At 34.8% G+C, this 144,179-nt stretch overlaps 1 protein-coding gene across 2 annotated transcripts; it reads right to left on the reverse strand.

Annotated features, from left to right (window-relative positions):
* Nucleotides 1-15,462: 15,462 nt before the first annotated feature.
* Nucleotides 15,463-118,716, reverse strand: FOXP1 (Forkhead box protein P1). 2 transcript variants are annotated; one of them, XM_051208408.1, is made up of 10 exons: nucleotides 117,608-118,716; nucleotides 78,090-78,468; nucleotides 61,959-62,046; nucleotides 59,894-60,209; nucleotides 55,818-57,140; nucleotides 44,890-45,359; nucleotides 36,687-36,805; nucleotides 26,220-26,256; nucleotides 23,750-24,624; nucleotides 15,463-19,909 (listed from the first exon to the last, which is right to left on the reverse strand). In XM_051208408.1, exons 1-10 carry the CDS (start codon nucleotides 118,182-118,184, stop codon nucleotides 19,348-19,350), a joined length of 4,746 nt encoding a protein of 1,581 aa, XP_051064303.1. In that variant the 5' UTR covers nucleotides 118,185-118,716; the 3' UTR covers nucleotides 15,463-19,347. The 2 variants fall into 2 exon arrangements, with proteins under 2 accessions (XP_051064303.1, XP_051064304.1); XM_051208409.1 differs by lacking the exons at nucleotides 15,463-19,909; nucleotides 23,750-24,624; nucleotides 26,220-26,256; ... (3 more) ...; nucleotides 78,090-78,468; nucleotides 117,608-118,716 and adding an exon at nucleotides 30,721-33,859 and having other exon boundaries at nucleotides 33,922-36,805; nucleotides 44,890-48,313.
* Nucleotides 118,717-144,179: the final 25,463 nt, after the last annotated feature.

The raw sequence follows: 144,179 nt of genomic DNA on the forward strand, positions 1-144,179 counted from the left end.
ATCCGTTCAGAAATATTTCCATGTGGTTTGAAAGACACCTTTCATTTTCCTGAAATCCTAGAAAACGTTAAGGTCTTTGATAAATTCCTCATTTCGTTTAATGTCCCATTTGCTGCAGTCTCATAGATTAAACTCTGCAAATTTTGTGTGAACACAGCGGACTCCTTCTCCTACCAAGAGTAGGATCAAACAGCTCTCACCACTGTGCACAAAATTAGTACAGTTTCAAAATAACAACACATCGAAGAGTTGATGGGGTCACTTTGTACATGCCATCGGGATCAGTCTTCAGTGATAAGGATAGGAGGTCTGTCGACCTATATTAATCCTTGCAGTTTGTAATACTGTGGAGGTCCAATCTCGTTTTGAATATATTAACAGACGGTGCTGATATTACGTGTTCCGGTAGAGAATTCCAGTAATTCACTACTCGGTGCGAGAAACGGAACTCCAAACGTAAACGGTTTGATCTCGGTTTTTGAACTTTCTTCGAATGTCCTCTCAAATGATCGGTTCTAGACGGAAGCAAAAGATAAGACATGTTAATACCAAGGTCATCGTTCAGTATACGATAAGCCAATATTAGATCACCCCGTACTCTACGGTAAGATAACGGAAATAAGTTAAGTAGTCTCAGTCTGTCTTCATAAGATAGGCCAGCTAGACCTTGTACCATTTTAGTAGCTCGTCGTTGGACTCTTTCCAGCATATCTGCTTCATAATTGAAACAAGGACTCGCTGCTTGAATCCCGTATTCTAAATGTGGTCGCACATAAATCGGGTATAGTAATCCAAACATTTCATCATCTAAATACTGAAAAGACCTACGAATTGACCATAATACCCTATAGCCTTTTGCAGCAGCAGCCTTACAGTGACTAGTCGTTTTGAGATCATTGCTTAATATAACTCCTAAGTCTTTATAGTTTCTTGCTTTGGATAGCACGAATCCACGTAGTGTATAGTCATACGACTCATCAGAGTTATTTAACTGCATCACTACACTCTTATTAGGATTTACTTCTGGTGACCACCTGTCTAACCATGCCACCAATGAGCTAAGATCGTCCTGTAATACTATTCTATCCGACGTACTATGTATGGGTCTCCAAATCTTTATGTCATCAGCGAAGAGTAGAACGGATGATTTTGCTACAGTTGGCAATTCATTTACATAAAGTAAAAAGAGAAGAGGACCTAGGATTGTGCCTTGGGGAACCCCACTTTTTACAGGTACCCACGAGGAGAGAGCCCCAATAACCCTTACCCTTTGTCTCCTGTCATGGAGAAAGTTACTTATCCAATCGACGACTGTGTTATGGATTCCAAAACGTTTCAGTTTGAATTTAAGACCAGAGTGTGAAACCTTATCAAAGGCTTTACTTAGATCTATGAAAATTACATCCACAGGAGCATTCCGATCCTTTGCCGCAGCCCACTCTTCTCGTGCAATGAGAAGATTTGTCAAGCAAGATAGGCCTTTCCGAAAACCATGTTGTGCCCTGGAGAAAAGATTTTGCCCTTCAACATAGTTTATAACAGCTATCCGAGTGATTTTCTCCATCAGTTTTACAACTGCACTAGTTAAGCTAACGGGTCTATAGTTACTAACTAAATCCCTACTCCCAGCCTTATACATCGGACTTATTATGGCGTCTTTCCAGTCTCTAGGAAGTCTGGACTCTCTCAGAGACATGTCGAATAGTAGCGCTAATGGTTCAGCAATTTCATCTGATATGGCTTTCATAATCCTAGGATGAATATCATCGGGACCACTGGACTTATCAGGTTTGAGATGCTGAAGTAGCCTTAAAACAGTATCTTTCTCAATGACTACAGGATCCATCAGCGAGCCGTCACGGTCACGATGAATCATTGGTCGTTCCTCATCACCGATAGAAAACACTTTACTAAAATATTCCGATAAAGCTTCAGCTTTTTCGGCATCATTCTCTGCTAAGATTAACGGATTGTCTCGTATCAAAAGTGATGGAATTCCATCGCTTCTCTTAGTTCGCCTTTTTATATACGAGAATAACCGTTTCGGACTATATCTAGAATCCCTAACCAATTTTTTTTCGTATGAATGTCTAGTCTTGCTTATTAACGCTTTACAGGCATTCCTAATCTTACAATAACTGGATCTGTATTGTTCTAAGCCAGTAGAAATGAACATATTCCAGTGATTCTTCCTTTTTCTAAGGAGTTTCCTGACCGTTTTAGTTATCCATGGTGGACTATTATTCGGTCTTCGCGGTACCAGGTATGGTATGAACGGGGACGTAACTAGTCTAAATTTACCTTTAAATACAGACCATGCTTCTTCAACTGATATGCTAGTATCTACTAACCAATCTGTCTTAGCAGCGCATTCCTGAATGGCTGATATGTTAGCTTTCCATACATTTGGGCGCGGTGTAACCTGATCGTATAACATGTCCCTAGTTCTAAACGCGAATGACAAAACAGCATGATCGCTGTTTACTAACGGTGGAAGAATATTTAAGTCGACAATATCCTCAGTCTCATGAGTGATTACCAAATCCAGCAGAGAAGAACCCTGGTTAACACCAAAACGTGCGGGTTGGGATACATGCTGCACTAGTGCATGCTCCATTATTGTTATCAGTAACCTACTATCAAAGGAGTTTATAGATCCTTCTGTGGTCATATCAGTCCAACTAATATCAGGTGCGTTAAAGTCTCCTATTATCAAGCACCTGGTATTATCACTCCAAAGATGAATGTGCTCTAAAACAAAGTCATCAGCTAAGCAGATTAGGCTCCGATAGATGACACCTAGCATAAATGTACTACATCCTATAGCCAACTTACAGCTAATGACTTCACAAGTGCCGCTATCATGGGATTCGCTAGTAGAGGAGCGGATATTTATGCCATTGGCTATATATAACAGGACGCCGCCTCCTTTTCTACATCCATGTCTATCACTCCTGATGCAATGGTATCCGGATAATTCTGGAGTAATGTCTAAGCCATGGACTAACCAAGTTTCTGTCACTGCTACTATGAGTGGCTTTAACCTGTCTACTAGTGCTTCTAGTTCATAGAACTTATTTCGTAAACTACGAGCGTTGGCATATAAAACTCCTAAGTAGAATAGCCTATCCACACAGGCCTCGGTAGCATTCGCTTCCAAGACCTGACTATCCGAAAACCCACTAGTCGGAGATTTTCCTCGCCGTTTTGCCGACGGGTTCCAAGTTCAGCTAGTGCTTTCTTCCTTTTTATTCTATCTTCGAGAGAAATGTCAGGTCTAACTCGGATGTCAGAATTGTCGTGACAACGAGCGCTACTTAACAAGAGATCCCGTTGCTTCTCCGATCCTAGGATTACCTTAAGGAGTCTGCATGGACGGGGTTCAACACTGTCCTCGCTCCTCTTGCCTATTCTTACCAATTTTTTGACCTGAACTCCTTTGGAGTTATCTGGTAAATACTACGAATGTATTCTCCTAGCTTTTCTAAGTCATGCGCGTGTCTAATTTTCGGATCAGGGTCGTTTGACTCCCGCAATTTGCTCACAATAATATTCGATGTTATTAGATTTTTCTTCTCAGTCACGCCAGGATGGGTTTCACTCTTACGATCAGATCTTGGTAGTGCAATTTGTGGCTCACAATTTGAGTCCACCAGTGAGTTACTAACTACCTGTGTACTGCTTACAGCTTTTTTCTTTTCGTTTCATTTCCTACGTACCGTAGTCCATTTTTCACCCCTCATAACACTGGGACTATTTGGAACGGCGACTGTTTTATCCAGATCTTCGGTTCCCATTAAAGGTGCATTATTAACAATGTCAGTACCAGGTGGTACTACTCCCCCTGTTAATGTCAACGAAGATTCCACTTTTACGTGGGTCAGAGTCGGTTGTTTGAGGCGTCGCGTAACAGCAGGTACTACACTGACACATTCGTCACTGTCAGTGCCCGTGTTGTCAGCGCATATGCTATCCTTCTTTTTACAGGCCAAAGCCAACAGGCTCATAGCCTCCTGTATTAGTAATGCCTTGTTGGCACAGCAAAACATGCAAAGCCAATGTGAGTTATGCTTCGAGCATCTTTTGTATGCGGTGGGACTTAAGCGGGTGCACATTTTGTGGAACCACTTATGGCATTCGTCACACTGCATTCCCTCCTCCACAGGGAACAAACAGTTTGGTTGTCCACATTTGTGAGTACTACCAACCATTTTAGTCTGATCAAAGTGTAATACACAATATGATCACAGTATGAACACAAATGCCAGTCAACGAATAAAAGGTTACCACAAGAAAAACTTTAGCAAGATTTCAAACCTTAACGAAAGTACTTTGACACAGACCAAGAATGCTTCGAACGTAATAAATACACAAAAGCCAAAAAAACTCAACAGAATATCACTTTAACTGTATTAGATTCAATTAAAGTGTAAATCGTAGTTTTGACACGTAATTTACGATCAAAACAATTTACTAATTCAACGAGAAACAATACCACTGTCCTTTTTAGATAGCGCGCGATCGATCCTGAAAGTACAATAGTCTAAGAGGCCTATGCTTCATTTAAGTTGATCGAACAATCTTGTTGGTCATCAACGTTGATGATTTCTGTAGAATAACTGGAGGCCTACTCGAGTAAGACAGGAATGATGTGATGAACTAGCTAACTTCGAAGGCACACCTAGAGGTCAGCATGGAATATGGATAACCTTTAGACCTATCAAAGTGCTATGATTGCTTTGAAGACAGTGTAACACAAAAGACGTTATCATAGAAATATATAAGTAAGAGTGAGTACAGAGAAGATAGAGAGACCACCACTGTATGGGCCAGCCCATGGCATACAATCAACTGATGCGCGTTGGTTGCCCTTGACCTTGACAGGGATTGATGCTCTGTTCGGTATTCAGTGACCCAACTACCAGATGATTTAGCCAGAGCTCAGTGACATTTCACTGGCCCTACAATACTCCCCCACCAGATCAAACAGCCTTTTGAATCGGTAACAAACATGTTGGGAGTATTTGCACTCCGTAGATTGCCAAACAATTAATATGAATCCTCCGGATATTGCTGAGCGGTAAGACAAGTGGAAAGGAGGCGGTCGGAAGTGATCGGGAAACAGCGAGTTGTAATATGTTACTAGGACGTTGGTTGAATATAAAGCGATTAGCAATAGAAATGATAGAAGGAACATAACGTTTTAAAATTCTATCAAGTCGAGATGAAGTAGATATCTTCGACGCGTAATTGAGTTCCACATATGACCATAAAAATAAAAAAGAACAGATATAGAATGCAATAATAAGGTTGATAATGATTGGTTGCGTTTTTCGAAGTCTTGCTCACCAGTGTAGATCACCAACGTTGATGATCTCTGTAGCCTAGTTGTTGCGGTTAAATAATGTCCAACGTCAACCTTCAAGCCATAGAGTAAAAACTTGTATTAGCATGTATATCTCGGCAGTATAGAGAGGCTAACATAAAACTGAAAACACAGGAAGCATAGAAGAGTAACCTTAACATCATTGGATAGTTGCTTTGTCTCCAATTATAAAAAGCCTCAGGTGGACTGGATGTTCCGCTTCATAAAACCGGGTGGATCAAAATCATCCCCCTCACATGTTTGTTGGTGAGTGACACATTCCTCCCTCCTTTTGTTGCGCCAAGTCCATTGAAGGCTATTGGTGGAATAAACCTTGACATTAGTTTTCATTCTACGTAAATGCATCTCCATATGTTTTGAAAAATTTTCTTCCTGAATCTTCATCTTCAGTAATATATAAATGTTCATCCAATTTGCAATTCCTCCATAACTGTTGTTACTGTTTTGTTAATCCTCATTAATCTGACAAAAAGCATGTATATTTGTTCTAAATAATTATTACTATGGTTTTGAGGGTATTTTAAGCAGCTAACGATGGTCACAATTGATTGATCACTGGGTGGTGATCAATGTCATGCTTGTCTAGTCCTTATTAGTGCAGATCGAATGCTATCGATCATGTTGCAATGTGGCCACCAGTCTAGGTGACTCGATACTGCGGGCACTATGTATTGAGATTTAGATGGTGGTTGGAGGTAGTCAACAGGAAACCCTGGACCCGGGTTTCGTGCTACTTGGCACTCATCAGCAAGGTGTGCCACCATCTAAATCTCAATACATAGTGCCCGCAGTATCGAGTCACCTAGACTGGTGGCCACATTGCAACATGATCGATAGCATTCGATCTGCACTAATAAGGACTAGACAAGCATGACATTGATCACCACCCAGTGATCAATCAATTGTGATTACATCTCAGTCCTACAGGACGTTAGTCACGGCTCGGATAGCTCAGTGGTAACGTCTCTGACTGTGAAGCTGTGTGACACGAGATCGAATCCGCCAGGGAGCACCAGTTCCCTCAAGATTACAGGTACACCTTGCTGACGAGTGCCAAGTAGCACGAAATCCGGGTCCAGGGTTTCCTGTTGACTACCTCCAACCACCATCTAAAGCTAACGATAGTCCATGAACTAAATGAATTATGGTGTTTAATACACACACGCTAAGTTCACATAATTGCGTTCTCATTTTGGAACACAACATCTGATTGGGCAAGTGACTGTCAAACTCACGAGATCGATTCTATCGGTTTAATTGTTCTCGGTTATCCGACTAATTCATATACCTAGTGTGTGAATCCTTCTAACATCCATTTGTTTGATTATCTGTCTATCTAACTATATGATTGTCACATTCCATCACTACACTAATCGTTAACTACCTGATATACATTAACTAACTGACTTTCTGATCACTATACTCATTTCAATACAATGCATATTATACCAGTCTAATGCAGTCTTGAATTTGCTTCACTACAATACAATTACTGGACATTCCACGACCAGTGTTATCCCTATTCAAATACAATTGCTGGTGATTGTAAGTGTTAGTGTTATTCCAATGCCGTTTTTTATTTTAATGGGTTTCAATGAACTCCCCCTGTAGCTCTTCTAGAGTTACTGCCGGGCATGGGGTTAGTGTCCCCATCCCGTAGAAAACTAACTCGCTAAAAAAACGCTTACCAGAAAAAATAATTCAAACCATTTTAACTCTGCCCTGTGAGTTAGAAGGTCTCCATTTAGAAGAATTATGACGCTTCATGGTGAAAGCCAAGTTCCTTCGGAAGCCACGAGGCCAATGCCCTTCTAACAACCAGAGCAAAAATTTTTATAGGTACATGGAACGTCCGAACAATGTGGGAGACCGGGAAGACCAGTTAAATAGCAACGGAAATGACGAGATACAATTTGGCAGTACTGAGAATCAGCGAAACCAATTGGACCCAAGCTGGACAACAAAGGCTAAATACGGGAGAGATGCTACTATACTCCGGTCATGAAGAGGAAAATGATCCACACACTCAGGGAGTTGCTCTGATGCTGTCCAAAGTAGCACGAAATGCACTTGTAGGATGGGAGTCTCACGGATCCAGAATCACCAAAGCATCATTCAAAACAAAGAAGGAGGGGATCTTAATGAATATTACCCAATGTTATGCACCCACCAATGATAACAACGACGACATTAAAGATCAATTCTACGAGCGGCTGCAGTCAGTCATAGAGAAATGCCCAAGAAACGACCTCACCATTCTGATGGGAGATCTAAATACCAAAGTCGGAATAGACAACACTGGATATGAAGATATTATGGGACGACATGGACTGGTAGAAAGAAACGAAAATGGAGAAAGATTTGCAAATCTATGTGCATTCAACAAATTGGTCATAGGAGGCACAATATTTCCACGTAAACATATACACAAAGCTACATGGATCTCACTGGACTACACTACAGAGAACCAGGTAGATCATATTTGCTTCAGTAAAAAATTCCGAAGGACAATGGAAGATGTGAGAACCAGGAGAGGAGCTGACGTAGCTTCAGATCACCACCTAGTTGTGGCCAATTTAAAACTGAAGCTAAAGAAAAACTGGAAAACTGAACAAACAGCACTACAAAGGTTCAATACAGCCTTCCTTCGAGATACTGACAGACTCAATGAATTCAAGATAGCTCTCAACAACAGGTTCCAAGCCTTACACAATCTACTGAAAGAAGAAGAAACTACTATGGAGGACAACTGGAAAGGTATCAAAGAAGCATTAACTTCAACGTGTCAAGAGGTTCTGGGCCTAAAGAAGCACCATCATAAGGAATGGATCTCTATAGAAACACTGGACAAGATCAAAGAAAGGAAGAACAAGAAGAGCGCAATTAACAACAACCGAACACGAACAGAGAAAGTCCAAGCAAAAGCTGAATACATAGAAGCAAACAAGCAAGTGAAGAAGAGCATCAAAGCCGACAAGGAGAAGGAAATACGTGGAAGAACTAGCAACGACGGCAGAAAAAGCTGCTAGAGAAGGAAATATGAAACAGCTCTACGATACAACGAAGAAACTATCAGGGAAATACAGTAAACCAGAGAGGCCGGTCAAAGACGAGGAAGGCAGACCGATCACTGAAATTCACCAACAGCGGAACAGATGGGTAGAATACTTCGAGGAACTCCTGAATAGGCCGGCTCCAATGACACCACTGGACATCGAAGCAGCACACACAGATCTTCCTATGGATGTCAATCCACCAACGACGGAAGAAATCAGAATGGCCATCGGACAAATCAAGAACGGGAAAGCAGCAGGACCCGACAACATACCAGCTGAAGCACTGAAGTCAGACATCAGAGTAACTACAAACATGCTTCACCTTCTATTCAAAAAGATTTGGGAGGAGGAACAAGTGCCAATGGACTGGAAAGAAGGACACCTCGTCAAGATTCCAAAGAAAGGAGATCTGAGCAAATGTGAAAACTACAGAGGCATTACACTACTGTCAGTACCAGGAAAAGTCTTCAACAGAGTTTTTCTGGACCGGATGAAGTAGACGCCCAACTTCGAGATCAACAAGCTGGATTCCGTAAGGATCGGTCGTGCACAGACCAAATTGCAACACTACAGATCATCGTCGAACAATCAGATGAGTGGAACTCGTCACTATACATCAACTCAATTGATTATGAAAAGGCATCTGACAATGTAAATAGAAGGACGTCATGGAAACTTCTTCGACACTACGGATTCCTGAGAAGATTGTCAATACTATCCGGAACTCATACGACGGACTACAGTGCAAGGTCGTGCATGGAGGACAGCTGACAGATGCATTCCAAGTAAGGACCGGAGTCAGACAAGGCTGTCCATTCTCTCCCTTCCTCTTTCTTCTGGTGGTTGACTGGATTATGAAGACCTTGACATCTGAGGGAAAACACGGAATACAATGGACAGCTCAGAACCAGTTAGGCGATTCGGACTTTGCAGATGACCTAGCTCTCCTATCCCATACACACGAGCAAATGAAGACGAAGACAACTCGTGTGGCAGCAGCCTGGGCATCAGTAAGCCTCAGCATACACAAGGGGAAAACCAAGGTCCTCAAATTCAAAACGAAAAACAGCAATCCAATCACTCTTGATGGCAAAACTCTGGAAGATGTAGAGTCCTTCACATACCTGGGAAGTATCATCGATGAACAAGGAGGATCTGGTGCAGATGTAAAGGCGAGGATTGGCAAAGCAAGGGCCGCATTCCTACAATTGAAGAACATATGGAACTCAAAACAACTTCCAACCAATATCAAAGTGAGAATCTTCAATACGAACGTCAAGGCAATTCTACTGTATGGAGCTGAAACTTGGAGAACTACAACAACCACAATCAAGAAAGTACAAGTATTTATAAATAGCTGTCTACGCAAGATACTCAATATCCATTGGCCGGATGCCATCGGCAACAGCGTTTTGCTGGAGAGAACACATCAGCTTCCAGATGAGGAAGAAATTAGGAAAAGACGATGGAAATGGATAGGACATACATTGCGCAAATCGTCAAACTGCATCACGAGGCAAGCCCTAACTTGGAATCCTGAAAGGAAGCGAAAAAGAGGAAGGTCAAAGAACACATTGCGTCGGATAATAGAAACAGATATGAAAAGGATGAATAGGAACTGGACGGAGCTAGAAAGGATTGCCCAGGACAGGGTTGGATGGAGAATGCTGGTGAGCGGCCTATGCTCCTTCACGAGGAGTAACAGGCGTAAGTATCTAAGTAAGTAATTAATAGGTTTCAATTACTTACATGAGAGGGTTTAGTTAGAATTATATTGAAGACATATTCGTATAGTATAGCAAGGGTGTAAATAAAATTAACAGACTGAATATTGTAAATATATAACTTATGTAAAAGAACATTCTGCAATATTGATTGTGACAACAGTTCAAACGGCTAGAAACAAGTAAACATTGAGAGGAATGAAATGTTAGAGTTCAGTTGATAGAATAAGATTATTACTTTGGAAGATAGCTGAAATAAAACTCAATGACGTGATAAATGCGAGAAAGAGTTTAAAGAAAAAAGACAGAAACTTTTTAAGATGCAGCGAAAGAGTATTTGTCGCCAAGGCAAGGAAAGATTTGTAGCGTGGCGTCGAGTTGAGATTAACTATGAACACCGCTACCAAGAAACACGTGCCAAGTAAATCAGAAGGCGTAGGTTGAACGTAACCAAATAAATCCATAAAATCCCCTAGAAGCCAAATATCAGAAGACAGTTAATGGACCAAATCGAGATATATTCGCTGGCGATCTCGTGGCATCGAAAGGATACCGAGATCGTGCCAGGATATAAGCTTGGTTACAGAACGTAACCGAATTCGCGCGAAGTCACAATCAAAAGTGTGTGTATAAGAATGGAAGCAAAATATAGCTGTCATTAGCACAGTCAAACAAAAGCACATTAAAACAAGCACCGGTACAGTTGGTTATAATAATAATTGTTTTTATTAAACCAGTCGTGTTCTCGTGATAAATGTGAGTCACTACAGATTAATAACCGTCTCCTTTTGAATACATAGGTCAGGTTTTTGACGTCTGATGGCAACGGCTTCAGCAAACTTCAGAAGACTGGAGTTTGGCTGCTTACTAATCACCTTGAATGATTGCAGAGTATCGACCTGATGTCCTGTATCAAGGAGATGTTTGGTGATTGCACTGTTTGGAGTCTTCATTTCTCTTGTTCTGAGGCTTTTTGGAACATGTTCACATAATCTAAAATATCCCCTCCTTTCTGTTCGGCCAATGTAGCTACTTTGGCAGACACGTGTAAATTTATATATACAATTGGCGGTTACATGAAAGGGATGCTTATCAACCTTTGATTGAGTTATTTAACATGCTGTTTTATACATAATTAGAAGTTCGGCTGCCGGATAAGTTCTGGCTAGCGCAGTATTCAGTCTCCTGTTGATTGTGTTTGCAACATCATCACCTCTGAAGTTAAGATTTATAGTTATTGGCTTTTTATTGACCGTAATTACTTCAGTATTACTTTCTTTAGGCTTCTTATATTTGTCAATAAACTTTTGTGCACAAGAGTTGTCTCGTAGGCATTTTCCACGTACATCAATCCTTCTTCCAGTTTGTCAGTGGCACATATCCTTCCTGACCTATAAAATAGTGTTTTAACTAATGCCTTCTTGTAACTGAGTGGACAAAAACTATTGAAATTCAGGTAAAGGCCATTCCGAGTACTTTTTCGATAAACCGAACGTTGGACTGTCCCGTCTCTCCTACGTATCATAGAAACATCAAGAAAGTGGAACATGTCATTCTGTTTGTGTTCCATAGTAGATTGTATGTTAGGATGAGTATTATTGAAAAGTTTTAGCAGGCAGATTGCATGCTGTTTATTGTTACAGGCAATAAACTTGTGGAGATATCAAAAGTGAAAAATACCTCCACATGGTACAGTCTGTATTATACAGTCAAAGGTCTTTCTGGAACAAAATTACATGCTAAACAGCAAAAGGAATGGGTTATAAGTAAGTGTTTGGTACTTCAGAATCAATATGAATGTTCCTAACAAAATGGGATCAAATACCTATCTGGAAGGATTTGAGTAACCATTTTCGGTAGACAGTCAAAGGTCGACAATCATCAAATGAATCACACTATAACTTTAAGTTTGGTTGAAAACGACCTTATTGTCAATGGCTCGACAACATACAACAGTAAAATCAAATAATAAGGGTAAATTTTTGACCAAAGTCAAACGATAAAAGCCAAGACAATGAAAACTGAAGAACATAAAATTTGGTTATAAGGGACCTGAGAAAAAGTTAAAATGAAAGATATGGAAAAAGAACAAGTAAATAACGATACTACTGCTCGATGAAACATTATGAAAGGATTTTCCACGTATTCCTTCCGTTACAATTATTGCTATTTAAACATAACCTTTTATCCTTCATTTTTCTATTATAATGCTTAGTTTGGATATAATTGTGTTTTTCTTATTGTTTGTATGTTCTGGTCATATTAGTCATCTATTTAATCATGTCTTTTACCATTGATCTGAAACAAGGTCTTACTTACTTACTTACGCCTGTTACTCCCAATGAAGCATAGGCCGCTGACCAGTATTCTGTAACCCACTCTATCCTGGGCCTCCCTTTCCAGTTCTATCCAATTGTTGCTCATTCTTCTCACATCTGTCTTCACTTCTCAGCGTAATGTGTTCTTCGATCTTTCTCTCCTCCTTTGGCCTTGAGGATTCTATGTGAGGGCTTGCCTTGTGTCGCAGTTGGGTGCTTTCCTCAATGTGTGTCCTATCCACTTTCAGCGCTTCTTCCTGATTTCTTCCTCCGCTGGAATCTGGTTTGTTCTCTCCCATAGAACGTTGTTGCTGATAGTGTCTGGTCAACGGATCCGAAGTATTTTACGTAGACAACTGTTAATAAATATTTGTATCTTCTGGATGATAGCTTTCGTAGTTCCCCAAGATTCCGTTCCATACAGTAGAACTACCTTGACATTTATATTGAAAATTCTGACCTTGTTGTTGGCCACTCAGTCATAAGTTGAAGCTCCATATTACTAATCTTAAGGCTAAATTAGTTAGCCGATCATGTAAATACCTTAAACTAGATCGAGACAAGTTCCCTTCTACACATTATTGGGTTTACAGTAACAGCGAGATGTGATATAGTGTGAGATAGGAAATACTGGTGTCTAGTAACAGCAATTGTCAATAATAATTATAAACATATATGTATAACATGTGTAAGGTAATTTGAATACGAAATCGGAGAACATAGAGGTTTTGAGGCAGTGGTTATTTGGAGACCGAAAACTTATAAAATGAATTTAAAGAGCTTACTTAAATTTAAAATCTCTCGAAAAACGATGTAGTAGACATCCATTCATATACAGAAGTTTAAAAGTACAAATATCCATCCTATAAAAACGAACTGAAGAAGGTTGTATTGAATAAACAGCAGGAGAAACTATTTGTGAATCTAGGAAATTACACTTCAAATTAAACATTATAAAGGCACTTCAACACAAATGCCGCTTCATCAAAGTTCTATATGTATATATACGATAAAATTACATGAAGATCACTCCATATGTCGTATTGTATAAAACAGTTAGCATAAAAGTTCACTTGGTATTGTTTACTTGAATTTTCGCATTGATGTTTAGGACTGCAGTTGGTGAGTCTCTTATTGACATATGTGCATCCTATGCGTATTGCCTTAATTCACAAGCATTATAAGTAAAGATGGATAGTGGCTTGCAGTGGAATCCAGTTTGACGCTCGTATCAGCCTATTTGGTACTCATCGCCTGGATGCACCTGGATCTCAGAGTTGATGTTCACTCTGGGACTCGAACCCAGTTTTTTATGTTAGAAAAATTTACTTCCAGAGTTGATGTGAAGTAAAATAATCAATAAATATTTGCATTTAGTAATTCTATCTAAAGATTTTAATGATAGATGACTTAACGGCATTCTTGGTTTAGTATAATTTGGTATTGCTTACTTTCGGAGTCAGATCTAATGGACAAACCCCAATACGCTATTTCTTTAAAAAATAATAAATCAACTTGCCAGGACAATACTCTCACTGAATGTATATAAAAGCGATCCATCAATCCACCTTATGACTTCTCCTTGAGTAAAAAGGATATTTGATTTAAAGGCCGTTTTGATCAGACTGACTGGTTTATGTTTTCAATATGCCCATCGTTTTTATGCTTAAAAAGGATTCCTTCTTTGTGTACAGAGCTCCGGAATCTATAGTTTTTTTTTCACAATTGTCCATGATGAACTCGTGTAATGGTTGAATTGATTCTTTTACCTTATTATTTTGGACAAATTATGTCGATAGGTGTGCAGAGTTTACTGTTATTGGACATTTGGGGGCTTGAATTAACGGCATATAAGATGGTTACACCAACTTAAAATTAGAACAGAACGATCGATCGAGTTATTTATACTGATTAGTCCAATGGAAGATCATGTTATACTATGAAACGAGATCCGCATTATGGAGAATCATGCTATGTAAATCAACAGCCAAAAATTTTAATTTCGAATTCAGTCACTTTCTATTACCGATCATACCACAATCTCTGCAATTCATATTATCCAAACCAAGGTTGGCTAAGACAAATGAAGTAAGTCAAATATAATATACGAAATGAGTTGTAGTAGCTACAAAAAAACACATTTCTTTGGATAAGGTAATTCCTGTCTTCGTTTATGAGATAGTTATCAATCACCACAACATACCTCTAAGTACGTCAGACTATTAGACACAATTATAGACACTGATCAGACTAGGTTAATGATGACATAGTGAACAATCATGACTAAAAGAAAAATAGACAATTTGTAGGGGCTTGGTACGCACACCACTCAGTAATCCAACAAGCCTATTGAAACCGAAATAAGCTAATCGACCAATAAGAATGACAAATAAATACAAGATGAAAGATCAGATCAGGGATAAACAATAGAAAGCATAAACACTAATTACAACCAATCAAATTCATTGTGGACAGGATAAGCTATTATTTCTATTTCGAGAAAGATCCCAACAGCTCACTACTCTATTATTTGTGTTGCGGATGATGTTGTCTAAGAAAACAATAAAGGTTTTACTACTAAAGCACTTAGCTCATAGAAAACAACACTTTCAAAACAGTATCAATGTATGATGTAGATCGTAGACTATTAAACCTCAAAAACACCAACAGCCCCTTTGAGATTGTTCGACATAACTCTTACCGATAAATGAAGACTAATAAGTACTATTATCCAATGACGACAGTTACGTTTCCGAAATGCTTGATGGTTTTTTACTTAACGATATATATTAATCAACCTTAATGTTCTTATTACTAGTGTTCTAGTAGTTGATTTTATGCTCTTATTAAACTAAATAAAAAGTTATGGTGAGGAACTGTGTAACCAGTTGAGTGCAGTCATATCGGACATTAGAATGACATTACTAATGAGAAAAATATAACAGTACAACAATATTAGGAACTGACTGAGGTAAGAAATGAAACCACTAGATCTCAACTTAGTGGTTTAGACGTTAGGGGATCACAAACAGGTCTGAGGATTATAGTTCCAACCCCTAGTAGATTCGCAGATGTTTACCGACGCGGAGGTCCATACTAGGAACTAAACGGCTGTTCAATGCTTCCTGGTTTTTAATGGTTATCTGGCTAAATTTAATTTCAATCATTTGAATTACAAATGATGATATTAATTTAATTCTTAAGGGTTTATGAACCATCCCGTTGTTAATATACTGAACTGTAATCAATCTTGGTTAGTAAATATGCATCCTGTACAGAGGAAATATATTTGCAGTTACATTCAGCAGCTAACAAGTCTCAAGAAGGCTGAAACCTACATTCTGGATTCCACCGCTCACTACAATCCATCTTTTCTATAAATGATGTCATCATCACCAAACTTCGGGTACATGTGACTAATCTGCAACTATTGATTCACTGAACATAAACAAACAAATCTATATAAAAAGACAACCATTTGGTCACTAAACAATAACTAACGGCAGGATAATTTTATTTAACATGATAACAACTAAACATTTGAATGATAATAATAACAATGCTTGAATAGAATAACACAAACACAGCGAAATCGTGAATCTTTATTGTTATTCTTCGTGATAGTGATGATAATGATGATGATGATGATGACAATGAAGTTCCAAGAGAAAAAGAAACCGACCAAAAGCAAATAAAAACGAATAGAACCCCCTTTTCTTTACTTTATTATAAAAAAACGAAAATAAACTGATAAACAAACAAATCGTATTAGAGAAAAAGAAACTCTGATTGACTGACTAACTGAGTAGGACAAGTAAGGAGTTAATTGAGAGAAAGAGAGTGAGTTATAATAACAGTATAATTACCACAAAAATTGTTTCAACCAATTTTTTTTTTTTAAAAAAAAGAGAAGAACGACAAATGCACTGGGATAAGCAAGAGAGTTTGATTGGGATCGTGAATGTGTGTATCAAAACCTCTTTTTTTTTCATACCGACAGATATATGTAACCAAATAACCTGGAACATGTAGAAGACACGTTATTATGATGTTAGAACTTTTATTTGTGTACATTTGTTAACTACTATCTATTTTCTGTTCATTTAAGATTGTTCCTATTGTCGTATTTCATTAAAAGTGGTTATATTGCAGTAAGTTGATGGATTGCCACTATCTCTATATGTATATGCATGTGAAAGCATAATATTGACTTGACGATTATCACACCATAAGAATTGTTATAAGTATCCTCATCATAGTCACTATGCTCTAGTTCATTTTCATCAATTTCTAGTGAACGATATAAATGATTCAAAGATGATCCATTGAAGTGGGGGTGGGAGGGCAAACAAAAGATTAAAACAACCTAAAAAGTGATATAAATGTACACCAATGGAAATGGGGAGTGTTTGTGGTGAGGATGATGACAGAAAAAAAAGAGGTAGGTAGAACGTTACCATCTAAAAATAATTATTTTACCCTCTTACCACATCGAACAGAGATCTAAAAAAAAAAACAGTAACAATATGAATAAAGAAGTTATCAAAACAAACTGTTATATTCCTACTGTGGACAGTTGATATCTTCTTGTCTTATAATACATTTACAGATAGACAAAGTTCCGATGACTAGGGTATATAGTTGGAATTATATAATAAGTGTAAAATGAAATATTATTGGATGCATAAAATAGCATCGAATTGATCCTTTGTTGTTGTTTTTTGTCAATAACCATTTGTACCTTTCGTGTAAACTGATTAGAAAATGAATTGTTCAAAATGATCAACTGAACCAGTTTCTCTTTTTCATAAAGGAAAACCGGGATAGTTAACACATACTACTCATTAACCGATTTAACTGTTTATTGATATTCATAAAAATGTCCTTGGTTATATCATGTCGATTCAAGATTACACTCATATTGGTTTGTTTATATTTCCTTTGTGAAACAAAATAACAACCAGATACAAACGTATATATGTATGTATAGTCGTCTATATGTGATTGATGTATCAACTAATATGTATGTTTGTAAGAAAATGTACTTTTGTGATTGTGTTAGATATCTTTCTTAATTCGCCTAAACAGTAGAAAAGAAGAGATAAGGGTTTTGAAACCACATACACATATATAATGCAAATATACATTGTTTAAATAGAAAATAAGGTAGCAGCAGGGTGTAATGAAGTTTGACATTATACAAAAAAAACACAACTTCAATGAACCATAAATCAAATCATTATGTTTATATACGTATAAGATCTTGATACAGAAGAGAGGAAAGTCAATTTTTTTAATAAAAAAAACTGAAAAGATAATAAACAACATACATGGATACTATTAAAAATCTAGTTAATAAGTAGTATATTGCAAGGAGAATGAGGGAGAGAGCGAGAGCGAGAAGAAAAAGCAAGTTTCGATACCGTGAATGAAATCTTGAAAGTAAGACGAGAATATATGTGTAGGCACATGAAGCTATGGTATTATTATTATTATTATTATTGTTATTTCATGACAAAAATACAAATGCTTTAGAGGATGATGTAGAAAAATTGGTGATATGCACCTTGTGGTTCTTTTGGGGTCGGAAGGGGGAGGGGTGAAAAGGCATTACACTTACTTACTTACTTACATTCACACATACATCCATACATTAGAAATTATAGGCGGAATTATTATGAAAAACAAGAATTACAGTTGACGTTTTTAGAAAGAGAAGATAAACTGATTGTTTACTCCGTTAGTTTGTTGTACACAATAGTGAGGCAGGATAATTTCCAAAAGAGAAGAAAAGCATAGATCAGATAGTATGATTGTAATTTATGAAGAGAAAGATATTTCTTGTCATTATAAAGTTGAAAATTTGTATACTTGTTACACAACTACAAGAGATATTAGAAATGTCAAGACTTTGGCAAGAAATAACCAATATTTACATGAAATTTAAAAAGAGAAATTCACATTGTGACATTGAAAATGAAAACCTGTTCATTAATTACCACGTACAATTCGAAGATATTTTAAAATGTGTCTGTGTATGTGTGTATTAGAGAGGGAGGGAGGGAGAAAGAGCATAGTACTAATCCATCATAATTACTGCAAAGAATTTCCTCATAAATGTGTACAAGTTATTATTATCCACATGGGGTGAAAATAAAAGTTGGTTATCTACTTGGAGTGATGTGTGTGTGTGTATTTGGAAGAAAGTGTACATTGTATTTAAGAGTTTCCTAATCATTAATATAAATACAATTCAAGCGCATAGACAGGGGGATCCAATACCACTGATATTATAACTCATACTAATTTTACTACTATCATTTTTATTAGTAGTAATAACAAATTTTATCAGCAACTTAGGAGGATCGTTCATTTGAAATGTACCTAGATAGTACCATTAGTAGTATATAGAAGTATAGATACATCCATACAACATAACTATTACTATCAACACTACAATAATAATAATATAACATTACAAATATTGTCGAATAAACACAATATAAGATGACGATGGCAAAGGAAGGCAGTTAATTTACTTTCAAAAGAGAAGAACGTAAACAGTAGCATACAGTCATCATAATCTATGTACAATATTACTATTTATTTCTGAAAGAAGACAAAAAAAGACAATTATCACTCGAAGTTGAAGATACCAATAGTAGTCTATCATTACGTACATGATTGAACAATAATTTACTCTTTTTTCTTCGATTGCACAATCCGGACGATTGATTCAATAATGAATATGGTGGAGAAATCGGGATCAATGTCAATATCAACTCCAAAGATGTAACATATCTGATGTAGTCTATTCCTCTCTCTATCTCTCTCTTCCTCTCTATTCATAGTGAAACTGAAAATTAGATTGTTGTATATTTTGTAGGATGACGTAATAAATTAGGTACAAGCCGAACAGATGGCCATTTTCGTGAACTTGAATTCGTCATTGTATTGTTTTTATTATTATTATTATTACTACTACTACGAGTAGCAGTAGTAGTAACAGTCTCGTCACCACAATCATTATTATTCTCCACCTCACCATCATCCTCATCTGGATCACAGCTTAGAGTAGTAGTAGTAGTAGTAATAGTAGCAGTGGTAGCCACCGTTGTCATTACTGTAATCACTTCATTAGTATTGTTTATTAGTGCAATTGCGGTTTTGTTTGTATTATTAATATCGATGGGAATTGTATCTACAGATGTTTTAATTATATTATCATTCACCGATCCATTATCATTATTATTACTGTTATTAATAGTAGTAGTATAACTTGAATCTTCTGCATTCAGTGTAGACATTGGCAATAATGATGTTGACGTCGAAGATTTCTCTGGTAATTCTGTTATTCGACTTTGTTCAGTGATTTGTTCCGAGTCAATTATACTACCACTAGAGATGATCTTTGATTCAGAAGCACTACAAATATAAATAAGAAACTGTTTACCCCTAATGCTAAACAAATAACTGAGCATTTAAATGAGTTCATAATTGAAATGAAAGAAGTGTTTATTATCTGTTTGGTACAAAGTTCAGTGTCTAAAGAAAAACTACTCTATAGGACAGTTATGTTGTCATTTTGATATCAGTTGAATTAGGGTCTTATATCAATGACTCGGTCTCATGAGTAAACTATCACTTGGGTACACAGTATCGTTTATTGACTTTAATAGTACAACTTTACAAGTGAAATGTTCCCATTAGATATGCTATTTATGGGGAAAACAATGAAAATTGTTTCTTTCGACAAGTTAAAAAAAAACCGATACTTAAATAAGCCATTTCATTGGGATACTGATTTATGGGAATTTCCTTCCTTCCTAAGAAGTTCTCCACACACACACACACACACATACATACATACATACATACACACATAATCTCTTTTTCTCGTCCTAACAAAGAAAAAGGTGATGAATATTAATCATTAGGATTGTTTTGAAGTCTCAATAAGAAAAAGTCAATAATGTGTATAGTTGAACTGTCATTCTTTTCTAATAATGAACTGACAAGATCAGTTACTTACTTACTTACTTACTTACGCCTGTTACTCCCAATGAAGCATAGGCCGCTGACCAGCATTCTCCAACCCACTCTGTCCTGGGCCTTCTTTTCTAGTTCCATCCAATTCTTGTTCATTTTTCTCATGTCTATCTCCATTTCTCGGCGTAATGTGTCCTTTGGTCTTCCTCTTTTCCTTTGGCCTTGAGGATTCCATGTGAGGGCTTGTCTTGTGACGCAGTTGGGTGCTTTCCTCAATGTGTGTCCTATCCACTTCCAGCGCTTCTTCCTGATTTCTTCCTCCACTGAGATCTGGTTTGTTCTCTCCCACAGTACGTTGTTGCTAATAGTGTCCGGCCAACGGATCCGAAGTATTTTGCGTAGACAACTGTTAATAAACACCTGTATTTTCTGGATGATGGCTTTTGTAGTTCTCCAGGTTTCTGCCCCATACAGTAGAACTGTCTTGACATTTGTATTGAAAATCCTGACCTTGGTGTTGGTTGACAGTTGCTTTGAGTTCCAGATGTTCCTCAGTTGTAAATATGATGCTCTTGCTTTGCCGATCCGCGCCTTCACATCTGCATAAGATCCACCCTGTTCATCAATGATGCTGCCCAAATACGTAAAGGTTTTTACATCTTCCAAATCTTCTCCGTCAATTTTGATTGGATTGGTGCATTCTGTGTTGTATCGGAGAATCCTGCTTTTCCCATTGTGTATATTGAGACCTACTGCTGCTGAGGCTGCTGCCACACTGTTCGTCTTCTCCTGCATCTGTTGTTGCGTTTGGGATAGAAGGGCCAGATCGTCTGCGAAGTCTAGATCATCCAACTGCATCTTAGATGTCAATTGTATCCCGCGCTTCCCTTCAGACGTTGACGTCTTCATGATCCAGTCGATCACCAGGAGAAAGAGAAAAGGTAAGAGTAAGCAACCTTGCCTAACACCGGTCTTCACTTCGAACGACTTTGTCAACTGTCCTCCATGCACGATTTTGCAGTGTAATCCATCATATGAGTTCTGTATGATATTGACTATCTTCTGAGGCACGCCGTAGTGTCGAAGAAGTTTCCATAGTGTTGTTCTGTCCACGCTATCAAATGCCTTTTCGTAGTCGATGAAGTTGATGTAGAGTGATGAATTCCATTCAATTGATTGTTCCACAATGATCCGTAGAGTTGTGATTTGGTCTGTACACGATCTATCCTTACGGAATCCTGTCTGTTGGTCACGAAGTTGGGCGTCTACGCAGTCCTCCATCCTGTTTAACAATACCCTGTTGAAGACTTTTCCCGGTATTGAGAGAAGAGTGATGTCCCTGTAGTTATCACACTTTCTGAGATCGCCTTTCTTCGGTATTTTGATCAGAAGTCCTTCTTTCCAGTCTGTTGGTACTTGTTCCTCATCCCAAATCTTATTGAAGAGAATGTGGAGTATCCTTGCAGTTGCCGCTACATCTGCTTTCAGTGCCTCTGCTGGGATGTTGTCCGGTCCTGCTGCTTTGCCACTCTTGATTTGTCTGATGGCCATGCTGATTTCTTCAATTGTTGGTGGGCCAACATTGATTGGGAGGTCCGCGGGTGCTGCTTCGATGTTGGGTGGGTTCAGTGGAGCTGGTCGATTCAAGAGTTCTTTGAAGTGTTCTACCCACCTGTTTTGTTGCTCTTCAATGTTGGTGATTACCTCGCCTTCCTTGCTTTTCACTGGTCGTTCTGGTTTGCGGCGATTTCCAGAGAGTTTCTTTGTCGTGTCATACAATTGTCTCATGTTTCCTTCTCTTGCATCCTTTTCCGCCGTCATTGATAGACCTTCCACATATTTACGTTTGTCGGTTCTAATGCTTCTCTTCACTTGTTTGTTTACTTCTGTGTATTCAGCTTGTGCCTTGGCTTTTTCTGCTCTTGTTCGACTGGTATTAATTGCTGCTTTCTTGTTCCTCCTTTCTTGAATCTTATCCAGTGTATCAACAGTGATCCATTCCTTGTGATGGTGCTTCTTGTGACCCAGGACCTCATGACATGTTGAAGTGATTGCCTCTTTGATCCCCTTCCAGCTGCTCTCCACAGTAGTTCCTTCTCCATTGAGTAGATCATGAAAGGCCTGGAACTTGTTGCTGAGGTCTATCTTGAATTTGTTGAGTTTGTTAGTATCCTGAAGAAAGGCCGTATTGAACTTTTGTGATATTGTCCGCCCAGTTGTCCAGTGCTTCTTGAGTTTCAATTTCATCTTTGCGACCAGCAAGTGATGATCTGATGCTATATCAGCTCCTCTCTTGGTTCTCACGTCCTCTATAGTCCTCCTGAACGTTTTGTTGATGCAAATATGGTCGATTTGGTTTTGTGTAGAGCGATCCGGTGAAGTCCATGTGGTTTTGTGTATGCGTTTATGTGGGAATATGGTGCCGCCTATGACCAGCTTATTGAAGGCACATAGATTTGCAAATCTCTCACCATTTTCGTTTCTTTCTCCCAGTCTGTGTCGTCCCATGATGTCTTCATATCCAGTGTTGTCCGTTCCAACCTTGGCGTTGAAATCTCCCATCAGAATGGTCAGGTCCTTTGTTGGCTAGTAGACAACATAAACTATCATTTGACGATTAGATTAGCTTACTGTAGATATGAGTCGTATGACAATCTCTATATGAAATTAATCCATTTCTGAATATATTATCTCTTATTATATTAAAACTGCAGAGAATTTGGCAGTAAAGTATGTTTCTTATTGATTGTATGATTGCGCATATCATCACTAACTTTTTTTCCACTCAGTATAAACTCCCATTAATGAGGTTATTACCACTATCAATAGTGATAATAATGATATTATAGCTTGCATTACGAGTTGATCATTAGTGGGGAAATGATTTAAAACTAAGGAAAAGTGAACGGCTGCTTCGTCCTAGTATTTGGCTCCTCAGTGACTCGCCTCAATGATCCTATCGGAATAGTTGACCACTGGATGATGAACCTAGAGATTATTCGAAATTCATGTGTTTGTCATAAGACCTAAAGGTTTAGAGGTTCAATCCCAAACGAGAGTAATGGATGATCACTACCAAGGCATCATCAAGTAGGATGGGACAATTGTCCATTGTTTCTTAGTTTTCAATAGCTCTCTAATTAAGATCGACTTGTGATGTAAACTGTGAAAGTTCAACAATCTTAGCAAACTCTCTAAAACAATAGTAATAATCATAATAACACTAATATTTGAATACTACTGATGTAAGTAGTCATAGGAAACGGAGAAACTCACCTCACCATTTCAATATCTGACTTTAACGAATCTACATTATTATTGCTGTGGATGTTGTTGTTAATAGCCGACATCTTGTCAAGCTGCCCACCTTCCGCACCACCACTACTACCATCAACTCGAACAACATCAACGCCAGTTGGATAAGAAGTGATAGCAACAGTTGGAAGAGAATCTTTGAGAAACGCATTCATCATATCATTATTATTATTATCATTATCATCAGTAGTAGAATCAGTGATGATAGAAGTGTTGTTGTAGTCGGTTGTGAAAACATCGCTTGAAAGTAGACTTGTTGTACAAGACATAATATTTGTATACAATGAGGATGATGACGTTATTGATGATGAATATGAAGTAATTGAATTATTATTATTATTATTATTATTAATATTATTATTATTTGTAGAACTATTGTCAGTTGATATCATTATTGTTGAATTGCCAGCAGGTGGAATGATCATTCCTCCTTCAGATTCATCTATTTTCATAAAATTAGCTTGATTCAAGGCTAAATTACGACTCTGAAAAGTTTCTTGATTTAACCCAGGTAATAATAAAGCTGATAATAGAGGAGATGACTGAGATGGAGTTGTACTAGAGGCACCAATTGTATGAAATGTTGATGATGATGTACTTAATTCAGGAGAGATATTTGATTTTGGTGAATTAGACGGATTATTCGATTCACCCCCTGTAGTGAATGATTGATGCGAGATAATTGGATGTGTTGGTGATGATAATGAAGTTGTTAATTGAGTATCCATAGGAATTGAGGCATCGACTATTCCTGGTATTAATGCTGTTGTGACTTTTGATGAAACAGTTTCATTAGCTATGGCTACACTATCAGTACGAGTAGATTTTGTGGAACCCTGAAAAGTATCGATGCATCAAATCATTTTTTTTAAAAAAGTAAATGAATATTTTTATTTCGCGGATTCAAACAATGTAGAATGAATAAATAATATATTTGTAATAACCCAATGAGTAGAAAAATTAGATTTTCTGACGTTTCGTGACTAATTGTAAGTCACTTCTTCAGAGAATAAATAACCAAATTAAAATTAATCCAATAAAGTTGATCGACAGTAATAAACTTAACAACAACACAACATCGTATTTACACATTTTTTTAGTGACGAAACAAATAGTATCCGAGTTGGAACTAGTTTTTCTAATTCTCATTATTGATCATTTTTTTGCATAATTACTAAGTAGGTATTGCTTTCATCATAAGCTTTTGTTTGACCGACTAACTATTGTTGTACCACTTACCATTCTTAATCTGTTCCCAGTCTATTACTCACAGTCTCCACAATTCACAACCATATTTGGCTTGTCTATGTACAACTTTGACATTTTTGATTTTATGGTGCGATGTAGAGGTATGATATGTCTTTATATAAATCACGTCTTTTAGAAATATAAATATAGCAGAGACTGGTTGCTTTCTTTTTTAACTCGAAGCAGGGTGTAGAGAGGAGGTAGCGAATAGTCAACTAACAAGAACTTGGTTCTCGAATCGAGGTCAATAGTGCTGGTTGGATGTGTAATTATCAAAGTCAGAAACACCAAGCCCGAGAATAAATAGCAGAAGTGAAATCGACCAAATTTGAATTAGGATCCTGATTAGTTATTTGACACGTAATTTTGGTCAGCAGGGCTTCAAGACATAACAGAGTATTGATCATATATTGAGTTTACAATATATCATGAATGCCCAATGGTATATATACGCTTAGGGCGGGGGGGGGTAGTATAACCATTGTCTTGTTTTATGGAAGGGGATTGTTGTTGTTACAGATTCGAATAACCAAATAGCCCATGCTCAACATTCGTCACTATTTTATTTAGAAACTAATTTATTCGAACAGAAAATTGAAACACATCACTTAATTTGTATGGTTATATTGCAACATCACCTGACAGTTCTCCTGAATAAATTATGTAAGCATCTGACAAAAATTGAAGCAATATTGAGGAACTATCTTGTAACGTGGTTATTATTAAATAATCATTATGTTAGTATATGTGACTAATTTATGTATTTCATTACCGAGGTTCTATTAAATATTTATGACCAGTAGAATTAGACTGTGTCGGATGTGAGGTAGTTACCTACTGAAGACAATGAAAGATGGTGGTACAATATCTGGAATCGATCGAAGTGCAACACTCAAATTCAATTGTCTAGTAGTCAAGTCCTCACTTCAAGACCTAGGATTCTGAATTCGATCCCCGATGAAGTCATGGATGTTCACTCTTCAGCAATGCCATAATATAACGAAACAACTATCCTAGTTTGCAACAAATATATAACTTCGGTTCGGTTCGTGACGTCAATAATACACATCATTATTCTAAACATTTCAATAGACTAGTATTTACCTACTCATAAGTAGTTAATGTAAAAGATCATCTAAAGAGGATGACAAAATACATAATAAATTGATAAATATTAGCTTACTTGATGTTTACCTCCAGTGCTATTGGGATACCAACGTCTGTCAGAGAAGAGGAAACCCGAAAAAAAACAGTAGAGAATTAATTTATGAAACTTACATAGAGATTATACAGGAGTACAAGCAAAGAGAGAGCAAACATAAAACTTTAACACCTTTAAACGCATATATATAAATAATCGAGTACTGTATGTTGATATACAAGTTAGATAAAGGGATAATTTAAAATATATCCCTATGGTTTATCTTAATTAACATGGTCGGGTAGTGAAATAGTCAATACTTTCTTTTTCAGAATTGAATACAGAAAACAGTGAATCCGGGCTTAAATACAATACAGCCTCGAGGTCACGGGACTTAGATCTAAATAGAACATTGTCTACAGATGTGAAAACAAATCTTCCTAATGTGTTATTTGTTAATTGTATCATGAATATTATCATTAAATACTTTAGGAATTCGGCTTCAGAGCTCATATTATAGTTTGGAATCAAGATGTAGAGTTTATAATTTAAAATCAAAGTTTGTATCGGGATCTAGAGTTAGTAGTTAGTCTTGTGATGTAAAGTTCAGAACTTAAAATCTATGGTTAGAATTTAGGGTTTGAGATAGCATTTTACCGTCAGTCTAGTCTATATTGTATCTTAATATTTCAAGTTCATTACAAGCCTTAAGAAGATTAGGTTTCTCTAATACTATGGGTTCCTATTGTGTAAATCAATAACACCAACTAGCACACAAAACTTGATCGCTAACACAAGACAAAAAAAAAGACAGAAAACTTCAAAAATCGAATCAGAGCAAACAGAAACAAAACGAAATGGTATAAGTAACGAAAACATGACCTCCAAATATACACACATTTTAGCGAAACTAAAAGCGATAGTAATTAATTAGCTGAAGACAAAGCTCATGAGGAAAAAAAATTGAATTTCTAGTAAGATCTCAGCATTGTTAACAAATTTGAAGTAATCATTTGACCACTTACTTTAGCAGTACTGAAAATTATAGTTCTAACGGCAAATTTCCAACCGAATATGTTTATTCTAATGCCAAATTTTGAATTCCATATCCAAATAATAAACCTGATCCTAAAGTATAAACTCTACAGTTTATCTATTTTCATATTGTATGTATGAATCTTCTGATTGATGTTTAGGAATTACAATGATCGGGCTCTTGTTGGCATATGTGCATACTGTGTTGATTGTCTCGATATTGCCTTAAGTCACAAGCATTATAAGCAAAGATGGATAGTGGCTATAAGTGAAATCCAGGAAGTAAGTTTCGTCCGATTTGGGACTCATCAGCTGGATATACCTGCTAGCCATCATCCATCTCTACATTTCAAACCTCAAATTCTACTCTCAAATCATTAGATTAAGTTCTATATTCCATAGCCTAAATTCTGTTACTAACTTTATTAATTATTCATTGATACTTACTATTTTCTGATTGACTGAATAAGATTTCAAGTCATTTGAAGAGTTATCCATGCTCATCTAATATAATTTAGTTTTATACTTTTAAAAAAACTTAATAGGAAAATTGACCAAGTTCCAATGATTGACAAATGCAAGAAAACTGATGTATTTACGAATTAACATGTATTTGTGAAAGTGAGTACATAGGAAAAACTGAAAAAAGAGAATCTATAAGGTTTTCGGAACGTATTCAGCATAAACAGTATCTGAAAAATAGTAAAGTATTCATGAGTGTAATCACTAGACATTTAATGGATAATGGACACAATGTAGATGTCTCAAGACCATTCAAAATAATTAACATACAATGTAAACCACTTTTACTTTGTTTTCTAAAGCCTATTACCATCACAAGTTTCCAATTTGACATTTATATACAAAAAGGAAGTATACTTCTTGTTGTCATGGTCACATGATCTTTACATTTTCGTTGATAATTTAAAGAAAAATAGTCCCAGTGACATTCTACTCTAGAAGTTAATTTAAATGTTATATTAAATAGATATCTTGATTATCACTCTAATTTGTTAATAATTTGTCTTTATTTATTGTCTCTTTATTATTATTTATAACAGAAGGGTTTTTGTGGATATTATAGTAATTTCAATGGTTGAGATCATGAGTCAACCGGGGCTGTTGTGAGATAGTGACTCACTGATGACAATGGTGGATGTGTCGCTCAATTCCGTGGATTAGTTGAAGTTAGACATTAACACTATTGGATACCAGCCACTTCAATGGTGTAGCAGTCAAGTGCTCGCAAGCGAGAATGATAGGTCCTGGGTCCGAATCTCGTGAGACGAGGTCGTGGATGCATACCGCCGAGGATTCCCAAAATAAGACGAAACGGACGTTCAGTGCTTCTAAGTTTTCCACGGTTGTCTAGCTTCAATCGACTCATGATCTCAACCATTGAAATTATTATTATTAACTTCAACCGCTCGTCTCCATTCTTCATGCATTTATTTTTAGTCTATGAAATATTAATCAACCTTAACTATTATGTTAAGTATATTGTTTCCCCTCCTTGTATTTTTTAGGTCATTTCGAACTAAATTTCATTGATTATGGTATAACATTTTTCTTTATAATAATATTTCTATCGTAAATTTAGACCGTTTGGAAATGATGAGAAGCCTTCAAATAAATAGATTTGTCGAATCTACTTGGACAAATTTTTTGGATAAATCTGTTACTGGATAGCTTGTTACTGCTCTTTATAACCGTTTCCTACAACTCTGAACTATATCAACACTTTAGCTTGAATAATTGAGAAAAATTGCAATGTATAATAGTAATTTTATCCTAAAGTTAGCTACGTAGAGGAAATCGAGAGTATTCATAGAGTTTTGTGTAATTCTAACTCCCCAGAAACTTCTAGAGACGTACTAAATGTAGTAACGATCGAAATCTTTCATTTTTCTAAAGAGCTTCTATTCAATTCTGATTGGATAAAACGTTTTCAAGCATTTTCTGGGTCTTTAAAGTCTTTCACGATGAGTAATTTTTGGACTCATCAGGGTTTTTTTAAATTAGATAATTAATAAGGTAACTCGAAAATTGAAAACACACACACAGAGTAAAACCAACAGCGCAGCTTATATCTACCTTATGTACCAACATCATTAGAACACTTTCTTGTAATGTTGAAGTGCCATGTGAAAATTGAATAGAAACCATATTTCCCAATTAGAGGTCTATACAATTATAATAAATTTCTTGAAAAGAATGGAAATTCGGGGAAGAAAATTCATTCATTTCAATATTTGTTGGATAGAGTCGCTGAAATGTTTCCCACTTGAGTTTGTTAGTCATTTTACATAACAATAGAGTGGAATCATTCTTTTTTTTCCTGATAAGCTCAAGAATAAATGAAACGATCGTAAAGTAAGAATTGGTTGTAATCAGAGAGGGGTTTCGTGGATATTGTAGTAATTTTAATAGTTGAATTCATGAGTCATGGGTTCGAATCTCGCGAAGCGAGATCGTGGGTCAGTCAGTCAGTCAGCTACAACGTAGAACCAGTCATATATATGCATCGGTCCAAATTGCCATACCTCATTAACACAAGATGGACACAGGATTCATAAAAGTAGTTAATTCAGAGGTGGTAATATATAAAAGAAAGATTGCAATAAGAATATAGTAAAGGAAGAAAGAATTAGTTCGTAGAAAGGAAGATATGAAGCAATTTTAATCTCTTAGTTTAAGGGAAGACAGAGAGTGTATACACCGACGCTATTGTGATCGATTCTGAGCCATGTCACCAATAGTCTCCAATCATTGGTTACGATAGTCACGCGGACCCCAACCACTGCTGAGGAGTCCCTTACTAGGACGAAACGGTCGTTCAGTGCTTCCAGGTTTTCTATGGTGGTCTACCTACAATTGACTCATTACTTCAATAATTTGTTGATTAAAACATTAAAAATTCAGTTAATTTTCTTTAAAACACTTGAATAGTTTAAGAAAATTTAGTAATTTTGACGATTTAAACAACAGACAACTAATTCGAGCTACATATTGGAATTTATGTGTGATATAATTAATAATCTGAAATAACTCTGGTACTTCTTCACACTAATGGGACAGTAGATTGGTTAAGACGCACAATGAACGACTTATCTTCGTATACTATTCACTTGCTCTATACTAGACACCCAACTAGCACTATTCTACGACACTTCAACACAATTCAAATCAAGAACATGTGACTCGTTTGACTGGTATGTGTTTTATTCAGTAGCCGACAATCAACTAAACACAAGGGTTAATGAAATATATGTATAGGACACATAAAATATCTGTCACAGTATCCACAAGTTTATCTAAGAAAACAATCAATCCCTATTTCCTCTCGTTCACACAATATAATCATTACTAAACTTGAAATCTAATACGAATATCCCATTGATTCAAGTGATCATCACACTTTAGTCAGCTAAAAAATATCAAGGACTCAGTCATATATATATATATATATATATATATATATATATATATATATATATATATATATATATCAGTTTAGGTGAAAATACCACATCAGCACACCGAGATGAAATCAACAACAGAAATGCCAGAATAGTAGCAATAGTAAAATTAACTGTGTCAGTAATAAAGGAGGCACAGACAATGATTAAAGAAGAAATAATCGCATTGAAATCCTCAAACGATCTAAGTTGAACAACTATTTTAAACCTAGAAGCACTGAACGGCCGTTTTATCCTGGTTTGAGACTCTTCGGCTATGCACATCCACGACCTTGTATGAGTAAATCGAACCAATAACCATCAGTCTTCCACGAGAACGGTTCGATTCACGCATGGGGAGTAGTGGATTCGCACGTCTACTGAGGAGTTCTATATAGAGCCAAACGGCTTCTGGTGCTTTCAGGTTTTTAATAATTGTCTAAGTTGAATAAATTCAGGATTTCAATCATATCCACCAATTTCCACAACCCTATATTTACAAGAACTAAGTAATTCGTGAAACTCAAAATCCAAGGGAGTGCAAAGAAATAATGCATCAACACCATTGAGACTGACACTGAATCGTTTCATCCAACTTCTCCAACGTAGTAATCTTCACTTAGCAACATGATCCAGTTCAATAATTAATAACATCATGTAGCGATATCAAATCTTGGTTTAGTTATCCAACTTTCTTCCAGCATATTCTTACACAAGTAAACATTACGCATCAAGATAGGTGATTGATAATCATAAGTAATAGATATCTTAATCATATCAATTGTTTAAGCAACTGATTTATCATATTTACCAAGTATCCTGAACATAACTTGAATAAAGGAATAAAATTATTCTAATTATGTAATAAATAATACAATATAGAAAGTATACTACAAAAAAGAAATTAGATCAAGAAGTCGGATCGTTTGAAATAACGCTTAAGATGTTAGAAAGAAAGAAATGGAATTAATGAAGTTACTATTGATTGAGATCATGAACAGATTGATGTTAGACCATCGTTGAAAACCTGAAAGCACTGGACGGCTATTTCGTTCTATTGTTGGACTCCTCAGCAGTGCGCATCCACGATCTGCTCACAGGACTTGAACACAGAACCTTCGGTCTCGCTCACGAACATTTAATCTACAGACCACTGAGTCGTCAACCAACGGTGTTAATATCTAACCTTAACCAATCCACGAAATTGTGCGAGTTATTATTAAATACTAAAAATATACTACAAAGTAAAATGTGTAATGAGTGCCAGGGAGCACTTAACTACTTCTCATAAGAAGAAGTGTTCAACGATGACCCTATCAGAGATTGAAACCAGAACTTTAAGATCACACCAATACTAAATTGAAGTAACTCATTAGTAAATAATACTAGGAATAATACACAATAAGACAGTTAAGGTCTATCAAACAAAGACTGACTAATTAATTAATAGACAATTGTTATGCAATTGTAACATAAATGTATATATGAACAATAAACACATAAGCCGGAACTAAACGATACAAAATAATAATTATATTATATATAAAGGAAGAAACAAAGCTTTCCAAAATAAATAAAACGTACACACACACACATTATGTTACTCTCTCTCTCTCTCTCTTTATAAATAAAAATCAGTCCTTAAATCGATAATCTTGTCTGAAAATCAGCCATCATAATAACAATTAATCAATATGATGTCACAGTTTAACCCATAAACAGTCTACTATACATGAATGAATGTATATGTGTACCTAAACAGATCCACCCTCTCTCTCTCTCTCTGTCATTCTCTTAAACAAACACACACGCATATACATACAGGGAGGGGGAGAGGGAGAAAGAAAGAAAACATAGACGGTGAGAGATAGAATGAAGAAATTAGCAAAGTAAATAGCGTGTTTGAGAGAGAGAGAGAGAGAGAGAGAGAGAGAGAGAGAGAGATAATAATGAAGACAAATTAAAACTGGCCAGAATAAAGGAAGAATGTGTGTGTATGGATTGTAAACATCTATATACACAATTTCAGACAACTTCAATTTGATCAATAAATAGGTAAATAAACAAACAAAAAACCAACAAACAAATAGATAAACAGACAAACAAAGGAAGGAAGTGAGAAGAGAAGAGAATATATAATAGAATAAGGAATAACAGCCCAGCTGTTGTATTACAATTACCGTTATGCCTAACATGAAAGAATAGCAGATGATAGAATACTACTATTAATTTTAATAATAATACTAAGAAGAAGAAGAAGAGGAAGAAGAAGAAGAAGGACGATTGAATCAATGGAAAACAGAAGACAAGAATAGTACAATGGTCTAGACGTCTGTGTATGTATGTGCACAGTTTACACGTCCATACATGTGTGTGTGTAGGTAGGCACGAATCTTTAAGGACTGTTTTCTCCTAGTTTATTATTATTATTATCATCATTTACTTTGCTCAAGGACATAGAAACATACATGCACCTACATATTCACAAACAAACAAATAAACAAACCTTAAATTCAAACAGGCCTATTGATAAATTTTGAAATTCATTCCATTTTAAAATACAATTACGTAACAGTAAACAAAATGAATTTTTCGGGGGGGGAGGTTGTGAAAAATTTGACATTTTTTCTTAACATTTTTAAATGAAAGAAAAATTTATGATATCCATAGTAACAACTAATCATCTATTGAAAGTTAGAAAGTACTGATATGGAGTATCTATGGTGAGACTATAAATTATGGATGACCTTTGAGCAAAACGCTAAAGTGATCCTGAGAATGTACATCTACTAACTAGGACTAAATGAGGGTTATAAACCAGTGTAATGAATTAGAAGTATGATTTACAGTGAATGATTAAGGTTAGGAATTCAATTTAAAGTTTACATCACGAATTGCCATATGTTAAAATGCCATAATGCTATTTAACCAAAAGGATGAATGAATTTTGCGCCAAAATTGGAAATCTGTTATCTTAAATCTGATTGCTTCGTCCATAAATTATAGTCTCGCCATGAAAAGTTTACAACCTTTCATTGTACAAGTTACAAAAAAGTACAATCAGAGACATCGTGGCGGCTGGTAATATTCATTGGAAAGAATGAACATTATTTAAATGTCCATTCCTTAACTGCTAACATTTAACTGGTGATCACTCAATATTTATAGTCAGGATCGACCAAGCAATAAGAATATATATATATATATATATATATATATATATATATATATATATATATATATATATATATATATATATATATATATATAATCTGACGTTATACCTTTGGGGTGCCGGCCCAGTTGTTTAACATTTATTCAGTCGTCGTTATATCAGAAGATCCTGAAATTGAGACCTGGTGTGGTTGAGTATGCACACTTCTGAAGAATCCCGTACTAAAACAAAATAGATACCCAAAGTTTCTTAATTTTCAAAGACTGTCTGACAAAAGTCAGCTTGTGATGTAAACTGTTAGAGGAATTCCAAAAATATCCCTCATTAAATCCCTAGAGGCCCAGAAACTCCAGGAAACGTTTTGTCCAATCCGCGTTGAATGGAAACTTTGCAGAAATATCTAGAAAATGCAAAATCATGTGCATCAGTTTTGATAGGATATTTACCTAACATGCTACTACATTTTGTATGGTTCCAGAAAATTCCGGAATCCCAAGACCATTTGAAATACTATAAGTAACCCTGATTTTCTGTACCTAACTATAGAGCAAAGCGTTGGTTTCGCACTTCGCGTCTTTTCTCTTATGTTCATGTTGCCATGTAGATGAAAACTTATGGCTATTAGAAGCGGCTAGAGAACAAAATCGAGCGTTCATTTAGCAGACTTATCACAATCTATATAATGAAGTTATTACCGAGCAATTACGAAACTACCCATATTGACCATCATTTCTAACGAGCTAGAGCATAATCCTTTTCATAAGAAATATCAATATGACCGTATAATTAAGTGTTTGGCAAAAACGGACTACGTTGAAATAAAGGTAGACTGGGCTAGCTGAACGAACTGTAAAATCACAGTGAATTTTGTTTTTTTTATGCAATTCATTATAAAGTATGCTTGGAATGAGAACAGATTTGGCATAGTCCATATAGAATGTTTAAATCACTCTTATTAATTACTGAATATTAACAAGAAATTAGAATATACAATTTCGAGAGGACCGCCATTCTCCATGATATTTGAATGTTCATCACCACCGCAATCAAATGGTTAAAGATGATGGCACAAAATTATTTGGGTACTACAATACTGGGTAACAGGGGTTCGAATATTCTGGAGGAGATCAATCCACTCAAGACTGTAGATTTGTCTTACTAATTACTCAAAATCATCATTAAACTTAAGTTGAACATATCCTGACAACTAGGTGACTAAAGCCAAGGTGACAGTCGTTCCTGAACAAGGCTACTACTACTAAACTACTTATTTTAAATAAGTAGCTACAACTACCATCATAATCTAAAAATGCACACTTATTGTGCTCAAATTAAAAAGTATCATTTATGAGCGTATTTGTTTACATCACATTTGTATTTTTATTTAGCATTTTATAATACAAAGCTTTCATTAACAAAACAAACAATGCTCTCTCTCTAAAAAAAAAATGAACTACTTTAATCTGATTCTAAAACTTAAACTATCGATCAGTTGCTTTCTTCTCATTCAATCCACTCACAGTCAGAACAGTAAGTGTAGGCAAGTAAGTAAATACAGTGAATGAATGAACAACAGAAACACGTGAATTGTAATAAATTTCTCGTTTACGCATAATTCTGAATGTTGTATTCGCCAACCGGCAGAAAAAAAATACAGAAAAAGAAATCAATAACACGGTTGGATTCCTCCCTAAGGTGAATGAGATTTACGAGTCATTCTTTAGATTATTTCTTTCGTGGTTTGCTGTGTTTTTGGTGTTTTTTTTCCGTGGGGAAAAAGTATATATTACACTGAAATGGTAGTAATTTATTTGATTCCTTAATTATTGTTAGCCAAATAATACATTTTTCACGGAAAGGCTTTTTTAGAAATCCGGAATTACACTACGCCTCTCCGTCAGTCTGTGACTAGTAGACTTCAACTGTGTTGAGGGTGAAATAAATATCGACCGCATTTAGTGGAAGGTGGTTGCGTAATATCGCAAGTTGATTGAAGCTAAATGTGTACATTATTCGATGCCGGGTCAATTGCCTTGAAGACTAAGGGTTCTTGATTGAGACTGAAGGTCTTGAGCTCGACCCCCCCCCCGGGCAAAAGGATCTTGAATGTACACTGCTGAAGAGTCCTAATGTCTCCTGGTCTTCAATAATTAATTAACTAAGAGTATTCTGTGATGTCAACCATGAAATTCATAAAAACACCTCTAAATCCACTCCCGTGCATAGTAATCAACCAATCTTTATGGTGATCTAAAATGTGCACCGTATTAAAAAATTTATTTAGTTGTAGTGTTTTTATGATCTGAAGTTTAATAGTAAGTTGGTTTCATCAAATAAATCTATTCGACTGATCATACTCATTGCGGAGAAAAAGTCTCTGTAATCATAAGTTACAATAATTGCGAGAACTGTAGTCAGGTAATCTTCACAGAGCAACGCAGTTCAATCCAGCAGTCATTAAATTTATAGAATTATCCCAAATTCTTGTTTGACGACCATTCCTAGCTTTATTTCAGCTCACTCTTAAATCAGCAAACATTCCTCATTGCAGTAGGTCGTGCATACTTAACACATATTCTATCCATTTAACTTGATAAAGACTTGCAACTTTATCAATCAATTTGTCATAATTATTTAGTACCCTATATCAAACCTTTACATTACTTACTCGGTGTTCCTAACAAAAACAGGAGCAATGCTTCAAATGTATAAAGTAAGTACAGTTTTCATTATGTTACTACAACTGTTCCTGTCTGTTTGTTTTGTATGCAAACTGCACTCAATCACCCATACACACATAAAGAAAACAAAAATGTTTATTATTACTGTTATTTCACTTACACTGCTCGTTTAGCCTTACGTCTTTGATATTCACTTTCATCAACAACCCAAACTGAACCAGATGTGGTTTCCAATCGTCGGAAACATTTATGTAATGATAAATTATGCCTTACAGCATTCTGTTAATATAAATAAGGGAAAAAGGAGAGATGATAACTTTTGATGATAAAAAAAGTTTTAAAAAAGGTCAAACAAATGGGAAAAATGTAAAGGAAGCAAGTTTTATCACATTAGGATTATGGCAATATTAGAGCAGTGAAATCCCATGATGTGTATTTGGATCTCTCTGCAGGCGAATATAGATGTAGCACCAGCTGTATTCCAATGTCAATATTCATAATATATTGAGATTCAACTAAGGTAGTATATTTCGTTAAAACTGTCAACATGTTATAGATTGAACTATTGGATCCAAATAGTCACAAACTCAGACATGCATAAATAAAATATCGGGTTTTATAATTTAAATCATGAAATGATTTTAGTTAGACAACCATCGGAAATCATAAAACACTGGGCAACTGTTTTGTCCTAATACAGGACTCTTCAACAATGTCCATTTATGATCTATCCACTAAAGATCGAACCCAGGACATCCAGTTTTGCAATACTACAGATTTCTAGAATTTAAACATGCAAACCATTAAATGGAGGATCAGTGGTATATAGGCAAAACATCCATGTGCGGAACTGAAGTTCCTGAACTTTATCTCTAGTGGTGAGGATGTGCATGTGTATTGCTAAAGAGTCACATATCAAAACGAAACGGTCATTCAGTGCTTTCAAGTTTTCAATGGTGATCTAGTTAAGATCAGTTAGTAATTTAAGTTATGAAAATCCTATGATTAATTCATACCAAACCATTTTTTACTGAACAACTCATCTTTAGCATAAATACTTACTTGCCTATATGAATATCAAAATAATTACTTATAGTTAATCATTATTTTTATCAAATAGTAATTGTGTATGTAATCTTTTGTGGTCAAATCAAATAATTATTCCAGGTTTTCCATGGTGGTCTAGCTTCAATTGACTCATGATGTCAACTATTGAAATTATTACAATCACCACAAAACCCCTTCTGATACTAATCAACATATGATCACTAGTGACTGGCTTCAAGAGGTATATCCTGAAGTTCTAGTGAGAAACGACCAATGGAGTTCAATCGGGTCAGTTGTGAGATAGTGACTCACTGATGACAATGGTGGATGTGTCGCTCAATTTCGTGGATTAGTTGAAGTTAGACATTAACACTATTGGATACCAGCCACTTCAATGGTGTAGAGGTTAAGTGCTCGCGAGCGAGAATGATAGGTCCTGGGTCCGAATCTCGCGAAACGAGGTCGTGGATGCACACCACCAGGGAGTCGCACAATAAAACGAAGCGGCCGTTCAGTGCTTCCAAGTTTTCCACGGTTGTCTAGCTTCAATTGACTCATGATCTCAACTATTGAAATTCTTCTTCCATAAATTTAATGTTATTCAAATCAAACTGACTCTAGTTACATAATAGCAAATACAAACAATTAACCCAATTCAACATCATGCAAATAAACACACAAATAGAGATAGGCAGATAGACAAATATACGTACATGTTGCTTTCATATATAAATGATAAATATTAGTTCTTTCAACAAACGAAAATATCATTAGTTGTCTATCTAGACAATCTACATACTTGTGTAGAAGTGTACAAGTGTTCACTAATACATTTTATCCACTGTACCTATTTTTCTACATAAGACAGTTTGTTTATAGAGGCTACAATTAAATAAAACTAAGTAAATTAATAAATAAACACCGTAATAGAATTCATTATATGTTTGTTCACCATCATCGTTATAATAATAACAACAGTGATAGATGTACCTTACACATATGAGAGAGACAGAGATATGTGTTCATCTACTTCTAATTTTGACGGAGACTAATTAGGCACAAGCTTTTAACTTGGCATGATCGAAAATTGAAAGCGAACACATCGTTAATAATAATAATAATAATAATAATAATAATAATAATAATAATAATAATAATAATAATAACGATGTTTGTAAGATTAGAGAGCAACATTTGAAAAAATCTTCCTAGTACCCTATTAACAACATAACTAGACACTAATCACTTTGAAAAGATACTACTACTGGTCATTTAAGTAGTAATATAGCGAGTGGGGGTGGAGGGAGGATGGAAAGGAAGAACAATTTAAAAAAAATAAACATTTAATATGTTGGTTGTTAGTGTTTATTTTTATTCTGTAGATGACAACTAATAAATATATCGTAACATCTCGCATTTAAAACACAAACTCACCATGTGTTGTGTGGTGGGAAATAGTAAAAAACAAGTTAGTTGTTTGGTTATCAATACTACTAATATTATCACCATTATTACTACTATTAATTATAAGGGGAATTCAGTAATTGCTTGTTAAGATTTAAATGATTTTTTCTGGTCGGCGTTTTTTAGCAGGGCTGTTTTCTAAGGGATGGGGGGGTGCTGACCCCATGTCCAAACCTCCTCCTCTATTCAGGCTTCGAACTGGCAGCACACCCAGAAGGGCTTTCACGAGGAGTCACAGGCGTAAGTAAGTAATCAGGTTGTTAAGATTTAGTCAAAACTTAAGAAGTTATTTTTTGAGGGTTCACATTTTCTCATTGTACTGATTGCACAAGCTAATGACTCGGTGAATAACATATTGGTCATTTTAATCAAACGGTGCTGAGCTCATGTCCTAATGTGATAAATATAAACAATTGGATAAAAATATAGTCAGCTTATGACGAGTCCGAAGCAGGACGAAAGGAGCATTCTGAATTCTACTGTTAGTCATTATAAAACTCTATCAAAAACTCCTCATACGTTTATGGCTGATTATGAAGATAGTACACCACAGAAGTTTTTTTTGAAAGTTAACTAAACGTTTCAGTGAGGACCATGAAGACTAAAAATTTTGTTCGAGAAGAGGAACAATGTCAACCTGACAAGGTGATAAAAACACTGAACACATATTTAGAAGATTCTTGACGAACTGAATTTGAAAAATGTTTACTGTATATACAATTCTAGCAAAATATGTAATTGTAAAGATTGGAAAAATTCTGTAGGAAACAATAAGGCAATTGAACTGTTTGACTTTTAGATTATCCTTTAAACGTAATGGAAATGCAGATGAGATTCATAATTTTTCTCACAAAAGAGAAATCTTTTTTAAAGGAACTAGTGCACTTAATTATTGAACACATAATATATACATTAGGCTAATTATCAATACTCTGGCAGACAACAAACCAGCTTCCAGTTGAAGTGAAAATTGGGAAAACACATTGAGAGTGGATAGGTCACAGATTGTGGAAATAACCAAACTGCATAAAAAAGCAAATTCTTAATTGAAATCCTCAAAATTAAAGGAAATGAGGCAGATATAAGAACATATGGCATAGGGAATTGGATGCAGACGTCAAAAGAATGAATACCACTTGGAAAAAACTAGAAAGGAGATCCCAGGACAGAGTAAGTTAGAAAATCCTGGTTTTCAGCCCATGCTCCATGAGGGGTTACAGGTGTAAGTAAGTCAGTAAGAGATTATCGATAAGTAAACAATATTAACAATACTCTAATTATATAAATCAACCTATGTGAGACATTTAAAGCTTAATAATCTATCAAAAGATTATACACTTTAAATAACGAGCTATGAATTTAACCATCCAGTCAGCGTAGAAAGACGTTGTATATTACTGACGAATTATTCATTCTTCATCTAACTCATACCGTAAGCACCTATCATTCACTGAGTCCAGTAAAGGAAAATAATGCGATGAGATAGATTTAAAGTTTCAACTGTTCACTGTGAGACAACTAATGAGAAATAATGTAAAGACATTGTATCATATTTAAACGTAAATTTCAAATATATGCGGGCTTAACTCTCTTAGAAGAGGGTCAGTTCTCTCAAAACTTCCCGTGTCTTGTTGACGAGTTCCAAATAGCACAAAACCTAGGTTCAACAGGATTTCACATATTGACTACCTCCAACCATCTAATATATCATCAATAAAATACAACAGAAGAAAAGATAGCTCATTTTTTATTCATAGCTTGATCAATACAAGTGGTAAAGATAACTGGAGTATGACAGAACCTAACTGTATTGATACAAAGTATCATTTAAAAATTGTACTCAGGTGATATGGAATAGTCTATCATAAGATAGGAACACTTCATAGGAATAATATATTGGATTATATTCAGCGGTGACATGAGTGCGCAATTAATCCACCAACTATTGAGTGGATGAAAGATGTATTACATGTAACTGGTTGTTGTACTTATTTACTTATTACGCCTGCTACCCCTCGTCGAGGAATATAGGCCGCTCACCAACATTCTTCATCCAACTCTATCCTGGGCAATCCTTTCCAGTTGCTATTCAATCTTTTCATGTCTGCTTCCAATTCTCAACTCTGAGCATTCTTTGATCTTCCTCTTTTCTGTTTCCCTTCAGGACTCCAAGTTAGGGCTTACATCAACATGCAGTTTGATGATTTCTTCAATATATGTCCTATCCGCATCAAATGTCTTTTTCTAATTTCCTCTTCAAGTAGAAGCTGGTTTGCTCTCTCTCACAGTAGGCTGTTTCTGATGGTATCCGGCCAACGGACATTGAATATCTTGCGTAGACAACTGTATATAAATCCTTGTACTTTATTGATGATTGTTGTAGTAGTTCTCCAATTTTCAACTCGGTACGGTAGGACTGTCTTTACGTTCGTATTGAAGATTATCACTTTGACATTGGTTGACAGTTGTTTTGAGTTCCTTATCTTCTTCAACTGTAGGAATGCGGCCCTTGTTTTGCCAATCCTCGCCTTTACATCCACATCGGATCCTCCACGTTCATCGATGATGCTGACCAGATACGTGAAATTTTCCACCTCTTCCAGAGTTTCTCCATCAAGTGTGGTTGTGTTGTTGTTCTCCGTGTTGTATCTGAGGATCTTACTTTGTTCCTTGTGTATGTTGAGGCTTACTGATGCAGAGGCTGCTGTGACAGTAGTTGTCTTCATCTGCACTTGTTCGTGTGTATGGGATAGAAGAGATAGGTCATCTGCAAAGTCCAAATCGTCTAACTGATTCCGAGCTGCCCACTGTATTTCGTGCTTCTCCTCAGATGTCGAGGTCTTCATAATCTAGTCGACCACTAGAATAAAGAGAAAGGGGGAGAGTAAGCAGTCTTGTTATACTTAGGTCCTCACTTGGAATGTGTCTATCAGCTGTCCCCCACGCACGACTTCGCACTATAGTCCGTCGTATGAATTCTCCATGATGTTGATGATTCATAGTGTTCTCCTATCCAAACTGTTAAACGCTTTTTCATAATCAAGGAAGTTGATGTATAGTGACGAGTTCCATTCACTCGATTGTTCCACGATGATCCGGAGTGTCGCAATTTGGTCTTTGCACGACCGATCCTTACGTAATCCGACCTGTTGATCTCGAAGTTGGGCATCTACTGAGTCTGTCATCTGGTTCAGTAGCACTCTATTAAAAGCCTTTCCTGGTACTGACAGTAGTGTGATGCCTCTGTAGTTCTCACATTTGCTCGAATCTCCTTTCTTTGGAATCTTGATGAGATATCCTTCTTTCCAGTCTGTTGGTACTTGTTCTTCCTCCCAAATCTTCTTGAATAAAGTGTGAAGCATACTTGCAGTTACTTCTATATCTGACTTCAGAGCTTCAGCTGGTATGTTGTCAGGTAATGTTGCTTTCCACCCTTAATTTGTCTGATGACAATACTGATTTCCTCCGTTGTTAGTGGAGTGACATCCATAGGAAGGTCAGTGTGTTCTGTTTTGATGTCCAGTGGATTCATTGGGGCTGGTTTACTGAAGAGTTCCTTGAAGTATTCAATCCATCTGTTCCTCTGCTCCTGGATCTCAGTGATTAGCTAGCCTTCTTTGTCCTTGACCGGTCTCTCTGGTTTACTATATTTCCCTCTCAGTTTCTTCGTCATGTCATATAGTTGTCTGATAATTCCTTTTCTTGCGACCTATCTGCTCTTCTACATAGTCAGCTCTGATGCTCCTCTTCACTTGCTTGCTTACTTCTGAGTATTCAGCTTGTGCCGTGAGTTCTTCTGCTCTTGTTCGGCCGGTGTTAATTGCTGTCTTCTTGTTCTTTCTTTTCTTGGATCTTGTCCGGGGTTTCTATAAAGATCCGTGCCTTATGATGATGCTTCTTGCAGTCCATAACCTCCTGACATGTTGAAGTTAGTGCTTCTGAGATACATTTCCAATTATCCTCCATCGTAGTTTCTTTTTCTTTGAGTATATCTTTTAGGGCTTGGAATCCGTTGTTGAAAGTTATCTTGAATTCGTTGAGTTTATTAATACGTCGAAGGAAGGCCGTATTGAACCTTTGTAATCCTGTTTGTCCAATGCTTCTTTAGCTTCAGTTTCATCTTGGCCACAATTAAGTTGTGATTTGAAGCTATATCAGCTTCGCCCCTGGTTCTAACGTCTTCCATTGTCCTTCGGAATTTTTTATTGATACAAATATGATCTATCTGGTTCTCCATGGTGTGATCCGGTGAGACCCATAAAGCATTGTTTATGCGTTTGCTTGGCAATACTGTGCCGCCTATAACCAATTTGTTGAATGCACGTAGGTTTGCAAATATCTCTCCATTTTTGTTTCCTTCTCTCAATCGGCCCATGTCGTCCCATGATATCTTCATAACCGTTATTTTCCATCCCGACTTTGGCGTTTATATGTCCTATCGGAATGGTGAGATCCCTTCTTGTGCACTTCACTATGATTGATTGCAGCCTCCCATAAAACTTATCTTTATTGTCTTCGTCGCTATCATTAGTGAGTGCATAACATTCATTTTGATTCCCTCCTTCTTTGTTTTGAAGGATGCTTTGATGATCCTGGATCCATGAAATTCCCATTCAATAAGTGCATTCCATGCTTCTTTGGACAGCATCAGAGCATTTCCCTGAGTGTGAAGAGCGATTTCTTCTTCGTGTCCAGAGTACAGAATCATCTCTTCGCTGTCTAGATTAGATCCAATGGGTTTTGCTGATTCGGAGCACTGCCAAGTTGTATCTTCTCATTTCCGTTGCTATTCAACTGGTCCTTCTGGTTTCCCACATTGTCCGAACGTTCCATTTACTTATAAAAATTGTTTCTCTAGTTGCTAGAAGTGGCATCGGCCTCGTGACTTTCGAAGAATCTCGGCTTTCATCATGAGGCGGCCCTTTGGGGAGGTAGATGGTCACTGTTCCCTTCATTCGTATTTACTACCATCTTCAAACACTTATGTTTTACATGCATGTCACTGGTACATAAGCTTGCGCTCATGCATTTCATAGCAAACATATGGACATAGACACTCTTATGGGAGGATAGATGGTCACCGCTCGCTTCAATTTTGTTTCATGCCCATCATTTTTTCGTTTTATCCCGGTAATTTACTTAACATTATACATGTTTTGTTAGTTGGATAGTTATTAACTGAATCATAAGAATTTCATCATGTTTTTGCATAACGGAAATAGTATAAATTTAGAAAAGTAGGGAACCCATGGGAGTTTTGTTCATAGATGACTATTAATCATCTGCAGAACATTAAATCATTCAACTTTAGGAATATAAAGACTGCTAAAAATCCTTTGTCCAAGCAATAAATCTTTCATCATAGACGATAGACATTTATTGTTAGATGGTTGAAGGTGATCGGTAGTAACCCCTTACAAAAAAAGTTCGCTACGTCATGAGTAACTTCATTGGGAATATCTATAAGAATAACAATGATTGATGTAGATGAGAATCTCTTGAAGAGCATCAAAGTACTCTCGAATTTGTAGACATACCCTATTTGTGCTAACAAGTAACATAACCAACGCGAAACGCAGATCAAGGGAGAAGTTCCTACCACTTACCGCTAATCATCATCTGACATAATAAATCCAATGTCAAACCACTTAAACGAATGGCCTGGATTGAAACTTGATCGATTGGATTCTATCATCTCTAAAGATTAATCCAAAGATGAAAATGAATAATATGCAGTGATTGATCAATCAGAGTACAACTATGTGTTTCCTTTATTATTAACACATTTCCTTAATTATTTTCTTTGAATAATGAAATCGAAAGAACAAAACAAACAAGAACAAATAACTCACTTTCCATGTAGCTTCATTTTGTCGAAAATAAGCAAATTCACGTTGTAACCATACGTAAATTGCACTTAATGATAATTGTTGTCCCGGTGATTCTAATATTGCTTGACGTATTAAATTAGCATAAGTGAATCTGGGACGTGCACAATGTGATCGATAGTATTGTCTTTGAGCTAATGATGTATTATTATTATTATTGTTTGCAGTTGAAGAGGTACCATTTGTACTTGACGTGGCTGTCGTCTTTGTTGTCTGTGATGTTGTTGTAGTTGGTATTGTTGTGACAGCTGCAGTGGTCATCACTGATGTCAAAGATGAAGTTCCTGTTGATGATGATACTACTGCCGGTACTACGATTACTGCGGATGACAACGATGTTTGTTGTTGTGACGATGATGACGTGTATGCAAGATTTTCACATGTCATCACTAATGAATTTTCAGAATCCATAGCTTCTGGTATATTACAGTGAACTTTAAGATGGAGGGCGGAAAATACAAAAAAAACAAATCAATAAAGGTTTTAACTGAAGCATAAATACAAATTGATAAGTATTCACACGTTAGTAGGAATAGGTCAGTTAGTCGTAGCTAGAAGCAGAGTAGAACCTAGTGTGGTTCAATTTAAATCATTATACTATATCAGCTCAGAGTGATGAAATTATCAAGGAAAAAGATCCAATAACAGAAACACACTAGAAATAGACAAGACGATTCACGAGGGAATAAGAAATTCGTGGGATAGTCATGTATAAGACAATTTTAGAACTCAGGATCTAAGTAAGAAAACAAATTGGAGATGAATCTGCACTATTGTGATCGATCCTGAACTATGGTTATTCAACATCTTTAACCATTGGTTACGATAATTGAGTGAACCCTAACCGGTTAGTTTGCATCCATAGAAGTGGATCAGTCCAACAGTCAATGATTATTTCATGGAAAAATGTCGTGTTTAGGTGAAGTCCTCTTCAATTTTTCCCAACACATCATCCCTATTATTTTCATTATTTTATCAATTAGGAAGTTAAATAAGTACATGGATAGGATAAAAAGGTTTCATCAGTAGTGCTTTTTCTTCAACGATAGACATTTTCGGAGTATTGAGGATACTCAAACTCCTAGACAACAATTTATTTACTGGTTATTTTCGTGTGTGATAAATCATCATTCTTCTGATATTTAAAATATGCAATATCTAGCATTTAGAACATTTTTCCGGCTATTTAGTGAGTGATCGCTGATTATTAGTGCATGATTTTCACTGACGACTTCTTTTTATTTATCTGAAGTTATCCACATATGTCTTCTGTGAGTATACGCTCTAGAGCATCCCAACATTGCCTTATGAAGAAAAAACAGACGAAGGGAAACCTAGAGCCTGAAATGAAAACCTCAGCGAAAATTATGCTGTTACATGCATTACTCAGTAAATAGATGGAAAAATGCCTCAAACTGCTTGATATTGTACACATATTAAATATTGTAAAACAGCTGAGCTACAAATTCATGAACACATATCCTATTCTGCTATTTTACTTTCTATAATATAAATCTAAATTTCTAATTCTTCATCATTAATATCTCCATGAGAGCCAAATTTCAATTTGACCATAATTAAAGGCTTTTTTCTTAGCGATCAGTTGTTATTTTAGTGTACTAAATTTTCTGCACTATTTGTAAAGTCGTTGTACATGTGTTTATGCGCATATATGCTGCTTTCTTGGAACAGAATCACACTTGATGGTGAAGCTCTGAAAGAGGTAGAAGCCTATGCATACCGAGGCAGTACCATTGATAAACAATGTGGATATGATGCAGAAGCGAAGGCTTGAATTCCCAAAGTGAGGACAGCATTCATACAAATGAAGAATATTTGGAGCTCAAAACAACTGTCAAACAACGACAAAGTCAGAATTTTCAACATTAATGTCAAAACAGTTGTTTTACGGAGCTGAGACTTGAAGAACTGCTACAACCATCATTAAGTAAATACGAGCATTTATAAACAACTGTCTACTCAAGATACTGAAGACCCATTGTCAAGTGACCATCAATAATAATTGACTGTGACAGAGAACAAATTAGCTGAATAGAAATTCTAAGGAAAGATGCTGAGGCTGGATAAGTCACATTTTGTAGAAATCATCAAACTGCAACACATAACAAGCCCTAACTTGAAGTTGCCAAGATAAGAGGAAAAGACGCAGATCAGAGGACATGTTGCACCAGGAATTTAAGGCAAACATCAAAAAGATGAATAGCACTTAGAGATCCCAGGAAATAGTGTTAGATTCCGGTCTTATTCTCCAATGAAGGGTAATTAGCTGAAGTATATAAGTTGTTTGCTTTGATCAGTCTTTGCTGATCTTCAACCACATATATCTCACTTGTATTATCTATCTTTTGGAGTAATCGGGAATGGGAGTGCAAAGGAAATTCTGATAGTATCAAAGAGTCGGTTGACTGGTAAACTGACTAGAATATACATGACACACTGCACTATCAGCTGTACAAAATACATTTTAAACTATTTAAGAATGTGCAAATCATGTAAATATTTCCCAAAATTGAAGAGTTTATTTTACTTTATTTCAATAATTCCAGCTTTACGACGAATAGAATGCTGTGATCAGTTCGTGATTTAAACTATGGGAACTTTACGATCCCTACAAATCCCCCTTCTCTATACAAATAATGATCATGTCCACACTAGTGACTAGCTTCAAGATTAAACTTCTGGAGTTTTAGTGCGAAGCTATGAACATTAGAGTTCAACCTTTTCAGAAATGAGGCAGACAATGGCAGTTTAAAGTTAGATATGCACACTAATGAATGACGGTTCAGTGGTCTAGAAGTTAGGCACTAGAACATAAGAATGAAGACTCTGAATTTGACCCCCGGATGTATGGTTGCGGATGAGAAATGCTAAGGAATCTCTTATTACGACAGAACAGTTGCCTAGTGCTTCAAATGGTGGTGGTCTAACTAAGATTATTTCGTGATTCAATTTATGATCATTGTCAAATGTTTCAAAGAAGGTATCAGAAAAACATGGATCTATGGGTTTTCTCGTTTATCTACACTCTGTGGTATATAGTTTGTTTAATTGGTAGACTGATATACTTGTGCATCTGACTTTGATTTTTATTGATAGTCACAGACAGTTGATTAATTTATATGATCAAGAATGAACATTATTCATGTCTTTTCCTGAGCTGATAACATCAAACTAGCGATCACTAATTGGCAGGGTGGACTGTCTTCGATTCCTACTAAGTCTAGACATGTCGCATAACTATAGTGTAATCACAACTTAAGAATCCTTGTCAAATGATTGACAAAGCGACTTCTCATTGTCACTACAAGATTTCAATATTTATTGTCGGGATCGATCAAGTAATAAGAAAAGGATACTTGTTGAAATACTTTGTGCTGAGGATTCTATATTGTACTAATAATATTATATTGAATAATAATAATAATAATAATAATAATAATAATAATAATAATAATAATAATAAAAGTCTTGCTTAAATTCTCTTCCTAGCCGGTCCGCATATCCCCAACTTGTTTTACACGTCAACTAAAACACTAAAGGGAAGGCGCGAATTGCAAGTAAAAACTTTACTTCATAGTTCATTTATGTACAGAAAAACGAGGATATCTATAGAGTTACACACTTCCTTTGAACTTCTGTGAATTCCTGAAACCATAATAAATATGGTTATTGTTTTGAACGAGAACACAGGTGGGGACAACCAATGTGTTAAAGATTTCTTTGACCAAATGTGAAAACCGTACGTTCAGTACTTTATTTGCAAATCCACCACCAATTGTCTCAAACTTCATCGTTCCTTCACTGCCATAACAATTGCTCTCTGTTCCCATTCTCTTCTATTCGATCATCCCAACCTTCTGTTGTCAGGTTTTCCACATTCTATTGGTGCTACATACTACTTATGTCTGTCAAGATAAGTAGCATACACCACAACAGCATAGGTAAATATTCAATAGGAACTGCGGCACATGATCCTGCATTTCCTAGACGTTCCTGAGATCTGATCAAACGCTGGTTGGAAAAAACGTTTTCTGGAATTTCTGGGCCACTGGGGACGTTGATGAGGGATATTTTTGGGACCCTTCCCAAAGGAAAGAAGACAAAGTTTGAATACATCTGAGTCAACCTGAACGATTCTGAGTCATATCACTCAAAGTCTTCAACCATTTGACCATGGTTGTCTAGCAAGCATAACCCAACCAGGTAATCTTCATCGACAAACATAACTCAAACAGCAATGGTTAATGACCTCATGAATTGACCCCAAATTTTAATTTGGATGCCATTAACTTTCTTCTAACCTACTTCTGAACTACCAAGAATCGGTCACCGTAGTAGGTGGTGGCTAGAGACACAATAAAGATTCGCAACCTTCATTAGCAACCGATTTTTCACCATTACCAAGTATCCAATGTATAATCTCAACATTAATCACTCAGTCATTCTACAAAACTCGAGAAAAATGCTTCAAAGACAACTCTATAATTAACAAAGTCAAAGTAGTACAAGGAAAAATGAAGTTAGTGGAGAAATTATTCGATTTGTAAATCGAGGAGAGAAAGTAAAAACAGAGAGAGAGAGAACTTTGTTTTCTAGCTACTTATATGTCATTTCTCAGAACAATAATGATTATAGAAATAATAACAACAAAGATCATAACAGAGAAGAACGATGGTGGCAACAATAACAACATTAATGGTTAGAGCTAAAGAAACAAAACAAAACATAACTGACGGTGACGTAAACATCGTCATCGTTACCAACAATAACAAAATAAGATGATAATGATAACAACAATCATACTGTAAACAAATACAAGTTGTCCGATATTAATTTATGTAAATAAACTGGATTTTACATCATAAATGTAAATAATAACAATAACAATAATAAAAATAAGAGAGAGAGAGCTAAGAGAGAAAACTTTTTGGTCTGATTTGTTTATTCTCTCGTTGAGCGGTTGGAGTATTTTCTTTTCGAATGGTTAAGATCATGAGTCGAAGTTAGACATTAACACCGTCGGATGCCGGCCAACTCAGTGGTATGGTGGTTAAGCGCTCGCACGCGAGACTGATAGGTCCTGGGTTCGACTCCCGTGAGGCGAGGCCGTGGATGCACGTTGTTGAGGAGTCACACAACGGGACGAAACGGCCGTCCAGTGCTCCTAGGTTTTCCATGGTGATCTAGCTTCAATTGAATCATGATCCCAACCATTGAAATCATTATAATATCCACAAAACCCTTTTGATATTTTCTTTTTGTTTGAAAAAAGTTATTAGTGAGAAGTTAAACCAATGGAACTAGGTTTTTCATTGAGTCTATAATTAATAAACGAACCAACGATATTTAAGATAACAAGTCTTGGATGTTGGCACGTTATTCATTTGTAGCGTTTTGGCATTAAAGTTGATCTCATTTCATAATGAATCCCAATTACTCATACTAAATTAACCCTAGTATGTAGGTGAGTCATCTCAAGGTTACTTCAAAATCGCTCGAAGGTCGGCTGTCATAGGTATTTTTTAGTAGGTCGGTACAGTATTCATCCATCAACAAGGCGTTTCAACAATCTCAAAGAAGCCGATTGCCTTGATTATAGGATTCAACTAAGTGTTAGTCATAAAAGTCGTTATCAAATTATTATTCAGGCTTGAATCGATCTTTTTAAATCTCAAGTGTGGCTGAATTCCTGATGAGTGATAGGTAAAATAAATCACTGACTCAAGCTTTCATCGTTAACTGTTCAATCAATATACCTATTGTGACCACATTGATAAGTTATCGATAAAATTCTATCAAGATTAAGATAAAGACAACTTTGTTGTCCCTTCATTTTCATACCAGTCACACCCTGTTCCCGCTCTCTTCTATTCGATCTTCTCAACCTGTTGCTGGCAGGCATTCCATTTTCGATTGGCTTTACATACTACTTATATTTGTCAACATAAGTAGCACACACCACACTACAACTCAGATACATATATTCATTTTGTTTGACAAAGCAAAGCAAAGTTTGAAATTCATTATGCTCAGTATAAGAATCAATACCATAGAATTATAAGCTCCAATAACAAGTATGTGACCCGTGCAATTTATATGAATATTCATCATTATTGGAACAAACAGTTTGACAGAAATAGAACCTGTTCAATTATTTGGAAAAAAAAAGTTTTAGAGATGGTGTAAAAGGTCTATAGCTGCTCAGTAGGAGAGGATTTTGCTGATGTCCTATTGTTCTCTAAGCTGAATGTTGGTTTTAACACACGAACAAACTACCCAGTTCGCGGAATGTAAAACTCAAAAAAGAAGATGAAAGAAATCATAATGAACAACACTCTCGTTCTCTTTCTCTTTCTCATAATAAATATTCTATTCAGATATCAGAGTGTTTGGTGAAACCGGCAAATATTGACAAACAATTAAATTCAATTGATGGGTTTCTCAGAAAAGAAATTCGTATTGCTTTTTGTCACTGTTTGTTACTATCCAATACAAACAATGTAGAACCTGTCAAGTGTATATATCTGAACCAGTTTACATTAACAGAGAGAGAGATGGAACTATTAAGACAAATACCATAATAGTCGAATTAGTAACACTATCAGTGGAACTAGAAAATACTAAGCGCAATTAATATGATTGGAGAAGGAAAAACGAATTTCCAAAATAAAAAGTACATGTATTTGATGATAAAGAGTGAATGTAAATGCGCCATTGTGACCAATCCTGAATCATATCATTCAAAGCCTTAACCATTTGGCCATGATAATTGAGCAGATTCGAACCACGTAGTTTAAACCGACATACACGACTCAGCTCAGTAGTCAACAACTTCATGGAATGATTTTTCGTGTTATTTTGGGTACCAATAGCTTTCTTATAACCTAATCCTACACCAGTGAACATCACCCATCGAAGTAGGCGATGGTTGGGCATACGTAACACATGCCGTATCAGTTGATAAAAATCAACAGCTCTGTCATCTCATTTACCATCTTTATCTAGTACCATGTATGTGTAACCTCAACATTGCTCACTTGATGTTCCAAACATACAGGTGTATGGCTTTAAAGGCACCCATTGGTTAAAAATCAATAACCTGAGAATATTCGCTATTTTTGAAGGCCACATTTTATAGCCATAAGGTAGAACAAGACAAAGATACTACTGTGTCGTCCTTCGGTTAATTGACAGACAAATTGCCTACGCCTGCAGTGACACAATGTAGCAAAAGTTTAGCAAGCTTTCTGAGTCTGTACTGTGACATTGTCAGATACTTAAATGTTCATTCACAACTAGGATTTTAAGATTTTTTCATTGTCTTCCTGTGTGTTTGGTGAATTATCGTTTCAATCATGTTAATCAAATGGATGAATGTAGTCGATCAAATAATCAATATTTAACACATTCATATTTCAGTCAAATTCTCTCTCTCTATGTATATCAACCTACTTTGTCCACTGTTTCCCTCCCCTCCAAAAAAAGCCCACTATCACTGTCTAATGGATGAAATGTTATTGTTTTCCGTCATTTCTTCTATTAAAATAAGAAACAACTTGTGTTATGATTGAAAAGTTAACTGTATTCTACTGTTCTCAGTTGGTATTCCCCTCTCTCCCGACGAGTCATCAGTAGTTGAGGTACATGTACATCTGTTTATTATCTATATAATCTCATATACAAATGACGTAATAAACAATGTCTTTACTATTTTGAAACATGGTAAAAACAAGAGAAAACATAAACAATCTATCCCTACCTCCCTCCACTACTCCTAACAGCAAGAAAAATTATGCAAACAAACAAACAAACAAGTAAACGAAAGAGAGATAGAAAAATAGGCCTGGTGTGCAAATAAAAAAGTTTAAATACACACACACACACAAATAATTTCATTCTTTGCCTTAGTGATTTTACTGGATATAAATAAGGTTCTTTTTTTTTTTTTTTTTAAAACCATGTTGATGGTAATATGTCACTCATTCAAAAACTTATGCTATCAACATCTCATTTCGGTGATCAGATTGTCATAATCTCATGCTTGTGTTAATTCTCATTACTATCGATTGGTTTTATTATTAAATGTAAGTGCAGTTTAGGTATTTACTGAGTCGTCAGTTCACTTTTCTTCCTCTTTTCTCTTCGAGATTCTTTTATGCACTGCTTCTTACATTCTCTCCCCCTCCCCAGAACACAAGGTACCTTCAAGTTAGATGCAAGCCTACTAAAGACTGAACGTTATAAATAATAATCTTGGTGATGATTATAACGATGATCAGATATTTTGTGGAGATAGGATAGGGTAGAGGGAATAAATAATACTGAGGGGAAATGAAGAATTCCTCTTCAGGTGAAAACCAGTTTATTCTCTCCTTCACTCTAGCTTGCTCTTACGCTTACTCTGTGTACGTGTGTGTATATCTTTAACGTAAAGGAAACTTAAACACTGACTTAAAAACACTATTTATTATTATTACTAATTATTATTATTATTATTAATGGCTTTATTCAATATTATATTTTGGTACAACATAGAATTCTCAGCATCATCGTCATCCCCGTCGTTATGGTTTCATATTGGAACGAAACGGCCGTCCTATCAATTAAGGATTTCAATAGTTGTCTAACTTAAACTGGTTTGTGATCTCAATAATATCACTACCATTGTCGATATGAAAAGAAATCAACCATGAAGAATAAACAAAAACTGAGGTAAACACACATAGGGATACCTAGAGACAACTACTACTTTTACAACAGTAATGTGTGTTTACTCATAAACTTGTGGTGATTGTGGAATAACAACAATGAACCCTAGGTAAATTATCCTTTAAGCCGAGTATACTATACCTTATAAGATTTTCTTCTGAATGTTGAATGATGGATGAAAAATAGCGAAAGTCATAAAAGGACGATGTGGGAACATTATTGAGACTGTATGACTAGGCCATATAAGCGTGTTCACCTTACGTCTGAAATGATAATCGAAGTTCTAAGTCAAAACTTTCAACACTGTTCCGTCGTATCGTGAAAGTTCCCATGCCCATACATTATTGATTGCTCAGTACATAGAAAGGGGGGAGGATTAAGTTATCAATAACAATATATATGTCAACTAAAATAAGTTACCAATGTATCATCATTTAAAATCTTCTTTAAGCCACAATTATCAGAAATTTAAATACTGATTGATAAAAATTATATTCACTACGTTGTCTAAGAATGAGACCTTTTGTCCAAAATCCTCATTGGCAGTAAGAATATAAGAGACAAGAACAGCTCAAATCAAAGCATATTATATCATAAACCTACAAAATTACATTATCTATCCATTTCTATTGGTACTACTTCTCCGTATATGACATAATCATCTCCGAATTCAATGAGATTTTTTTTTATTAATTAATCCCTATTTCAAATAAGTATCATTTAAAAGATTTAATTCAGAGTTGAGTTGATGTTATCCATCATTTTATCTGCGTTAATGTTATCTGTTTTATCTAGTATTGTGGAACTTTTTTTTCGTTCACTCAGTACGTGAGTGGTGCATGTTAGAATGCAGTTCTCACTAAAGGTTTCATTTCAAGAGTCTCGAGTTATCCTCAACTATGTGCTATGAACAAGTCAATGTAACAGAGCACAACAACTAGGATGAAAAACGTGAATTTATTGAAAGTTAGTGTTTAACAATAAATCTCTAGTAATAAGTAATGCTCACTGACTAAATGAACAGAATAACAACTGAAAAGGCTGGATATAACATATTACTCGAACATGGAAAATGTGACAGATAACATCAACCGAAAAGTTGTTATCACAATAATAATAAAGGTTATAACATGAAAACTAACCTTTACAGTTATTTAGCATAAATAAGAGAAACTCCTCTAGAAATATGTCCCTTGAGATAGGTGGTATCTCAGTCGTAAAACCTTAGTTACCTATCTAGACAACAAACAAGCACTTACTAAGGTCAAAAGTGGGTTATAAATTCATGTGAAGAATTGAGATTGGGAGTTAAAGCTACACTTATAGTTGTAGATTAAAATAAGGGTTTTCACCATTTATTGACATCAGGTATAATGTCTAGGCTAGATTCCTTGTGAAGGAGTCGTAAACACACACTCCCGAGAAATTCTATATTAAGAAGAAAACGTTTTATTGTGCTTTCAACTGTTCAATGGTTGTTTAATTTAGATCAGTTCATGATTTCAATGTCAAACAAAACAAGCTGGTTAGTCAATTGTAGCGGAAAAATTCTAATTGTTCACTTATCCTTGAAGTGCTTGCTGATAAGGTTGTCTAGAAAGACAAGATTAAACATACAGAAGCTCAGATACTATAACATCTGAAATTCCTTATCTTAAGCTACAACTAAATTACAACAGCATATGAAGGTAAACCCTATTATCAGTGTGGGGATTTGTGGAGATTGTAGTGTTTTCACAGTTGAATTCACAAGTCGATCTAAGGTAGACCTTCACTAAAATCCTGGAGGCACTGGACGGCCGTTTCGTCCTAGTACCTGACTTCTCAGTGGTGAGCATACACGATCCTGATGACGGCCCAGTGGTTTAGAGGTTAAGCGTTAGCTCTAGACCAAAGGTTCTGGGTCTGAGTCCCACGCGTGAGGTCGTGGGTGTAAATTGATGAGAAGTTCCATGCTAGGACGAAACTAACGTCCACTGCTTCCAGGTTTTCAATGGTGGTCTAGCTTAGATCGCCTCGTGAATTCAACCGTGCAAACCCTATTATTTTAAGACTATTATCAAACGATACCACAATAATAATGATGTCAGTAAAATAAATATACAGCGGAAATGAACTAACAAAAACAATCTGATCAAAGATATACATAAATAGACACATACTTGTGGACTTATCGGAATTTTCAATAGTTCTACCTTGTCTTTCCAATTCTATAATAGATGATTCCTGATTGACAGATGGTTTCATTTGATGCTCTCTATCTCTTGTTCTAGCACCAATACTATTACTACTATTATTATTACTATTAGATGACTTCCCTACTACTGACATAGTAGTGGTGATCGCAGCCATGGGCAACGAAGTCACCGTTGTTACTGCCGTTGATGTTAAAGTTATTGCTGGAAGCGGTGGTGGTGTTGGTGTTGTTGTTATCATCAATTCGTCTTGTCTAGTTGCATCGAACCAACGTTGTTTAACAGCTTTATCAAACAATGATGATGTGAGGCTTGTATGAGAAGTGGTAGTAGTGACAGCGACAGCTGTAGGAGCGGCGGAAGGTGGAGGCAGAGGAGCAGGAACAATGGGAGTTGTGGTATTCGAGTCGAAAAATACACCATTTGCTGAGGCGGGATTAGAAGCAGCTACAGCCGCTGCAGCAGCGGCGGCGGCTGCTGCTGCTGCCGCGGCAGCAGTTGTATCAAATTCTTTAGGATCAAAATTTGTGGTATTGCCGCCACCGACACCAATACTACTGCTACCATTATTATTCGCAGCGGCAGTTGATCTTGGAAGCCATGACATTGACACAGGGTTAGATAAACCGGAAGCTGCTGCCGCCGCAGCTGCACCCGCCATAGCCGCGGCAGCTGCGTTCGCTGATGTCGATTGATGAGGAAGTTGAGGATCAGTTGCAGTTTGAAATTGACCAGTTAGAACAGGATGATGAGTTGACATACTGGTGATGATTTGATTGTGCAAACTTGAAACACTTGACAATAATGCTGCCGCTGCACTAGCTATTAAAGCTGGGTGACATGAAGTCGGTGGTGTAGATGGTGAGGGAATAGTTAATTTATCCACTATATTATTGTTGGATGATGAACAATCATTTGGATTATTTGGAAATACGGGTAGAGCAGGTGGCAAATTACAATTATTAATATTATTAGTAGTAGTATTATTACTACCATTATTATTACTGGGAATTTGATTTATCAATGTATTTGAATCATAAGTTGTATCTAATGTTGAATGATGATTCGATGTAGACCAACGTGATGTTAATGAATGTACTGCACTACGTCTATGATGTAATGGTAAATCACGCAGCACAGACATTGCAGTGCAATCAGGTATAATTAATTGATCTGTACACCATGATTCTGAAGTAGTTGTTGTATTACTATAAACTGGACTACAATGCATTGGATTATCAGTACGATAGATTGAATTAATATTTTGTACTTTGGATTCGTATACGGAATCTGAAATCAAACATACGTATATATATACATGATACCAATTATTTAAGTGCAGCTTATTATGTTGAATAAGCAATCAACAAGGCTTACGTATTTGGTAGAAGTAATGCAATTAATGAACAATGTTAAAGGTGTATAGGAAGTTTCCTCACTTCTTGGTTACACATGTACCGTAGGAGGATATTTCCTCTTGAAGTATATGAAATATGAACAATCTAGATTACAGTCAGTATTGATGATCCGGAAGCATGATTCAGTGTTCAAGGAATAATAGCTTGAAGCCGATTATATGGATAACATGGCTCAGAATCGGTCACAATAGCGTTGATTCATTCACTATCTATCTTCACTTAGATCATGAGTTCTAAAAATATCCTATATTGTTTTATTTCACAAATTCATTCATTTTCCTCAAATTATACTAACTATGTCTAATCATTTCTAATACAAATAATACTGGTGGTCTAACATTGATCGGTTCATGACCTCAATTAAAACTCAACAATCTCCACAACCCTATACTGATAAATAATACTGTCATTATATGTCCATAACTCTAGCATCACTCAATGGTGATATGGTGTAGCAACTTGAACCTGAGATAATGCCGTGAGTAATATGAAAGTATAACATTTGAGACTATCATATAAAGGATTATTGATATTGTTATGCCATAAATATTAGATTTTTAGACTATTATATTTTTATATTAGCCTGATTCTAAGGTTTCGTTTGACCCATGGATAGTTATCATATGTATTGTCAGTTCAGATTTATCATCAACAATTATGTTCCTATTACTCTAGTTTGTATTACTTATGAGTAAGTTATGTACAAATTATAATTTTCGAATTGTGTTACTTACTATCTAGTCAGACATTTTTTAAAAATATAGTTACAAGAGTTTTGAGTCATGATTGTATAATCTATGTTCATCTTCTGATTGAGCATCTTATATGATGCGTGTGTATCAAAGATACATAAGCTTACGCTGATGCACATCATAACATACACATGGGATTGATGGTTGTCTCTCCATATGTTTCATAGAGCAAATTGTCTTTTCTCTCTCTGGTACTTATACGGTGTATATATATGTCCGAGGTACGAAGACTTACGTCCATGCACATCTTGAAATAAACAGCCAAAAGCGATCTTAAGAGAGGGCTGATGGCCACCACTCTTCTCAATTGTATTTGCTGCACCTTTATTTTTAGCTTGGACGGAATTTGTTTCATAGGGTAGGTCTGTTTTGTCATATGGCAGACTTTCTACTCGATCTCACTCAGGTCAAGCCCAGCGCATTCATAACCTACATAAACAAATTACACGATCCGAGACTGATCTAATTCATATTTATATTCATGTACAAACTGTATCCCTATACGATTTTGGTGCCTTAAATTGTGGGTTTTTGAGTAAACCGGTTACGACAGTGTGGTGGATTAGTCTAGTCTCCGTCGACCGCCCAAGTTAGATAATGAGATTCCCCCTACGGCCCAACAGTTCCACAAGGAGGTCTTAAGTCGTGTTTTACTGGATTGTGCTACTTTCTGATAGGCTATTACCACTTTTCTTTGTGCCCCAATGTTATGATTGTTTACCGTATATCGAGAGTTGTTCCATTTTAACTTCTGAAATGTGTCCTTTTTGAATTCCATCGTTGGAGATTGTTGTCGAAGAGTTGCTTGTGTGTGTGAATTCCCCTTGAATTAAAATAATTTTGACCGTTCGTAATTAACGATCACTGTAGACTCAACTGAACAGATCACAAGTTACAATAGTATTCATCACAAACTAATTTCAAAAGACGTACCACTGAAAACCGAGGAGTGCTGAATAGCTATTTTGTCTCAGTTTAGGACTCCTAAGTAGTGCTAACGAAATAGCTACTCGGATGGTCAACAGTTTTCTCAACGCGACCTACAGTAAGTTCATCCAATTAGGAATGCTGGTGTGGTTTCCGTTTTGACCTGTATATTAACCAGGTATGTTTGAAACAAATAATTCGTATAGTGGTAGCTGGTATTGGTGTTCTAGACTCAACTGGCAGAGCTAGGAGGAAAAGGGATCAATAAGGAAGCTAGGCTGCTAATACCGGTCGATACGTCATTGGTTTGTCACAGTGCTAAGATTGTATAAGTCGTATTCCCATTGGCAAATAAGTCACGTGATAAATAACCGAACATCAAGCCACAATAAATACAACCTACGAATCAAGCTAATCTCTACAAAATCCCCTTTACTTAAATTAGTAACCCATTTAAGTTACACGACCATTTAAAACCTGGAAGCACTGGAAGGCCGTTTCGTCCTAGTATGGGTTTCCTCAAAAGTGTGAATTTACAAACCCGCATGCAAGAACAGAACCCTAAACCTTCGGTCACATGCGCGAACATTTAACCTTTTGACGACTGAAATCGACATCCAATGGTGTTAATGTCTAACTTCAATGAATTCACGACACTGTACAACCATCTTATATTGTCTTCGGTGGGTAACTGCCTCATACCAAACATGATAAGTCTCCACTGGTCACAACTTCTTACTATAACTCCAAGAATTCCCTTTAAAAGCTAGTGACTAGTGATCACATGATAATTGACAATATAAGGTTGTGGAGATTGTTGACTTTCATTGAAATCAATCAAACTTAACAATTTCCACAGCACTATATTGACAAATCCCTTTCAGTTCAATCTATTACTATCTACTATACAATCGAATGAAAAAATAAATCCATAGAAATAACTAACTTGATTCTAATTCTGTCTTATCCGGCAACTCCAATGTTCCATTTGCCAGGGAATTAACAGTAGAATCTAAATGTCCATTTGTATTCCAATTAAAGGAACCAACTTGATTAATTGTTTGATTATTATTATTAGTAGTATTGCTATTACATCCAGGAAAACAATTTAATGAACAATTTCCAAATGATGCAGGGACTGAATTACATAATGATGATGATAATGATGAATTAGTTGACCATTCAAAAGTTGTACCACCACAACGCGCTCTACTGATTAGATGTCGTACCATCGCATTTAAACGTTGTGATTCTTTACGAACCTAAATCATATCAATAATAATAATAATAGATCGTAAATGAAAAAAACTAAATGAAATCAATGCATGGACGAAAATTTAAGACTTTTCATTACTCCATTACTCTATACATTAACAGTAATTATGCACTTATTAGTGACTAATTTCAAGAGGTAAATCCCGGAGTTCTGTTGAGATGTAATTAGTGGAATTTAATCAGTAGGGTCGATCTTTATACCAATTCTCCACTGTCAGCCACAATGCAATATGAACAAAAACTCTGACTAAATAGCCATCCGCTGACGATGCACATATGCCGAACGAGACTGATCGATTGTAGTCGTAAACATCAACAACGGTAAAATACAAGCCCTTAAGAACACATAAAGTTCAATACTATTTGGATAAGTAAATCCTTTGTGGTAGATTAGAACGATCAAACGTATATATATATATAGAGAGAGAGTCAGTTAACCCTTCAGTCAGTCCGTCAATTGGCCGCTACGTCGAACCAGGTATGTATGTACATCAGTTCAAGTTCCTGCACTCTATTAGCATAAAGAGATGGGATTTTTAGGTTAAATTCTAGAGTACCAGAGGTAGTAACAGCATCAGTGGTAGTAGAAAAGATCAAACATAAAAAATACGATTTAAAAAATATAGATTGGTGATGCAAAAAAATTATCACGGATTCTAAACTTTACAATCTAAGAGAATATGAAGATTCAATGAACTTCCATCATCACAAACGATTCTGAATCATGTCATCCACAGTCTCTAATCATTAGTTACGATAATCACGCCAATCACAACCACGTAGTCTACACCTAGCTACATGACTTAGTCTAATTGTCAGTGATTTCATAACCTGGTGTCATGTTTCGGTTTGGCTGTCCCCAGTTTTCTTTCAGTCTACCCCTACACCACACAACATTCGCCGTCGAGGTAGGCAGTGGTTAAAAAAACGTAACACACGTCTCAACCACCCCACTTTATGAAGATTTACTACCTCGTCAGTCGATTTGCCATCTTTACCTTACTTTCTCGGTGGTCCCAAAATTCATGAGTGATACTTCCAAGACATCAACAACCGAATACTAGTAACTTATAAATATCACCTATTCTGAATACTCATATTTCTCATCCATGAAGTCGAATGAAGCAAACTACTACTCAGTAAACAGGTTATTTAGTTGACAGACGGATATCTTCAGTCAGTCGGTTGGTCGATCGATCATAGCCAACATAAAATCCTTCAAGCAATTGACAATAATTGATTTCAACTGTTGGAATAATCATAAACTTTATATCTAGTTAAATTTTTTGAAGGCTCACGACATTCTTACTGGTTTCATCGCTCGTTATACTTCAACTTTTATCATCAGTTTACAGCTATTCATCAATGCATTACGTATGTAAATTTTAAGTAGTACCAGTTTATTTTCAGAATGGGGGTTTGTGAAGATTGTAGTAATCTAATAGTTGAATTCATGAGTTGATTTAAGCTAGATCACCTTGGAATACCTGGAAGCACTAGACGGTCATTTTATCCTAGTGTGGAACTCCTCAGCATTGAGCACCCACGATCCCACACTGGGACGAAACGGACGTCCAGTGCTTCCAGGTTTTTCATGGTGGTTTAGCATAAATCGACCCATAAATTCAACCATTTTATTTGTTTATTACTTCTTTGAAAATAATTGAACACATACACAGGAAAGTTTCATCATATATAATAATAATTCTTATATGGATGAAAGAAAAGACACTTACTGTTCTCAAGTACAATTCTAACCTTGATGCACATACTTCAACTTGAGCAAGGGCTTGTAATGATAATTGATGTGTTTTATTCAAGTGTCTATAATAATCAAAATAATAATAATAATAATGAGAGATGGGAAAACACATGCGTTTGAACTGGGAAAAAATATAGGAAAAAGGAAGAGAGATAGATAAGCGAAACTATCTAGTGTTATATTAATTGTATGGTTGATAGATTTTCTATTCTTCACACTTTTATGTTTATGGAATAGATGTAATATGGTTAGTAGTAAAATCCAGGAAACGTAATTCTTCAAGTTTCAGACTCATCAGCTTGATGTACCCGCACATTCCAGTTTTGATATTTATTACATTGCGGCGAGTGCCTAATACCTTCCACTCCAAAAGCTCAAAGTGGTATCCCCAAATTAATAAGTCTAGATAACCGTTAAATTATTCAACGAATATGATATTTATATCACTATTAGTCTTAATTAAAAATATATCAATACTAGGAGGCAGGTACATTCAACTGACAAGTTGGAAATAGTATGAGATGCCCATCTACTGGATTCCACTGTTATCCCCAATTTATTTATTCTGTAAAACATTTGACAGAATCCCTATATCAAAGCAATGTGTACTAGATTCACATATATCAACAAAGACTGATCGAAAATTCGGTTCTGAATATCAACAACGGGATAATTCAAACTCTTACCAATAATGACATAAACCATATATATATATACTTATGCTGGCAGATATAAGTAGTATGTAGCAGCAATCGGAATTAAAATGCCTGTCAATAGAAGACTGAATTGAAGAGAACGAGAAGGGAAACAGTGAAAAATTGTAATAACAATAGAATTGAAAGAATTATGGAGCATATAAAGGACGACTGAAGGTAGATGTGAAAATGATATATTCAATGTATAGTTTACATGTATATAAGTAACTAACTGTAAGCTAGTTAGTGTCAGTCAATAGCTCCAACCATTACAGACATACAGAAATAAATAAAGAATTCTAAGTACATTAGAAGTTACTGAGATGGCAAATACGGGATATAATTTTCTTCTCTATCAATATTCTAAGACAGAAAAAATGATAGTCGAATGAATACACTGGAATTTAAACATTTTATATATAATGGATAAGTCAGTCAGTTAGTCGCAACGTAGAACCTCGTACCTGTGAAGCGCGGAGTAGTAGACGTAGTAACTGAAAAGGTCAGACATAGAAGATACGATTCCAAACAAAAAACTTATCACGGATTCAAAACTTTACAATCTAAGAGAATATGAAGATTCAATGAACTTCCATCATCACAAACGATTCTGAATCATGTCATCCACAGTCTCTAATCATTAGTTACGATAATCACGCCAATCACAACCACGTAGTCTACACCTAGCTACATGACTTAGTCTAATTGTCAGTGATTTCATAACCTGGTGTCATGCTTTGGTTTGGCATTGCTGCAGATGCTGGTTGTCTGAGGAAAACACCTCACTATTGTCAACCTCCTCCCACAGTCATCAGTAAAACTCCACTCTCGGACACTAAGTCACTACTTTTAGTCTTACCATTATCCAACCGACATCCCTGACATGGCAGAACCTAAAAGAACATGTTTTCCACCCAATATAGCTCGACTGAGTCATCACAATAGACAAGCCTGACCACCACATCAAATCAGCAGCTACAGTCAGAATATATGGTGGATAAATAGAAATTGTTACATCAATTTAACCAGCAATTCCGTCTGGAGTCTTTAGAGTGAAAAATACCTTGCAGAAATAACTCCAATCAGTCAAATCGGTGGACAATCTTCGCAATTGAAGATGAGTAAACGGCAGATGTTGATTGTTACGAATATAAAATATGCCGTTTGAAAATCGATAATTTCATCGCACTGTATCAATGTGATATGATAACTTGAACCGATGAACACGTATATCAGGTTCTAATTGTTTATGACTAACTGATCAAATGAATATCGAGACAACCCTCTCAGGTTGCACACATACAATAGAGACTGAGCAATTACAAACCCTAACATCAACAACGTGAAAATACAAGCCCTTACAAATAAAATTTATACTTGTTGCATAAGTTAATGAATATTTAGAATCAACAGTTAAGTGCATAGCACGCTGAACATTTAAAGTGATAGGCATTATGTTCCAGAATTAATGTGAACATCAACACTGAAATACAAGTTTATCCAGTTGACGAGTCCCAGATAGAACGAAACACCCCTCCTATTTTCCGTTACTAACCACGAATCCAACTTTAATGAATATTATAAATATGCCTTCTTAATTCTGATGTTCCAACATTAATTCTTGGGTGGTTTTATTAATTAATTAAACTGTTCAAACTTATTTGTTCTAATTCTAGACACACAAACAATTGATTAATCATGTTTTAAACTATAAAAATCATTCAGTTTGCTTCTTATTCCTCCTCCTCCTCCTCCTATTGTTTACATTGTTTTCCTATCTTAACTCCAGATTTGTGTGAGTATGTGCATTTATCCCTGTATATGTAGTCTATCTCAAAATTGTAACAAACTGAGAGAAACCAAACGCTAAATATGTTTCAATTTTGTACACCATCTACACTTTCTATCCTTTTTCTTCTATAAGAATATAAATGGATGTCTATAAAGCGGACCAACTACAAACAAACAAACAATAAACAAACGAACAAACAAGCACATATCCGTTGACCTTGACCCGGTTTCTGTTTTCTAAACATGAGATTTATCTGTCTAGACATAGTTTGGTTTACTGAAATGACGTAAACTAGATTAAAACCAATTTATTTTCGATACAACAGCTGATTAACTTCGACTGGCCGACACCTAGTTCAAGACATTGTGACATTAATAAATAGTAGACAAGTGAATGATGATTAGATGGAAAAAACTAGGACATACAAAACACATACAAATAAACAGATGTAATCAATATACGTTAACGAAAAGATAATACCACTTATGCTACTTATGGATTTGAGTAGTGTGATATTCTGTCGAAAAAGTTAATCTTTATCCATTTTATAGGTCAAATAACAGTTTCCCATGTCATGAGTAAAACTTATCACCTTTCATACATATATACACATAATCAGATTGATCTCAATGAAGAGGTTGTGTATGGTGTCAAAATGTTGGCACAGATACAAAAATTTCTTTCGTTTTTGTATTAACTTGTGCTACAGTTGAGTAACTGTCTACTCTCTGCTACTTTATAACCCTAAAACATGATATTTGCAATTAGTTAATCAATGAGTAGTGACCAGTAAGGTATTTGTCTAGTCACTGAGTGCTGATCGAATTTTTATCATTCAGGTTGTAATATGGTCTCTGGTCTAATTGACTCAATATCGTGTGCAGCATGCTGAGATATAAGGTAGTTTTTTGAGGTAATCGACAGAAAACCTTATAATGACTTTAGTTTTGTGCTAGTTACTACTTTTCACCAAGATGTACTTGTAATCTTGAGGGAACTGACGCTCCCAATAGAATTATAACCTGCGTTACCAAGCTTCATAGTCAGACACGTTATCACCGATCTATTCAGACTGAGAATGATCTCCCTTTTTGACCAAAGATATCAAAGAGATTAGATGAAAGTATGAATTGATGAACATTTGCTAATACACTTATTGGAACCTATTTATCTATACATATTTCGAGCACCCCTTAAACCTTAAAAATAATTTTTTTAATGGTCTACATCAATTATTTAAAATCAGGAAGCGATCGATAGTTGTACAATAGTGACTAATTTTGAGAGATAATTCATGGAGACTTAGCGAAAATCTATGATCAATGAAATTCAACCATGTTAAATGTGAAGCAATTATCTAACGGTACCATTGAGATATGGTCTCGTGAATCGATTTTAGTTGGACATATAAACCACCTACAATTGACTGATCACTATGTGGTGATGAATGTCATGTACGTCAAGTCGTTCTGAGTGCAGATCGAATCCTATCGACCGAATTGCAATATGGCCAACAATCTAGGTAACTTGACATTGCGTGCACTATGTTGAGATAAGATATGCTGTAACGACACTGGAATTGTTCATTGCTACACGAATCCACACTTAAACATGACATCTTACTTCTGTTACCAGGATTTTCAAATGTTGCTTCACAAGGGATAAATGTATCGTAAAAATTATTCAACATTTACATCTTTCTAAATTATCTACTCTTATGTAGATAAATATTTCTCTCCATTGCATGTTACATTGATTATTGTATCAATCTGATAATACCTGGAAACTGGTATACATTTCAAATCAATTATCGGAAAGCATTTGAATTAGCTCACTGTTCATAATCTTGATGAAATTTCGACTAGTAGATCAGTGGGAAAACGAGTTGTGCGGTTGAAATGAAAGCTACTGGATCCAGGTCCCAATGTAATTGAAATCAACATTGTGATACAGGTATATCAATACAACTGACGAGTGGCCAACTGGACTCATTTAGCTACAATCCATCTATCCTATATGATAATTTCCAGGACAAACTTATTTATTTAGACTTGCAAGTACAGTACATCTGAGGGGAACGGTGTTGAAAATCAATCATAGGTAACTGCGTTGCTAAACCTTAATGAAATTGCGACAACGACAACTGTCTAATGACCCCCCTCAAGTGGTTCACACTTTGCATCAGTTTATGATCAAAATAAATCGATAACCGTAATCGTATGTTAGTTAATTAGATGATATTTGTTACAAGGTGTATATTGAAACTTTTTGAAGGAACTAATACTTCGTAATTGGTATTTAGGACTAGACAATTATAATGGTTTAGCAGAGTGAGATAGTGATTCAAGACGCGTGTATCATCCTACTTTAGGACTCATCATTCGAATACATCAGCATCGAAATATTGATGTTCAACAGACACAGAGAGAGGCTCGAACCCAGAACCCTTGCCTTTTAAAGACGTCAAAAACATTAGCCATTGAGCTACTACTAATACTGAGACCAATCGGAAAACATTAATCCTTGGAAGTATTATTATTATCATTAATAGTAAACAATTTTGAAAATGCCGTTTTCTTTTATGCTATAGACATTTCTATTTTCAAACAATTAATTAACAAAAATGTAAAGCCATCGAATTCTAACTAAAACCAACAATTTTGATGATGCCGATATTAATGGCGTCACTGTTAAGTCAAAGAGAGAGAGAGAGAGAGAGAGAAGAAAATGCCTAGTTTCACTTGTACACTTTTAATGAAGTGTTCGCACAGATACTGTGTCACGTGCACACACACACGTATGCACTACACATTGAAGTAAAACACAACTAACATACCCCTTCTCCCCATATATATGCATTTACAACTGAAGCCTAACGAAGTACTTCTTTTCAGTGTACAAATAGATGAGTGTGTGCGTGTGTGTATTAATATGTATATTTTAAGAAGCATGGTACACTACATACCACCATCATTAACATCCATAAGTACACTATCTCTATAATCAAGAATGAAGAGTAAACAATTAATAACTGTATATTTATCCTACATAAATGACATTTGAAATGTTAGATAACCAATCCACTAGAATAACACATAATGAACATACATATATACACACAAACAAACATAAGTATACACTATTCATTATTGAGAAGCCAAAAATTTGGCACCATCACAATGGAATACAAAGTGCAAGTGTAAGTCTTTCCCTCTCTCTCTGTATACATACATACCAGTGTCGAATGTAGGCTTCTCTAACTAACCTACTGACAACTTCATTGTTCCACTTTGATTCTTTCTTCCTCTACACTGAGTTCTTAGAATTTTATCATAGGCCAACTCATATTTCTGTTGATAAAGATGATTAATATTATCATTGATAAATAGATACACACACACACACTCAAATATAAACATTTGTAATAATAATTACGATAATGTTTCGAAGAAGAAGAAAAAAGTTAATGATCAATCGTCGTTGTCACCATTGTCTATCATCTGCCACTTCTGTCATATGATTTGATTATGTGGATTAAACAAATATTTATCACTTAACGCTAATAACAATAATAATAATAATACTCTTAGTTTATTCAGTGAGAATCAACATGTGAAAAAACACCACACACTACTCAAGTATGAAGAATGTTTATTTGCATAGCAGCATTATTACTTAGATAAACATTTACGAAATGGCGCATATATACATATGTATAGACTTCGGATGTATGTATGCTGTAAGCAAAGACGTCAACTATATTTGTTGATCATTAATACTGATATCAACTGATTGGGTTTCTCAACCAAAAAGAACGAAAAAATAGTTTTCTATCCCCTCGAATATAGTTTTTGTTTGTATTTGTGTATGCGGTCGTGTACGTGTTTCTAAGCCGAAATGCTGAGTGATGTTTTGTTTCGTTTTGTTGTTATTACCTTGATTACATAAATTAATGCAACTTTTCTTCTCAAAACAATTAGAACACAATCGTAGTTAAGTGGGTAATGATTTGATAAATAATGTTTTTCTTCTGTTCTGTACACAAAAACAAATCCAGGTGAAAATAGTCAGTGCAGCAGCAACCTCTGCAGGAGTAGAGCTCAACACACAAGGGAAAAGATACTAAAATGCAACACAGAGAACACCAACCAAATCACACTTGATGAAGAAGTTTTGGAAGAGGTAGAAGCCATTACGTACCTGAATAGCGTCATTGATAGACAAGAGAGATCTGATATAGCTAACACCGGTCAGAATTTTTAATACAAATATCAAGACAGTTCTGTTGTACAAAGCTGGAACCTCCAAAACTACTACAACCATAATAAAAAAAGTACAGGTATTTAGAAACAGTTTTCCACGCAAGATACTTGATATACGTTGGTTAAATACCATCAGCAACAACCTACTTTGGCAGAAAGCAAACCAACTTCCAGCTGAAGATCAGGTTATGGAAAAATACTGGAGATGGGTAGGACATACATTAAGAAAATCATCAAACTGTATCATGAGGCAAGCCCTAGCTTAGAACCCTCAAGAGAGGAAGAAAAGAGGCAGATTAAAGAACACTGCATGGGGAACTGGAGGTGAATATGAAAAGAATGAGTAGCACTTGGAAACAACTGGAAGGGGGGAGCCCGGAAAAGAGAAGGTTGGAGAATCCTGGTTGGCGGCATTAGTCGTGAGTAAGAAACTGGTTAAGATTGATGACGATGAAAATGGAGAACAGATTGTATTTCAATGAAAAAAAGACTTTCTTTTACAGAAATATTTCACGGTATTATTAAGTTGACTTTAACATGACGCTGGAGTGATTTATTGTCGGTTAATCGGTTACGCGAAACGTAAAAAGCCTGGACACATATGTGAGCATCAACTCAAATTGATACACCCCACATTATTGGCAATACGAGATGAGGAATTGTCAAAATAAACCTCCGAAAAGTAGCAGAGATCATTTGTTGCACAAATAGATAAATATTATAGTTTACAACCAAAGAAACCCCATTGAGTGAATACACAAAATGAAGATGTTTCAGAGGAAACAATTTGGTGAGATAATGACTTGTGGACGGCCTTTGAGCAACGCAAAGATGATCTTGGAAAAATTCATCTATTTAACTAGGGTCAAAAGAGGGTTATAAACTGGCATGAGGAATTAGGATTATAATTTATAGTTAGACATTAAGATTAGGAATTAGAGTTGGGGTTTTCATCACAAACTGGCAACAGCTATAATGCTAAAATGCTATTTAACCATATGGATGGATTAATTTCAAGCCAAAATCCAAGACTTGCTGCCTTAAGCCTCATTGATTCATTCATAAATTAGTATTAAATTTCATGACCGTTTCACAAGTGAATGGCAATCTCGACTCAGTAGTTAAGTATTTGAAGTGAAAGTTCATTAGTTTTGAATCCAGAAATGGACACCAGCTCTGAGATGCTTCTGTGGTGCATGCTACCTATGTTGACAGATATAAGTAGTATGTAACACCAGCCGGAAATCCAATGTCCATGAGCAGAAAGTTGAGATTATTGAAATGAAGAGAAGAGAGAAGGAAACTGAAAGCAATCAAGATAACAAAAAGAATGGAGGAATAATGACGTTTGTAAGAGACACTTCAAAGTATGTGTTCAAATGATGTATTTGATGTATGATTTTCACATTTTACTAAACCATTGTGTGATTGTGCATTAAACATTAAATTGGTCTTCCCCCACCTGAGTGTTCGTTCACTATATATCTACTACCAGCTGATGACTCTTAATCAAGATGGAACGTTCTTCCTCTATTGCCGTCTAATTAAAAGTCTACTTGATCTATAAAAACCTATGACATAATGATTAGGTTGGGTCAATATGTACAGGATGCACAATATACTAACTATGACTGATCATAAATCATTTAAGAATATCAATAATGAGACAGATCAAAATCACTTACAAACTGAATAGAACTTAAATTATCATTTAATAAATGCGTCCGATTTACATTATCATTACGTCGTAGCAACTGACTGTGTTATACCCTAATCATAGATTGTAGCATCAGTAACAGTGTATTGAACAATTCATACTCATTAATAAACTATTCATGAAATGGTCTATGTGTAAACTGTCATCATCAGTAATCATGTTCATTAGTGTTGAAATTGGAATTTATAAGTGATATTTTTCGTCATAAATAAATAATTGAGTCCATAAAAACTCATGATTTCAACCAGTGAAATTTCTAAAAATCTTCACAAAATCTATTCTGATAATGATAATAATAATCACCTGCTCACTAGTGACTGACTTCAGGAGAAACTCCTGGAGTTCTAGTGTGAAGTCGTTACCAGTAGTGGAGTTCAAAAAGGTCTGTTGTGAGATATCAGCTCACTGAAGACAATGGTGTACGGTGTCGCAACTTCGTGGATTGGTTGAAATTAGACATTAACACCGTTGGATACCATCCGGCTCAGTGGTCTAGTTGGTTAAGCGCCTGGTGCGAGACTGATAGGTCCTGGGTTCGAATCCTGAGGGGTGCGAGATCGTGAATGCGCACTGCCAAGGAGTCCCATACTAGGACGAGACGGCCGTCCAGTGCCTCCAGGTTTTCCATGGTGGTCTAGCTTCAATTGATTCATGATTTTAACCAGTGAGGTATCTTTTATGTTCTATCAACAGTACTCACTCGTTTAATTTGCTGTGGATAGAATCTAGGATTCTTAAATTTAAAACAAGATCATATATTGATATGTCAATTAAGTTCAATGTTAATATAATAACTTGGAAACATATACAAATTCATACAGAAAAGATATAAATTAATGTCAATTCAAAATTCGTGCATTATGTAAAGTTGTTTAGTTCAAGTTGATTTTTAATACTTAAAAAGTGTACACGTTTCAGTCATTCTTTTTTCAAAAGAATTTCAATTACCATGATACTTTTTGATGATGATGATGATGATAATAATAATAATAATAATAATGATGTCATATCAGTGAAATATTGATACTTTAAGAATCTTATATATAACTCCCTCCATACACACACACACACATGCACGAAAAAAATAATCATTAATTGACTCTAATCAGATTGATTTACTTTAGCCCTAGTTACAACTGGTTGATGAATGTTACCTTCAGAAAAATCTAATGATATTAATATCAAATAACATTTAATAAAATTTGAGTTGATAACAACTACATTGTATTTAAAAAATGTTTAGCTGCTTAATTGTTCTGTCACCTACTATTCATTAGTTCATTTAAAGTAGGGTTTACTGTAGATTTTCATTATAATGATGAACTGATCAATGTCAGACAATCATCGAGAACCTAGAAACACTGAACTGCCCTTTCGTCATAGTATAGTGCATATCCACGATCCATCACACGGCAATCGGACCGAAAACCTTCAGTCTCGCGCAAGAACGTTTAACCTTCAGACCAATGAGCCTGCATCCAACGGTATTGATATCTAACTTCAATCAATACACAATATTGCACGACCATCTTCTATTATTTCTAGTGGGTAACTGCCTTACACTCGACACCAATTAGCCCCATTGATCATGACTTCTTATTAAAACTCAAAATTTCCTCTTGAAGTTAGTCACGAGTGAGCACATGATAATTGTCAGTATGAGGGTTGTTGATATTGTTGAATTGCATTGAAGTTAGACATTAACACTGTCGGATGCCAGCCCAGTGGTCTAGAGGTTAAGGGTTCTTAACCGAGACCTAAAGTCTTGGGTTCAATTCCTTTGCATGGGGTCGTGAATGCGTACTGCCACTGAGGAGTCTCATACTAGGATGAAATAGACCATCCAGTGCCTTCAGGTTTTCAATAGTTGTCTAACTTGGATCAGTTCATGATTTCAATGAAAGTCAACAGTCTTGAACAGTAAATGATTCAATAGAAACAATGTACTGTTGTATTATTAAAAACCGATTGATAATATCTCTACAAACAGTTTTTAATCGACATTATTATTGTTGTAACTGAACGAGTATCAGAAACATTGAACTGTTTCCTACCTGAAGTTACTGTTTGTATTTTTGTTATAAAGCTATCTAAATACTTAAAATTTATTGTATTTTTGTATTCTTATTGTAATGCATTAACTACTGTTGTGTGTTGGTACCTCTCTTAAGTTACTGTTAATTTATTATGGACCTATTACTCAGTTCTCTTCTTATTATGACGTAATTATCCTGTTTTTTTTGTAATTTCTTAATCATGCTGATGCGTGGTCAAGATTTTTACACGATATCATTGCATTAGTTTTGATTCATGCTTAAATCGAGTATGGTTGAAGTTGGGTACTGACTTCTTCTTGGACTCAAGACAAGTAATAGAGAAAGGCGTAAGTATATATCTAGATAATAAGAGCTGGACTTGCGTCAGATCGAGGTTAACGGTACAAAACAGACATTTAGTTCGTCAAGTTCACGATTATGGGTTACAGAAGATATAGTATATGGCAAAAGGTAAACATTTATAATAAGAACTCTGATTTATGACTTTAATACCTGATATCGATCAGTGCACTCAAGCTATAACCAATTCACAATCATATCATTATAATCACAAACACACATGACCTATTATTTCACTTCGTTATCCTACATGTATTACCAAATATGATCCTACAGTTCGATTAATATGACATAATTTTTCAACACTGATTTATGCTAGTTAGTATGTAACTTTGTAGCTTGTTCACAAATAGGATCATGGATACACATTGCTAAGGAGCGTCATATAGGAATAAAACAGTTGATCGATAGTTTCCTGGTTTTTTTCCCAATTAAAATCAGTCGATGATGTAAACAACAATCCACACAAACCCTCAATTCGTAATGATATGACACAATTTACATAACATATAAAATAAACTAAAGGGTTTATGATATCACTCTTGTTCAAACAGTGAGATTATTATTGAATTCCTAAGTAGCCATAACTCAACATCAACACATATTCATCATATAATTTAAAGTTATAAAATGAAATTCCATGTATGTGTGAGTGTGAGTGTGTGTATAAAAGAGAAAAACTGATGAAGTACAGCACTGATGATGAATTTAATAATAACTTGGGGAGAAATGCTGAATACTCTCTAATTTATGGAGGTGCTTTTGTTTATCCCTTCAAAGACAGTTGAACTGAGAGATATAGTCTTAATACAATACAATTTCCATAACATTTAATAAGGGTATACTCAATATCCAGCTAGATATGTCAGTGATCACTTTATATGATGATCAATCAGTATAAATAACTCAGTCATACAGTATTTCAGTCATGGATTGAAAGTCTCAATGATAATTTCTTAGAATGTGAAAGTATGTAAAGAAGATCCGAACCATACATGGACCAACAGTCCACAGGAGTTTACAGGTAGACTTTGTTAACATGTGTTAACTAGCATAAAACATAGGTCTAGGGTTTTTTACTGATTCCCTCTGACTAATTCATTGAAAACACCTCCCCGATATTCAATAACTTTCTAATTGATATCAATCATGATGAAAATAATTTTTCAACTGAATTCATTTACATAAAACATTTAACAAAGCTATGTGTACATCAATTTATCAATAACGGATAAAACAAATATGGTATTTCACAGATTGAAATCATGAGTCAATTGAAGCTAGACCACCATGGAAAACCTGGAAGCACTGGACGGCCGTTTCGTTTTAGTATGGGACTCCTTGGCAGTGCGAATCCACGATCTCGCACCCCGCGGGATTCGAAACCAGGAACTATCAGTCTCGCACCAGGCGCTTAGACAACCAGACCATTGAGTTGGCCGGCATCCAATGGTGTTAACGTCTAACTTCAACTAATCCACCACTGTACATCATTGTCTTCAGTGAGTTCCTATCTCACAACAGACCTTCTTGAACTCCACTACTCGTAACGACTTCTCACTAGAACTCCAGGAGTATCTCTTGAAGTCAGTCACTAGTGAGCAGATGATTATTGTCAGAATGAGCTTGTGGAGATTTTAGAAATTTCACATATTGAAGTCATGAGTCAATTGAAGCTAGACTGGCGCGAGACCGATATGTCCAGGGTTGGAATCTCGCGGGGTGCGGAATCGTGGAAGCGTACTGCCAAGGAGTCCTATACTAGGACGAAACGGCCGTCCAGTGCTTACAGGTTTTCCATGGTGGTCTAACTTCAATTGACTCATGATTTCAATCTGTGAAATTTCTAAAGTCTCCACAAACCTCTTCTGATAAATATGGTATTATTATTATTATTATTATTATTATTATTATTATTATTATTATTATTATTAATACCGAAAGTATTTACTAACAACAATTTAGTTGCCCTATTTACACTATTTATTTATGGGTATCTTTTCATTTGACACTAGTTAAGTAAACTGTGCATACATTCCATCGATATTATTATTATGATTACTATGATTATTATTATTATCACTACTACCGTAACGACAAATGACCCTTTAATTCCAGCCCCTTACAAATACAATTAATAAATAATTCAGTGATTTAGAGAGAAATATTCTCTACACAGTTGTTTATCATTCATTTCATATAACTAACTATGTATTGCATCATAATTCCTGTCACATTTTGTAAACAATACACTCTTTTCTAAGTGGCAGTAGTCAAGTTTATATACATATAATATGATGTCACAATTGTATAACTGATAAACAGTAGACTATTCATTTTATGCAAAACATAATTGTTTACATACAGAATGTGTTGTTTAATACATAATTTACGTTTCATTTTATATCAAGATGGTGTGTTTAAAATTAAGAGAGACACAAATAGAAAGAGAGAAAGAGAAAGGAAGAGGGTAAGTTGCATTAAGATCAGATTTGAGTAGACAACACAACGATAAATGTTTAACATGTCACAGTTTTATAATTCATCCATTAACATAAAATATCATTGGAGTTCATGAATTCCCCTCAGATCAAATTAGTTTCAAATTGTAAGTCAAGCCATGATGATCATCTCTAAATGATAATTCTTCAGGAATAACAAGTATGAGTCAATCTATCAGACTCGAAACAACTTACAACTTGGCACAAGTATGCACTGGTTTTAAATGTTTTTACTGAATACTGCCAAAATGGTATGAAATTAACAAGACGAACGGCAAAAGAATTGAAATAATAATAATAATAGAAGTCTCAATTATAGTAAAATAGGTTAAAAATGTCGATTAAGTTCACTAACTCAGTAGATAATGTGTGTTGGTCTTTTAAGTGAAAAGTACTAAAGTCAGGTTCTAATGTGGACACAAACACTGAGATGCAAGTGTATCTAATTGATGAATCTCTAATAGGATGGAAAATCACTACTGGACATCACATATCACATATGTTGAGATTAGTTTGAAAAGGAAGAAAGAATTGATGGAGTAAGAAATGTGATATCCAAAACGAGATATTAAAAGTTAAGACATAGAGGAAAATACAGAAACGATTCCATTTGCACTATTAGAACCTCACAAACTATTACAAAACAATGTATATCTAAATATCACTAAGGTTTATACCAAAATGTAATGATTTTTTGTGTACTTCTGACGCTTCTAGCTTTCTTAAAACCTACCTTACTTAAACCAGCCAGCAGTATATATAGGTGATGGTTGGGCATACTTGATCACATTTCCCTGAAACTTTAGTTGATTAAGTTACAAAGTCTCAATAATTGACTCGTCATCTTTATTATAACACTATTTTTATTTTAAAATAATTAGAATAGAATGAAGATAGGCTTTAACACTGACGATTCAAAAGTGATTATGTTCACACAATATCGTACACTGATTGAAGTTGGATTTGTGCATTATTAAATCCAGGCTTAGTTACCTGAATATTAAGTGTTCACACACCGAAGGTTCTCGGTTCAATTATCGGGTGCGGAATCGTGAATCAGGGTACGGATTAGGGTTTAAGGGTTAGAGTTGCCATTACGAACTGACATTAGTTATGATGTAAAAATGCTCTGTAAGAATTTAGATCAATGGATTTCGCTCAAACATCCAAAAGACCCTGCCTGACAAGTTTGTCCACAAAATGTAGTGCCATCAGGTTTAGGACTTAGAGATAGTATCTGATTGCCTATTATATGCAATTAAATAAGACAGAGTTGAGGATTTGATACATTTAACACTATCGTCTTTACTCGACGGTTGAAAAAGTAGTTTCTTTCTTATGATTTTAAACGTTTTAACCAGTATAAAAAGGTACTTTTATTGTTTATCTGAATTCCGTACAAAAATCAGAAGTTTCGTTCTCCATTCTGATTGGCACATACCTGTACTTTTAGCAAAACAATTGATAACTTCGTCAAATTTCTATTTTAAATCACAGGTTTATTATGTAAGCCATTCACGAACACAGGTTTATCGACATGACTTTGAATCACATATTAAGCCTGAGGGAAACGGATACTACTCGACCATTGAAGTCACAGTAGATCAGGTGGGGTTTCGACTAGGGATCGTATGATTGGAGCCAAATAAATTAACCACTTCTAAGTTACTGGTCTATTGAATCAGTTTCAATTGATCTATGTTGTCTTTATCACCTTTAGTGACTCATGGTTTCATAATCCATGGATCATCAATTAAAATAGATATTTTAAAGAATTTTTGGCTGGGAAATCCTGGACTAAGATTTTGTGTTAGCGTTTGTTAGAAAATCATATTTGAAATACTGAATGAACCTCAACATCTGATAAGTTTCAAATCTACAATGTAGTGTCACAGTGAGACCCAAGATAAATCATTCAAACTGAAGGCCACACTGAAACTTGATCGACATGGACAGTTCTGTCAGTATTAAGAGATAGACAATAGGTTACTACCAAGTGAATGGTCGATACAAACACCTCAGTACCACAGGATATTGTATAAAAAGTTTGAATCCAACAAACAGTATCAGTCCCTTCAATTTTAAAGATATGGTATGTTGATGATTGCCAACTGGTATGAAACCAAGATTCGATTATTCCTGTAGACTCCCTCAAATTACGTAACACTTAGACATACCTTTATGGAATATAAATATATATTTAAGCACACAGCCTTGCAAATTTATGTTTCATAATGCCAATTTATTCGTTTCTTAACCCAGAGGTAGTATAGTGGAATAGTTTTACCTCAAAACTGTTAATGATATCAATAATATTAGATAAGAATGATTATCAGTAGAATTCATGGTTTTCATCTGTATCAATAGTTCAATGAATAATGCGATGGTATTTAAAGTGCAAAATGTTTGATTCACAACTCTCAATGTAAATATTCAAGTGATGAACTCCAAATAAGATGTTTGGTCAGTTCTAGCCTTCTTCCAACTTACTTTTACGCTCGCGAACATTGTGCTTTGAGGTACGGGGTAGTAAAACATATCTAATCCATGTCCTACTCGTTTCATTTAAAGAAAACTCACTACCTTAGCAAACGTTTTTCCGGTCCTCATCTAATACCATCAACCCCCTGCGTCTAACTCAATGATCATAATACAACCATGTAAAATGCTTTGGAGGCATCTCTTCATTCACCACATGAATTTAACATTAAAAAGAGCTTTTTTGTAACAATGAAGACTTACTCAATAAACGATGTATCTGGACCAAGAATAGCTCCACAACCTGGCCAATCACATACTTGTCCAGCAATAAGTAATGCTCTAGCAGGATCAGTTGTTAATGCTGGTAAATTGGTACCTAATGTTGGATTATTACCAATTTTCAAACCAGTTATTGTTGTAGATGATAATGATGATGAGGGGTTTGTTGTTACTGGTATTGCTGGTGTCATTATCGTGGAGTTTGTATTCTCCCGACCACTAACACCACTGTTAACATTGTCTTCGGAGCATGAAATTGTCATTAATTGACTTGAATCAAATGTGTTGGAAAGAAGACATCGTTGTTCCAGTGATTTATGCAATTGATCTAATTCACCGATAAGAATTTTCTCATATAAAGCTATAAAGGTAAACAGATATGTTAAACAAAATAACAACATTGAGGTTATGTGAAAAAATAAAACAAAACACACATTTTAAACAATTTACACTAATGGGAACAATAGTAATAATAGTAAAACTAAAGACAGAACAATATTGAATGTACTAAACATTATCCGTAAAAATAAATTACTCAATGTGTCGAGTGTTGAGGAAATTACCCGGCAAATACATTGAAAGATGTTTGAGTGATATTACAGATTGATAGAAGTTAGACATATACATCATTGGATAATGAGTTCGATTACTGGTGGTGATGGTAGTCGATATGCGCTACTGAAGAGTTCAGTAATAGGGGAAAACGGACGTCCAATGCTTCCAGGTTTCCAATATTTTTGTAACTTAGATCGGTTTTTGATTTAAATCAAATTTCAATAATCTCCACAACCTCATACTGATATTCCACATAAATTTATGAGAAATGAACAGCACTTCCTCAATGTTAAATAACAAAGTAATAGCATGGGACTGAATGATTCATAGATTGATAACAATGTTCATAAATACTCAGTGATCAACCATTGTAAATATCTCAATCTTACAGGAGTTTAGTCACTACCTGAATAGTTCAATGGTAATGTTTCAGACTGTGAAACTGAGAGTAACAGTTCCTTAAACATTCCAGGTACGCCTTACTGACGGGTGATAACTAGCACGAAACTTAGATTCGCTTTTTTTTAATAATTAACTCTAACTACAGTCTAACATCTCAGCATACTACATGTGATATCAAGTCACTTAGATCAAGGACCAGATTGTTAATTGATTAATAGAATTCAACTGAACGAACATGATAGTGACCACTATTCAACTATCACTCAATATTTCTAACAGAACTATTAGGATGTGTAGGTAGGGGGGAAAGGAATGGTTTATAGAAATCTTTCTCGATTTGAAGCGAGCTCTATGTATTGACTGAGATAATGAAAGGAGAATCTCGTTTCTTTTTTCCACAATAAAGTATAGAGAACAATGCGATGTCATTTTAGACTTGATTGAAACTTTTCAACAGCTGACCCATCACGAACTTTTACATTTCACAAAAAGTATAATAACTTTAAACAATTAGGTTGAATTTTCAGTATGGGGTTGTGGAGATTGTTGAATTTCATTGGAATCATGAACCTATTAAAGTTACACAACTATTGAAAACCTGGAAGCACCAGACAGCTGTTTCATTCCAGTATGGGGCTCCTCAGTAGCAGTGCACATCCACGGCCATCCAGTGTTTCCAGATTTTCAATCATAGTTTAAATTAATGAAAACAATCATAATAAAGAAATGTTCATCAATGGAAGCTTTATTAAAGTTTACATTTCCCTAAGTTTAATGTTATACTGAAATGAAGGAATAATCCTTTGAAAAGTTTACAAATATCTTAATTAAATACAAATAATTTGTAGTAAAGTGAGAATTTCCATTTTGATATTTGCTAAAATGAATCACATTCCATCAAAGTTACCATATGGTTTACAAGATCTTTCATTGGACATTGCTGAAATTATTGAAATCCATGTTCACAAACTTAACCTTTGTATAATAAAAGAAGTTTGTACAACTTTGACAACTTTGTACTACTTTGACCATCGATATAAGAGTGAGCATTTAGCCGAACTTTGATTAAACCCTTACCTTAAATAATATTTAAATAATTTTTGGTAAGTCTATACTTTATGGACGACTTTGAACGACGATAAAGTGACCTTGAGAAAGGACACCTACTGATTAGAACTAAATGAAGGTTATAAAGCAGTTAGAATTCTCATTTACAGTTGATGGTTCCGGTTAGGAATTAGATTTAGGGTTTTCATCACGAACTGACATCAACTATAATGTCAAAATTTTTTTAGCCAAATGTATGCATGAACTTCGCGCCGAAATCCGTGACTCGTTATCTTATACCTGTTTGGTTCATCCATAAATTCTAATCTCGCCTAATTTTCTAATTTCTTCCACTTCTGTAGTTTTACATATTCTCAACATTCATCTCTTGATTCTTAGATAACTACTGTAATACTAACCATTTGGTTAGTTCTTTCTGTTGATACATTATACAATGTAGCAACTATTAGGTTTTTCTAATAATTGAGATTAGATGGTGGTTGGAGGTAGTCAACAGGAAACCCTGGACTCGGGTTTCGTGCTACTTGGCACTCGTCAGAAAGGTGTACCTGTAATCTTGAGGGAACCAGTGCTCCCTGGCGGATTCAATCCTGTGTCACCAAGCTTCATAGTCAGAGACGTTACCACTGAGCTATCCGAGCCGCAACTGACCTCCTGTAGGACTGAGATGTAATCACAATTGATTGATCACTGGGTGGTGATCAATGCCATGTGTGTCAAGTCCTTATTTAGTGCAGATCGAACGCTATCAACCATGTTGCAATGTGGCCACCAGTCTAAATAAGGACTTGACACACATGGCATTGATCACCACCCAGTAATCAATCAATTGTGATTTCCGAATGATTATTTTGATTTATAGTAAATTTGTCTTAACAGTGTTTGATTTTGTTTAAGCAAATTAAATCATACCTGAGTTTTTTCCACAATCTAATGGATATTAAAAATGAAAGATACAAAGAAGTCAGTCAGTCAGTCAGTTGGTTACAATCAACAAAAAAATATCGCGTAAGTGCGCTCCAGACCAAGTTGTCATATAAATTTGTTTTTGATGACAAAAATGCTGATAAATCGATCAAATGTGTTGACAATAATGATGGGAATGATTGAGCATTAAGAAGATAGTTTTAAAAGACAATGAATAGACGTATATACGGAGGAATAGTGAGACTCGAAGTTTAGAAAGAGAAAAATAAGGAGAATTAAAACCGAGCAGTTATGACTGAGATTTTGAGCCATGGTCAACCTAACATCTCCAAACATCGGTTGTGGTTATTAAACCAATGATCCTAACTGGGTAGTTTGGACATAATAAAATGGCTTAGTCTAGCAGATAATAACTTCATGATCTGATCCTACGTGTTGTTTTCGTCGTGTACAAGCTTTCTTTTAGCTTAACCCTATAGACATGTTCTAAAAGAAATACCTGTTCTTAATCATTATTAAAGTGATGATTTAGCTCATCAAAGTATTGTTTTAATGTAAGCTGTCGTTTATGATAAATCTTTGACTTAAAAAAGATGGATACTTTTACACATAGAACGCCCCTTCTGGTTGATCAAATCATTTGGAAATACAGCATATTTTGGAAGTTGAAGTTAAAAATGTCAGCAATACCATGGTGTGATTTCCATTCTAGGTGTATTTTTTAAAAGATTAAACATGTAGATTATTGGATTTCAGAATGATAAACGATGATCTTCGTCTCGGTTTTGGTAACTAATAATTTCTAAATAACTACACCCACAATCTTTAGATCTCTTATTGATTCAACCTGTAGTTAATCTCGCAGAGTGAAAGAATAAAGAACTAAACGAAATAAAGTGAATTCGTGTTATTCTGTTCAGTTCTTTGTTCTTCTGGATCATCAGTCATAGTAACAAGAGATCACAGAGATAAAATAATTTATTGATTATGTAATGGATTCATTGAACACACAGTTATAGCAATTAAGAATAGCATGAGTCGAGATCAGGTAGTTAGAAACAAAGATTCTGAATTCTAAAGAAGCGATTTAATTGAGTTAAATTGTAAGAATGGTGTAAAAAACTGATGGTAAAGTCACGATGGTAAGGAAAAAAATTGCAACTGTTTCCTTTTGGATATAGGACCTCAGCTTGAGTCGCTTGATAGCTTCGGAGAATTTCAAAAGAATGGAGTCCAACTGTCGATTAATGAATGTTGAAAGATTTCAGTCCATCAACTTGATGTCACATATCACATAGATGTTTTGAAATTACACTGTTAAAGGCTTCAATCCCAGTGACCTGAGACTTTTTGGGATATGTTCTTGGAATCGAACGTAGGCCCTTCTTTTTGTTCTATTAATGTAACTGCTTTGGCATAGATATGTAAATTTTTATGCACAGTTGGCAGTAAAATGAAAGAGGTACCTATCGATCTTTGATTAGAGTAAAAAATACAATTTCCTATAAAAGATAATCAGTCTAACTGTAGGATAAATTCTGGTCAGTGTGGTTTTGAATTTTCTGTTTATTGTCAATCCAACATCGTCGCCTTTAAATCCATGTTAAATGGAAATATGTTTTTTGTCTAATTTGATTTTTTTTTTCAGGCCTTTTGTTTTCTCATTTCTCATTAATAAATTTCTTTGGAGACCCGTTTTTTCCTTAAGTATTCCTTCACATTCATTGTTTCTACTTTTAGTGTATCAGTGGTACGTACCCTTACCATTCTGTGAAAGTATTTTGAAAAGTACCTTTTTGTAAATAATTGGTTAAAAACTATTAACATTCAAATAAACGCCGTTCCACATATCTTTTTGATAAACTGAACATTGAACGGTACCACCACCATACCCTTGAGAAGGTGGAGCTTATTATCCTTTTCCTGTTCCCCAGTAAATTCAACATTTTTACGAGCGCCGTTAAAAAGGTTCAACAGGTGTTTTTCGTTGTTGACCATTACAAATATTAAAAGTATCATCAACATTACCTTGAATAATACATCATTTCATTATTCATTCCCTTTAAGCTTCTTAGTGTGTCATATAATAAATAATATGTACTTTTAACTTCATCCCACAATTTATTTCCCACTCTGTATCCAACTCATAAAAATTAAAGAAAGTTGTGAGAAGATGAAGATTAAACCATCCATTTGAGAAAACTTCGTACCATTAAAAACAAATATTTTCGGCGAGCCTATAATTTATGGATGAACCAATCAGAGTTACGATAACAGGTCTGAGATTTTGGCGCGAAACTCACTCACCCATTTGGCTAAATAGAGTCTTGGCATTATAGCTAATGTCAGTTCGTGATGAAAACCTTAAATCTAATTCCTAGCCCTAACCATCAACTGTAAATCATAATCTTTATTCTTCAACCTGCTTTATAACCCTCATTTAGCCCTAGTTAGTAGGCAAACACTCCCAAGGTCACTTTATCGTCGCTCAAAGGTCGTCCATAAATTTTAGTCTCACAATATTTTCTTGATTGCGAAACTTGTACACATTAGTTCAATCTGAAAAATTAATTATCATCATGTTTTACTGTATTAGTTGAGGCACCATTATTGATGAGTAGGGAGCGCCAGGTAACTATTTCGTCCTAGTATAGGACTCCATAACTGTACATATCCATAAATTATCTAGCTCCATCGACCGAACTTCGAGGCCAGCTTAATACATTTAGACCAGTGAGTTTGAATTAAAACGATTCAGAAATTTACCAATTCAAATAGTTTGCGTTAGTATAATTAATAACAACGATACTCAGCTAATGATGATGCTCCCAATTCTTAAACGAACTGTACTCATAAATTAAACTAATCACTACATGACCCTTCAACTATTTTAGCATACAAAATGATTTGATCAGAGATGGATAGTGGTTAACAGTTAAACCCAGGACGCGTATTTCGTATTATAACGGATTCGTCAGTTCGGTGTGCCTGTCGTATCCCAGATTCGATATTCACCCGAGACTCAAATTGTGTCTCGTTCTCTTCAAAAACCATCACGTTATCTACTTAGCTACTGAATTCAGATAGCCACTAGCTTGTGTAGTGTGGTGAGTTTATATATATATCAGTTCGAGTCCCTGAGAGAACAATAACTGCAAGACACAGGGACATCCAGCTGACAGGCCCTCGTATGGGACGAAACACGCGTTCTCCACTCTGTTGCTAGCCACTATCTATCCCTGCTTAAAATTGTGACCTAATCGTAATATTAAGGCGATCTGCACAGGATGAATATATTCCAAAACAGACTGATCAATTGCATTCCTGAACATTGATGGGAAGATCTAAACAACCTAGATGTATACAAATTAAAATGGCTTATTAGCTGTGATGTAAATCCCATAAATCACTCATTGGGTTCTAAGCTCTAAGTAGGTGAGATAACATACAATTCTTATGTCAGAGATTGTTTGTAACTCATTTATCAACTATAAGTTTGTTTATTCGATTTTAAATTACAACATTGTTTATGCAAAAGCTTGTCATACTAAAAGACTGTCCAAAAAACTGATGTAGGTGAATATATTATTAATTGGACCTTATAATTTTAACAATTGAAAAGTGTCAAATGATCAAACCGCTCAACTACCTCCACAAAGTATAGTATACTAACACATAATAACAATTGAATTGGCTTCATTTCAGATATTCTATTAAACTATTCAACGATTACATAGGTTGAAGTCGTGAGTCAATTGAAGGAAGACCACCATGGAAAACCTGGAAGCACTGGACGGCCGTATCGTCCTAATATGCGACTCCTCAGCAGTGCACATTCACGATCCCACACCCCGCGGGATTCGAACCCAGGACCTACTGATTTCGCGTGCGAGCACTTAACCAATAGATGCGCACTGCTGAGGAGTCCCATACTAGGAAGAAACGGCCGTCCAGTGCTTCCAGGTTTTCCATGGTGGTTTAGCTTCAATTGACTCATGATTTCAACCAGTGAAATTTATAAAAATCTCCACGAAAACCCATTCTAATATTCAACAATTAGTTTAATTAATGCATATAAAGTATAACATTTGAAGTCGAAAAGTAAAAAACAACAATAATGATTTTCTTATATTGACACTTGATCAGCTGATTTGTTTCACATAAAATAAGAAAACAATTTGATCGAAAATTGTTATTTGTCACTTGTTGAGATAACACATCTATGTATCTGTGTATGTATCTATGTGTATTTATGTATGTATGTATGTATGTATGTATGTATGTATGTATGTATGTATGTATGTATGTATGTATGTATGTATGTATGTATGTATGTATGTATGTATGTATGTATGTATGTATGTATGTATGTATGTATGTATGTATGTATGTATGTATGTATGTATGTATGTATGTTAATCATGTTAAAGGTGTCAATTATATTCATTAAAACAACAAATTATAATCAATAAACAAATAAACATTAGGGTCTACAAAACATCGAGCTAAAATCAATTGAGTAAACAAAATGTTCGAAGAAATAAACAAACTGATAGTTTTAACAGATTGAATTGAGTTAATTATTATTAAAGTTTGTAGGTTTACACCAAGTATTGATTTTAGTTAGATAACTAATGAAAACCAGGACCAAGTGGAAATTGATTCAGTCTAATCTGAAGCTCATCAGTGGTACACATTCACAACCGTTGTATAACTATAGTTTACTGAACTTCTTCATACTTCTAGATAATATTTAAAGTAAAAACGGTTACTAAGCTCTTTCACATTCAGAATTTACATAAGATTAATTGATTGACTAACTAGCTTTAGCTAAACAACCAACCAATAAAAAACGAAGAGTTACTGAATAGTTTATTTTGTTCTAGCATGCAAGTCGACATTATTGAAACCCTGAAGGCCACTGTAAAAGTCTGAAATACAGACAACCTTGGGTGAACTATCAACCAATCAGGAAACAACGCCGTTATAAAACAATTAGAAATACAAAACAATGAAACAACAGTGGACTAACAGCTTTGATATGAATAATTAACCCTCACATGTCAAATTATCCCTTGTGGTAAATAAAAAAAGGCCAACTTTACATCTATACATGCATATTAAGTGTCGCGCTAGTGTTCCGAGTTAGGGTTATCACCCATAGAGTTTTTATCATCAATTGACATCGTCTATTATGCAAAACGTTTAGGGCTAGGTATTAAAAGTCAAAGTGGAGTTTTGAGTTAGATTTATAAACTATTAACTGACATCAGCTTTAATACAATGCTTTGCTACCTTTATGTTTGCAAACCTGAGAAACTGAGGGTTAGGATTTAGAACAAATTTAAGAAAGGGAGAATACTATCTAGTTTCAGTGAACGCTTTTGATTACACAATGAATCACATCAAGTACTTTAACACAATTTGACTTCAGAGCATTTATATTACATCATTTAGCTTAATAGATATTTCATATTGATTCCTAGCATTTTAAGAATCAAATATTCCCAATTTTTTACTTCGTTAATACTAGCATACATGTACTTAAAACTTCACACGAAATACATGGGACGTTATCTTAGTTCTGATTGGTTTATTCAAGACCGTCAGTATATAAACCATTGAAATTACTACAATCTTTATAAAACCCGTCTGATATTATTCAACACATGCTCACTAGTGACTGACTTCACGAGGTATATTCTGGAGTTCTAGTGAGAAGTAATGAACAGTGGAGTTCAACCAGGTCTGTTGTGAGATAAGTACTCACTGAAGACAATGGTGAATGTGTCGCTCAATTTCGTGGATTGGTTGAAGTTAGACATTAGCACCGTTGGATGCCGGCCCAGTGGTCTAGTGGTTAGGCGCTCGCGCGCGAAACCAGTAGGTCCTGGGATCGAACCTCACAGGGGGCGGGGTCGTGGATGTGCGCTGCTGGGGAGTCCCACAATGGAACGAAATGGCCGTCCAGTGCTTCCAGGTTTTCCATGGTGATCTAGCTTCAACTGAATCATGATCTTAACCATTGATATTATACTTTGACTCAACCTACTGCTAACACCTCTCTCTCCCTCAACTTACTACTCTGACACACTAGTTAACAATATTATCTAACTGGTGTATACAATTATTAAGGGCATATGTATGACATACAAGTTTCCAATCAATTCATTATTAGATGAAAAGTTATAGGAAAACAAAAATCGCAAAATTGTTTCAAGAAATATCATATTATCTACGGAACCAGGTTATTTAACACTTTATTAGCTGGTTAAAATCATGAGTCAATTGAAGCTAGACCACCATGGGAAATCTGGAAGCACTGGATGGCTGTTTCGTCCTAGTATGGGACTCCTCAACAGTGTGCATCCACGATCCCGCACCCCGCGAGATTCGAACCCAGGACGTACCAGTCTCGCACCAGGCGCCTAACCAACTAGACCACTGAGCCGGATGGTAACCAACGGTGTTAATGTCTAATTTCAACCAATCCACGAAGTTGCGACACCGTACACCATTGTCTTCAGTGAGTTCCTATCTCACAACAGACCTTCTTGAACTCCACTACTCGTAACGACTTCTCACTAGAACTCCAGGAGTTTCTCCTGAATTCAGTCACTAGTGAGCAGGTGATTATTATTATTACTATCAGAATAGGTTTTTGTGGAGATTTTTAGAAATCCATTCTGATAATACTTTATCAGCTGTAAACTTTTTAAAAAAAACGTTTTTTTTTTGACAATTGACTTTCATTAAAATATTCTTTATAGAGTTATTTGTTTAGAACAACACAGTTTATGATAGACAAGTAACTAGCCAATAATAACCATAATAATAATAATAAGTAATATGTGAATATGAACAAATAATAAACTGGCACATGGAAAAAAAAACATATATATTTATTATTAACATTATTAGTCGTCCCTAAAAGTCACATTTCTCTCTTTACTTACGCACAATTCCCCATGTACATTATACGTTGTCTGTCTGTCTATCTATCTATCTGTATGTCTGTCTGTCAATCTATCTATCTATATGCATATTAGTTTACTATTCTCGTCTCGAAACTATTTTCCGATCATATGAATTGTACACATTTAATAAACTATAGTCAACAAACTTGTGTACACGAACCTAAGGGTATATAAACACAAATGTATATACATACATACGCACTTGGATATACATTAATAAATATCAATATAGGTATATAGATACATACATATCTATTCAGATATATGTTACTACACACAAACATATAATTCAAGGACTTTGTTGTTGTTGTTGTTACTAATATGTCTGACCTGGTTTTAGCCGTCTGTTTTTAACATATACATACGCACATTTAGTAAACGCAACAATAAACGACAATGTTTAAATGGATTTATGTACAGCATTAGTATTTGTAAATGGCAAATCTAAAGTAAAGTTTTCTTGTTGCTTTCGCTGTTATTATTATTATTGTTATTATTATTATTATTATTTGTCCATATACTAACTAGTTGGTTAGATACAATCACCGAGAATCTATTTGTTCATTGAATACTATTATCATTATTATTGACAAAGAATATCAACACAAACGAAGAAGTCAGGTTTTCTTTTTACCTTTGAAAGAATACTCTTCTTTCTCTTCATACAAAAAAAAGATAAGGAGAAAAAAGAGACGGTGAAATCGACTAACTTGGTAGACAATACAGAGTAGTGGTGGTATTTTGTGTTATACCAATTATTATTATCCTTATAGCATAACCATTGTAATAGATGTAGTGCAGGGAAATTATTAAGCGGACTGAAAACAATAATTTTAAAAGTCTTCCCAATATCGGCTATTGAGTAGGGAGGGATGAGCATATTGAGAAGCGGTTCGTTTTATTCGACTTTATGGCTATTTTCTTACTGTACTATATCCTTACATTACTTAGTTACTTACGCCTGTTACTCCTCATGAAGGAGCATAGGCCGCTCACCAGCATTCTCCATCCAACCTTGTCCTGGGCAATCCTTTCCAGCTCCTTCCGGTTGTTATTCATCTTTTTCATATCTGTTTCTATTTCCCGACTTAATATGTTCTTTGGCCTTCTTCTTTTCCGTTTCCCTTCAGGATTCCAAGTTAGCGCTTGCCTCGTGATGCAGTTTGACGATTTGCGTAATGTATGTCCTATCCATTTCCATCGTCTTTTCCTAATTTCTTCTTCAGCTGGAAGCTGGTTTGTTCTCTCCCACAGAAGGCTGTTTCTGATGGTATCCGGCCAATGGATATTGAGTATCTTGCGTAGACAACTATTTATAAATACTTGTAATTTCTTGATTGTGGTTGTTGTAGTTCTCCAAGTTTCAGCTCCATACAGTAGAACTGCCTTGACGTTGATATTGAAGAGTTTCACTTTGATATTGGTTGAAAGTTGTTTTGAGTTCCATATGTCCTTCAATTGTAGGAGTGCGGCCCTTGCTTTGCCAATCATCGCCTTTACGTTTGCATCTGAACCTCCTTGTTCATCGATTATGCTTCACAGGTATGTGAAGGATTCTACATTTTTCAGAGTTCCACCATCAAGTGTGACTGGATTGCTGATCTCCGTTTTGAATTTGAGGACCTTGGTTTTCCCCTTGTATATCCTTACATAAAACCTTTCTTTTATAAATTAACACCATTTAGTTAACTGCTTCTATGAATCTGGTGTTCGTCTTGCTGTGTTAATGAGGTATGGCGACTTGAACCGATGCATATATGTGCCTGGTCCTACGTTGTACCTGACTGACTGATAGCTGCTTTCCAAAATATAGGATAATTGTGGGTTACTAGTAATCTGATCACAGAGGCCTTCGAAGTATTGCTCGAGTATGTTAGGAATATTGATTGAGAAATGCTGGAGTACGATGCACGGTACTACGTAGATATAGCAAATCAGTTGATCAGGTAATGAATCTTCAACAATTAAGTTAGTTAGGATATTTAATATACAGATCTAATCAATCCCTACCTTGATGCAAAATCCTGTCTGCTGTTGGGGCAGGTTAAAAGAAAGTCATGCCATGAAGTAAATGACTATTGGACTGAGTTGTGTTTATATGTCCAGATCACATAATTGGGACTGCTGTAAAAATTTAAGACATCAGGTGACATGGAACGGAAACCCTCATAATGGCGCAGATCCATTCACTCTTTGTCTTCATTTAGATCTTAAGTATTATAGTTGTCTCAAATTTTTGGCACGAATGTATTATTTTTTCTCTAATCATATTCTCTACACCTAATCTTTTCTACTATTACTGATATGTCTTCATAATTTCATCCGGCTGTATTGATGTAATATGACAACTTGAACTAATACATATATGTACTAGGTTCTATATCCCATACGGCTGACCAATTAAATGAATATTTTCAAAGAGGAGGACACTAATAAAGAGCGTTAGTTTGTAAATATGTTGGACTAACAAGTACAGGTTTAATGATACGCTTCATTGGTCATATGTCCATCCTGAGAGTATTGCTAAATATAAATATTGATTTTGGCTAGCAGAGGAATCTATAACGTACACTTCATCTTATTTGGAATTTGTCAGCTGGATGTACCTGCATCCTCAGTGTTGATGGTTATCACACAAAGACTTGAACCTAGTACTTCTAGTTTCAAATCCTACTGAATTATCCACTACTGAACTATTGAGTCCAAATACCCACTAACTTGATCAATGAGTATAAAGTTCTATATTTATATAAAGCTTTGAGTAGATAATGTAGCTTTGAAGAAAAAGAATATAGAAAATAAGCATTGTGTGATAATCATACAATAATATAAAAAATGTTAGTAATCTCATCTTATGCTATAGGAAAAATGTGACAAACTACCAAGTGACACATATACCTAACTTTTCTAGAGATATGTTTAATATTTCACACATCGAACTAAAAATTCCGTCCAAGAGTCTTTATCAACATAGAACCTGGTGTTAATGTGCAACAGTTCAAATTATAACACACCTCATGTCATTAAAACAAAAGATAACCAATAAAATGAAAAACAATGGATCCGCGATAAATTCGAAAGTAATGGAAATCTAAATACTCGAAAGATAGTTCAAAATGGAATATATTTAAATGAAGGATGGAAATTCCGGAATAATTAATTAACTCAAAACTTAGAGGAAAATAGAGAATGAATGTAACTATTGTAAACACTGGGACTGATTTCGAGAGATATTATTACTACTTGACGTCTTATCCAATCACGAATTGTATTGATCACTACAATGTCAAGCTCTACACCTTCCAACTACACATGTAGTAACACTGGCTTTCATTTGGTGATTACAGATAAACTGTTATTATAATTTTTTAAGCTGAATAAAGATGAATGGTAAAATGAGATCATTGAACTTGAAATACAAAAACAACTAGTGAACACAAATTGTATTAGTTTACATTAGAAATAAGCTAGTTTAAGCAAGGAACAGAGTATCTAATCCATAACTTCATTAAGGATTGAAGAGACCATTCGTTTTTCAGTATAGAGTTGAGGAAACTGTAAAATGTCATTGAAATAATGAACCAATCAATGTTAGACAACCATTGAGAACCTGAAAGCACTGAACGGCCGTTTCATCTTAGTACAGGGTTCCTCAACAGCGCGCATTCATGATCCCATACGCAAGAATCGGACCCAAGACCTTAGTTCTCACAAGTGAATGCTTAACATCTGGAATACTGAGTTGGCATCCAATAATGTGGAAATCTAACAATCTTACACTGTATTTTTAATAGGTAACCTGTCTCATATCCGACACGATTTAGTTCGCCAGATCACAGATCCTGACTCGAACACCGGAATTCACCTCCCGTAACTAGTCACTAGTGAGCACATGATAAATTGTGATAAAATCCAACAACCTCAACTACACGTTTATCAAACTTTCCTATTTCTAATATAAATATGTGCATATATCTTAATATCTAAGATAATTTAAACAAGTAAACCTTTTGTCTCATTGTCACAATATCACAAATTTCGTACACATTGTATGTTAAGAGTATGTCATGTTTATTTAGAGATTTATTATTTAGTAATATACTCTGCCTAAAATCCCTCCGGGGGCTACTGCCGGTCCCAAGCCCGGGTAAAGGAGAAGGGTTGGGCATGGGGTTAGCGACCCCATCCCGTAGAAAACTAACTCGCTAAAAAACGCTAATATACATATAATATATATAAGAAGCTAGTTGATTTAATATGTTCAAATAACTTTCAAAAGCTACAGTAAAAAGGGGAGATCCAATCAGCCAGTGTACACACGAACACACGTGAATATACCAATTTATGTATATCAGAATATGATGAAGTGACTAAAGTTAAAAATGTAAACAATCAATAAATCTGAATTCAGTAAGTCTCAAAGTTAAAATCACTCCATGAAATATGAAATTCCTGAATGTGATCTCTGATTAAATTAATGAATAGTCATTATGGACAATTCATTTCCATACCAAGTGCTTGCTAGTTTAAATTGGTTGTTTGACTGATGTAAAGTCAAAGTACCTATAATATTCCGAGGTAAAAAACAATCAATATAGCTATGATTGACTTTAAATTGTGATATTTCATAAATTTCCGTTTAAGTGTATCTGTACCAAAAATTTTTTGGCCTGAATAACTGTATTTATTTTTTTGCACGATCTAACTATCCTTCTTCTTCTCCTCCTAACTGAGTATTCGAAAGTAAACAAATCGATTCAATGAAGCTGCTTATATACTACTTTCATTAAATGATCAATGTTTATAAACGTGCTATTGCTGTGACTGACTTAGTTTGATATCATCAAAAAATATATACCCGAAAGTATTCCAGTCCATATTACTCTATGGCTGTGAAATATTGTCTATGTATAGACATCACTGCAGCATTGTTCGAGCACTGTAGTACAACCGAGTGAGCAATATTGAAGTTAGCTGTAGAATACCAGATAGAGACGGTGAATCGACCGACAAGATTGTGAATCTTCATCGATTGATATTGTTAAGACATGTATTACGCATACCTAATTCTAACCTCGTACCTACCTCAGTGGAAAAATTTTCTCGTTACGGAAGTTAGTTGAAAGAAAGATAGAGGTATGAAAATCAAGACGTCAAGTACCAATGGTCTCAGCCATATCAGTTGATGTTCCGATTGAGGTTAGTGCAATAACCACGATCATTGGTTGGAGACGTTAATTGATATGGATCAAGATCGGTCACAACAACCCAGATGGTTTCACTCTTTATCATTCCTTTAGATTTTGAGTCGAACTATTCTTGCACATACACCTATTCATTGTCTTTTTGGATCATATTCCTAATATTCAGTCCTTTGCATTGGTTTTCTCACTTCATTATTTTGGTTCATATTTAATTCATCTTGTTAATCTCATCTCTTTGTTGTTCTCCAGTGTTCATCAGTATTCTCGGAATTTTTTCAACTGAATTCAGTTCAATGATGAGTGTTATTTTCAAACAAACACAACTGATCCACAAGATTATCGTCTTCTGTGATGAACAAACACCCAGATAGGGAAGACCAATTTAATGTTTAATGCACAATCACACAATGGTTTAGCAAAATATGAAAATCATACATTTGAACATATACTTTGAAGTGTCTCTTACAAGCTTCATTGTCCCTTCATTCTTGTCATTATCTTGATTGCTTTCAGTTTCCTTCTGTCTTCTCTTCATTTCAATCTTTTCAACCTTCTGCTCACAGACATCCCACTTCTACCACTACTTAGAACTTTGTCTTGATAATTTCCTCTCACTAATGTTGATATGATGTGATCACTTAAACCAATGCACATCTATCTCAGCTTGTACCATATTCATAACTAACTAATCAAATCATTACAAATCACTATGCAAACTAAATGGAAAAGACAACAACAATTGATATTTCATTGACCAGATTGTAAACAATCAGTCAGTCAGTCAGTCAGTCAGTTAATCAGTAAGTCAATGAGTGAATTAACTAATTAATTAATCAATCAAACTAGTCACATGAAATTACACACAAAAAAAATCTCTTACGTTAAAATCATGTCATATGAATGTGTGCAATGATCGCACTAACATATTTATTGTTGACTTTCATGGGTATCGCTATAGTAACTATTGATCTTCTCTTTTAATTATTATTATTATTATTATTTACGAATGGCAAGTTTAAAGTTTGTGTATGAATCCATGCCTCCCTCCATCGATTCATTTGTTTATTTATTCAGTATCACATCAATCACAATAAAACAAACACACATGTGTGCATACAGTGTGATTTATTTAATTCATACAACAACAACAATATATGAACAATGTTTACCTTACTGAACAGAAAAACAAAGAAGAAAAAACAGTACAAAACAAAATAAAATTCTTTCATGATGCACATAATACACATTTGATGAAAGATCAACCAACAATTTACTAAATGAGTACAGTCAGTCAGTAACAACGTAGAACTTCGTACGTACGTACATCAGTTCGAGTTGTCATACCACATTAGCACAGAGATGCAGTTGTCGATTCAAATCCCGTAGTGGTAGAGGTAGTAAGAGTATAAGCAGTAATCGGGAAGATTAGGGTTTGGAGATGTTATTTAAAGAGTATAATCCAGTGAAATAAATTTGGAAAGAGAAAAAAGAGACAAGGGGGAATCAGGAGATTAAAATTTGGGAGAACACAAAGAGTGTATGCACCTGAGCCATTGCAAACGATTTTGAGCCATGTCATTCAGGGTCTCTAACCATCGGTCGCTATCATCTTGCGGTCCCCAACCAAGTAGTCTACACCTACTAACATGACTCAGTCCACTTGTCAATGACTTTATGGACTTGTACCATGTTTCGGTCTGGCCGCCCCTAGCTTTGTTCCAACCTACTCCTATACCACTGAACATAGCACGTCGAGGCAGTCGGTGGTTGGGCATACGTAACACATGTCCCAGCCATCTCAACTGATGAAGTTTCACCACTTCATCAATCGATTTGTCATCCTTACCTAGTACCAGTTTCATAACAACTACGTTACTTACTCGATGGTCCCAGGATATACGAGCAATGTTTCGAAGACACTTATGATCGAATACTAGTAACCTACGAATATCCTCTACTCTTACCGGCCAATTTAAATTGAATAAGAAAAGTATTAAAAGAAAGGATTTATTTACAGTACAATTTAATCGCCTGAAAATGTCATTGATCAACAAACTCGTCTATTTTTTTTTCATTAAAATCATGAACTGATCTTAGTAAGACTAGCTTTAAAAACCAGAAGACAGTTGGATAGTCGTTTTGTCCAATATATGGGACTACTACTACTCGTCAACAGTGCACGTCCACGATCCCGCTATAGGGATTCAAATCCAAGACAAACAGATTCGCACATGAACACTTAACATGGAGACCAGCAAACTGAGATTCAATGGTGTACAAGTATAGCTTCAATCATTTCACGATTTTGTGGACCATTTTTCATCGACTCCAGTGGGTACCTTCCTCACACATGACAGGATTGAACTATATCGGTTACGTTTATTTTTATTGATGAAGAATAATGTATATTCGAGATGTTGATGAAGATTTATAGCTTAGGTGGATGAGTGATTTTGGTGTAGTTTCGTTTCCTGAATTGAGTAGTTTGATCGGGAAATTTTTGTTGTGCATCATTAATAACATTATCAAGTAAAAACTTTGGCAGAAATGAACTAAAAGAATTTCTTCACCACATATGACTGACAGCTTGTTCTGTCAACATCAACCTTGACTGGTTGCTGTTACTGACCCTTGTTATGTCATTGTATGGCTATTTTAATTAGCTTCAAGGTTAAAGGTTGGCAGGACCAGTCGTCCACCATGTATAAAGAGTAATTCGAAGGGCTTATTTCAACCTAAATTATATGTTAATGATGTTGTCTAGAAGAATAGTGAATACTCCTCGGCTAAACTAACTAAATCAGAAAATGAAAGTTTATGAAAATAAAAAAATAATTTAATGATTTAATGACAATCTGAAAATTACCCACAGTCAGTCGATCATAAACAACATAGTTCCTTGTACATTTGGATGTGTGTTTTACTCACATTTACATATCACATCAGGATGATGAAATGGAAATAAACAACTACTACAAATAACAACAATGACTTAGATCGTTTCGTGATTAAAACGAAATTAAATAATCTCTATAACAGTATAATGAATATTATCATATGCTCACTAGTGACTAACTGCCACAAAAAATTTCCGAAGTTCTGATCAGAAGCTATGAACAGTGAAGCTTAACTGTATGGGATGTGAGGCAATTACCCTCTAAAAACAATGTAAGATTGTCTCAGAAGTTAGACTTTTACACCACTGGATGCCGGTTCAGTGGTTTGGAAGTTAAGCGTTCGCACGCGAGGACTAGGGTCTTGGGTTCGAGTCTCACATGAGGATCGTGGGTGCGCATTAATGAGAAGTTCCATACTAGGACGAAACGGCCGTCCGATGCTTACAGGTTTTCCATGGTGGTCTAGCTTTAACTGACTCATGAATTCAACTATAAAATTACTAAAATCTCCACAAAACCCCTTCCGATAATTATCAGCCAATCATCCATAATAAACGTAGACTCTTACAAAATATACTTTGAACTGGTTGAAGTTAGACATTAACAGCGTCAGATACCTACTCAGTGGCCTAGAAGTTAGGAGTGCGTGCGCAATACTGAAGGTCCTGGATTCGAATCCCGCATGCGGGATCGTGAATGTGCACTGTTAAGGAGTCCTATACTAGGATGAAACAGCCGTCTGGTCCTTCCAGGTTCTCAGTGGTGATCTAGCATCAATCGGTTCATGATCTCAATTAAAACTCAACAAACTCCACAATCCTATACTGATAATAGCAAGACAAACAATGAAGGAGTTGAAATAATGTTGTAGGAATGAAAATGAAAAAGACTAAACATTAAAAACATGGCTAGAGAAAAAATGATGAAGGGATATTTATGAAGGAATACTATAAATAAAAATGTAAAGTACGATAAAGAGTGAATTTGAGCCATTGTGATTGTCCTTCAAGTATATTCCCCAACGTTTCCAATGACAGATCTAAGTTATCGCATGGTTGCCAACATGATGGTAGTCTGCATCTACCAACATGGGATCCAGACTAATAAATCAACGACTGTATACTTCACTGCACGGCAGACTATCTACAACGAACAGAATAGCTAGTCTCTTTTCAAAAATAAGGATACTTATACTACTAATAAATTCTATTTTCCTAATTTTATTAATGTTTATCAATTAAAAATGAAATAAACACTACGAAAGTAAAAATCATAATCTTAATTACAATAAGTAAGGAAAGCGGGGTGGGGTGAGAAAATGTACAGAGAATAGAAAGATATTTATACCTTTATACCACAACTACATAGTATGTTCATGTATACATATGTACATACAATATGTTTCCGCTATAATAATTATGGGAAGTTAATTATATTTCTCAAATAAATTATTTGTTAGTGTCACTATTTATTATTATTATTATTACTATTATTATTATTATTAATGATAATAATAATGTGAATTGTTATAAATAGAGTTATCATAGTGGATGATAACGAAAATACGATTTGATAACTTGTATATACAAAACAAACCCCTCCCCCTCATCAAATCAAATTACCATTTACGGTAGAAATACAGATATATATATATCAGTAGCTATGTAAAACAACAGTCAGTCGGTAAGTCAGCCTTTTATTAATAACATGAGACTTACTAGTATGCATAATATACATCCATTCAAGCTGTTACACATTATAACGACATGAAAGAGACAGAATTAAAGAAGTTGAAATAAAACTACATGACATAAGGATCTGACAATGGAGTTTTGTATTTTGAAGTTACAATTAAGTTAGCTGGATAAATGTATGTATATACTTCACAATAAATATAAAACGTGTTGTTGTTTTGAAAACTGATATTGTTTGATGTCTGACCTTCACATGGTTATATTATTAAAATACTCATCATTATGCTGAAGATAACATAATATAGCAGAATATCGAGTATAGAGATAAGAGCCAACTGTGATCAAATGTTGTAGTAATTTAGAAATCACCTCATCAAAGTAACCTTGAATGGATGTGTTTATGTGTGATTGATCATCCATGATAGCCTTGCTGCTATTTTTTTTCGGAAATAAATGTTTCTCTACTTTCTTTTATTTTATAATCATCAGTTTGGAAGCTTATTGAAGTTTCTAAATCCTACTGATATCATGAATCAACCTAAGTGAGATAATCAACGAAAACTAGAAAATACTAGACAGCTGTTTTGTCATAGTAAGGAGTTCCTCAGGAATGTGCATTCACCACCCCCAGCCTAGGGAATCGAAAGCAGGACCTTCGATCTTGCTGTGTGAGCTTACCCATGCGATGATTTAAGAGTTTGATTTTAATCAATTCGAGAAATTATGAAACCATAGGATGCCCGCTTACCGATCTAAAGGTTGAGCTCTCATCACAAGATGGCATGTCCTGGGTTTTATCTCTGATGGGATCGATGATGAACCTTGTTGATGAGTCCCTTACCAGGACGAAACAACTATCCAGTTTTTGATGCTATTTCGGTCTGGGACGAGTATTATCTACAAATTAAACCAATCTCTACGATTCACCAAAAAAATGTTTTATATATATATAGAAAATCTACAGGAAGCAATGAGTCAAGGGCTAAAACTGGTTGGCGCTCATCGACAAACAACGCATGTAAGCAGTCAGTTCTGACCCGAATAACTTAGTGATAACATCGTTACTAACTGAAACAATGTGCAGTCAAATACTACAGGAAGAGAAGGATATCTGTTCCTTTAAGATTCCAGTTAGACCCTGTTGACTAGTATTGGTTATCATAAAATCTAAACTTAGGGAGTCCTTTCAAATACCTAACATCGTGAAATACTGTCGTATCAGTTAGACTAATAAACGCACTCCAGCCCGATTGATGAAAGTCAATGCATGCTATGGAGACAAGATGATCATGATATTGGTTACTGATACTTATTGATTAATCAGTATGCTCTCCAGACTATTTGACAAACTTATTTATTCGTAAACAATGGATGCAACTGAAGCCGAAAAAATCTGAATCTCGATAACATTTCCACCAACATTATCCAGCTTTTTTCAAGTTCAACTACAAGACTTAATGCTTAATTATTTCAAAATTTCATTTCAATTAACCAATCAAAAATTTCCATCTATCATGTTGAATATAAGATTACCGCTTAGCATTCAAGGTATACAACGTGTATACAACACCCAAGTAAAACACTTCACTTAAAATAACTCGAACAAGGATAAAACCTCAATCATCACTTAACGCATGCATAATTCGAACTCTGATATACAATATCATTTAGGTAATCATTATATGCATAGAAACAAACAAACGATTAGAAACAAATGTAGTAAACATTGATTTGTGTACACAATAGATTGAAATCCCCTATTTGGAAGACATTTTAGTACCTGTAATGTTTCACAGCCTACACTACAACTATAAAACTAAACAAAACAATTTTTATTTCCAATACACTATTGATGTTTTTTCTAGTATGTTTCGACTGTGTTTATTTACAATTCACTTCTTCCTTAAACTATTCGATATTTTCTTTATTTTATTATTCACAATGACATTCCCCCGTTCAAAAAAAAGGTGGAAAAGAAAAACTCAATTATAATATTACTATGAATATAGAACATGTGTGCGTGGAAACAGTAACAGTGGTGGTGGTGGTGGTGATGATTATGATGGTAAATACTAATCAATATAATGAGAAAAACTATTGGTAACCTACTAGTATTACTACTACTAGCAGTATTAGTGGTAGTATAATAACATAATTGGAGAATTTTCAATAATCTATATTATTCCATAATTTTATCTGATGCAAAGTTTATTGGAGTAATGAGAGAAAAACAAACTCTATGAAACTTCACTAACCAATCTCCTAGATTAATTGATTTCTGTAGTTTTGATGAATATTTATTAAATAATTATTTAATGATATTGTTATGTAGTATTAAGTGTAGTAATCCATTCGTTTGACTTATTAATTGATGCTACCATAAATATTACCACTCATAAGTGACAATTCAACTAAGAAACGTAAATGTAGGAGGTTTCTGAAGATTGTTAAATTTTGAAGTTTCACAATATTGATTTACACCAGTTAGGCAATCACTGAAAAATAGGAAGTATTGGAGTCCCAGAGTGAACATCAACTCTCTGAGATGCGGGTACATCCAGCTGACGAGTCCATAATAGTACGAAACGCGCGTCCTGGATTCCACTGCTAGCCACTATCCATCATTGCTTACAAATAGCTTGTGAATTAAGGTAATATCGAGGCATACGCACAGTATGCACACACGCTAATAACAGACTGATCAGTTGCAATCCTAAATAACAATGGGAAGATACAAGCCAAACAATACCAAGTGTATTGGATAATTGTTTCATCGTGGTATAGAACTTTCCAATGACAACGCACATCCACAACCCGACCACTTGGGGTCAAATCCAGGGATTTAATGCTCCGAGGTAAGCATTTAACCTTCATTCATGTCAGTTATTCGGTGTCCAGTGGTTTATATTTCTAATTTCAATGAACTTGTGATATTACGTGATTAAGGTCAGTTCGTGATCGAAACTAAAATAATGATATATATACTACAGAGTTTTGTGACAAAAGTTATCCTAGTGATATCACCCGAGGCTCATATATTGTAATCCGTTGTGATTGTCTCATATCGTATTGAAAAGTAATCATGTGAGTTGTGATCTTCGTAATAAATAGAGACATTTGTGGTCACCCTCATTTGATATTTTGTTGTTATGACTGAAGATTCAAGCAGGTAGGAATTTTGTGTAATCTATCTTCGATCATATAATAAATATGGTAATGGAGTTTGTAAACGTGTTTTTTACGAGGCACAGACAAGAAGCATAACATACAGTTAACCGATGCTTGGTGATTTGTTTTTTTTTAATTGAGAGTTATCTAGTAGCTAAAACAACCAATTTCAGTATCGAATATATATATTTTTCCCAGCTTTAAACACATTAAAAATAATTAGTCAGTCTTGGGGTAATTTAAATAATGGAAACCTGTTCAACTCAACTCTTGGTGTGTATGTTATGTAGCGAATTTAGCATGATTTACATTCCTACAATATATATCGTGAACTGTCTTTAGTCGGGGAATCCATTAAAAACCAAAAAAGTAATGAAAAATTTGAGATTATCCACTGAAGATCCCAAGTCGGGGGTTAAATCCACACTATTCAGGCATCTAACTGAAGGTGAATAAATTACCTCCAGACCACTAAATTTGGTGTAACGTGGGCTCATACTTACAAACTCAATTAAATATCCCTTACCCATCTATTGGCAACAATTATCATGCACCTGACATGGTGGAATTGAATTAGTCATAACTTCTTATTGGGAGTAAGACATTAAACGAAAGTCAGTCAATAATATAAATGATCACAATCAGTAGTAGACTGATTAAATGTAGAAAATCCATCGCTATATATATCTTGAATATTTATTCAATATTTTTTTTTTCCAACTCTGAACATCACGAACAACGAATAGATTCCTTTCACCTTTATTAATTTAATCAGTTCTGCCTTGTTCATAGATAAGACACAAACTGTTGATAAGAAATGTATTAGATTCACAAATAGAAGGAAACGGAGATTAGTACAAACGCAGTCGTTGGTGATAAATAATGCATTTATAGTGATGTTAGTACTGAATTAACATAAGTAAAAATTTTGAGATGCAGTTCCAAGAATTCTAGTTTGAAGCTGTACGGTTCAATCACATCAGATGTGAAAAAGCAATCCATCAATAGAAATGAAAGATGGTCATGTAGGATCGTGAATTGATTACATATAGCTAAATACACTATTGGACTCCAACTCAGTGGTCCAGAAGTTAAACAGTCACACACACCAGAGACAGAAGATCCAGTATTCAGTCTTCAGTGAGATCATTTATATTACACTTCTGAGGAGTCCTATACTAAACCAGAACAACTGTCCAGTACGTCCTCGTTCTTAAAAGTTATCGAACTAATATCAGTCTGTGATGTAAACTACAAATATTCTACATTCCTTACAGAACCCTACCAAACTTACCAACGACTTATGAAACTAGGGATGATACAATACAACAGCATATTGTGAGAAAGCAGAGCTAAATTGATAAGAAAGATACGTTTCTTTACAAAAGTTTCATACAATTCTATCATCTAGATAAAGTATAATAAATTACAACCAATATTCGTAAAAGAAGAATATAAATTTACTGTTTGTTTTTTCCTTAATTTATCCTCAATTCAGTAGTCAAAAATTATTGTTTTAACTCTATTGAAAGAGAAGTAATTTCTACGTTTCATGGAATGACTGAGTGATCAATGTTAAGGTACAGGGGTTGATGAGGTTGCAAATCTTCATCGGTTGATATAGGTTAGGATAAGTGTCACATATATTTAACCATCGTTTACATGGATGGACGATGTTTGATGATGTAGAAGTAAATTGAAAGCAAGGTAGAAATAGCTAAACAAACACATGGCATCTATCCACGGAATCATGAACTGTTGATTCGAGCCATGTTTGTAGATGAAAACTGTTTGGTTGTGGTCGACGTGGTAATCCACATCAGGATGGTTCGAGACTGGGTGAGATGGGTCAGAATTATTTACAATGTCACAGATACAGTCAATCTTTATTCTCTTGTCAATCACTAACTCTAGTGTCTCTACATAAATACCTTCCTATTTTATCTTATTGAACTCTATTCCCAATATTCAGTCATTCTCATTGTCATTACCTCTGTTATTTATCTTGTGTCAATGTGATATGGGAAATTGACTCAACATACATCTTCGGTAAAGCTGACTTTGATGAAAACTAACTGACTGGGTGAAAAACAAAAAGATAACTCTTGCAAATCTCTGCTTTTAGAGAATCATATGAACATTCCTCAACTTTATAAGACATGGTTATATATGTGCATAATTCATAATGTACACATCATTGAAACAATGAGGAAAGTACTTTTTTTAAAAAATCTTTAGGATGTAGATAAAGTACACATATTATTGATAAACACTAGGAATTAAAAAAGGAACTTCGTTGTACATGTTGCTTGGTCGATTGTTGTCAAGCAATAAATATAAGTCATTTTATTAAGAATGACGATTATTATTGATATCTGATTATCATTATTATTACTATTATTAATGATAATAATAATTATTATGGCAATAATAATAATAGTAAAAACAATGATAATAATAATAGTATAGTGAACGAGAACACAAGCGGGGACAAGCAAATGTATTTGAGCACAAAATTACAGAATGTCTTAGTAAAATCTAAGAACCGTACAGTGAATACTTTATTTGCAAAATGTCAATCAATTGTGTCAGACTTCATTGGTCCTTCATTTCTATATCAATTAATCTCTGTTCTCGTTCTCTTCCCTCCAATCTTCTCAACCTTCTACCGTCATGCATTCTACTTTCGATGGATTATGTATACTACTTATATCTGTGGACATCAGTAGAACATACCACAATAGTATTAGTAGTAGTAGTATTATTACTGAGAAATAAGAGAAACACGTTCCTCGTACCTGATCAACTTCAATTAGCCACGTAAATAATTCATATGCAACATTTGAACTTAATTCAGTTTGGTAATGAACGTTTATCACATCAATTCTATGCACCCCACTTAGAGTACAAATATCATGTACATGTACATAATTGTGATTATTGTATAACAACACAGTTTGATAATAATGACTAGGATGTGTATAATAGGAGTATATAAATATTAATAAATGTATAGATATGTATATATTTATAAATTAATTTAACCTTATTCGTATTTGACTTGATCAATGAATGACCTCATGCTTCAAACTCTATCGTAACATAACACATACACACACACACACAACACAAGTTAGATCAACATCATTATCATGATCAGTATTATTATCATCAATATAAGTAGTATTTAGAAATATAAAAATTTTGTTTTTCTGATCGATCTTTTATGTAAAATGTGGAAAGAAAATCATTAACAAATATTGATCGATCAGTAGTACCAGCAGTAGACTTCTAATAATAAACTGTGTAACGAAGAAATATTGTCATTGTTAGTATGTGTACCGAAAGGGGGAAGTGGTTGTGGAGATTATTAAATGTTATTGATATCTAGAATCAATTATTAAAGATTAGGGAGGAATGAACAATTGTTTCATCCTAGTCTGGGACTACTTATTAATAGGCAGAACCAATTTGGAAACAGATCGATTGATTACGTAATCTTAGGAGAAATATAATTAGTCAATCGACGGAAACTTGAGTGATTCCGAAATATTGACTTTGAATGAATATTTATACGCAACCTTTAAAGATCGTTTTACAAGACAGGTACGTAGGTAGGTAGATAATGAAAAGTAAATACTATCGGACAGAAAATTATTCAACATTATAGTAGCTTTCAAGTCATATATATAACTTCCATACATGTAATTGTTAATTCAAAATACAATTCTTAATAAATAATTGGATACCGGCTCAGTGGCCTGGAGGTTAAGCGCTCGTACGTGAGACTAATAGGTCCTAGGTTCGAATCTTGCGAGGCGGGATCGCGGATGCGCACCGCTGAGGAGCTCCACGATAGGACGAAACGGCCGTCCAGTGCTTCCAGGTTTCCCATGGTGGTCTAGCTTCAATTGACTCATGATCTCAACCATTGAGATTACTATAATATCAACAAAACCCTTGTGAAAATAATATATTGGGAATTCTTGTTCACATTTTTATAATTAATCAGCTTCTATATGATGCTTGCCGATTTCTATAGATGGTCTAGTTAAAATCAGTTCGTGATAAACTATTATTTAAACGTTTATTAATCATTAGCTTCGAAAAGAATCCCTATAACTCCGTTGGACACTTATTACCGATAGACTGCTACCAAATTCACTGACATTGGAAATATACACCGGTAAAATCCGATCGAATGGTCAACGTTATCGTGGCCACCTTAATACCCAATGGTTCTGGTTTCGAAATTATATTGTACCATAGGTGTACACTTTTAAAGAACTCAAACGTAGCTGCTATCGTGAAGTGAAGATCTATTGACAATTATATGGTGGTCACTAACTCGGATGACACAATACTTCTTATGAATTTTGTATATGGTCAAATATGATTTCAAGACGCGAATCACGGTTTTATATTCATTAGTACATATCAACGAATTGAATTAGTATATTAGATGTGATAAGTCGTGTAGGTTGAACGCTATATACGAATCCTAAGCTATTCCCGTAACCCGCAAACTAGAACTACACAGCGACTTGAACTCCAGAAAGAAGACACAAGTATGAGAGAAAACACTTTATCCCCAGGTTCATTTTAGTACAGAAAATCAAGGGTATTTATAGATGTTGGCGTCTGTTAAATCAACATCTTATTTCAGCCAATCCGTTAACGTCATATTGTGCTACCGACCAATGGTAGCACGCCACGCTGGAATTCTCGAACGCTCCATCATACTCTGATTGACTAGGGCCCTTCGGCTCCTTTCTGGGCCTCTGGAGGCTCCGTTGAAGTTCTCCGGAAGCCGACCCAACAAGATGCTCATCACTCTTATGGAATTGTGAAATGACAGCAAGCTTAAAATTCTGTCAACCATTTAATGTTTTCTGTATGTTTTTCCTTCTCTGAACAGTTTAAGAACAACAGAATTCGTAGAAAAAACATTCATTCTGAATTTAATCATAATCTCTAGTCCACCAAATTTCGGTCTTATACGTATAAACGTTAATTAATTCATGAGAGTAGAATAAGAAATTTCCTTGCTTTCTTTTGTAATCCTTGTCTATAATAAATGTTATTACCAGTGTCAATATGATTACTAAGAACATCAGAGAGTTTTTAGAAACATGACACTAAAATCAGCCATCAATCAATAAACATATCGAAATCGATCCGATTTATCAGCCAATTAGGAAGATCATGGACAAATATAAGATCAAGAATCGGATCAAAGGGAGATACAATCAAAACGAAGATGCATAAAATGATAAGTTAAAGGTCAGCAATAACCAATCTAGGATCGAAGTTGACAGGACTTCGCTTCTATCTGAAGTTTATGCTGATGATACTGTTAAGAACAATGAAAGTTACACAACTAAATTATCCAGCTCAGTGGACAAAATTTCACCAAAATAACTACTATTATTAATCATTCACCTATTTGCCCACCTATCTATCTATCTACCCACAATCTCAAGATCTATTTTGCTACTTCCCATAACAATCAATATAAACATGATTCTGTCTCATTACAATGTTAAAACAAGGAACGACTTCAACTAAAACAATAATCTAAGCATAACCGCCCATATGAGAATTTGTCAGCACATAAACAAAACTGACACTGTTGTAAACACCAAAGAGTTAATGACGAATAATCATGTTGTCTTCCACATTTCCCCACCCCTCCACATCGTCATCATTATTACTATGATATACTGATTGGTGGACAAACAAGACTATTACTACCAGGGAAGATAAATAAACAGACAGGTGAAAATAGAGAGATAAACAGACAAAAAAGAACAATTTAACAAGGTCGTTTTATAGTAAGCAATGTTTGCTTATAAAAAGTTAGACAGTTGAGATGCAATAATATATTCTAGAGTTCGACGCCAATTTAATGAATCTGTTGTCAGCTTTAAAATAAGTACTGTATATATGTGTATACACAATTAACGTGTGTATACTACCAATCACTATTTCTACTAATCCCGCAGAAAAGGTAAGAACAAAAAAGAGATATGGTAATTCTCTTTCCTTGTACAACAATTTCAATTGATCTTAATGATAGTCTAGATATAGACAATATTTACACAAAGTGAAAACAATTAATTACACCTAAGGAAGGTTAAAACAAAAAGAACCATTAAAAATACAAAATAACATATTGTAGGATAAACAAACAAACAAGCAAGCAAGCTGGTAACCGCTTCCATGACAGAGATATATCCAATACATCATACCTCTCTCTCCTTTTCCCATCACCATGCATTGATCGAACATATGAGAGAGAATTACAATGTACAAACACACACACACACTTTTTAAAAAGAGGCATATAAACACAATTTTATTAATAAGGTCGAGAGAGTTGACCTAATAACAGACATTCCCAGTCTCTTTTGGCTGCACTGACATATTTGTAGTATGTAGTGTGTGTGTGTGTGTATGTGTATGTGTGTAAGTTGTTTTCTCCAAATCCATTTATGACTCATCTATCCGTGCATAACATATATATGTACCATGTCCTTTTAAAGCTCACGCATTTAAAAAGTACAAACTTACCAATAAATCACTCCTGTTATTTACTTTATTTGTGTTATATTAGAAAGCTTAGCCGATAAAACAAAAAATGAAGGTCATTACTATGACTACTACTAATACTACTATTGTTATGATTACTACTGCTACTATGTACAGATGAATCATCATTGTCTTTCATGATAAATATACTATAAAAAAGACATTATTGACTAACAACACAATGTCAACAAATACCAACACGATTATTATTATTATTATTACTATCTAGTGTAATTAATAATTATCAGAAGGGGTTTGTGGAGATTTTAGAATTTTCACAGATTGAAGTCATGAGTCAATTGAAGTTAGACCACCATGGAAAACCTGGAAGCGCTGGATGGTCGTTTCGTCCTAGTATGGGACTCCTCGGCAATGCACATCCACGATCCCGAAACGGCCGTCCAGTGCTTCCAGGTTTTCCATGGTGATCTAGCTTCAATTTACTCATAATTAATAATTATTAATATTGAAGAGTAGAGAAGCAGCGACGGACAAATGCAAGTTGTCGAGATAAACGTATTATCTCAATTGATGTGCCGTATAATTTCTAAATGAACAATATCAAGAAATAATAATAATAATAATAATAGGAATAAATTTCGATGTGTACTTTTACAAAACAACCTATCAATAAATGCAAATAGAAGACGATAAAGATGTAAAGGAATTTTTGTAAATACTCAGAATAATTCAATGATGTTGTCTTATTTGGAATAAACAGTCTATTAAGTTAAACCTTTTCTCTTCTTTCCATGTTTCCCATTTACCATGCAGAAAATATTCTAAGTGAATTTTTATTATTATTTACATAAAACATAAACAACCAGATCATCTATTAAGCACACTATTCATCATTTCATAAAAAGTGTGCATTTTCATGAGAATGCAAACATACATCTAAACTTTAAGAGACCTAAATGAAGATACTCCTTTTACCATCATCTTCAAAAATTGAACACCTAAAATAAAGAAACTATGGTGTCTTACTGCTAATGTTTAATCTGTAAATTTCATTCTTGAATTAAGTAAATTCGACCATCACTAGGATTAGATACGACTCATTATAATATTGATTATTGTTTGGTGACAAATTGATAAAATCAATACTGTTTATATTCATGTACTCATAATTAACGTATAGTCTGGTGAACATGTTCCTCAAACCAGGTTATCATATCACTTTAAATATGACGAGATGAAAATTTACACGATAAACAGTAAAGGAGTCGAAAAAATTGTTGTAGCAATGACAATGAGAAAGACGAGTCAGTGTGAATATATTTTGAAGACGTATAATGAAAAAGTGTGTATAAATATTGCAATACAAAAGGTATATGAAATGCGCTATTGTGACCGATTCTGAAGCAAATTACCTGATATGTTAGACCACTGATTGCGGTGGTATCAATGAAATAGTCAGTATTAAAATAATTATAGATAAATGGCAGTATATAGCGAATAAACTGATGCACATAGTCCATTAGTAGAATACCTTACAAGTCATAAATAACGGTTCAAGCTGGCCTTTATTTGATTCATTTATACTTGAAGTATTTATCCACCACAAGCAATGAATGAAGGGTTGCAAAAGATCTTGGATTGAACGAATTTATATTTCCCCATCGCTAGATGCCGGCTTAGTGATCTGGATAACAAGCATTAGCATACGAGAACGAAAGTCCTCGGCTCGACTCTACGTGCGGGGTCGTGGATGCGTACTGCTGAGGAGTGCCATGTTAATTCGAAACGGCTGTCCGATGCTCTCAGGTTTTTAATGGCAGTCTAACTAAGATCAGTTTGTGATTCCGACTATGAAAATACTACAATCTCCACAAATCCTCTATACTAATAACAATCATGTGTTCACTGATGGCGAATTTTAAGACGCTACTTCTGAAGTTTTAGTGGGCATTTGTGACGAGTGGAGTTCATTTCGTGTAGCGTATGACATAGTTATCCACCCCAGGCAAGTTAATAGTCTAATTTTTCATTCGTTTAGAACTATGTGTTATGCAAGATTAGACTGACAACGAGCGGCTTATCTGTTAAGGTATATACAACTTTCAACCAATCGATCGAAAATTTGAACCTTCCCCATATCCCATGTACTTCGACAATATGACTATCCTTCATCACAAACAGTATGGCTCAATACCAAGTACATTAGCATGTATTCAGTAAACGAATACATATCAAATGTATTTCGTATCAGCATCATAATGACACACAGACGCATACTCACACAAAAAAATATGCTACAAAAGTAAACTGTCTCTGTTAACTTGATGGATGATAACAAATAACTAATCAACAGCTGTTTATTAACCTAAATACTAGATTGATGAACAGAACTCATTCTGAACATTCACCACGATTTACTTCTAAGAATATTTATCCAAAATATTAAGAACAAAATGAACAATTAAATTAAATTCTTTTTGAGCATTCAAAGGGTTTTCTGCAAACTCATTAAAAGTACTGTAGAAAATAAAGGTCTGGGCACCCGGGCAGTATCCCAGCCCTCATATAAATCGAAGGATTTACGTGGCGCATATCTATTTCGTGCCTCCTTGTACCAATGTTTATGTGTTTAAATAAATAAATAATAAATAGAAAATAAAGGTGCTTAAGTTTCAGTTGACTAACTAATGAACATCACGTTCCACTTCACACTCAATAACAATTTATATACCTACTTGAATCATTACTTAATGATATTGTTCTTACTAGAAATATACTTCAAACGCCTTTTATTTTTTACAATGAATATCAAATTTTATTACATTAACTGATCATTTAATGCTAACCCATAGTTGTAAAATTTTTCTTTTGAAAATGGTCTTCATCACTGATTAACTTCACTTAGAAAATCATGGTATGAAAACTAGAACTGATGTATGTAGTTCTACGTTGTTACTGACGGACTGACTGACTTTTAAAAAAATCAATTTAAAACCATGAAGAAATGATTGACTGTTTTATCCCAGTATGAAACAGTACATATTCACGTAAATTATCTTCAGATTGGACAAATATTCACAAACTTTACATGCTAATAAAATCAAGTTATCTGTCTAATCCTAACAACGGATGAAATTCTTCTGAACCAGTTAAGATGTGACCACTATTAGACTGAATAATTCGACACATGATGCAGTTTTTCTTCCATTTTATGACAGGTAGTTTTGAAAGCAATCAATAGAAAATATCAAAATGACTCAATGAAGTAGCTAACGGCGTCAGTCTTATTTAACATAGTATTTGATATGAATATGAATTTAATGGGAGATGGAAAATAAATACAACTAATCTATTAAGATCGATCATTGGCTATACGATTCAACCACTTTCAACTATAGTTTCTAATTATCACATAACTTTCAACTAGAATATCTACACCTGTTCATTTAGTTTACATCAAAAGTTAATGGTTTCATGCATCGATGTCATGTTTTGATTTCCTTATACTACTTATATCTGTTAGCATAAGTAACATACACCATAGTAACACAATTGTTATTATGAGATAACCAAAAACTGATATTTGGAAAAAAAAGTCTATATACATCACAGTTATATGTTGAATAGATTATATAGTCAGTTATATACTCTTAGTTGAATTTATTATTGAAAGAATCAATCAGTAAGAGTTTTTCATCATTCCCTCCCCCATAGATAGTTACCAAGTCTGTGTCACGTGACAAAGATCGATAATAGAATATATACATATATATAGGCTGAAGATAATTGGCTAGATTTTGAGAATTCAAATTTTACAGTGTATGTTTACAGAAGAAAACAAAAGAGAAATTTAAAAAAGAGAAATTCGACATTATTCATTTATTTTGATTATGAAAATTTTAATGTTGTTGAATAGGGAAATAAATGTGAATTGGTTACTGTTTTCTTTTGTTTTGTTTCTTCTTTTCAATGGGATATGTGAAAATGATCATGAATAAAAAATATATATTAGATGGTGGTTGGAAGTAGTCGACAGGAAACCCTGAACCTGGGTTTCATGCTACTTGGCACTCGTGAGCAAGGTGTACCTGTAATCGTGATGGAACTAGTGCTCCCTGGCGGATTCGATCCTGTATCACACAGCTTCACAGTCAGAGGCGTTACCACTGAGCTAGCCGTGCCGCGACCGACCTCCTGTGGGACTGAGATGTAATCACAATTGATTGACCACTGGTCGATAGCATTCGATCTTCAGTAAGAAGGACTTGATACACATGACATTGATCACCACCCAGTGATCAATCAATTGTGAAAAAATATATATATATAAACTAGGCTAAGAATAGAACTCATCAATTCATGCATACATGCAGTCAGTCAGCAACAACGGAGGATCAGACACATATATGCATCGATCCAAGCTGTCATACCTCATTAGCACAACAAAATGAACACCGGATTCATAGAAGTAGTTAATTCAGTGGTGGTAATATATAGAAGAAAGAGTGCATATAAGGATATAGTACAGGAAGAATTAGTTCGTAGAAAGATATGAAGCAATTTTAATCTCATAGTTTAAGGGAGGACAGAGTGTATACACCGACGCTATTGTAATCGATTCTGAGCCATGTCACCAAGAGTCTCCAACCATTGGTTACGATAGTCACGCGGACCCCAATCAAGTAGTCTGCATCTACCAAAATGGCTAAGACTAGAAGTTAATAACTTCAATGACTGATGCCACGTTTTGGTTTGGCCGCCCCTAACTTTCTTCTAACCATCCCCAACAGTAGTCAGTATTGCGCGTCATGATAGTCGGTGTTCAGGCATACATGCAGTCAGTTATACACAATACATTGTATTTTAGATTATATTAGTTTAGTAGTTTACTGCATCTTACAAAAGCCCCATGGTTATAAGTCAAGTACATAAACCTATACTTAGAAAGTTAGTAGGTACTGTATTTTATAGTTGAATTCATGAGTCGATCTAAACTAGACTACCTTTGTGTTGAGTGGAGACAGTTATCCATCTCAGACAATGGACGAAGGGTTGCGCAAGATTATGGATCGATTCAAGTTAGATATTAACACCATTAGATGATAGCTCAGTGGTCTAGAAGTTAAATGTTTGCGTCGCTCATGCGGGATCGTAGATGAGCACTGTTGAGGAGTCCCGTACTAGAACGAGACGGCCGTCCAGCGCTTTCAGATATTCAATGGTAGTCTAGCTTAGATCGATTCATAAATTTAACTATTAAAGTTACTACAATCTTCACAAATCTCCATTCTGAAAATACTGATTTGAAAATTTAAGTGAGTTAAACGTCAAGGCACAAAATGTCAGAAACTTATATTGTGATTCAATGTTAGAAAAAAATAGCAGTGAAAATACGGTAAGCAGGACATATGAATGATTTTTTTCACCCGTGTAAATACATTTACACATTCACAATTGATTGATCACTGGGTGGTGATCAATGTCATGCTTGTCTAGTCCTTATTAGTGCAGATCGAATGCTATCGATCATGTTGCAATGTGGCCACCAGTCTAGGTGACTCGACACTGCGTGCACTATATAACAGCCACCAGTCATATCAAAACTGAAATGTTAAATTATTTAACACTTTCCCAATTATTTTTATATTTGCTTCAAAATTTTATGTAGATGTCAAATTAAAGATCATTAAAGTGAATTAATGGATCAAGGGGGGTCAAAGAGACTTTTATAAAATACACCTTAAAAAGAGAGAATATTTGGTACATAGAAAAGATTGGTAATAGTTTGTGGCTTTATATAAAACAAACCCAATTTTCTTATGGTTTTTATAATATTTACTGGATCTGTTTAAAATAACACGACAACAATAACAGTAGTATGAATCGTTTCTATGTAGATTTAAATTAATCGGGACTTTTAAAAGTCAACGTTTTCTTTCCCATTTTGTTTATATTTGTGTTTCTAGATCATATGACACTATATTTTATTGATTAAATATTCCCCATATCATCATCATCATTATCATTATCAATATAAATATATACACTCTTTAAGTTATGAAACCAAGATTTCAGTCAGTTTTTTCTTCATTTTTCAGTTCAAATGTATCTGCAAACAGCTAAAAAAATAAATGAGAACTGATGATCTCTTTTAGAATTCATTGAGGCGGCCAGACCAAAACATGGCACAAGTCCATAAAGTCACTGACAAGTGGACTGAGTCATGTTAGTAGGTGTAGACTACTTGGTTGGGGACCACAAGATGATAGCAACCGATTGTTAGAGACCCTGAATGACATGGCTCAAAATCGTTTGCAATGGCACAGGTGCATCCACTCTTAATGTTCTCCCAAATTCTAATCTTATGAATTCTTCATGTCCTTTATTTGCTTTCCAAATTTATTTCACTGGATTATACTCCTTGAATAACATCTTTAAACTCTAATGTTTCCGATTACTGCTTATACTTTTACTACCTCTATCACTATGGGATTTGAATCGACAACTGTATCTGTGTGCTAATGTGGTATGGCAACTCGAACTGATGTACGTACGTACGAAGTTCTACGTTGTTACTGACTGATTGACTGAGAATTCATTGAAGTTAACATATCTCTTTCAAAAAAACAAACTCTTCATACTTGTTTAATAGAACAACATATAGTATACGTGTGATTTCACAATTCTAATCTGTATTGTAACCTTGAATTAACTGAGAGCAACTTCTGTCGGGTCTTGTACATTTATATAAAGTTACGACTTGACAATCTAGCTAATTGAGTTACAGAAAATATATTACATAATTAAGTGCACCTCTTTACTTATTACAACATTGATAGCACTAATAAATTGTTAGATACAATTCAACTAGTAAATAGCATAGAATAATTAAAATCAACTTTAGAATGCTAGTTTATGATAATTGAAATGTTTGATTTATAAGGAAGAGAAGCTATGACCAATGGAGTTAAATCATGTTAGGCTTTAGACAGGTATGATCAATGCCAATGGATGATGATCATATAATATCGCAAATCAATTGAAGTTAGAAATGTAAATCAGTGAATTCTAACTCAATGAATAAGGATTAAGCGCTCATTGATGTGCCTAAACGTTAGAAGTCCAATGTTTAGTGGATATTCACGACTGAAAAGTTCCGTACTATGACGAAACACTTACTCCCTAGTTTTCCGTGGTTATCTATTTGACTAACATCAATTCATAATCTAAGCTGAAAAATCGAACAATACCCATAGATCTTGTTCAGTAATAAGGCTGAAATTGTTTTAAAAGGAATGCGAATGAAGAAAAAAAACAAAATCGATGATTAATGGAACATATACTAATTTATTACATTTCCTAATATTTAAGTGAAGACGACCGTTTACATATATGAACCTAAGGATTCACATAAGACTATTATTAACACCTTATCTTTTAAAAAGTAGAGAAATAAAATTAATCAAGGGAAATAAAGAAAAATACAAATATATATCGTGACTACAATAACATTGTCACACATCGAACTATCATGGTCGATAAAAAAATGGAGAAAAATACAATGGCCACGAATTAGTAGAATATCAAATATCTTGGAAACAAATAAATTTCGAGCAGTGATAACATGTTCAAAGCTTTGATGAAAAATAGCTGATTTTGGAATCATAAACTATTAAATAGTTAACCAATTCAACAGTCAATAAGTAACGTGTTTACCACGAGACTTGAATATTTTAAGTTTGATCGCTGACAGGATTGTCAGTTAGTCAGTACTCATTGGTCTAGGATGGTAACTATCTTTACAATGGATAAGCTTAACATACCTCCTAATGAAAAATATTTTAAAAAAAAACAGATGCATATCCATCACTGTCATTGACTTTAAGTCATGTTAGCCAAGTATATATTTAATGATCGATTTCTTGTATCTCGAGCATCTTACAGCCAAGAAGCTTAAACTACAACGTAATCAATTGAGAACAAAAGTTTCTCAATTTTATGGATTAATATCTTTTAATATCCTTAGAGAAACAAGGCCACTTGGAGTATACTTGTTCTTTGTCAAATATTTCCGTACCACAATAGCTTTTATAAAGTACTTCAGCATACTTCAAAGTAACAGTGTAGGCATCGAGGCTCCGATGGAATACCGAACAATGACAATTGATGTATATCCCGAAAATACTCATCAAGTTTGTCTATGAGAATCAATGTAGTAACACTACATATTTCATTTATGGTTCATAAATAGTGTAACAAAATCAAAAAGTGACCAGAAAAATAATCGGAACAAAACTAAGAATAGATATGCCTGCATAGAAGTTGAAGAATACATCAAAGGAAAAAAACTACGAGAACATAAATGTAATACCAGATAGTTTGTTTTGTCAATGTAAAATCCAAGTAAAATGAGATGACTACCCAAAACAAAGTGATGACATATCATGGAACAGAAAAGGGAACGTAGTATGATAATTACAATAAAAGTCTCGATATAAACCTTGTGAATGAGAGTAAAACGTAGAGAGATTTTATTTCTTTTAAAAAGGCACCTTACTATTTATTTAATAGACATAAAAAAAACCATAACACGATGACCACTCGCTTCGATCTTAAATTATGTATAATTCAACCCTCAACTACCTAATGGTGTGCTTTTTGAAATTTCAGACAACAGATACAAAGCTGACATAACCATCTGTGATTGAATAAACCTATCATTGTTTCACTTGTTCCAGGTCAACACTGATATCAGAGAAGTGCTCAATAAAAAACCGCTGAGATTTTACAAATAAAATACGACCAAAACATTTGAACTAGTGATCTAAACTCACCTTACTAATTAAATAACGAGATTAATTCTATATAAATATACTATCTGATCATTAATTCTAATATCGTATATACCGTTACCAAGATCCTTAAAGCTCTCTCTATAATTCCGATAAAATACATAAGATTACTAAGATTAGTTTGACAAGCTGTAGCTTTACATCAACTTATTTACAAACCAGACAGCGCAGTGCATTCAATGAAGCTATGAATATAACAAAGCTTATGAATATTGAAAATCCCAGAAGACATTCGATGTTAAAACCAACTATAGTCTCCTAATGTCGGAAAAACTGTTTAACAAAAAAAAACCCAATACAAATCATCTTAGAATCAATCATAATACTTGGAAAAGAAAATTATTCAGGAAGAATAGTGTGTAATTGGTGGAAATATACAACCTAAAAGTAATCTTTCACATTTCCCTACACTGAACAATTTAAAACTTCTATATTGTTGGTGTAACTTAAATTTATATAGACTAACCTATGGATGATAATATATCGGTCATATTCTATCCATCCAATTCCGACTAAGATACATCAGTTTAAAAGTAAAATAAAATGAGTATTTTTTATGGTGTGTATTAGTAAATGACTGAAAGAAAAAAGCCAAATGAAAGTTTACTCAGATCTATGCCCATAATGATGTTGTCACTGTGTGTTATATACCTTGGAAGCTGATGGATGATTTCTCTGGTTTACTGTTGAGATGAGTAACACAACTTGCAACTAGGACTCTCTCTTTCTATTTATCTTTAGATATTAATTGTTTGTCGAATGACACTATTTTCTATAAATAAGCACAATGTCATTTTATAATTTATCAGCATACAATTTATAAAGTACATGGGAATTGTTACAACTTAACACAATAAGGAGATAAAGTACATATCTGTGTGGTTTTGCAGCGTGTTTTATTTTTCAATGTTCAATATACATGAAGTATCGAGCATTTTCAGGCATTTTTTATTCGTCTACTTATTTGAGTAAATACTGTATATAAGAGCATAAATTTCACTGAAAACGTCATCATTACAAGCTATAACTTTCACTCTATTTACTTTTTTTATTCTCATTTGGAATGTTGGTATGCGTGTTCATAAACTTTAATATGTAACAATCACCTACTAAGTAAATGGCAAAATGTTTGAACTTGACGTGATTTTAACATGTAAACATCAATATAAATAAATACTATAACAATAAAACAATTTGAACTCACCATGAACTGAATTCTTCCCACTAGTCGTTGTTGTTATCGTTGTTTGAGATTGATTCAAAAGTTCCGAAAGATAAGCAGACATTGATGAGATTTGCTGTTGTGATTGTTTTAAACTAGACTGTTGTTGTTGAAATGGTTGATGTCCTATTGAATCTTCACATAATTTTGTATTTATAATTGTTCCATTACTTGTTTGTTGTTGTATTTGATGTGTTGTATTGTTATTAACAAGTAAACTAGATTGTGTTAAATGAGGTTTTAATAAACCAAGTAATGTATATGGTGTAACAGGTGGTATCCATAATGGTGATTTACATTGTGAATTATCATCTGTTAAATTTACACGAGTTTGACGATTCAAATCCACATCGTTATTACTGTTATTATTATTATTATTATTATTTAATAAACCATTTGTTGTTTGGGTTAAATTCATTTCAAGAAAAGAGGACGGAACAGTATTTCCCATAATTAGATCAGTATTAGAATGAGTAATATTTGATCTGTCTGTTAATAATAATAATGATGATGATGATGACGATAGAAATTGTGATTGCATTGAATAATGATGACTCATGACACACAACAACACACCACAATTAAACTGTGGTTTAGTACCATATGTTCTAATATTATATTATAAACCTGGATTAGTAATAATAATAATAATGTTTATTGTTTGTTTGTTCTTTCCATGAATCCAAATGAATATTGCATAACGTGCGCTTAAGTTTAAACTGTTGACAACTGTACAACTAACCATACACACATATATATATAAGACCAAATAAATGACCTAAATTTTGCCAAGGCTAAGTAAATTAGATGGTTTTTTTTTTGTAATTTTGACAACCAATCCAGACATCAACTCAAAAGCATGACATGTATACACATTTAGTGCTGCTAATTCAATGGTCTCATTATACATATATATATAAACATGTCGATAATAAGTGTGTCTACTAAACTACCTTTGCTTAGAGTTTAAATATAGTTCCATTTATAACTGTGTGTTCATTCTTTAATTTCGTAAACAATTCCACTTACCACAGTATATATATGTATGTATGTATATATATAGATAGATACAAACAAACACATTTAGCACACGTGCCACAAACTTACATTGGATATATCCAGGCTCCCACAATTTTTTGTTGTTGTTGTTGTTGAATTTAACCAATCATTTTTTCACCCGCTTAACCAATCCAATCATATCCACCCCCGAATAGTTTTAATGGGCTGAGCAGATATCTGGTCTGAAGTTATTTGACCTTCGGAAAGTTTCATGATTGGGCAAGTAAAATGACTAGTCAAGGATATTAATTAATTGTCTTATAGTTCATAAAGTGTATAAGAAAATGCTTTTAACGTGTATGTTGGGATGTATTTTTTTTTGGTTGGGGATACAACATGGAATTCCCCTGCAATAACAGTGAATGAAATTAAGATAGGAACCATTGAGGGTTAAAAAAAAAATAATAATAATAACATTTCTAAAAGAAATATTGGTTTGTATTTATTTATTTATTATGTATTTTAACACATAGATATTGGTACAAGGAGGCATCAAATATATATGCGCCACACAAATCTCATTCGATATATGTGAGGGCTGTGATACTGCCCGGGTGTCCGAACCGAAATAAGTGGTTTTCTTAGGGGGCCACACCCCGAGCCTTCGACCTGGAGGTCTGATCCACAAGGTAGTGAGCATCGTAGGGAGATGCAGTCCCATGGAAGCCGGTGACCAACAACTGGTTCATACGCTATTTTTTCCCTCAAAGTACTGGAGCCCATGTGCACCATTGGTTTGGAATCCGGTTAAAGCGCCGGACATTCGATTTTCGTCCTCTCAATTCTGTAAACAACATCCCCGCCACGAGAAGGTATTGAGTAGGACTTCCGTGGCAGAGGCTATATACGCGTGGCCATGTGAAAGCATTTCGAGAAGGAGAGCGGACTATCCCAACTCTCGACCGTACCAGGGCTTGACTTATTTTTCGATTCATCTGAAACTTTCTACATGTCATTGTAAATTATTACATATTAGTAACAATAGAGTAGGAAGTTAGAAACTTCAACCCATCTAGATTCCAATAAATTTCACCACATTCAGTATAAGGACTAGTGAAATTGTTGTTAGCTTAATTTTAGCTTAATTTTATGGCACACTAATCATATATCTTATTCAATTCTAATATCTGAATCGGAATTCAGAGAACTACAAAAATCCTTGATTCTATGAAGATTTAGATTAACAGGATCAAACTAAAACAAAGAAGACGGTTAACTTCTAGGACATCGTATCTTCATTTGTAGAAACTGAAATAATATAAGAAAAAATCTTACAAATAAAGTGGAAATACTTAGATACTAGTCTAAAGATGTATTCTGTAAATGATTTAGTTATTTGTCATAGAGTAGCATAAATTGGGAAACCACTGTAATGTACGGAAGACTAAACAGCTAACACAAAATTCATGTAATTAATTCCGCGATATTCATTAATGACTTCACATTGGGATCTCGAATCCAAAGATTTGGATTCCGCTGTTAGCAAAATATCATTAAGCTATTGCATTCTGATCCAGTCGGTCTACAGTTCAACTTCAGTCTCTTTATGGTATAATGTGGTGCTTATCGGTCAATTAGGCTGTGAATTTTCTTTTTCTAAGCTGGTTGGGACATGTGTTACGCTTCCCTGACCATCACCTACGCCGATATGCTGTATCAACCGGTGTAGAAATAAGTTGGAAGGAAGCTAGGGGTTATCTAACCAAAAACTCGTCATCAGTTCATGAAATCACTGACTGTGGATCTGACCCATGTTTGTAGATGCAGACTATGTGATTAGGGTCCATGCAATTGCCAAGACCAGTGGTTGGAGACGTTGAATGATATGGCTGATAATCGTTCACGTTAGCGTAGATACATTCACTATTTATCTTATACTATATCTTGAACTTCATTTTTCATTCCTCTACATAAATCTTGTCATTCTGCTTTTGCGAACCATATTCTCAATGTTTAGTCTTTATCGTTGTCATTACTATAACATTATTATCGATCGTTTCCACCATACATCATCCCAGTTTTATCTCATTTGGCTAATATGCGGTAAGACAACTTGAGCTAACAGATACTTATCCCAAGCTCTGTGTTGATCATAACTTACTAACCAACTGACAATACTTTACCAATATAATACATGAGTTATTTATTTTCGTACAATTAAAATGATTAACTACACGAGTCGCAGCTTCCCATCTTAGTTAAGTTATGAGCATGGATAACATGGAGAAAGACTAGCATTTTAGCCGAAATGAATGAAATAGTCAAGAGTATAACAGCAAGATATTTGTATCAGTGTATCGAGTATCATGCAATTGAGACCTTTCCGTCCTTTGGTTGTCAGTCCCGAATGTTTGCTTGTGAAGGAACGATTGAGCCAGTCTTGTTGCTTACTCGATAAGGGCAACTGCCATAGAACACCTGGACAATTCTCCTTCAATGCAGGGAGAAGACGAAGTGTTAGGGAAACTTGATGTTCAACCAGAACAACTTGAAATGGTACAAATCAGTATATATATATTTAGTGACAAACGCATGACTTTCAATTGCAAACCAATCAGAAAGGAGCCAAGATCGTATGAAAGACGGAACTAGTAAAAATGCAATCGTGGTTAACATTATTAATGATAGTTTAACATTATTAACAAATTGTTAAGTAATCTTCTGATCGCCTTAGCATTATGTTGTAACTTAGATGGTCCGTACTGATCTGCTTTTTTAATGAGCATGTCTATTTTTCTTCACTGCTTTGATTATAAATTAAATACACAATAAGAATGGCGATGATTGACTGTCGATTCTTTCCTTTTATTATTGATAGTAGTTATAACTAAATAATTCATTAGTTTTCGGAAGGTTCACTTTCATACTACAGAGGGTCGAGAAAGCAACGACAAGGTCATGATGTACGAATCGTTATAAAACAATATTTATCTCAGGATATCAAATCAGGATAAGTAACGTGTGCGAATACCCAATTTTAATGAAGAAACTATCATTATGTATTTCGAAAAACACTCATCTATGAATCGGAAAAAGCAATGAATATGAATAAACTTAAAGTCATATGAGATATAGTGATATTTCTTTCTTATGTTTGTGAGGGTTACTGTTGAAGTTGGAAGTTGGAAAAAATCATAAAAATAATCTATTCAGTAACATATTACTAGCCATAAACACGTAGTGTGTTGTGTGTTACTGATGTCGACAGATATAAGTAGCATGTATCACCAATCGAAGGTGGAATGCCCGGTGGCAGATTGAGAAAATCAAAGAAAAAAGAACGGGAACGGAGAGAGATTGATATGAAAACGAGAGAACAGTCAATTATGAGACAACTGATTGACATTTTGCAAATGAAGTATTTACTGTATGATTCCTGGATTTTACCAAGAGGTTCTGTAGTTTTTCAAAATACACTTGATTGTCCCTATTTGTGCTCTCGTTCACTACAGCAGTATCTATGTTAAGCTCTTTCGTTACCCAGTATACCTTGGAAATTATTCAACCCTTCCTAAATCAGAACAGGAAGTAAAGTAGTTCTGTCGATATGTCATGCTAACGAATATTTTAAATATAATTTTCATTGTTTATCATGGTCGAAATGAAAGAAAATATTCAAGTTACCACTTGTTAACAGAAATAAATTTCGCGATGATTTTACATGGCATTGACAGTATGCTTTTGAATAGGTTGAATAACAAACTTATCTTAGATAGACCACCACTGAAAATCTGGAAGCACCAAACGGCCGTTTCGTCCTACTACGGGACTGCTCAACAGTGCCCATCTACCAGCCCTCGTCCGGGCATAAAACCCACAACCTCCAATCATACATGAAAACTCTGAACCTATAGATCTAATTATGTACATATCTAACTTCAGTCATCTGTTGTCTGAAATGGATGATTATCTCACGTCCGGCGTAGTTGAACTCCATAGGTTATAGCTTCTCACCAGAACTCCAGGAACTGAGTGCGATTATCATTAATATACAAGAATTTATGGAGATTGTAGAACTTTATTCAGTTTAAACTATGAAACAGTGGTTTATCTATTACTGAGTAGTAAATTAAGTTATATAGAGCATCCTGATTATTGTCTCCAACCATCCAACGTCAAAAAGGAATGCAGAAAATGTTGAGTCACTTAGACACTAGTGTCCACATTTGCGAATTGATTAAAAGAATTCAGTCTATACTATGAAGTCTAGATAAATGTATGACACTGCTTACTATCAAACAATAAACACTTTTCAATTAAATAATTTAAACTGAGTATATACAAATGATAAATAACTTATAAGTCAAGACAAGTATCTTTCTAGAAAGACAATGACAACTTCATGATCGAAGGAATCAACTCTAAGAACGAAATCTCACCCTCAAATAATCACAAAGCATGATGATAACATCATTCATACAATATTGATCATGGTGTATTACTTTACAAATTATTAATGTTAATGAAGACGATTATATTATAGTAATAAAATTAAGTAATAACTCTTTCATCTTATCAATCTTTTTAGTTCACTCTCAGATACATCAACATTAGAATATAATAATAGTTAAATTGGAACTCCTTTATTTAGAATAGTTTGTTGAATATGTAAACAAATGTGCTTAAAGATATACATTCCATTACAGAACAAAGCTTTCAGTATACACAGATATTTGTAATTTAGTATTCATGAAACTACAAACAACATGGTAGACAAATATAAACTAGAGTATATATATATATATGTATATATATATATATATATATATATGCTGTTTGTAAAAATACGTTCTGAATAAAGGTGTTAAGTAAATCATGTGTGTTGTATTCATCAGAAATTAATCTCAGTTAGGGTACTGTTGAAAACCAGGGAGCATTGGATAGCTGTTCCATCCTAATATGGGACCCCTTCAATCAAAGCTACAATATTCAGTTCACTAGTGATTTATTTCAAGGTGCTTTTCTGAAGTTCCAATAAGAAGTTCTGTCTGATAGTTGTGATGAGTCAGGAATAAAACACCTGTCATCACTGGAATCGGATGATGATCTCGATATATAATAAGTTGACTAAAGTTATAAGTATACTACTGGACACCAACCAAATGGTTAAGCACTTTCCACAAAACTTGAAGGTTATATAGTTTTACATTGTTGAGGAGACTTATATTAAGATGAAACAACTGTCCAGCAGTCTTCAGTTTTCAATAGCACCCCAAATGAGACTATTCTTTGACGAATGAAACTCACAAGCTAAACCTATCTCTTTAAAACCCATTTAACTAAATTAAAATATTTAAACATTGACCACAAACTTATGTAAACTTTGTATCCAGGTGATTTGTGTCAACCTCCGCCTGGAGTCCCAGTGGAGGAAGAAATCAGGAAGAAGCGCTGGAAGTGGATAGGACACACATTGAGGAAAGCACCCAACTGCGTCACAAGACAAGCCCTCACATGGAATCCTCAAGGCCAAAGGAAAAGAGGAAGAGCAAAGAACACATGAGGTTGGGAAATGGAAATAGACATGAAAAAAATGAACAAGAATTGGATGGAACTAGAAAAGAAGGCGGAGGACAGAGTGGGTTGGAGAATGCTGGTCGGCGGCCTATGCTCCATTTTGGGAGTAACAGGCGTAAGTAAGTAAGTAAGTATGTAATTAGTTATTATTTTTATGGGAAAAAAAGATACAAGTAGAGCAAATAATATATTTTATCGTGTGTACAGCTGTAAAAAAGTGACTTCCCTAAAATATCACCGGGATGGAATCAGCCATTTACGTGAGAGGCGGTGTATGTGTGGTTTGTTGACTGAATACATTTACCGACTTAGGTTCTTTAAAAGCAACGGATTTAGCATCAATATTGAATACTTAGTAAAATATTAATTCCACGGGATTACTTGTTTTTATTAATAAACAAACTAGGGAGTTCAGTAATCAGTATTGAGAGGAAATCTAGTCCATAGAAGGATTCCAATTATAGTCTACTAATAAGTTGCGAAAACATTCGTGATATGCTAAAAACCAAGCTAAACGAAAGCCACAACATTAAAAGACGAAACTACGTAGGTTATTATTATTATTATTATTATTATTATTATTACTATTATTATTATTATTATTATTATTGAGCAAATTGAAATGCCACTGTTGCGATAGTAGAGAAACAGGATAGTCATTGGTTGGCTGGTTTCTGACCTTCAGTTTCAGCCTTGACTACTGATTGGTCAACTGATAGCTAATTCAAACTCATACTATTATGGCTTAATATTCTGTTTATGAATTGCAAAGTTGTAATTTTCTAAGTAATTTGTTCAGTTAGTTACGTCTTTTGGAATCAGTTTGCAGTTGGCGATTAATTTAGTGGACCATTTCAACTATTCCAATATCTTTTCAACCAATTATCAAAACAGTATTTATTTTTGGAAACTAACAGACAATTTACTCTCTTAGTTGTTACGACGATATATTCGCAAAATGAGACACACTGTAAGGATAGTTGCCCTAGCTCACTGAAATCCTAGTTACATGTTGCTGGAGCTATTAGGACGTTATCTCTGGGATATTTTTCATTTCATTATCCCCACCTTTCATTTAAATAACAACATCATGTTACTTAATCTTCAGTAGTTTAATAGGTATTTGAATAATTGTTTTCTATTAGAAGACCATATAAAGTAACAAATGACGTTTAATTTTCCGTGTCATAGTGAATAATATTTCGTTCCGTTATGAGGAATGCACCCTATAGTTCATCTAAGTAGTAAATAAGTCTCTTTATTAAGATACTGAGAAAAAAATATGAGCTATTCTAGACACTTACAGTCAATGTTGTTAATGTTAGGGATTGGAACTGGTTATTCTCCATCGGTATATGTGCATCTTGAACGGATCACCCCAGCACTGCTAGTTAGTCACAAGTTTTTAGTAAAATTGGAGGGTGACTGGTTATCAATAGAATCCATGACTTACTTTTCATTCTGTTTGAGACTCATAAGCTGAATATACACTTACCTCAGTCTTAATGTTAAGCACACTGAACTTTGAATCAAATATCTTTTGCATCGTATACTAGCAAGTCATCCATTGAACTAATGAGTTCAGTAAACCACCAATTTGTTCAATGAATATCGATCTTTGTTTTAATCTATTTCTACCTCTATTGACAAGTTTTATACGGGATGAAATACACTACAAGTTACTATTAAACTTCAATTTAGATAGTTTATTTTGCGTAATGAGAAAAAATTCATTATTCAATGCAAAATACAATGACACATGATTCTAATTTGATTGAGATTAGTAAACAATCGAAAAACTCAAATTGAAGATCATTGAAAATCTAAAATTCAAATGAGTTTGATATAGAATAAAGTCCAAAATACACAATGAAAAATAAATAAAAAATTAATCAATCTATAACTTTTCATTTAACTCTATTAATTTTTTTGATTGAGATCATGAACAGATTGATGTTAGACCACCTTTGTAAACCTGGAAGCACTGGACGGCCGTTTCTTCCTATTAATTCTGTTGGATTATAGAAAGAAAATAAACAAAAGAAAGAGAGAAAATATGATGAAATGTTATAAACGAGTAATAGATGAGATTCTTTCTAGATTTCTTTATGTTATAAATCATTATCAGAAGGGGTTTTGTGGAAATTTTAGAAATTTCAATAGTTGAAATCATGAGTCGATTGAAGCTAGACCACCATGAAAAACCTGAGAGCGCTAGACGGCCGTTTCGTCCTGTTGTGAGACTCATCATCAGTGTGCATCAACGATCCCGCACCTCCGCGAGATTCCAACTCAGGACCATCAGTCTCACGCGCGAACACAACCTATAGACCATTGAGCTGGCATCCAACGATATCAATGTCTAACTTCAACTAGTCCTGGGTTCGAATCCCGTGTGCAGGATCGTGGATGTGAGTTGCTGAGGAGTCCCATAGTAGGACGAAATGGCAGACCAGTTCTTCTTGGTTTTCAATGGTGGTCTAACTTAGAACGATTCATGATCTTAATATTTAAACATCTAACATTGTGTACAGAAGTAATATAATAAACCGGAAATTATAATATATTATTACCTGTAAGGATTTGTTATTTTTTTTCTGTTGAATTAGTCAATCTCTGTTGAAAGATATACTCCTTGAATATATTTCTCTATACCGATTGAATTCATACAATCTCCTTTTAAATGCTTTAAGCAACAATTGAATTGGATCCATTTTGCCCTTCGATGTCACAAGAATACTTCAATACAAAATAAAAGACGGGAAAATCGGAAAAGAAATCTTACTTTGAAAGTCAATTTATATACAAAAAAAACAAATATATTTACAGTACTATTTATGATTTTGAGATTTTGTAGACTTTTGAGAACCTGATAAAATTGTTGGGAAAAAAACATGGCGTATATTTCCAACAATTTTCCAGCTATTGGAAACAATTTTTTTCTAAGAATTATGAAAAGTTACTAATGAAAGCTAAAATATGTACTTTCAAAAAGATCATGTTAATAATCTTTTCCTTTGTTTCTGGCTTGAAAAATTACAATTCACAATGCTTGTTAGTTATTACTTTGTTATACAGTAGTAATGATATACCACCAATATATGGAATATTAACAATGATTCATAATTTCAATAGTTGAAATCATGAATCAATTGAAACTAGACCACCATGGAAAACCTGGAAGCACTCGATGGCTGTGACTGACTTCAAGAGGCATTTCCTAGAGTTCTAGTGAGAAGTATTGACGAGTGGAGTTCAACCAGGTCTATTGTGAGATATCAACTCACTGAAGACAATGATGTACATTGGCGTAATTTCGTGGATTAGTTGAAGTTAGACATTAACACTATTGAATGCCAGCTGGCTCAGTGGTCTAATGGTTAGGCGCTCGCGCGCAAAACTGATAAGTCCTTGGTTGGAATCTCGTGGAGGTGCGGGATCGTTGATGCACAACACTGCTAAGGAGTTCCATACTAGCTGCTTCTAGGTTTTCCATGATGGTCTAACTTCAACTGACTCATGATTTCAACTATTGAAATTTCTAAAATCTCCACAAAACCCCTTCTGACAAAATGTAATTATGATATAAACTGTTAGAAATAACGTGACAACACTACAGCATAATGTATACATTGAATGAAATAAACTTTCTTTTCAATTTAAGGTCAATTTCAATAATTTTTGTAATTATATAATACAAATAAGTACAATTATAGCTTCTTTTGGTTAATCTATAGATTGTTATAATCATACACGAAATTGATAATGATAATCTTAGTAATATAATAATTGAACAGTTGATTATATATTTGTCAACTTATACATTGAATCATTGAAGTTATCAGCTTACTTACATATATTAATAAACATTATAAATAGAGTAATAATATACCATACAGTGATAAGATTAGATTAGATGATTGTTTCATAACGATTAATATGATGTATTTATGCATAGATTACTGACTCGTTATCCATATTATTATTAAGTTAAGTAGTCTTTTAAGAATATACACAACAAAAATGAACATGTTTAAAGTGATGTTATTTATTGATAAAGAATATGATACGAGAAATTCACGAGAACATATAATGCATATATTACAGAAAAAAAGTATTGGACGGTCGTTTCTTCCTAGTATGGGACTCCTCAACAATGTGCATCCATGATCCTGCATACGGGATTCCAGACCAAGACCTACGGTCTCACGAACGAACACTTAACGTCTAGACCACTGAGCAAGGCATCCAATTGTGTTAATGCCTAACTTTAATCAATCCACGATATTGCGTGACTGTCCTCCATTGTCTTCAGTGAGTAAATGCCTTACAACGGATATGGATGAACTCCATTGGTCATGGCTTCTCACTAGAACTCAATCAATTTAAGCTCAACAATATCCACAAGCTTTAACTGAGTGATATCTGCTAAAATTTATGATCAGTAGAATTTCGTCACTGTATATAACAAAAATCTGTTTTCGTATTGACTTGTGTTTAAATGGCGACAAAATATATGAAAACTGTATCAACTGAATAGTAGTTTTACGACAGCTCTACAGATTAAAACTTTTAATTAATTAAATCACTGTGAATGGGACGTTATGTCTCATGGTGAATCCATTACCTTAAAATCATTGAATTGGTGAATATTTGGTGGTAGATATTTTCAACTATCATTAATTCAAGATTAATCAATAATAACTACCTAACTTTTGAACAAGGACAAACTCCACCGGTAACGATATCCAGCGAAAATTCATTTCAAATGCATCTCGAAGTTAAGCATTGGTAATCAGATAATTACAGATAGATTGAGAGCTTCTGACGTGGTATTCGTCTCGGATCGACTGCAGATTCTTGGATTTGAATATCAATCTAACTACTGTCTATCCATGAAGAATAGTACCTACAAATTAAATCGTTACTCATAAATCAATCAAAAGCATAGTCGCTCATTTTGTGTTGAATCAAATAATTTAAGTCATTACACAATAAACAAAATCATAATGTACTAGCAAAAAGGCAGTATTACACATTACGTCAAAATAGTACGAAAAGGAAAAATCATATAGATCCTTGTCCCAATTTAAAATTCGTCATTAGTTCGAAATCAAGAAGTAAAGAAGAATCGACACTGAAACCTCTAGCAAGTAAACAGAAGAATATTCCAACCTTGGGGTCATGGAGTTCAGGAATCCTAGAGTAGAACAATACAATCGATAAAATCCTCATGCCTTCGACGACTGATAATACTGGAAAAAATAGTATCTAATTGTATGCGTTATAAGAGTTTCCTCCGTTTTATTAAAATGATAGCGCACGTGTAATTCATGTGCTACACATCTCAATCGATAACCATTCACACCATCAAACTTCGGTCTCGATCGCGAACGCCTTACATCTAAACAACTAACACGGAATACAATCATATACAAATGTAACCTCAATCAATCCACAATATTATACGATTATCTCTCGTTGTCTACAATCGGTAACTATCTCATCATACATGGTTTAGCTACACAAGTCACGTCTTCTCACTACAAATATTCGAATTCCCTATTGAGGCAAATCAACAGTACTTCCACCTATTCAACGCGGGTCTACATTACATCCATCCATCATTTCAATCACATTCAACAGTCTCCACAACACCACACTGAACACGAATTTTCAAATGCATCGAACACTCTCATTCAAATATCACTACTCACATCATGATTTCACCATCCACAAAATATACTTCTTAATGATAATAATAATCACCATTTCTATCTCAAACATCACGCAACACACGACACAACACAAACACTAAATTAATGACAAAACTATCATTCAACAAATTAAAAATTTCTAAACAATGTTGGTACACGTGTAAATCCATACATGAATGTAACTAGGTTTCTCAAAGTTATGAATAGGTCATTATGATGATTAAATACTACTACTACTATTACTACTACTACTACTACTACTACTACTACTACTACTACTACTACTACTACCTACACTGTTTTATTATTTATTTAGACACATGAACATTGGTACAAGAAGGCACCAAATATATATGTGCCACAATTCATCATTCGATTTGTGTAAGGGCTAGTATGTAGTACGAGTACCCAAACCGAAGTAGTTAGTTTTCTTAGGTGGCCACTTCTCGAGCCTTTGACCTCTAGGTCTAATCCATAAGGCAGTGGGGCAACGTCAGGGGATGCAGTTCCATGATAGCTGGCGATTAACAATAGGTTCATATGCCATATGCTCCGTCAGGATCCTGGAGCTTATGTTTACCATTGGTTTGGAATCAGGGTTTTCCAACTCCCCTAGGTGGTTCCTCCATATCTATAAGCTCGGCTGGACATTCGCTTTTCGTCTTCTTGATTTCGTAAACCACATCCCCACTGAGAAAAGTCAGTGAATAAAACTTTCCTGACATTGACTGTACACGAGTGGGGACATGAGAGCATTTTAACGTGGAGAGTGGAATCTCACCACCCTCGGTCGTATTAGGGCATTTAGGGGCACACTACTACTCCCATTACGGATGATAATTACTAATCCAGAGTAATAATAGTGACAATAATGAGATGACATACTTAATCGTAATAATAAGTAGATTGATTCACTTTAACAGAGGTAAACTTGTAATAATTCTTACTACGTGTTTTAAAGATTTAGAGAAAAGAAATGAAATGTTTAATATCATTGTACTTTAAACCAACCAGATAAACTTTTATCATATTTAAAAAAAATCAAATTATTTTTACCATAGCACATTCTGGTAACAGTGGTGATAATGATAAATCTTAATTTGAACTTAATTTTACATCATATACTGTGGTCGAAATCATTTAGAACACTCGTGAGAACAGTCGACGATTAGTGAACAACTATTTTGGTGGACTTTTGTTCTCCGAACTGGATGGTTTAGTCGTGGATCTTTCATCGTTTTCCACAACCAAACCATCTAGTTCAGAGAATAAAACTCCATCAAAATCATCCCCCTGAGTTATAAATCTTCTCTACCATCTCAATGAACAATTATTTAGTTCAGGTTTAAGACTATTCAATAGTAGATATCAAATGGATATTTACAGATCATATCAGGAATAGAATACTTTTAGGTCACTGAGACAGAGTCGACTAACTTTTGTATTTAAAACGTGAATCAGTAACACTGTATTACATTGATGATAATAAGTGATCATTGTGCCATGTCACTGAATCAAAGTAATGAATTATATGCATTACGGTCAATGTGGAGTTCGAATTTTGTAGATTCTATTCGATGTATTAGTTTTAAGAGCATACCGCTGAGATCTTTGTATTGAGTTGGAACTACTGAGTAGTGCTCTAGTTGATGCGAATCAGTCAGTAAATCAGTTGGAATTAAGTAGTCAATCTTTGAAAGTCTTCTTAGCCTATCGATCAAATACTATTGGTTATCCAGAGACTTATGTAGTAATAGAATCCCACCCAACAAAATAGGTGAAGCCTGTATGCCCTTCCAAAGAAAAGAATGTCCAACTGCAGCACTAGAGAAAGCAAAGTAAGTGAACACGTTTGTGTATAAGTAGGGAAATCGATATCTGTAACACAGGAGGATACCTTACAGCCTACACTTCTCTGCAGTTCAGACGAACAAGTTATGATCTACACTTTCCTATCACTTTTGGAAAGTTTCAAAAAATAAAAAGCGTTTAGAGCCAATAATGTACACATCAGTATGGAACGTGGAACTACTGCAAGTATGTTTTACATGTATGTATAGAGGACCCACATCAAAGACATATACATTCTACAGTACACATATAGGGATAGATGATCGTGGTCACAAGTGTACGTTACATTTGTATATAGAAGAATAGGTCGAGGCCTACACACTCCATAGTACCACATAGATGTAGAAGCAAACATCCCAGTTCGTAGCTCAGCGAATTCCAAATACCGAATAAATAACAAGTAAACAAATCAATCAGGAAATAAGTCATCATGGGAGACCTGTTCTCATCACGTTCATACCATAAGCAAGTTTATTGTAGGTCCTTGTTCACTGATTACGACACACTTTATTGTCTTCGCTCCCACCCGCTTCCCCCAGACTTAATGGACCTGTCCAGAGTAAATTCGACTGGGCATCAGAAGAAAAGTTTCTCCCTAGCACCACCTACACGCTTTTCAATACAAGGTTAACCTTCTTTCTTCATTAATTAGATTTTAAGACAGAGTAGCTGATTATTCTGATCTCTATCTGTGATAGAGTGGACAGTCAGCCCGACCATCGCCAGTTTAAGCGGAGTGGGTGATCAATTGAGTTTCTACTTGACCGTCCACGTTAAGTTATGAACACAGTCTACTAACTCCAGGGCACCAAGTAGAAATTAGGGTTATTCATTCCCTTGGAGAGACCTAACTACTTTAAATATAAATGATAAATTTCATTTACAAAGTTAAAAATAAGACCAGAGATTTGAGTTAATACAGATTTTACTCATATTCATATTTATCAGGTGTAAAATGATTACTGCTTTAAGATTTCAATGAACTCATGAAGTTATTTATAGAAGAAATGTATAAGTTATAATAACAATGGGACGATACAATTAAGCAACATCAAGTGAATATAACTTCATCCCATTGCACAAACAGGTGGTTATTAGGACTTAGTAGCTGAGTGGATAACGCGATGGCGTTTGAAGTGAACGGTACTGGGTTCGAGTCTCAGGGTGAACATCAACGCTGAGATGCAAGTAAATCCAGCTGACGAGTCCCAAATAGGACGAAACGCGCGTCCTGGATTCCACTAATAGTCACTATCGATCTTTGCTTATAAAGCCTGTGACTTCAGAAAATATCGAAATTAATTACCAGTAAGCACACAACTAACTGAAGTGTTAAATGTAAACCATTGGTCCCTGATTCAATGGTCTAAGGGATAATTACTCGCAGCGGGACCAGAAGGCTTTAAGTTGGGTCCCTAGTGTGGTCATAGATGTGCATTGCTAATAAATCCTAGGCTAGAATGAAAGAGCTGTCCAGTGCTCTCTGTTTTTCACTGGTTTTCTATCTGAGGCCAGTTTATGATGTCAACCATAAAATTCAATAATCTCAACAAATACTCTACACATATTAAGCTTATCCTAAAAAATTCCTTAATTTGGGTATCCTTTGTTGACTAGTATAGGAGTGAGTTGTAAACAATAAAGAATTTTTAAATCAGTAGCATAGTTTATCACTCTATATAGTCATTAATACCTGGTTGCAATAATATTGGACTATATGGGATCGGCCGGATAATCGCTATATACATGACATTATCTATAATGTCTTCAGTATTCAGTAAAAGTGTTTCATCTAATACTTTCTCCTATTTTCTGCTTATTCAGTAAGATGGATATCAAAATGTAATTTTTATTGGAGATTTCTTTTCAACCTCTAACTTTCACTATACTTGTGTGTTTTTTATTTGGCACTACATTGAAATGTTCACATCAGACGATGGTGGATAATCCCGATCGTCTAAAATGAAATTCTTCATGGAAATTACATTTGATCTTGTTTATGACATTTCATAGGGTTAATTTGAAAATTAACGTCAGTATGGGGTTGTGGAGATCATTGAATTTCATTGTCATGTGCTCATTAGTGACCGACGTCGAGAGGAAATTTTTAGATTTCTAGTGGGAAGCCGTGACCAGTAGGGCTAAACAGCTATGTTCGAGATATTATGGTATCATCTTGGTACCGGCGGATGGAACGTAAACCAGCAACGCAATAATAGGACGAAGCTAAGCTATTACTCTGAGCCCCAACCCTACTAACTGAAGGAAGAAGATCAGGGCAATATATAATTCTAAAAGCAGCCCGGAAGAACAAATAACAACCACGCGTAGTATATATAATATTAAAATGTCCCTGAAAAGTGTCACAAAATATTATACTGAAAGAAGAAACGAACGAATGGCGTTTAAGGTCGTTCCAGGGGGAAACACAAACTGGAGGTAATAATGAGCACGTTCGGCGCGAAAATGAGAAATTCTAACTTCGACTATCAAGCCGAAAAAATATGGTTTATCAAGTGATTTCCGAGGATCTAGCATCCTCGACATAAACCATGTAGGCAGTTACACACTGAAGACAATGAGAGATGGTCACGTAATGTCGTGAACTGATTAAAGTTAGATTTGTATATCAACTGGATAATTCAAGTATTCCAATATTTTAATAATTTTTAGTGGAAAAGTACAATATCGACACAACTTTGGTTTACAGAATTGTAGAAAGTATTCATTTATTCAAACAACATACAGTGTATGTTTTTACAGGCTTAAAATACTTTGGACGAGAAACTTATCAAACAATGAACATAACATATTATCGGTAAACTAGACAGTTTATCATATCACTTGAATAGTTCATATTGTATCTAAGTAAGAAACTGAATACCTATGAATAAGAAACAAGTTGTATGTAGCCACTATTGGTGATATATTTGACAATGGTAATATTATACTTCACAAGCTAGTGTTCACTTGATTGAATTCATCTAGAATAAAGTTTCTAATCTGTCATTTCCATCTTAAACGAGGTATTACCCACAAACTTAACGCATCTTGGTAAATGAAGTCTTTTGTGGTTATATTTTCAATTGAATCAGACTTCTCATTAAATATTATTCTTTATCATTTATTTATTCATTGTACTAAGCATTTGCAGTCATTTCCCCGTCCATCTAGTTAGTTCTCGCTGTAAAATATATTAGCGTATAATTGTTTATTAGAACTATATGTTGGGATGATCTACGTTGAACAAGTCCATACCAGACGATTGTATATAACTCCAGACGTCAAATTAGTATAAAATCCATGTATGGCCAATGTATATCTTCACGTAGTAAATAATAATAACTATAAAAATTATGACTGTGAGTATATGTGTGTGTACGTAGGCGTATGGATACATGTATGTGTGCTTTCATGCGAAAAGTACACTAAAATTGACACATAGCTTTTGGGGATGCTAGAACCCTAGAAATCACTTGTTAAATGTCTTATTTTTGTAATTTTATTTTGGAAATTTGAAATTCGCATTTTTGCACCAAAGGTGCCCACTTTTACCTTCAGATTATATTTATCACTTGGAAGGACCTTAGATGTCATTGGTTTATTTCCTCTTTTACTACACTATTTTTTGGCGTTCCCCAATAACATTTTTGTACTGTATATATACTCTTGAGTTGCATGCCTGTTCATCGGTGCTTCTGGCTACTTGCGGAATATACTTCCCCTTGGTTGAATCTGGTCATCTAGTTAGCAAGTTTGGAGTGTAGTGGAATAGTTTAGCTTATCCTGTTGTTGTGTTATTGATCTTTCGTTCTCTTCACCAATTTTAGGTGATATCGTAACAATGACAAGATGGTTCTTTTTTTTTATTAACGACAGCCATAATGAAAAACAATCAAGAACAGAAAGAAAACGATGAAATCCTATTTTCAAAATAGCAAGAAGTCAATGGAGAACAAAATTACTTAACATGTGAATTGATTCACTCTTCAAAATAATTTAACCGGTGTTTAAATGTTTTCCTTAGAATTTTGAGCGGTAATTATGAAATCAACTAACCTTGACATTATCATTATGTTCGAGAAAAAAAAGAAACATTTTTGTGGGTATTATAGTAGTTGAGTTTATGAGTTAATCGAAGCTAGACCACTATCGAGAATCTGGAAGCACAGGATGGTCGTGGACACTGGCTCAATTTCGTGGATTGGTTGAAGTTAGACATTAACACTGTTGGATTCCGGCTGTGGTCTAGAGATTAGGCGCTCGCACGTGAGACCGATAGGTCCTGGGTTCAAGTCCCACGTGGCGGGATCGTGGATGTGCACTGCTGAGGAGTCCCACAGTAGGACAAATCGGCCGTCTAGTGTTTCCAGGTTTTCCATGGTGGTCTAGCTTCAATTGAATCATGAACCCAACGATTAAATAAGTATCTAGTTATGTTCATGATTTATCAGTTTATTTATTCGTTACTTGAAAATAATCGACAGTAAATTTGTAATGAGTGTCTACTCAAGTGTGGATGACCAATTTCTTGTTTAATACAAAATAACATATTTTGGTAAAATATGAGAACCATACATTGAATACTTCATTATGCCCGATCGTTGTTGCTACCTTGACGTGGTGGTCGGGCTTGCCTATCGTGATGAAGCAACCGAGCTATACTGGCTAGAACAACCGTTCCTCAAGGTCCCACCATGTCAGACAGGTCGGTTGATGAGCGGTAAGACTAAAAGCAACAAACCTAAGGTTCGAAGGCGAAGTCGTACTGCCGACTGTACAGAGGTGTGACAGCAGTAAGGTGTTTCCTTCAGACAACCAGCATGACAGCGATGCTGCCTTCCCATAAGGAAGGGTGGGGTTAGAAGCGGTCGACCGTAAAAAGGCACACCTCGCCTTATCCCACGGATATCCATCTCCGGCGGTAAGGTCTCAACAAGTACGGAGCTAACCCAAAAATCACTCATAAAAAGGTCGTGTTTGACCTACCTCAAGCAGTCGTCCCTTAGGCACAGCGGTCACACTCTCAGATCAATAAGACCATCTCTAATCCAATTTGCTTTTCAGGTACCCCCAGAATAACCCTTTCACGGTGTGGGCAACCGGGAAGTGATAACCGCCCTCATACCTCTAACAGCACTCAAGACCACTGTATTCACTGACTGACTAATTCATTGTGCAAATCTTCCATCAATTTTACTTTGCATTCTATATGATCTTTCACATTCACTATTCCTTTCTATTTTATTCAAATCGAGCTTCTTAACCTTCCGTTGTCAGGCTTTCCACATCTGATTATTATTACATACTACTTATGCCGACAGATATAAGTAGCATACATCATGCAGTTACGCTAAACAATAATAATATATTTGTTTGTAATTGAGAAATGATTTCAACTGAATTCATTTACATAATTATTTATACACTTCATTACATAATATGTATGCATATATGCACAGATTTACACATATGCCAATATTGTTTAGGAATTTTCAATTTGTAGAATGATAATTTCGTCCATTTTTGAAAATCATTTCTCACAAACTTATTGTGTTTTTCTCTCACTTCTTTTTTTGGATCGCATTTTCATTCACAACAATAAACTACTTACAATGTAGATTCATTTGTTCATAAATGACAATCTTGTGGTTTCCAGTTGACAGTACGAGTTACAACCGACAGTGCATCGAACATTGACTGGTTGAACAAGACAACAGATATTGGTTTCAGCTTACACACCACTCACCACTCAATTGATCAGTAGTATATATCGATCAATGTTACTGATTGTGTAGTAATCAGTTTAGGATTTGGACTGATGAGAGATAATAGTGATTTGAGTTGTATTATTGTGAATGATTGAACTGTGTGTAGAATTGTATTTGTTGATTGTTGTGTTGTCTGATCACATATCACGAATGTTGTGTGATGTGTGGTGTAGTGAGATGTCCACGTTGTCTGTGAAATGATGAGTGCAAACAGACAGTGATTAGAGATTAGATGGTGGTTGGAGGTAGTCAACAGGAAACCCTGGACGCGGGTTTCGTGCTACTTGGCACTCGTCAGCAAGGTGTACCTGTAATCTTGAGGGAACTGGTGCTCCCTGGCGGATTCGATCTCGTGTCACCCAGCTTCACAGTCAGAGACGTTACCACCGAGCTATCCGAGCCGTGACTAACCTCCTGTAGGACTGAGATGTAATCACAATTGATTGATCACTGGGTGGTGATCAATCTCATGCTTGTCTAGTCCTTAATAGTGCAGATCGAATGCTATCGATCATGTTGCAATGTGGCAGTGATTAGTCCAAGTGTATAATAGTTTGATTTGTCATATATTTAGTGTTTGTGTTGTGTCGTGTGTTGCGTGATGTTTGAGATAGAAATGGTGATTATTATTATTATTATTATTATTATTATTATTATTATTATTAAGAAGTATATTTTGTGGATGGTAAAATCATGATGTGAGTAGTGATATTTGAATGAGAGTGTTCGATGCATTTGAAAATTCGTGTTCAGTGTGGTGTTGTGGAGACTGTTGAATGTGATTGAAATGATGGATGGATGTAATGTAGACCCGCGTTGAATAGGTGGAAGTACTGTTGATTTGCCTCAATAGGGAATTCGAATATTTGTAGTGAGAAGACGTGACTTGTGTAGCTAAACCATGTATGATGAGATAGTTACCGATTGTAGACAACGAGAGATAATCGTATAATATTGTGGATTGATTGAGGTTACATTTGTATATGATTGTATTCCGTGTTAGTTGTTTAGATGTTAAGCGTTCGCGCGCGTGAGACCACAGGTGTTGGATTCAACTTCGTTATTGTATTGTGGATGCGTACTTGTGAGGAATTACATACCATGAGGGAACTGTCGTACAATGCTTCTTGGTTTTCAATCGTCGTCTATAATTGATCGTTTCATGATTTTGATTTTAAAAAATTGTGTTTATCATCGTTTGAAACGTGTTGTATACGGATTACATAAGTGTAATCGTTGCCTACCTCATTGTACATTGCTAATAGTGATATGATTAGGTTCGACGATATACCGGAGCGAACAGTCTAAAATGTTGCATCAGCTCTTATAAACACATACTGTTTCTTTGAATGTTTTTAATAGATTTAATCCAGTTGATTATATTGGGCTTGTACAATTACAATGAACAATAATGACAGACTTTGGGTGATTGGACTTTAGATTGATTATGGTTAACAGACACAATCTTTCCCTAAATCTTGAGTTCCAGTATTATCTTAAAACGTCTCATTCCACAACTTCATTTAATTTTTCTCCAACAACATTCTACTTATTCACGCTATTTTTTCTATTATTATTATTATCATTATTATTATTATTATTTAAATTGGCTTTTTCAAGTAAATGGTGTTTATTGTTTCAAAACTTCTATAAATTCAAGGTTCTTGATATCCATTTAAATGCCATTTGTTTTCTATGAGTAAACAAATGTTGAAAGAAAAACTTCATCTGCTTTTCAGATAACAGAAGCCTAGAAACTGCTTGTAAATTCAGTGTCATGTTCGTCCCGCTAACCATACCTAACACATTGAACATAATGAAGTACTAGAAATTCGTTGTACGCAAGCACAGTTCATGAATTCCCGTCTATCTACTTAACGCATACAACAAATATCCTACTATAACGACATAGAATTATTTCAGTGTTCTTCAACTTATTTTCAGTACAGATTAAAGTCGCTGCCCCAAATACCCTGGTACGGCCGAGAGTGGGGAGAGTCAGCTCTCCCTCTCAAAATGCTCTCACATGGCCACGCGTATATAGCCTCTGCCAGGGAAGTCCTACTCACTGCCTTCCCACAACATGGGTGTTGTTTACCACCTGTTTCTGTTTAAACACCTGGGCAGTATCACAGCCCTCACACAAATCAAATGAGATTTGTGTAGCGCATATGTATCTGGTGCCCCCTTGTACCAGTATTTATGTGTTCAAATAAATAAATAAATATTTTCAGTACAGATTAAAGTCACTGAAAGAATTTTTTTTTTAAAAAAACGTTGAGGGATTGGAAACTTGCTTCATTCCACTTTATTCACCAATAGGTATCGACGACCATACACAGGATAGAATCTGTGATCCTGAATTCTCGTGGTAAGTGTATGATTCTTATCCAATATGATTGGTGGGTAAATATCTGATTTGAGATTTGGTTAACTTCATAGTTCACAATGTCCTACTGATATTCACGGAAATCAAGTTAGTTTGCTAATTACTGAGTATTATTCTGTCATTATTAGTAAGGATTTGAGTTATCCAGTGTTGATATTCAGCACTAAATTTCAATTAATCTTTATTGGCACACATGTATTCTATGTGGTTTGAATCGAAATAATCATTTTGTTAAAAGCTAGGATAGACAAAATCTGTCTAAGGGTAGAATTCAGGATGTGCATTCCATCCTATTTGGAATTCTTAAGCTGAATATACATAATTAACTTCAATACGAATCCTTGAAGTATTGGTAAGAAATGCCATTATAAGTGTCGTTAACGTGTTGGCGCTTTAATCAAGACAATTTTTAGTGGATGGAATGTGTCTAGCAGTAAGGTTTATGATGACTGATTTTTCATATTTAAGACTTGGCATCTGGATGTTCGTACATTCAAGTATTAATAGACGGGTTAGGTGTTGAACCCCGTACCTTTTAATTTATGTTAAGGTGAAGTGAGTTCTTTGAAAATTTCGTATCACTTCAAGGCAATCATTTAATCAATGATCATTGACATCCTCAGAGATATTGAAAGTAGACAGTATCGAATAAATACCTTGGTCTCGTTTGGGACTTTGGTCAAGTATACATTCTTGATCATGTATGAAATAGTGTATCACAAGACCTCAGAATCTCATAACCCATAGGTTAACATTTAACTTTTGAAAAAAGGTCTACAACTAGATTTGAGTTTTCGGATTGGTAAGAAAATATCGAACCATGAAAAACACTATTCTTCAGTATTCTCTTGTTTATAAAAAATATATGAAAGATAAGCGAAATGGTCATGATGCTAAACATTTATCATTTTATCTAGAAACATAAGTGTATGGGTGGATATGTTTCATGTGGACTGGTTGCATGATGTAGATGTGAGGTGAAATCGACTGAAAGTGTGTTGAATAGTGGTGATATGAGTTGATCAAGTGTGTGTGAGACAGTGTAGCCAGAATAATTAGATGTGAATGGGAACAATGCGTATAATTGTAGTGGCGGTAGTTTCGTTCGGTGGAACTGATCGATTTTGTAGTTGGTGTTGGAGATTGAGAAATAGATTATGTGTGAGATGCTAAAAGCCAGCGACACCTATCTATCTATCCACACATCTATTTATTTATTTATTTATCTCCAAACAATGCTATCGTTAGAACAAACTTAGAAAAATAAAATAGTTATTAATATCCCTACCAACCTCACTATATATCCTGTAAACATGAAATTTCACTGTCTACATATTAATATTGTTTACCCTGTATTCTCTTGACTTCCCCATAAACTACTTATCCTAAGGGGAATAACTTTACATCACTTTGGAAATTCATCGTCTAGCTTGGCAAGCTAAAACTGATGATAACAAGTATCTTGTTGCAAATCGATATATTGATAGTGGTTTTGTGGATTATTAGGTTAAATTCGTCACAGACTAGATGTCCAGCGTTCCCTTATTCTCAATAATTCACTTAATGACATCAATGTGTGACAAATAGGAATTTATGGAATGTATTGAATTTTCTGTAGTTTTCACTGTAGACTGATCTTAGTTAATGAATGATTGGGAACGAAGGATTACTGGTTATTTATTTTATTCTATGCTGGATTCCTTAACAGTATGCATTGATCAATCCGCCAGTGATCAATTTCAGGAATTTCATATTCCACGGAGATAGCTTAACCTCTGTGATTGTTGAAAACTTCACTTGGTGAGACGAACCAATCAGATTTAAGATAGCAGGTTTTAGATTTCGGTACGAAATTCATTCACTCGTTTGGCTAAATACCATTTTGGCATTGTAGCTGATGATGAAAACAGTAAATTCTGATCCTAATTTCTCACACTAATTTATAACCGTCATTTAAGCCTTAATAAATAGGTGGACATTCCAAGGTCATTTTAGTGCTACTCAAAGGTCGTTCATAAATTATAGTCTCACACTTCACTTTCGTTATTTCCAATAACAATTACTTGTAATCAAATCATACTACTGAATTATGATAGTAGAATAAAAATGTATTAGAATCTTTATGAGATTTTGGGCTCAACTTATTTGAACTATATTTAGATTAATTAATTAAAATCAAAACTAAAATTTATTTACGACACTGAACATTTTTGCTCTTTCAAAAATATCAGCATTTGTATCAGTTTGACGACAAATTAATTAGTATCAAAAGGAGTTTCGTGGAGATTTTAGTAATTTCAATGGTTGAGATCATGAGTCAATTGAAGCTAGAATACCATGGAAAACCTGGAAGGACTGGACGGCTGTTTCGTCCTATTGTGGGACTCCTCAGTGGCAGTGCGCATCCACGATTCCGTCTCACGGGACTCATCAATTATAGTTCTGACTGAACAGAAGTTTTGGGTGGGGATAAATTCCATTCCCATTCGAGATTTCACCGTTGCATCTGGCAACCAAGGAAAATGAAGCAAGAACTATTATTTACATTATTGTAATTCATAATGGAGACAGTGTTTCGTTCTCTGTCATTTTTGTTGGTTTACATGAAAAATGTAAAGTTTTCTACGACGAATATACCACTGTATCATGGCTACGGACGTATCAAATGTAGTGGAGTCGATTATGATGGAAGAAAAATCACAAAATAGACAAAATTCGTACCCCCAATGAAAATTATCCGAAAATATCTTTAATTGAGTAGCTAAATAAAGAAAAACATGATCATAATTACCTACTACAATTCGCTTGTGGTGTGTTCTACGAATGTCGATAAATATAAGTAGTATGTATTACCAATTGAAAGTGAAGTGCCTTGTAGCAGAAGGTTGAGAAAATCAAAGAGAAGAGAATGAGAAAAGAGATTGATTGCTATGGAAATGAAGGAACAATGAAGTCTAAGACAATTGATTGACATTTTGCAAATACAGTATTTACTGTATAGTAAACAGATTTTACCAAGATATTCTGTAATGTTGTATTAGAATACATTTGGTTACCCTTCACTGGTGTTCTCGTTCACTACACATTTAGATGACTTGACAATATAGAGTTTATTCCCAGCTCATTTTGTTTTTATTAAAATTACAAAATGATATCATATTAGTAGAAGTTGGTAACTACGATATCTGAAATCATGCAAAAACTGCTTAATGAAAGTATGCTATTCACTTGTTAAAGATCACATTTACTGTGTTCTAATGCTGACTACATGCTGAACCTAATCGATTGGATAAGAGCTGACAACTTGATAGATATGCTTTTTATTATACTGTCTTTTGTGGTGGATCAATACTACGAGCATGTATGGGTGAGGAAAATATAATCCAAATGTGGTGTATGCTACTTATGTCAATAGACATAAGTAGTAAGTAGCACCAATCAGGAATGAAAAACGTGACAACAGAAGGCTAAGATGGTCGAGTTGAAGAGAATAGAATGGAAAATAGAAGGGAATTGTGAACTGGAAGGTTCATGTAGAATGTGAAGTAAAATTGATTGAGGATTCGCAAAATGGAGTACTCAATGTATGGTCCCTATATTTTACCAAGACATTGTAATTTTGTCTTAAAATCCATTGATTCTCTTCACTTGTATTTCTGTTCATTGCACAAATTATTTTGATATTCAATGTCATTTCAACCGAATTGTTTATCATATTTCATTTGTAAATTGAAACAAATATCATTACTAAATAAAGATGGATAGTGGATAGTATTGAAACTCAGGACGCGTGTTTCGTCCTATTTGGGACTCATCAGCTAGGTTTACGTGCATCCCACAGTTGATGGTCACTCTGTGATTCTAGTCCAGTATCGTTCGCTTCAAACTCCTTCTCACCATCCACTTAGCTACTGAGTCCTGATAGCCACTTGCTTGAGCAATGAGGTGAAGTTTAAGTTCACTTGATATTGTTTACTTGAATTTTCCCATTGATGTTTAGGACTCCAATTAATCAGTCTCTTATTGGCATATGTGCATTTTTGCTTATGATGCTTGTGACTTAAGGCAATATCGAGGTAATCCTCACAGTATGCACATATGCTAATAAGAGAATGATCAATTGCAGTTTTCTAAACATCAATGAGAAAATTCAAGTAAACAATACCAAGTGAATTGAAATATCATTATTGATTACTGGTGATATTATTCAAGACAGTTTTTTATTAATTAAATATTCGTATCAGTGGTCT

This window comes from Schistosoma haematobium, chromosome 7 (genome assembly GCF_000699445.3).
Source record: "Schistosoma haematobium chromosome 7, whole genome shotgun sequence".
Classification (NCBI taxonomy): Eukaryota; Metazoa; Platyhelminthes; class Trematoda; order Strigeidida; family Schistosomatidae; genus Schistosoma; species Schistosoma haematobium.

Coding starts and splice junctions, on each gene's coding strand:
- FOXP1 (XM_051208408.1), bottom strand. CDS start 118,184: ATGAGTCATCATTATTCAATGCAATCACAATTTCTATCGTCATCATCA. Junction 45,360..55,817: donor AAATTCCGATAAGTCCACAA/GTATGTGTCTAT, acceptor TCCATCTTAAAG/TTCACTGTAATATACCAGAA. Junction 26,257..36,686: donor CGTAAGGCTAAACGAGCAGT/GTAAGTGAAATA, acceptor CTTCTCTGACAG/ACGTTGGTATCCCAATAGCA.